The following is a 144179-nucleotide window of genomic DNA, read 5'->3' as shown; positions in this document are numbered from 1 at the left end:
GTACCGATCACGCACTGGAAAAGCAAAGTCTGCTCAAATAAAGTGAAATTTCTCTATAGTAGACTTATAATAGCATTACTATAGTCATGCTGGGCAACAATGGTAAAATTACCTGCTCTGATCACATGCTCTGGTAATAATAGCTTTGTAGGACTATTTTATTTTTATAATTATTCAAATTAAAAAATTAATAAAAAAATCTGTTAAATTGATTATGTTGATTGATTATTGAAAAAGAATAATATATTGATATATTGATGTTTAATATTTTAATATAGGGCTATTTTCTGTTCCTTTTTCCCCTGTGTTGTTTATTTAATTGGGTGATTCTAAGTTTAAATATTGATGATTACAATCTTGGGGGAAATGCAATTAATTGCAGCAAATTGTGCAATTAGTTATTTTTTTTAAATCGATTCCCAGCCCTAGTACTGATACATAGCTATGCAGCAAGCTTAACACTCCTCCAAAGACAGACACTACCAAAGACAGAGTTGACTTGAATTGCATTTAATGGAAGCGGTGTAAAACTGCAAAAAACAACAATTGAAATACATTAACTTTACAAGACACTTTGAGCATAAACATCTTCTAAAACATCCCTTCCAAACATAGATAGCATAGCATAGCATACACAATAGCATTGACAACATTCATAGTTAAATTTGTACACACATCTAACATCTTCAAATACAACACTACGTTATATGACAAAACACCAAAGAACTTTCATAACATTGATTTTAGAATACACTTACAGACAATGCCTTTTCAATAGTGAAACATGAATGGAGATGTAATTCATTTGTGTGCTCTCTCAAATGTCTGATAACAAAATGTCTGAACAGCACATGCTTAAATATAGACACATTGCCTCTAGAGGTCGCTGAATTGCAAACTGCAGCAGGGAACAGCATAATGTTGCTTGTGTAAAAAAAGATTAATCTAACTTATTTTTTTTTTTTTATAATTGAGACCAAAATGTGTTAGGTTGTGCCCCGCGCTCCCCTATACCTTAATTTATTAATTTTTTTTAGAAACCAATAGTTATGAGTACTCTGAAATTATTTCAGTTGAGGTCACTAAAAGAAGATATACATTGTAGTCAAGAAATTAAGTGATTAAAGTGATTAATTAAGTGATGATTGAGCATTAGTGAAGAAAACCTGCTGCTAACAAGCAGAATCATTAAAGGAACGAGAAATAACGCAAGAGAAACACAAACTACAACTGACTTCATCCACAGCTTTAGATGAAATCAACTGAAGAGAAAAGAAGACGTTAAATCTCTCAAGATCTCAGCAGAGGAGGATTAAACAACTCCACTAACAGCATTACCAGCTTCACTTATTACTAACCAGACTGTCTTTATTTCTGTCACACGTCTACAGAAGTTGTTATTGAGAATTAAAAGAGATTTAGATGTTGATTTATTGTTTCATTAAAGTTACCATGATGGAGAGTGTTTGCTTTAGTTGGGCTATTGACCCTTGAAATTATAATGTAGGTTTTTCTCTGGCTGCTGTAACTGTGTGTTTATAAAACACACTTGTTGTGTCATAAAAGCCAAAAGAAAATATAATCAGATGTTGATGATTGTGTTTTGATGATAAAACACACAATTTAGTAATTTGATTCACTGAACTTACTAGAGCCTAATCTCTGTTTAAACAGTAGTTTTGTATTATTAATTATAGTATAAATGTGATACTGTAAGATCTATTGTTGTGACAATCAGATTTTAAAAAACTATATTTTTATTATACTGACTCACACAGAGATCAAGAATCAGCATATTAATCTTAACGATGGTGACATTAAAAATTTCATGTCGCAGTGCATGCTGGGTACCAGCACGCAGCCGCGGCGCTACCCATTTTCTACTATGGTTTTGTATGTTTCTTCATTCGGATCTATTTGCAATCCTTTCCATTCTAAACAAACAACGCAGTTTACATGCTTCGTCCTTGTTCCATTATTCATTAAGATAATAATTAATAAATGCACGCATAATTATCAGTGAACTTGATAAATGTTGCAGATATGTTTTACTATGCATGCACAAACAAATGCCTTTCAACTTATGTGTGCAAAATTCAGAATAAAATGAATGTGCAGCAATTTGTACAATTAGAGAGTCTGTAGGCCTACTATATGTGTTGTAGCCATTAAAGTCCCTGTAAAGGCAATTCTAAAAAAAAAATCTAAACACATTATAAATGTTAGAAATTTGTGTATTGCTAAATCATATTACAAAGACTGTGAACTGGGAAGTACTGAATTGTTGAGTTAGACCGTTAAATAGTTTTTCACCATTGCTGTGTTCCCGATTTTCTGGGCGGGGCTAAAACGGGGGCTCGATGACGCACTGAAGCCCCTGAGCTCCTGGACACGCCCCTACTTGATGACGCACTGGAGCCCCTGACGCTGGCCCCTCCCCTAACTATAGCACATTCACATCAGTTTGCCGATCGCGAGTTACTGTCAGTACTATTAGTTACTACATCCTACAGTTTGCTAGCTAGCTATGCCCTCGTCACGGAAATGCGTATTACCTGGATGCGATCACGTACAAAACAAATCGGTGTCCTTATTTAAATTTCCGAAAAACGATCATATCAACAAGAGGTGGATTAATTTTGTGAAGAGCCACCTTGATGGAGAGTCGAGGATCACCGCCAAAACCCGCCTCTGTAGTGATCATTTTACACGGGATAGTTTTATAAACTTTCGTCGGAGACAACTGGGATTCACTGATAATCCACTGTTACTGGTGAATGGGGCCGAACTGACTATCTCCCGCCTCGGTGTTCATACTCCCGTCGCGCCGACAACTGGTGCCATCGTCGGCAGTGCGTGCCCACCAATGAGTGTAAGTTGCCTTGTGTGCTTATGTTATAATTATAGTAGGTAGTCCAGGCTCGAACATGTATGGCTTTGTAAAACAAATTAAGCTGCTAGGAGCATCCATTCCGGCTGTAGCGGTGACAGACAGTTGAGTGTGGCGACGGTAGCTTTCCCGCGAGTGGGCGTGGTTTCAGCGCAGCCTGCGGACACGCCCCCAGCGTTTGAGAGCAGAGACTACTGCTCATTTTTTCAAGATTTTGATAGCTTATTTTATGTACTTGCCGGCTTTTTTTATCATTCAAATTTGGCTGGGTGGCTAATAACACATTTTTCTGTGGTGTGACTAACTCAGAACACATACTTAATTTTGACTTTACAGGGACTTTAAATAAGCTCATTTAGTTTCATATTTGTTAAAATATCATAATGTTATTTTTTCATCTATATTGATTATGAAAAGTGAACCGCACGAGTAAGATAGGATGCGTAATATATCGAGAGGAGCGGGTCAAGACCAGTTAATTAAGTTTTGTTTTGTAGAAAGCCTTTTTTTAAGTGAATTTCGTTTTGTATAAATTGTATCTTATTTTTTTTTTTTAATTATCAACTAATTGCCTGGATTTAATAAATAAGAAGTAGGAAAAAAATAGTAGGAAAAAAATATATACTATGGAAGTCAATGGGACCAGAAACTGTCTGGTTACTGATATTCTTCTAAATATCAGAAACTCGGCTGAATGGATTCGAAAACGGTAAAACTCAACTGTTTAACTCTGGGGGAGTTGTAAAATGAGCCTATTTCCCAAAAAGTGGAGTATCCCTTTAATATACTAAAAATAATAGGCCTATAATTTTATTAAACAATAAATTAAATGAAATTGTAATTGTATTAAAAAAGCAACAACAAAAATACGCTAATGCTAAATACGCATTAAATTCAGGTAGGCTACGGAGTCGCTGTCCTCAGTGCCGCAGAAAAGCGCTGAAAAAGAGATGAAGGGGAACCCTTTTTTTTTTTTTGGCTTATTTTAACTGGCCCATCCAGTTTTCTGGAGGCCCACCTACAATCAAAATCCTGGCGCTGCTAGTGCCAGCACGGGTACTCACCCAGTCTCCCAGCATGCATTGTAACACTAATACTTTTATCACCATTGCTAAGATTTATATGTTGATTCTTGATGTCTGTGTGAGTCTAAGTGATGCCATAGATGATAACTTTTTGTGCAATGTTATTTTTAATCTTTCACTTTATGTTTGCCACAAAACTGCTGGCTCTTATGTTGTAAAATCACAGTTTTTCTATAATTAATACAACTAATAAAAAGCTATTAGTTTGACATTACTTTTCAGCTGTTATTTTGTCTATGGAGCAAATTACATGAACATTGTGTGTATGTGTGAAAAACAACGTGATTACAGAGGCATAAAACTAGTTAGCGCCAACTACGGGACGATTTCTTTCAAAAGTCTTACAGAACTCTAGAGCCATGAGTCGAATATGCTCACTGAGTTTCGTTGATCAGCCTCCTTGAACCTTGTGTGATAGCTACTCAAATTTCATTGGTGGTCATGTTTTTTGATACACGCCATCAGCCAAAAGCCGAGGACTAGTGCGCAAAAATAGTTTTTTCACAAAATCCAAAATTACAAATAATTGTCGGTGAGCAAATTCGTCCATCAAATTGTGTCCGTCTTGAGCCAATGATTCCAACGATATAAGACACTTGAGCCTAACGGTTTAGGAGTTATGAGTATGAGTATGTAGCAACCCTGTCAGGCCGATTGGGGCGTCTCTTGGTGACGTTGTGGGCTGACTGCATGAAAACAAATAACTACAGGAATTTAAATCTGTATGGGTAAATCTGAATTTAAATTTACATTTCAGTGTATACTTTGCTTAAATTATATATATTTTTTATTATCTTAAGATAATAAAAATCACCTGTGTGTTCACTATTTCATCTGTTCTGCATGTGTTAATTGCCAAATTTCAGTTTAGCTAGACCAGCTCTCAGATAACTCAGAACATCTTTATTGGCTTCTTCAGATTCAGCGGTTCTCCTCATTAACTCCAGCTCTCGGACCCAGTTTTCTTTCCCAGCCTCCCTCACTCTGGGGATGAAGAAGTCCAGATGCTGAAGAGTGAAGGCTGAGTCTGGCTTTAATGCAATCTGAGACAGATGCTTGATGGTCATGTAAGCTTCAGTTAGAAGAATTGACTTTTGGTCCTCAATCTCCAACAGATCTTTCTCAAGATGTTCCTTTACATCTGAAAACCTCTTAAAGGATGTATTCTCATATTCTTTTTTAAAATCGTTAAAGTCCAAAATCATGCTTGTATTTCTGATGACATATTTCTTCTTTTCTTTGACGTGTTTGCTGTGGTGACACTTCCCTGTGCACACGGTACAGTAGCCGTTATTCATGACTTCACATTTGCTGACATCAGAAACCCACCAGCAGTCAAACTCATGGCAGTTTTCCTCACAGACGGTGCAGGTCGTCGCCTTCCTGTGCTTCCATGAAGCGCTTTCAATGGGAACCTTCATTTTGACAGGCTTTTTTACTCTAATGGTAAAGTTTTTACACTCCTCAATCTTTTCCTTGTTTTCTCTCATTGCCTCCTGGATCAGAGTTTTCTCTAACTTTTTTGACTCTTTCTCTTGAATTCGCAGCTGTAAGTTGCACATGGACGCTTCTAATATAATGCGCTCTATCAGGACATCTGAAGTCAACTCCAAACTTCTTCTGTTCATTTCATCCAGTGACTGAAGGAAGTCCTTCATGCCGTCCATGCTGTCTTCCCAGGCGTCTCTTTCAGCACGAACATGACGTTCTTTAGTGTGACGGGCTTCAGCCTGCCTGTTGTTGAATAAGAAATAAACAGGTTGGCCGCTGTGGTCTCGTCTGCAGGGGATTCTTGCTTCATTAATGGCGCCGAGGACGTTTTTGGCTGGCAGACCATCAGAGTGTGTGATTAGAAACACAATGTTGTTCACAATGTCTTTTCCAAACAAAGACAGAACTGAACTGATGATGTAATGCTGTCTGTCCGAGAGACGATTCTTAGATGCTTGAATCACAAAACACACGGCGTCGACTTCACAGACTCCATCATTACTCTGAAACAGTGTGGATAAGTTGGAAGCAACGTCCAGATCTTTTTCCAGTCCTCTAGTGTCTCCGTATCCTGGAGTATCAATGATGGTGAGAGATATGGGACTCTCTTCAGGACAGACCTCATACATGGTGATTTCAGAGGTTTGTGATTGTGATTGGTTGCTTGCTGCTTCTTCTGTGATTTCATACCACATTTCATCCTCAAACTTCACTCCCAGTAAGTAGTTGAACATGGTGTTGATGAGAGTCGTCTTGCCAGCGCCGGTTTCTCCCACCAGCAGAACAATTTTGTTTTGTTTACTGGTGTCTTTTTTCCCACAAGTCCATTTTCTGACTTTCCCATGATCATCAAGCACTTTTCTCTCTGTATGTAGACGGTATCGTTTTGGAGGACCTTGATCAATCAGAGTTGATCTGCTTGATGGAAGCATTGGCAGCCTGTAAAATACAGATGGAGGCAAAGGATTCTCAGAATATTTGTGTAGCAAGAATTCTAGACTATAAGTACATTTTCAACATGAACATAATGTAAATAAACCATATTTTAATCATCATTCAATTGAAATTACAAATGAAGGCTATTCCAATCTGATCTCACAAGAATACATTACTATTTTATGAGGTGGAGATTATACATTTGTACGATGTGATTCTTACAAAAATATTATTTTTAGAAAAAGTAGTAAGCATAATGTTCCACCCCTAAACCCAATTGTCTGTAGGCTTAAGCAGATTGAATTGCCATGAGATTGTGTTGGCTATCATATTTTTTCTTGAGGTTAGCAGTCTTTGCACAGCATATTCCACTCAAGCCTTGCAATAAGAATTTCATGGTCTATGGTGTCAAATACTGCACTAAGGTCAAGTAACACCAGAACTTCAGAGTCCACAGTGAACAACACATCCTTAAGAACCTTTATAAGAGCAGATTCTGTACTATGATCCTCATTAAACCCATACTGATATTCACAGCAAAAACTCCAGTGTTAAATTAACTCTCCTGGTATATGTGAGACCACACTCAAGAGTGTTAAAGTGTTAAAATAAGACTGTTAATGGAACACTGAACAGTGTTAAAGCTAATTTGATAATTAAGTGATTAATTGAGTGATGATTGACCATTATTGAAGACAGCTGATGTTAACAAGCAGATTCACCAAAGGAGAAAATCACAATTTGTCACAAATTCATCATTGTGGTGGTTAGTGTTTGCTTTAGTTGGGCTTTTGTCCCTTGACTATTTTAATATTAGATTTTGTTTTGGCTGCTGTAACTGAGTTGTAACAGCCAGACAAGGAAATTTAAAGGATGATCAGGTGGTATTGGTTATGTTTTGACAATAATCATTTGACCTAAATCACTGAACTCAATTGACCCTTCGCAGAGAGCTTGATTGACAGGTGATCTGACCAATCATACTTCGCCATCCGCCATTTTGTCCGACAAAGCAGTCAGGAGAGATAGTAGATTAACACGGGAGGATTTGAACTTGAAAAACGGAGTGTACACTGACGCCTTTCTGCGGTTAAAACAACATTCCTTCTTATGTTCATTCATGTTTATTTGATGATATAAATTAACTAGAAGGAAGAGAGCATCAGTTAAAGCTGCTCGTGAACCGATCACCTCTAACTGATGCTCTACAGCGATCTGACAGACACATTACAGAGCCACAAAATGGTATTTATTGTTTCAATTTCTTTTAAAAAAATTACCAAATTTGAAAGGTGAGACTTTGTTTAATATGTTTAATATCAAAAGTAATCGAAAAGTAACCTGGTCTGTCCTGTCTGTCAGCGTGTTGTCAGTGTCCTCTCTGCTCCGCGATGTATTTTCCACTGCGTGAGAACATGGTGTGTGCGAGAGCGGCGTAGCTTGTCGGGTATAGAGCATCACAGTCCCGCCCACAGCCTGAGAGCGCTTTGGTTCCGGAAGTAAATTTCCCATTCATTTCTCCCATTGACGTTTTGGAAAATCCGTATTTAAAGAGTTTTAGAGCATGTCTGAGGATAACCAGCTACGGCTGAACTCATAGGCATACAACATATCGTTTCGAGTGAAAAAACGACGAGAAAATCCAAAAAAAGTCAAAGGTACAAGACTGTGTACATATTTTCATTTCCGAGCGAAGGAACTACTCATCCCATAAACCACCGCGCCTCACTGAAGTCGACTGAAGCCACAACCGCGAAAGAGCCTTTAGAGCGACTTTCAAATCTGACGACAGCCACGCGAACTTTTTCTTGTGCAGTTTATAGCAGTTCTTTCAGTAGTAATCGTGTAAATAATAGTGTTTTATAGGTATTGTGTATTGAATTTTATATTTATCATCGTGTATTTTATATTGTGTGCGTGTGTGAAAAGCGGTTAACGATAACGTTAGCAGCTAACAGTTCTGTGTTGACATGGTTACAATAAATTCATGAAATTATACCTTGAGAGTGCGGTTTTTCGTCTTTATTTTTGATAACTTTTTTTATTACTCGCACCCATAAATGATTTGGGAGTTGAGCGCACCTGTTCTCAATATTACAGGACACTCTGCTGACAGGACAGGTTGAAGATGTTTCTGTTCAAAGGTTCCAAAACATGTAGCATGCATTCTAGCCTACTTTACAATTATTTGTAATGTCTAGCATGTTGTGTTGTGTGTGGACGTGTTTATGAAACTGCCGGTAGCCGGGTCACCAACAGCCTGCGAGGTTTAGTAGTTTTGGCGGTCCGCGGCGTTCTGCTCATCAGTTTCAGTGGCCCACGGGCAGGTTGCAGACAAATGCCTCAACAATTTCCCACTTGTGGTCCATGCTCATTTTATTCATGAAGTTATAGTTCATCCTTAATTGTAATAACATTTAATGTATTTTCTTAATAACAACAAGTGAAAATTAAACAGTGATGGTCAGCAAACCAGAAAGTGCATCATATTCAGTTTATTAACTTGCCATGAATAAATTATTACACAAATGTTCAGTAAATGCATGAAGAGGTATGCCTAAGCTAAATATTGTTTTGACAGTGGCATCATAAAATGCTTGATATGACTCATACCATATGGAGGCTACAGTAGCCTAGCTAAAGTGAACGATAATGCTAACTAACGTTGCCATCTCCCTGCAAAACTCACCACAACTTTGTAGGTCTTGTCCCTCATGCTGGCCCTTACAAAACCCACAAGCTGACCCTTGGACACGCTACACTCAACTACATGACCAGATTTGAAGTGGTTTTCACCCCTTTTAACACTTTTGTTTTCCTCCTTGAAAAAAGCCATCATGGCAGCCAAGTAGATCATGATTGCACTGATAAATCTACCGTGCAAAAAACGCAACAAACACAGGTTTTTTTTTTAATGATCTTCAGTCTTCACGGACTTTCGCGGGGTTTAACCAGACAGTTACACGAGCTCCACCAATCAGATGCATCACTGTGGGATTGTGGGATTGTTCAGGATTGTGGGTAATGAAGTACTTCTCCAAGACATCGCGAATAAAAGGCATTTATCCCAAAACAAGGTTGGTGCCCCATGAACTTTGAGCATATACAATCGCTTAGTACAGCCGTAGCTGGTTTTAAGTCTACCATGTATGGTTACGTTTTTATGGCTTATATCCCAACTGTCAATGGAGAAATTGTATTGAATTTTTACTTCCGGAACCGGCTGTGGGCGGGACTGTGATGCTCTATAGTAGTGGTTCTCAACAGGGGTGGTACCGCCCCCCAGGGGGCGTTCAGAGAACAACGGGGGACGTTGGAAGCAAGATTTTTGAAAGGGGGGCGTGTTCAGGCGTTAATGGGGGGGCGTTCACGAGTTTAAATATGTAACGCAAATTTTTGTTCATTTACTTTTATTCATTTTAAGCATTTAGTAATTTAGCTGTAATAAACACTTTTAAGTGGGCTATTTAAAAAGTGTTAGGACTATGTTTTTGTTAAATTATGTTGTAAAACATATGCGCAGAGTGTGATATCCATCATATTGTGTGTGCACGCGCATCTATGGTGCGCGTGAAAGAATACCTCAGCAGCGCAAAAAAAAAAACAACATCCGTCCGCACCCGCTCTAGTCCTGACCGCAAGTCGACCGTCAGTGTTGTTGGTAGGCACTACGCAGGTTTTTTTGTATTCATTTCTATTGCATTACGATTGAAAGCAGTATCAATAATGTCAAAAATATGATGTGCAGTCAAGTTCGGGTATGTGCTGTGAGTGTTCTCACCGCGCGCGCTTGTGATTCGCGGTGTTTTGACGAGTTGTATTTTTTTGACGACTTGATATTATTTCTTATTCAAAAGTTTAGAATGCCTAACATTCTAAAATCTTCCAGTTAAATGCGACATGTAGCCTATCGTTACTTTTGCAACGACTCTATTATTTTTCCAGTCATAGACCAGCGCTCAAGCACTGACTAGAATCCAGCGCTGACAAGAATCAGCATTCACGCGCTCAGAAATGTGTTTCGCGCTGACAACAATCCGGTGGTGCCGAGAATCCAGTGCTGACTAAAATCACGCAGCGGAGGAATGGAAAGTTGACAAGCCATTAAAAAGTATTGACTTAAGAAACACTTATATTTTTTTCAAATATTTTCAATAAATCATGTTCCCATTCACTCTGGCGACGAATTTTAAAATCAGTTAAACTTTATTCTATTTATAAGGTAAAACTTTTACATTTTTAGGCATTAACTAATTCCAATCCCTAATGCCAAAATGTTTTCTTTGTTCACCAAGTAATTTAGGGGAGAGTGGGGTGATTTGTGCCAGGGGGGGAAGTAGTTCCACCCTTGTTTCTGGAAAACCATAGAAGAAATTGGTCATGTGACCACATCATTTTGAAAAGCAATCACTTTTACTCGTCCTCCAAAGAAGAGAGACACATGGCATGAGAGTTAAGCATATTTTAGTGCAAAAAACTGTTTTTTCCCTTTCAAAGTAAAATTTCTATGATTAAGGTTTTTTGATTGTAGTGTCTGAACAATTATAGACAAGTTTGAAAACATTTCACACATGTTTTAGTGCTTTAGTAGGCTACACAATGAGTCTATACAGTTAGCATGATGTTAGCTCTTAACTGCTGGATCATGCTAGTTTTTCAAACTTGTGGGTCCGGGGTGATTTGTGCCAAAGGGCCTGGGTTAAGTTGTGCCAGATCCAGACCACTAGACCTACATACTCACAGGGGATAATCTTGAGAAGTGAGGAGATGGTCATGCCTCATCATTGTTTGACTTAGGCCTGCCTGCTATTTGTTTAATTTAGTTAACACTGATTTCAGTTTTGAGTTTGCACTATGTTATTAAAGAGAAGTTTTATTCCGTTTTTAAGTGGCCTATGTCACAATAGGATGTTTAGAAATGAGCCTAGTCACTTTATTCTTATATGTTACATAATTGACAAACAGCACTGTCAACAGGCATCTATTGCCAAAGCCTTTTTGCCTGAAATGATTCACAAATATCATATATTGTGTTGCTATGGTGCTCTAAATGGTTGCTAGGGCGTAGCTTGATAGCTTCACAATGATCCTGAGAGACTTATTGGTCGTCTGAGTAAAATGAGCCCGCCCCCTTGTCTCTATGACACTGTGATCCAGAGTTATGTTCAATACAAAATCCCTATACAATTGACCATAGTAGGAAAAACGCATGCTATGGTATTCCAGGGTGACAATATCTAAATAAACCTTAAATGAGTAATTTTGTATTGAATTTATCTTGCTTTCATATAGCATTATGGTTCATAACATTAAAATGTTCTGTTTTACTTCAGAAATCACTGGCACAATTTACCCCCATTGTATTCCCCCAAAGGCACAACTTCCCCCGCACCAGGGGCAAGTTGTGCCATGAGACCACTTTTTTTCCAAGAGCTATATTTCTGAAACAATTTATTTCAGATCCAAAGTTATTGTTCTCAGGGATGCACCACATCCTGAAATATATGTACATCCTTAAGTTGAAGGCATTACTGCCATGGCCTCACTTTAAAGTCACTTTGAGTAAAAACTGGCACAACTCACCCCACTCTCCCCTACTGGTCAGGCATTATTGTTAACTCGCAAGACAGTAAGGAGAAAATGACAATTTGATGGATAATTTAAATATATTCTGCAATCACATTTTGGTAATGTATTCATTCCGTCGTCACATCCGAGCACGAAACGCTGCTTGGGTAGTTTCAAGATATAAAAATAATTAATAATATAATAATAATGTAATTGTTCATATGTGTTTAATCTTGTTAGAAGATTTTTTACCGATTATGAACACAAATTAATCACAACAAACCAAATTAATTGTAATTGTATTAATTATACCATTGATGAAAACAAGCTGGTATTTTAGGCCTACAATTCTAACATAATTTTTCATGAAAAATCATGATTGTATTTATTTATTTTTCGAAAGTAAGGTTAATGTAAGCAGCTTCTTGCAATACTCTCCTAAATGCGTAATAAAACCTAAGTGCAAACATTACCGCTTTAATGACCATCCTTTATTTTTCAGTGCATTTGTTTTACAACATATGGCTATTACTGTCATGTGATTAATATTATAACTATTATGTAGTAGTAGTGTAATGTAGACAGACACAAATAAAAGAGGTTTGAATTTTTCTTTGTTTAATTTGCACACTGAATATGGGTTGGCACTTTTAATTTTGAACTCTCAAAGTGCACCAGATTGATGAATTTAACATTAAAATGCACAACATTTTCTTAGGGGGGGCATGCCCCCGAACCCCCCTAGAAGGCCCGAGGTCCACCCACCACAGATTTACCAAAAATCCTGTGAGAAACACTGGTATTGCTATGCCAATGCAGTTTATAACTTGTTTTTTGGATTGATCACTGTGGAGTACAGTTCAATTGTATTAACAAAAGACAATTTTGCACTTATTTCATCTGTTAACTCTCACTCGTTCCAGGTCACTCATTATTTGGGGGGTGGGGGGCGTTGAGGGATTTGGATATTGGATAGGGGGCGCTGGCCCAAAAAAGGTTGAGAACCACTGCTCTATAGCGACAGTAACTAAGGGGGGCGGGTCTTTGCGAAGGGTCAATTAGAGTCTGATCTCGGAGTTAGATTTACATTATTGATTATAGCAGCACTGTGATTCTACAACAAAGGATCTAGCATTTTCAATATATTTCTAATGATTTCTTAAGTTGTTCTGATTTAAAAAAACAAAAAAACATTAGGCACACAGACATATGATAAACAGATTAACTCTGAACATTAGAAAATAAGCTAATAAAACACATAAAAACAGCAACAAAAAAAGAAGGAAATAGAAGAAGAAATAGAATGAATAAAGGAAATTACTAAGACAATTAAGATCATACTTTATTCATGCAGCAATGCATGATGGGAGCCATGGATGAATTTTGATTGGTGGCACCCAGAATGCACTGCAACATGCTTGTTAATGGTCACCACTGTTGAGATTCACAGGCTGATTCTTGATGTATGTGTGTCTAAATTAAAGATTTTTATTTTCAAATTTTAATCAGAACAACTTTTAAGAAATCCTTAGAATTATATTAAAAATATATTCTGGAACTTATGCTGTAGAATCACAATGCTGCTGTAATCAATAAGCTCAATCTAACTCAGAGATTAGGCTCTAAACGAGTTCAGTGGTTCAGGTCAAATAATGATTATGTCAAAACATAACCAACACACATCACATACCTTGTTAACGTGACCCCAAATTGAGACCTATCATCTGGCCAAGTTTCATGTCTCCTGGCCTTACGGTTTGGTCTGCACAATCAGTTTATAGCAGATAAATAATAATACAAATCCTTACAATTAAAATAGGGTTTCAGTTCTGGCCCTCTAGGACCAAAGTTGCCCATCCCTGCTGCAGAAATGATTAACTCACCTGGAAGTCATGATGATCACGGGACTGAATGTGTCCACTTCACAGAAGACCTGCACTCTTCAGCCTGCTTTCAGCAAAACAATGCATTAGTTTTTTTTTCAGAATGTTCATGATGTTTTTAATTGTAAAACACTTTATATATCGATATAATGTGTGTGTGTGTGTGTGAAATAAAAATTAAATATTAACAAAGACATGTGCTTTCCTGTCCCTTTTTTTTGGCCACAAGGGCAATTCAGAATCTGCTGATTGGTCAGTTTGAATGTCCCACTTTTGGGTTTCAGTCACATGCTCAAGGAATGGATAAAAGAAGAGTGTAATGGTTGCTCTGTCTTTCTTTTCCTCTGGGTCCCTTTCATGGGTCACTGTTTCTTTTCCTCCTTTTTTTCTGTTTTTTCTTTGGGGTATCTTTGCTCTTCCTCTGTACCTGAGCTCTGCCTTCCATCTCTTTTACTCTTTACTCTCTTACTCTCCTGCTCTCTCTCTCTCTCAGGTAACAATGTGTGTACAATTAACTATATGATTTATCATCATTTACATATATTTTGTAACCAGTTCAAGTGTAACCATAACCAAATCTCCCACATATTTTGCTGTTCTGACTGTGCTTATTTCTGTTGTTGGTATAAGTAGCAGTGGGTGGTAATAGATAAGAAATGTACAGTTTTACACAAATGTATTCATTTGGCAATCCTGCAGCCTGAACCACTGTTGGGAAACCACCATTACACCCAGATTCCTGGTAAAGGGTTGAATATGGGAACATAGAGTACCAAGAGCATCTGCACATTCATTAAAATGTCCCGCATGACCAAACACAACAATTTCAGTCTTATTATCATTTAGACATAGAAAATTCTGATTCAGCCAAATTTTAAGATCACTCAAGCAGTCTAACAAAGGATGTTAAAAAGTCACACTGAAGCAGTGTTGGAGTTAATGAAACAACGAAATTATTACTAAGTAATGAATGACCTTTAATGATTAACACCTGTTGTTAACAACTGAAAGAAAAAAAAAAAAAAAAAAAAAAACAGAAACAAAGAGATGAATAGAAGCACAAGAACTACACCTGACTTCAGCCACATCCTTAGATGAAATGAAGATACAAGACTTAAATACTTCATAAAATATCATTGGATGTAACAAATTAAATCCACAGTATCATATTTGAAACAGCTTTAAACACTTGTACTTATAAATGAGTTTGGATTTATTTTTTTATTTTTTTAAGTTGATAAATTAATACAGATTTAGCATGATTTTGTTTTTGTTGAAAATAATAATTGTTTGAACTCAACATTCTGGTTATTAGTGTTCCCTTTGGTTAGACAATTGGACTTTGGATTATATTACATTATGCATCTTCCAACAATTACAGCTGTGCTCATAATATATACATATTTGTTCGTACTATGGTAAAGGAAGATAATAAAGTTAATGCTATAATAGTCTAATTAAATGATTTCAACTCAATTATACAGTAGTCACTTATTGTGAAATTACTATACAAGTTAAAAGTTGAGTGCAGCTAACCAAGTGTAGCTTATAAAGGATATGTGTGTGACGTCACCATCAGCCGCAATGACTGCGGTTATGCCCACTTTGCAAAAAGACTGAGCAGCAGCATTTGTTTTCAGTGTGAATGCTGTGAAAAACGTACTCGGTTACTAATGTAACCTCGGTTCTCTCTAGAAGAGGGAACGAGTATTGCGTAAGTTGCTTACGCATCGGGAAAGTCTTCTTTCTTCGAGATCTGAAGCCAAAAATTATCCTTAATTTTGTATTCATTGTCAACGCAGTGCGGCAGCCGGCAGACCTAGGCAGGCTGTATAAGCCTGCTCATTGGCTGCTCGGCGGCAACTGCTTAAGCCTATCAGTGAGCGCTCTGATACGCGCCCTCCACACCCTTCTAACCGTCAGAATGGGTGTGGCCAGCGTGTATATAACCAGCGCTCACAGGCTAAATATCTGGTTTTCACAGTCTGAAGCGCAAAAGCTCGTGGCGCGACACGGCAGGTTACGCAAGCTCTTACGAGAGGTTCTCTCGTATTGCGCAAGTTGCTTACGCATCGGGAACCCTTTGTCAACGCCGTGTGCGCCGAGCATCCAGCCCATGAATCCCAGGGAGACCGGGGAAAACATACTGCTGGAATATGTGGCCGGTCGGAGAGACGGGCCAGCACAGCACAAAGCACTTCACTCAGTCTATAAAATAGAGCGGCGCGGCCGGTCTATAAGCATATAATAGTGCAAAACAGTAGGGCCGGCAGAGCGAGGCCACACAGTACATAAGCACTCATTAGGGTAAGAAAAGAGCGACATAGTCGGTCTTTCATGAAGAGAATAAACCCCCGCGCTACATAGTGGAATACGGGCGGCCAGCAGCGCGGGCCAGCACCGGTAAAACAGCGCGTAGAGGGGAATGAGAAACAGAGCGGCCCAGCCGGTCTGAGTATAAAAACACTTCACCCTAAGTATATACCAGAAGTATCGTTAGCATGTGAACGTAGTCTGCACATGAGAGACTGGGCAGAGCATACATGTCACTTATACTGACAATAATTTTGCCTGTAAGGCGGGAACTTCCAGGTTATAAAACCTCACGAATGTCGATGGGGAGGCCCAGCCCGCCGCCATACAAATATCGTGGATAGAAATTCCGCTGGACCAGGCCCACGAAGAGGCCATGCCTCTAGTAGAGTGGGCTCTGATACCCAGAGGGCACTGCAGGTGTTTGGAGGCATAAGCTGCTGCAATCGCGTCCACTATCCACCTGGACAGGCTCTGTTTCGAGGCGGCGAGACCCTTGGTGCGTCCGCCGAAGGAAACAAAGAGCTGCTCTGAACGCCTGAAAGCGGCGGAGCGCGTGATGTAAACTCTCAGCGCCCGGACAGGGCATAGGAGGTTATAACTGTCCCCATTGTCGGATGCTGGCAGAGCTGAAAGGGAAATGACTTGTGCCCTAAAAGGGGTTCCAATCGCTTTGGGGATGTAACCGTGTCTCGGTCTGAGAATGACTTTCGAGTCGTTCGGTCCGAACTCAAGACATGCAGGGCTAACAGATAGCGCGTGCAAATCCCCCACACGTTTAACTGAAGACAGAGCTATCAGAAAAACGGTTTTAAGCGACAGGTACTTTAAATCCACGAATTCGAGCGGTTCAAAGGGAAAAGCCTTCAGGGCCCCCAGGACCAAGGACAGATCCCAAAAAGGAACCGAAGGGGGCCGCGGGGGGTTCATCCGTCTAGCTCCTCTGAGGAAGCGGATAATGAGCTCATTCCTTCCTATTGCCCGGCCGCGCGTCGTCTCAGCGAACGCTGCAATTTGCCGCCACATATACTTTGAGCGTGGAAGGGGACCTACCCTTTTCCAACAGCTCTTGTAGGAAGGAGAACACCCGTGGGACCACGCATGCACGTGGATCCAAGCTTTAGTAGCGCACCATTTGGAAAACACCGACCATTTAGACGCGTAGAGCCGTCTCGTAGAGGGGGCTCTAGACTGTGTGATCGTGTTCACGACCCCTTCTGACAGGTCAACGGGTATCCGTTGATCACCCATGCATGCAGAGACGAACGCTCTGGATGGGGATGCCAGATCGATCCACCGGCTTGGGAGAGGAGATCCTTTCTCACCGGGATCGGCCATGGGGATGAGTGCGACAGCCTCACTAGCTCGGGGTACCAAGTTTGGTTCTCCCAGCGCGGGGCTATCAGAAGCACTGAGTGGTGCGTTTCTCTGATCCTCGAAATGACCTGTGGCAACAGGGAGATTGGAGGAAAAGCATACAGCGGGAGGCTGGGCCATGTCTGGGACAGCGCGTCCTCGCTTTTCGAGTAATATTTCGGGCAGTGAACGTTGTCTTTCGACGCAAAGAGGTCGATCTCCGCTCTGCCGAATAGGCGCCAGAGAAACTGGACTGTCTGGGGGTGCAGGGACCATTCTCCCGGGGGAATGTTGTCCCTGGACAGTCTGTCTGGACCGACATACAGGTGGCCCGGCACGTGCGCGGCTCTCAGCGAGCGCAGCGAGCGGTAAGCCCACACGAGAAGGCGTTCTGTCAGCTTGCACAGATTCCTGGATCTGACACCGCCCTGTCGGTTCACATAGGATACCACGGACATGTTGTCCGAGCGGACTAGCACGTGGTGATCCTGTATGAATGGGAGGAAGCGCTTGAGCGCGTTCTCGACCGCTATCATCTCCAAACAGTTTATGTGGAGGCATTTTTCCTGGACTGACCACAGGCCAAAAACCGGTTTGCCCTCGAAAAGAGCGCCCCAACCTGAGGTGGAAGCGTCCGTCAAGATAACTTTGCGGTGTGAGATAGCTCCCATTGTCACTCCCCGCTGGTACCAGTCGGCCCGCTAACCAGGGCTTCAGTGCTGAAACGCAGCTCTGAGTCACTCTGATTCGGATGCCGCCGGAAGCCCATGCTCTGTGAGGCACTCGGGCATTCAGCCAGCGTTGTAGCGGGCGCATTCGTAAGAGACCCAGCTGAAGCACTGCTGCAGCTTAGGCCATACAACCCAGCAACCTCTGAAATGTTTTGAGAGGTGCGGTGCTGCCCGGCCGGAAGGATGCGGCCAGGCGTCGAATGCAACGCGCGCGCTGTGTCGACAGGCGGGCCGTCATTGCTACAGTGTCCAGATCCAAACCCAGAAAAGAGGTTGATTGACTGGGCACTAGCGAGCTCTTGGTCCAGTTGACCGTAAGCCCCAGGCTTTCTAGGTGGCTGAGAAGCACTGTTCTGTGGCGGATGAGTTCGGTCTCTGACTGTGCTAAAATCAGCCAATCGTCCAGATAGTTTAGAATTCGCACTCCCTGCCCTCTCAGGGGAGCGAGAGCCGTGTCCATGCACTTCGTGAATGTACGGGGTGCTAAAGACAGGCCAAACGGCAGGACGGTGTATTGATATACCTGACCGTCGAAGGCGAATCTCAAGAATGGCCTGTGACGGGGTATTATCTGGATCTGAATGTACGCGTCTTTCAGATCGAGAGAGATGAACCAGTCCCTCGGGCGAATCTGCGCGAGGATCTGCCTGGTTGTGAGCATTTTGAACGGTCTTCTCATAAGAGCTTTGTTCAAATATCTCAGATCCAAAATCGGTCTGAGAGCTCCGTCCTTCTTGGAAACGAGGAAATAATGGCTGTAAAAAGCCTGACTCGCTCATAGAAGGGTGAACCGGTTCTATAGCCCCTTTGCACAGAAGTGTGCTATTTCTGCTCGAAGTAGATGTGCTACTTCTCCATTCACTCTCGTCTCGGTACGCGCCTGAAAGCGTGGAGGGCGGCGAGCGAACTGCAGAGTATAGCCCATTTTTACTGTGCTTAGCACCCATTCTGATGCGCCTGGAATAGCTTCCCACGCTTTTGCGTGTGCAGCCAGGGGCAGAATGGCCTCCGGGCTCCGATCGCCGCGCATCGTGGGCTCGAGAGCTCGAAACGGAGGGGCGCGCGCGTCGGGGCGAAAATGTTCGTTAGTATGTGTGAGTGCTCGAGGGCGGGCACAGGACTTACATTCAGGGGCGGGCGCGGCGCGCATGCTCTTGGTGCTTAGATACGGCGGATCGCACGCAGCGATAGCTGGCCGTTTTACACACAGTGTCCCGGTGGCTTTGGACGGGGAACATATAGTGTGAGGCGAAAATGTTCGTTAGTATGTGTGTGCTCGAGGGCGGGCACAGGACATTCAAAACATGACCGGTCGTGCGAGGCTGTGTGACAGAGCGGGCAGAGTAGGTGTGGGCACGGAGAAGTGGACACGTGACCTACTTTTAACACTAAAGCGGCTTTTGCCTGCTTTATGAGAGTGGGCTCTGTGAGAGACACGGGATGTATAGTGCTTGTGTACAGGGGTGAGCACAGAAACGTGGGCACATTCACTGCACTTGAAACACATACGGCGTCAGCCGTGCAACCAGACATTATGCTCTTTTGAAATTTCTCTGGGTTGCCGTGAGAACGGTGGTTGCGCGCAGGCGGGCGGGTAGATATACCGGCTCGTTGACTGCGAGGTAAACAGCTGCAGTAGCCGTGGCAACGGGGACTGACAGAGCGTGAAGCTTCGACGGTGGTCCAGCCGCAGCGCTGCGGGACTTAACCGTCTTTTCTTCTCTCGTGTTTAGATGCTCATAAATACTCGAGCACCATGAGTAGGTGTGGTGCGAGGCGGGTTCGCTTTCTGTAAGTAAGAAAAACTGGCCGCAAGCTTGAAGCAAGCAGCATAAATTTTTATCTGCCCCGAGAGCCGGGATCGAACACGGATCTCCCGCGTGAAAGCGTATGATTTAGCCACTGAGCCACAGGGGAAAACACATTAGCTTTCGGTTAGCGCGAGCATATAAAAAGCGACCTCATGTGTCGCGTCGGCGTTTGCTTGCAGGCGTGCGTGTATTTATAACAGACTCGTATACTGCGATAGTAACAATTCCAGTCGCCTGAACTTAAGAGGGGACTGAGAAATGTGTGAGAAATGGAGGTTATAGTCCGGCCACGGCGGGACGAAAACACTCTGTTCCCCTTTCACCGGTGAGTGACGCGCGAGGACGGAGTAGCTTTCTTGTAACGTAAAGAGAGCTCCAAGACCGACCGCTCCTGCCATCCCTTGTGAGCGGCGCAGTATGCGCGGCTCGAACAGAGGAAGAGGAAACTCGCTCCGAGACCGTCCGCTTCTGCCATCCCTTGAGAGCGGCGCAGTTGCACGGCTCGAACAGAGGGAGAGTACGGGTATCTATCACATTCGCCTCATCTCCTGACGCGGCGGCGGCGCGGGCGAGAGCCGGCGGTTGAGCGGCCGGGAGGGAGAGGGCGAGAGAGAGCTCGAGGGAGAGGTTCCGGCGAGCTCCTCAGTCACAACAGTCTCCGGTGGTCTCTGCGAGCGGCGCTTCTTATTGTGCGGCTCGGCATGGACAGGCGGAGCGACAGCTTGGTCGAAAGCTTAAAGTCGAGCCCGCAGGGTCGACATTGAAAGCTCTTCGCACTCGGGGCAGCCGCCCGTAGAGAGTGCGGTGGCGGCGTGCCCGCGGCCCAGGCAGAGAGCGCAGAAGAGGTGGCGGTCTCCATTGCTGAGCGGGGCGCGGCACGAGCCGCAGGAAAAACGAGGCGTTTTTACAAAAACGCCTCGTGCTCTTTAGAATACAGAGAAAGTGTGTCGCGGAGCGAACACACACAGTAACAGTAATAATGTAAAGGATATGTCGCCGGATAGCGTAGCAGGCACGGATGGCTGAAGGCGGCGAAGACGGCCGGCTTCTTCAGGCGCTGTCCTAAGCTTGCTGGTCGCTGGTTTCAACGGCGGCGGCTCTCAAGATCCAGCGATGCGAAGAGCTTCGCTGAAGACAAGAAAATCAGATATTTAGCCTGTGAGCGCTGGTTATATACACGCTGGCCACACCCATTCTGACGGTTAGAAGGGTGTGGAGGCCGCGTATCAGAGCGCTCACTGATAGGCTTAAGCAGTTGCCGCCGAGCAGCCAATGAGCACGCTTATACAGCCTGCCTAGGTCTGCCGGCTGCCGCACTGCGTTGACAATGAATACAAAATTAAGGATAATTTTTGGCTTCAGATCTCGAAGAAAGAAGACTTTCCCGATGCGTAAGCAACTTACGCAATACGAGAGAACCTCTCGTAAGAGAACTAGCCTGACAAGCCAGCCCTACATCAAGATGTTAACTCACCATAGACACGGCTCAATCCGAGGGCGGGATAAACGGCTGTCTTTCAAATTCCCTCTGCATGCAATAGGACAGCGCTTACACCAACCAGAGCGTTTTCCCACCAGCGGAGCTAACGTTAGTTGATAGATTCAACTTTTGAATCTGGCCGGCAAAACTACGAACACATCTTCCTTTTTTAAGAATGACTTAAGTGCCGTTCTTTGCTCTTTTCTCAAAGAAAAACTTAACTCCAAGTCCTCCAGAGTTGCGGCCAAAGCCGATTCGAAAGACTGTTCGCCAGCAGCAGCAGCCATTCTTTGTTTTCAAGTAGCAGGGAACCGTCGCAACTCTGTCGTCATTATGTTAAGCACGCCCCGCCTACTCTATACACGACGTGATTGGCCTGACCCAATTTAGGTTTTTACAGCTCCGAAAGTCAACAGAGAGTTGCAAGACTACCCTGGCTGCAAAATACATTTTGCTGTCGCTAGGGTGCGTCTAGATTTCTATGCGAGTTAAAGGTGCTCTAAGTGATGTCACGCGTTTTTTAGGCCAAAATATTTTTTGTCACATACAGCAAACATCTCCTCACCATCCGCTAGCTGCCTGTCCCCTGAACACTGTAAAAAAACGCGGTCTCTGTAGACACCACAGGCTCCACAAACAGCAACAAAAACAAACTGGGCTCACCCGCACCACGAAAACATAAACTGTTCAAGCCAATAACTGACAAGAATGATTTGGGGGGTTAGTGCGCGGATGAGGAGGAGGGAGGGTCTAGCTAGCCTCCGTTTTGTTTGACAATACTTCGAACGTCAACAAGAAGTGACATCACCCAACATCACTTAGAACACCTTTAAAAACACATCTAAAGCAGGAATGAGGTTTGAGAGTGGCTGTTCAACTAGATTTGACAAGAAATCTGAGGTATATTTTTACAGACTGCCGAAAGCTACAGAACAGAGAAGCAAATGGATCGCTGCAATTTATAGAAACAACTGGACTCCAGGCAGCAAAAGGTGGATTTGCAGTAATCATTTTGTCAACCCTTTTTTTCAACCCCCACAAAGGTTGCCTCCTCAAATGGTCTATTCCTCAGCCCTATCCCATCCTGCAACCACTTCCTCAGCAGTTCCCTGCCTCCAAACATATCAACTCTTAACTGCATCTGTTCTTCCAGTTCCTTCTAATGTTGTCACCACCCATCTCTACTCATTTACGCTCACAGATTCTAGCAGGTGCGGACATTGATCTCTCTTCTCTCCTCCCCTCTGTTTCAATAAGTGAACCCCATCGCATCCTTAACTGTGGTCATAACTATTGTAAGAACTGATTTTCCTGCTACGACAATAGCTGAGATAAAACTCACCCTGCAATAAAGCAGTAAAGCAATAAAACACACCCTGGACAGAAGATTGCAAAGAAAGAGCACAGGACATTGTCTTGTTTAAACTTTTCTCCTTCCTTATCTCTGCATCCCTCTCTCCCTCTGTGTCCAGGATATGTCAAACTAAAGGCGCATATGGACGGAGCAGTAGGCACGTCATCTGAAGACCTTTAGATTTCTGTCTATCACTGATTTAGCAAGTTGTACGGAAGTGGCTAAATAAACTACACTTTTTTTGTACGAGTGAGCAGTAGGCAACCGACTAAAGAGGTATTAGCAAACCCTGCATCCACTGACTAAAGTCAGATCCACGTAAACCCAGGGTGTGTGACTCTGTGCGGCATTGGGTCCATAATGAAAGAATAATTGAAAATATGGATACTCAGAATAATCAAAGATCTAAATTAAATCATAATGAATATTTATGATTTTATAATAAGAAACACAATCTAAATTTGATTATCATTTGAAATTGGAGTCAGATTAAGCGTAGACCTAAAGTAATATTGAAACTAAATTCCAATAAATTAAGTGAACTTCACTGGAGCGCTGAAAAGACATACACGCCCAGACCGTTGGACTCCGTCTTTTGGGCCAATGGGTGGTCTTTACACTATCAACCTTAAAAATCAAAATTCCAAATCTAATTGTATAATTACCATGGCTGAATTTTGCATCGCTTTTGGAAGATACACAGAAATTGTTTGTTTTGTCTTCCTCTAAAAGACGCAAAGAACTGAATAATTTTGTCTCTGTCTCAGTCTTTCGGCTGTACCCATTTTATCACCTATTACAGGCTATTTTCAGCCAAATGTGCAGCCTGAGTCGCCCAGTGGAATCAATGTCCTTATTGGGGAGCTCTTGACCTGGAGCTGTACAATAAGGTTTTTCTGGGCTCCTGAAGCATCTTGCGTTTTGTGTAATTCCGCCACACATGAGCCTTCTTTGTGTCCCCTTTTCAATCCCGCCACTCCAAACAATCCAGGCACTTCTCGATTTGTCAATTCTACATCTTACGTACCACAGTCTAGGGGCAGTTCCAAAAGCTGTAATTTCAGATTCACTTCAAGCAGAAAAGTGTGTAATAATTTTACATGTTATTGTATTGTAATAACAATTTGGCTGCACTAGACAACGCTGCAATTATCTACATGTATGTAATTTCTGTGCCGGAGCCCATCCTCGCTCTAGAGTAGACATTGGAAAAGTAGACATTACTTCAGCATCCAAAGTCATGCCCATATATCCAGATTCCTGTCATCTCTTTGGCATTCGCTGGAAGGGGAAATTCTACTTTGCAGTATGCTTAACTTTCTTACCATTACCCCAAGCCATTTTCCTCCAGCCATGCATCTATCTAACATTCAGGAAGTTTTCTCTGAATTAGGAGTTCCACTGTCCCCAGAGAAAAGATTGCCACATCCCTAGAGTTCCTTGGAATTAACCTGGACTCCAAGGAATTAACCTCAACTCTAAATTCCAAGCTTCCCTTCCCAAGGACATGTGATTTGCTATCCCTCCTAGGTCATTTAAACTATGCCATGCGTATGGTACCCCAAGGATGCCCTTTCATATCTCACCTGCTGTCTCTTGCATCTTCTGTTCCGGCACTAGACAATACCATATCTCTAATTCCTTCCTGCCTCGCAGATCTGAATCTATGGATCATGTTTAAAAAACAGTGGAGTAGAATGTCCTCTCTGAGCCCCTCTATAGCAGACAGCAAGCCAAATCTGTTTACCACTTACACTAAGATTATATGGGCACACAAACTTGTGAAATTATATTTTGAGTAATATGCGATGATTTATGTCTGTATAAGACAGTTGTAGTTTGTGTTTCTGCTCGTCTCTTTTTTATTATCTTGTTTCTCTTTCTTTATGTGATTCTGCTTGTTAGCAGCAGGTGTTCATCACTAATGCTCAGTCATCACTTAATCACTTATTTATCTAATTTACTTTACTTGATCATTAATTTAGCCTACTTGTTTCACTTGTCTTAATTTTCTTAATTTACTTCATATACTTAATTTTATTATCACAGTAAATTTGAACCATTGTCCATTGTTTTGCAATTGGTGGATAAAGGAAAATGTCACCTCTGAATATTGGAAATTTTTCCATTTTAAACCACGAAAGCGAGTCAATGGATATCACACAAGCAATGTGCAAACTTTACGCGAGAGTTCTGCGGGTGAAAAAGCCTCAATCCCAAGTAAATTATTCTCTATACAGAAAGTGAAAGAGAAATTATGCGCAGAAAACTCATCAGTTTTTACTAAGACAACGATAGATAAATCTACTTCAAAATATGCTGATAATGGTATATAACGTTCTCAATTTATATTCTCTAAAAGGAACACTCCACTGTTTTTTGAAATAGGGCTTATTCACCTTCTTTCCTACATTTAGATAGGTGGGCAAACGCATTTTTGTCTCAGCACTTGCATTGCTTTAGTTTGGCAGGGTCGGCGCTAGCTTAGCTTAGCATAATGAATGGAATCCTTTGTTGCCAGCTAGCATGTCCTGAGTAAAAGTGATTAAAAAAAAACGAATTACTTCTTGTGGCCTGCGTATTCACAACGAAAATAGCAATGCAGATTAACACTAGGCGATTTCCTAGGCAGATATTGACTTGGGACTATATTGGGGTGAAGCACAGGAGAAGCACTGCCACTTGGGCGCAGAGATATCACGCAACACCTGAAATCCCCCAGCTTCCGTCAACATATCGGCGTGACCTACACCAAGTATCTTTGCTTTTGGATTGTGTTAAGTTTGAGAAGCTACAGTTACAGCAAACATGGTAATTGCCTGCATAGAAAAAGGTTGTGAGAACAAGCAAAGGACATACATGAATGTAATGTTTCACAGAATTCCATCGAATGTGGAACTGAGAAATCAATGGCTAGCTGCTCTGGATATCTGTACTTCAACGCCTCTCTACAAAATTAAACAGTATCGTGTTTGCGAAGAGCATTTTGCACCGGAGGACTACTTTGAAAAAATGCAATATGGGCCCAGAAAGACGGTACTACGTCTGAAGGATACGGCCATCCCATCCATTTTCAAAGCACAGGCAGAACAAAGTGCACATGTAAGGTGTCTTTTATTACTCTTCCTTACGTTAATCTGTGTCTTTATTCGGTTGTAAGATGCTGAGAATAGACTATTGTTCAAATTGCCTCCTCTAGTATAACCTCATGTTGAGTTCAACCTGTTAAGCAGTTTAATCTGTTTAATCAGTTCGTGTTGAATAATCCCTATTTCAAAAAACAGTGGAGTGTTCCTTTAATATTTCTCTTGTAGCCCATATGTAGTTCAGAAAATGAGAAGTCAAGAATTTCGCATTAAAAAAGCTATTTTTGAATTAAAGCTGCTCTTAATATTCATTGATGACTGCTTATTGCAGTGTTTGGACATATTATAGACTGTTAATAATTTTAATTACCGGCGTATAATTCATTGTATAATCAACCTAAATGTTTTCAAATCATTCACAATGAGGAGTAAGCTAGTCTATCTACTCTTTTATTATCCTCGCAGCACTTTATCAATTATCAATTTAATAATAATAATAATAATAATAATAATAACAATAATAATTGAAAATAGGCCCACATAAATTGGAAATGCTTAATCCTCTTGATATCGATAGCTGATGCTTTTGCCGATATCATGGTCTATCAGTGCAAACGGCATGCATGTTTCACACGTATAGTGTGAGCAGTCAATTCACAGCTCGATGATCGGACTGTATAGTGTGATCACATAAACCGTGAGCTTTGGCTGTACATCGCATGTGATCTACTCATACAGTGTGAGTAACAGGAGAGTGATTTAAAAAGCAGTTGAATAATAAACAAATAAAAACATTCTATTCAGCAGTTTATATATATATATATATATATATATATATATATATATATATATATATATATATATATATATATATATATATAGGCTACTTAAAGTGCAGCTAAAAGTGCAAAAGTGGTTATTTTTTTGTCTAGTTGGATCACAATCAAATTAGAGATCTCTGAGGGAGTTACAGTAAGCACTTTTTGTGCATATAAGGAAAGGTGGGAATGATTCCCCACAAAGACGATGATCTTTTCAAGTATTTTATTCTACATAGATTTAAATATTAGTGTTTTTGTAATGGTATTAAAAACCTTTACAAACAAAATGAAAAAGGGAAGAAAAAAAAAGATAGTACAGCTATGCAAGCAAAGCAAAAAATATACCTAACAGCCCATCAGATCTCTTGAATAGTCGATGCTACAAACTAGCATTATGTTCATTCACAAAACTGCACATTTCTTATTTGATTTATTAAATGATCATCAGTGGCACAAATGAGTCCTGTACACCTTCAATAATATCTCCTTAAATAGAAAAATTGAGTGTCATATGTTGAATTGGAAAATTAGTTTAAATGACTAGAAGAAAAAAAATCTGCTAACAAATCAAGTTCACTGAATACGGAGGATTAAGAGTGAACAGTCTCCCTTACCTTCTCCTTTTAAGGGTGTCTCCAGAGATGTAAGCGAATAATGCAGAAAAGCAGAGATATTTTCAGTCTGATATCCAGTGAGCAATCAATGAGTCCACCAAGACTAAATTTGTATATTTTTAAAGAATTTTCAGAAGAGTGTTAGAAAATGGCATTAGAAGACGCAACAAAATCATGATCATTCTTGGTGATTGCACTCACAATAAGGAAATAGTTTAATATTTGACTAAAACAACCTTTAAACTCATAAGTAGGGTGTGGGTGAATTTCTGATAAGATTAATTCATGATTGTACTGTGCCAGTTTTATTTTGTTGCGTTTAAAAGAAAAATATAGTTGGATTTAGTTTTACTGATTGTTCCTGTTGGTACTTTTATGTTGTATGCCCTTGTGATGATGCACCTCCATTGATGAAAGATGGACAAAATATCTAACTGTCACACAATGCATCAGGCTAGCTCATCAAATCATTCAAGTTGAAAGACAAACATACAAAAACAAAAGCCATTAAAACCTGTATCTCCTTCAAAATGAAAGACATTAAATTGGCTGTAAAGACACATTTCGATTTTCAAAAATACAACAGATTTTATATGGTAAAAAGGTAAATATTCAAACATACAAAAAAGTTTGTATGCTAATTTGTATATGTGCACATTACTGACCAGTAGTGAACCCAGAGAATCCATTATGCATGAGGACAAAACACACAGTAAATTATTTTCAGAGTGCATTTTGTAATTATTATAATCTTAATGACTCAGCTAAGGTAAATTTAACTCATTCACGTAAATATTCATAAACTGAATAGTCTATTTATCAGGTTCAAAGGTCATTTTGAAAGAAAATTAATTCCTTTGCACCCCCTTTGAACCCTGTCACTTTCATATGGAGTCCAAAGTTAACAGTCACTGAGTGTCAAATGATAAAATGAATGCAACATAATACGTTTAAACAGCATTAAGAGAATGAAAGTCACAGATATAAGTGAAGTCAGCATTATAACCCTGACCCTATGAAATTACAATCTAATATTACACATAATGTCATAAAAATCATATCCACATTTAAACATAGTTATTACCATAATCTTTGAAAATGCTTTAATATCAAATACAGATGATGGGAATTGACCAGAGTGTAACAGGCACAGCATGCAGATTAAGTTTCGTTTGGTGTGAAAACATGGCGGAAATAAGTGAGAGGTTTTTACAACCTTTACAACCGAGTGCTGATCGAGGGAAATTTCAATGTCATTTTCTTTTCATCCTCCCTCTGTGTAATGCCTAATAAAGTAGGGTTTATAAGGACAGCACCATCTACTGTCAGAGAGCGGATTTACAGTTTCATTCAGCCTGTCTGCCATTTTTGTTCAGACCAATGTGAAAATCACATACATTGTAAACAGCAGATGTAAAATAAGATGAAGTGCATTCGACAAATCTCAACACTTTGGAAAATAAGGGAGCCTATGTAGAATTGATAATGGAGCAGATGAAATACCTGTAATGCATCATTTTGACTCCTTTTCATAAAAATGATTTAAAGGATGAAATGTGAGGATTATCTTTTTTATAAAACTTTTTATTTTTGAACATGTAGTGCGTTAGTAGATAACAAGTGTGTACACATTATTTTAGCATTAAATTGTCTTTTCGGGTATAATTTTGTCAGCATGACATTGTATGCCAGGGTATGCGTCACACTGGAGGACAAACACGGATACATTTCTCACGTGGAGCTTTATTAGGGAATCCACAGGAGGAAATAAACAACAGTAACGAAGGGTACGCAACTTAACGAAACTGCCACTTAACTCCAACTCAAAGTCTCAGTTTCTTCCAGGATACAATACAAATCAAATGAAGAAGAAGATTCAGATGGATGAATGAATGAATGAATACAGAGTCTTGGACGAGACCAGACAAAGAAGTGATTGAGAGAGCGGTATAAGTAGTTGCAGATGATGATAATCAAACCTCTGGTGATTGTGAGCGGAGGGGACGTGCAGAGAGATCTGGTGCACTCGTGTCAGTATGATTCTCAATTTTAAGTCAAACTTTTATTAGTTTGCACTTGGTGAATGTGTTTTTTTTTCTTTTCTTTTTTTTCTTCTGTACACATTCTGAAATGCTGAAGTTATGTGTTTCTTTCTGTTTATAATTATTCAAAGTCTTCTGGAACTATACGAGAGCTTTGTGTGAAGACCACACCTGAATATAAGTTTTTGTTCAGCCATCACCCCTGTCTGCCAAATGCTAGCCTCTTGGGCAAACTTTGGCCAATAAAAGCTGCAAAGTAGTCCAGACCTAATGCCATCAGTCTGAAGGTCTGACTACGCCAGACTAGCCAAACACTAACATCTCATCAGACCTGTGCATTTATACATTTTAAAAGCCCACTGAAACATGTAGCATTATTCAATGTGTTGATTGAACAGCTCCTCTCCTTTTTCAAAATAGCCAATAGTGTTTAGTTGGTATAACAGCTCGGTCAGATGTGTTGAGCTCGATAAAGCTGCAGTTTCCTCCTAATCCCTTACCGTTTCTCCTCCTAATCTCCTCCACATCGCTTTAAAATACAGCATTGTGTGCAGAATTCAAATGGGTCCGATACGTTTTCTGGTCTGTGGCGACTCGATCATATGATCCGCTCTGTGCTATCGTGTCTCTGGATCGGAGCTACGGTGGTTATTAACTTCACTAACGTGAAACCAGACTTCATTTGCCCCAATGGAAAGCATATTTACACTGTCTGAATTGCTCCCTTTCCCCTATATAGTGCACTATGTGCCATTCACCATGTAGAAAATAGTAAATGTGTGAACAAGTGACAGATTTCAGCTGCAGCTTCGGTTTACAATGTAGGGGGCGGAGCTTCAGATTCTAGAGAACATTTGATTGGACAGAAAATCCAATGAGAAGATGAAGTGCAGAGTGATGTCATCAAAATCAATGATCCATATTGGCGGAAGTGAGAGACTGTGAGTTTTGAATGCTTATATCTTCTAAATGCGAATTTTGTCATTGTTTTTGAACAAACTAGCTTATAGATAACCATAAGGCTAACATATTCATACTAAAAGCTAAAAAACTTCCATTTGGATTTCCAGTGTTGGGAGGGTCTGTGTACCTTCGGATAATTTTTCTCGTTTTTGACTTCTATATGGAAAAACGAAGAAACCGTTCATTTATCACATATTCAACCCGTCTCACTAATATAAATAAACAAATCTTTCATAGTTTTTTCATATTTTTCTTCTCATCACACTTTGTTCTAATTCGTCAAATGTAAAAATAATAAAACCAAAATGGATAAACAGTTTGGCGGGAATAAAACGCTCCTTTCCGTTGATTGGTCAACTAAAGATCAAGCTGCGCTGTCATCAGTTCTTACTAAGCTCTAATATTCTCTAAGTGAGAGGAAGCCTGACAATGCCCAGGTGACAACCACAGGGGAGGCCTTCCAAGGAAATAGCCTGCAACGCTTGGCTATTTGTCTATGCCAAACACCGCTAGGAAACTGTAACTCAGCATATCCTACTCTAATATCAAGAGAAGTTAGCTCAACCTAGGCCATTTGAGGAGGCCATAGGGCCTACAACTCATTTTATTTGCCTAATGCAGAAGGCCTCCTCTTCCCTAGTGCGCCCCCACGACAGTCTGAGTCTGTCTGGAGCACGCTCCACAACACCCAGCAGCTCTTCATATGCGGGGCAGGGCTACCGATAGGGTTCAGATTAGAGGTCTGCACAGGCTTTAAACTGAAGCCCGAACCTGGCCCGTACCTGAAATCATTTAACCCGACCCGACCTGACCCGACCATTACTCCATCTGAGACCTCCATGACCTGAATCTCCTCTCCGAGAGGGACCCGAGTCACTGGGCTCAGGTGCCTGTCCCTCTTCCCTTTAGAAGATGGACAAACGAGAGCGGAGCATCCTTACAGGGAAACGCTCACAGTGCTTGCAAACAGTTCCCTCGAGAACTGCGAGAGCTTGCTCTTCTCCCAGACAATAAACGCAAGTCATTTAAACAACAGTCCCCCTGTAGTCAATAATTGTATCCCTTAAAACTCATCTTTGATCACCAAAATGACATATTTAGCTTGAATGTAACTCAACACCCTTGCCTCATTTAGTATATGCGGTTCTATGAATATGCAAATGAGCCCCGCCTCCACTCACTCACTCAGCTCAGAGATCCACTGGTTGACGATCACACGTTGATCTGATTGGTTACAAGGTAGTTTGTGACGTCAGAAACACCAGCGATTTCAAAGCGTGTTTTTGAGACTGTCTTTGGTTCACTGCAGTTTTAAGGAGGAAATACTCAGCAATGGTGTCGACTTATGAATTTACACATGGTTTGTCTTAAAGCATATTAAAAACACCACATAGACATATAAACAACATTAAAAACCACAGGGGTCTTAACACTTCACAACAATGATTTTGTAAAACTCAAATAAAGTTGTATAGTTGCTTGGAACAGGATAATGCTAAAGTACACTTTGTTATAAAGTTTAAGAATTTACTTTTTTTAACTAAACAAAACATTTACCTACCAGAACAATGCAGAGTTCCTATGCACATACACCTAAATGACACTTGGAAATGGAAATTATTTCAAAACCACTTGAATTTTCCAAACTTCATCAATAATGTTCTCTTTTCAGTTTCAGAGATTTTGGGCGACAAATTCTATACCCAGCCACTGATGCAAGTTAAGACAGGTGAACTTACTCCCCTGCTGATTTTACACACACTTTCTGTCTTTGTCTTGGTCTGTGTAACGCAGTTCGTTGTTATGGGAAGAAGGAGGCAGGAACCGGCGAACATTTAAAGACTTTAATGACATAAACAACAAAACAAAAGTAAAAGACAGCAGCCCCTCACGGACGACTGCTGTCACATAACAAAATATAAAAAACCACAACATAAGTCCAGGCCTGTCCTCTCTCGCTCTTCACTGTTGTCCGCTCCTCCGTGAGAGATACGAGACCGGTGCGTTGCGCAGGTGTCACTCATCAGAGTAATCACACCACCGGCCTCGTGCCGCTCTCTCACGGCCCTCGGCCTCGTCCTGCTCGCCACAGTCTGGGTATTTAAATAAATGTTGCAAAAGGCTCAGGGTGGTTCTGTTGTCATATCAGCCTGTATTCATCTTTTACTCTAAATTTCTGAGCATTTTTAACTCTAGTAGATTACATTAAATTCCATTTTACCACAAAATCTATAAAATGATCTATGAAAATCTAACCATTACTAAGTACTACTAATGGTACCAATCCAGCTTAGGTGGAGAATTGGGGCATGCCAGCTGAGCTTTTAGATCTATATATATATATATATATATATATATATATAGTATTTAGGCCTAGACATAATTCTGAACATAAAGGCCTATTACTACTTAAGAAAGACTGTCTTTTATAAGCATATGTCATGGATCTGGTTTTTCTTCTTCACTCTGTGTTGTGGTTTGCTCTATTGTAACGCAAAGTTGAGATGTTGTTGCCCAGAGAGAAAAACAACATGTGGTGTTGGAGGAAAAGATGCATGAGAGACGAGAGATGGTGTACAGTATTTTCCCCAGGTTTAATAAAATGACTTAAATGTCACACTCGTCCGCATACATGGGGATTGTGTGAGGAAAAGTATACAAATAAACATTCAACTCTGGTCACAAATATAAAGGGAAATAAAAAAAAGAGTACAAAAGTCGGTAGAGCAGTTATCTCTTCTCCTCACCTGTCAAATCTATTACTGACTCTCTACGCACATGCGCAGTTCTCATTTTACCTCAAATGATCATAACACTATGTTACACTATGTTCATGCAAACATTCCCGAGATGTGATGAACACCGACTGTATGACGGGCTCAATCTCTGGCCAAACTCCTAAACCCCCAATGAATGCACAAACACAAATGCTGGTTTATGTCATTCTGTTTAATCTTAAATGAAATAAAACGTCCTCTTAGTGGCTGTGTTTCACTGCAGGCATAACTCAGCCACAGTGCAATGCAACTGTTGTGTTGTGTCATCTTCCATCTAACTAATCATTTCTACAGTCCCCACACAAACCACACGAGGGCACCTCTACAACATGGAATTAACAACTGCTGCTGAATTCAGAAGAATTCACAATAAAACTGATTAAAATCATAACTCTGTTACACATATAAGCTACAGTATTTCCAAATTCTTCATTGCCATTGATTCATCTCTTGTGTTCTCTGCATTTGTTCATTGCTCACCAAGGAACAGTTTAGCTAGACCAGCTCTCAGATAACTCAGAGCGTCTTTGTTGGCTTCTTCAGCTTCAGCGGTTCTCCTCATTTCCTCCAGCTCTCGGACCCAGTCTTCTTTCCCAGCCTCCCTCACTCTGTGGATGAAGAAGTCCAGATGCTGAAGAGTGAAGGCCGAGTCTGGCTTTAATGCGATCTGAGACAGATGCTTGATGTTCTTGTAAGCATCGGACAGAATAATTGACTTTTGGTCCTCAATCTCCTTCAGATCTTGATCAAGATGATCTATTACAACTGAAAACCTCTTGAACTGTCTTTGAGCTTTTTCATAATCCTTTATTATGGAGTCAAATTCCAACTGCATGCTTGAGGTGACAAACAGTGATTTGTTCACCATTGTGTTAATTCTGGCTGAGCCATTAGCCCCTTTCACACAGAGATTCCAGAAAATACAAGGATAAAGTGAGCCGGGATTTGACCCGGGTTCGTTTGATTTTGGTTCATTCACACTGCGAGTGATTTTCCGGAATGAGAGAGTGCGTTCACACACGACCCGTAAAAATCCCGTAAAGACACGTGACATCGATGTGACTTGTAATGTCTCAGCAGCGTCTTAAGTTTGCTTATGAGCTGCGATTTCTCTCTCGAGAAACCAAGCTTGTCCATTTTGTTCTCTGATTCGATCATAAACTTGCGCATTACGTACCATTTCACAGCTGGCGAACGATCGTGGCATTATTACGGCTTTTGTTCACACAGCACGCGTTCCGAGACTGAACACGGCAATGTTACTAGGTCCCCAACCCGGCATCGATCCCGGCATCAATCCCGGGTCGTGTTTGCGTTCACACAGAAGGCACTCTGGCAATTTGCCGGCAATTTCCCGGGTTCAAAGCGCTGTGTGAAAGGGGCTATTATATATTTTATGTCCATCAAATTCCTGTTATCGCTTTTGCTTTTTATATTGATTATCGGCCTGTCTCTTTGTAAAAACTCTTGTTAAATAAAGCAAAAATAAATACAAAAATATTTTAAAGACATTGCAACTGCTTTTTGTCATTGGGTTTGTATTTCAGCCAAGCTATTTCATGTCCAAGTCAGCAGACCTCCTTATCTTCAGGTTAGTGACAAATAATTAGTGAAAGGATGCAAAAAGCACACATTAAATGTACAAATTGATTGTCTGTGACGTCATAGGCGGAGCGCCCTGAAGTACAAGAGGGTGCCCGTGGTACACATCATCAGTTTTTTTTGTCTCAATGAGCCGTTTGTTTGTTAGCGCGTTGAAGGTTGGATTATGGAAATCCCAAGCAAGTGCCTCCATGCCCCAGGTTTTTACACCTGAGGAGACACACAATTTGTGTGTTCTTTGCTTAGGAAAGGAGCAAGCAAGCAAGCAAGTGAGGATAGTGTATGTATTAAGTCTTCTCATCCTGCCAGCCCTGCACACGGGGAACTGTTAACCCTCTGAGGTCTGAGCTGTTTTCTGGGCCCTGGAAGTGTTCTGACATGCTCTGACATTTCTGGTTATTTCTGTTACTTGTGACATTTTCATGGCTAAAGTCTAATTACACTGTATTCAGCACAAACTCTGCTACGATAATATATCAGCAGCATGTATGTAAAAGTTTGTAGTTTTGAGATAATGACATTTATGCAGGGTTTGTGAAAATACAAAAACAAATTCTCACTGAAATAAGGCCATGAAACCCATACTGATTATTTCTTCACAAGACTTTTGAAAATTATATCACGTAGCCTAGAATATTTGCTCTAAAACTATGTGAAAATCACCCTGACTGCTCATTCAGATAAGACAATATATTGATTTAAAAATGTTACGACGTGTTTTGTGTGAAAAAGCTTTATGCGGAGGTCATTAATATGTATTGTTTTCACACCTGAGAAAGACAAAGACCCTCCCCTAACGGCCCTATTAGGAGCTATCAGGCCCTGTCATTCTGAGCAACCTTGCACAATACTGTAAATGAGGAGATTTAAAAAAGAATGGCTTTTAAATTGTTTGGATTTGTTTGGATTTATTTACAACACAACATAGTCCAAAGATACACACAACAAATGCCAAAAAAGCACTTATTGAAAACAATGATCCAAAGACAGAGACCTTTGTGCCATTCCTAAAAACATTGTACATACCTTTCATTTCCAAGGTGTTTGATTTTCACTTTACCATGTTCATGTTCACTGAAGTCCTCAGTGGCATCTGGGCCCTGAAAAAAAAAAGTGAACATACTGATATCAAGAGAAAGGCCTGCACGATTTTGGGAATAAATTTTAGATTTTTCTGGTTAAAATTGCTTTTTAAAATTCACAGAATACACACACACACACACACACAAATGTTTCCAACAATATATAATATAATGAACACCAGGTTTGTTGTGCCTTGTAGGCATAAGCTATGCGCAGTGCTGGATAAAATAACAATAACCTGTAGCAGTATAAATCTTCCAAAAGATTTCAGTAACAACTAAGCTAGAGAAAAATATATTGATTATCATGTTACTTCAAATGTTTCCATTCGTTATGATGATATGAAATGAGATAATAGTAAAAACATGAAGCCGTTTGCTTTTCAAACACGATCGCGCTGCAAAATATGATACATTCAAACGCGATTGTGCTGCAAAATATGATACATTCAAACGCGATCGCGCTGCAAAATATGATACATTCAAACGCGATCGCGCTGCAAAATATGATGCATTCAAACGCGATCGCGCTCAAATATAAAACATTATGGTTACCATATACATATCTACGTTTGAGCAGATATCCACAAACACAGTAACAGTAAACACGGGTCTAAATATTATAATATTCACCATATATCTAGCAACAGTTCAACTGCAATGTGAAATTTATGCAACAATAGCAAACTAATATGTAAGAATTTCTTACCTTATATCTTTCTTGTCTTCAAATCGCGTTCTTCTTCTTCTGATGTAAATCCAATGTAAGCTCAGGCGCGTCTAAAAGCAGAGACTTGTAAAGTGTTTTGGTGTTTTGTTTTTGAGGTAGGCCTAATGAGCGCGATTGCGTTCCATGTGGAGATTTGCATGTGAATCTCTTTTGCGCGAGTGGGCGTGGTAAATAAAAAAAATAATTAGGAAGCGTTTGAGAAGCTGGACATCTTGTTGGTTTTATACAAATTACTTAAACAGAGAATATTTGTTTTCAGTTTGAATCCGATCATTTAAAAGTACACACTTAAATGTTTATAAAGGTATTTGGCTCATAAATGTGTGACAAGTATTCGCTGAGTTTTGTTTCAGTTTATAGACGTGCTCAAGAAAAAAAAGTTCACCGCGACGGAGAGGCAGAACGCACACCCTGTTTATTTTCTTTATTTTACAAAAGCACAATGTTTTGATTTGATTGTAAGTGGACACATACAAAAGTAGAAATATCACAGATTCTTTTATTATATTTCTTTTTTCTGTATGACCATAAATGACGGAGTAATTTAAGTTTATAGTGCTACAATGTGGAGAAAATCCAGCAAAACGCGCCTGCGCGTTTGTCGACCTAAGAGGGTTAAAAGTCATGGCCCTCACCACAGCCAGATTGGATCTATTTGGGGGGCGTGAAAGATGGGAAGTCGTTCATGGTAAGCTGTACAGCGCTTACTTTTAGGCTATGTTTGTCCCTCCCCCATGAATCTTCCATTCCTTCCCGACCTTCACACTAGAGAAGTGAAGTCGTGGAAGAAGCCATATTCAGCCTGAATTCATCCATTTTATCATTTGAACAATGCAAATGTGGAAGGATTAGCTCCCAAGGTGAGTCATCTTCGTTGAAGGCTCGTGTCCGGCCATTTAGGTCGCTTCAGACCACTTTGCGGTTGAATGGCAGGGCATATGCGGTAGCAGGTTAGGCCAGGGGGCTTTGCACACTATGATGTGTGTTACAGACCTACCAGGCCAATCTACATAAAAGCATGGATCAGTGCGGTTGAGGCCATTGCTGAACTGCGCTGCACCACCAACTTTGCTCGCTGGGCTACCAAACAAACAGTCGCCTATCGATAGTTCGATGGTGGCCACAGAAAGGCATCTGTGATTGAACTTCGTGGACATCGGGGAGAAAGAAAATAAATTGCTCCTCGATGTTCCAGTTTCACCCTCAGAACTTTTTGGCACATTTGTCGAGGCAGTGGTTAGAAAATACATTCCTTACTGATCCAGATCCCCACCTAAAGCCTCTGGGGGTTCTAGCCCACCACAGTCCGAGGAACGGAGGCAGGGCAAGAAGGAGAGTATGGCCACTCACGCTCCTCCTTCGCAGAGGAGTCGAGTACAGAGGAGATGTGATGTGAGGAAGAAAAGACATGATCTTAGGGAAATGATTAATAAAAAGTGTTTTGGTAAAGACCTGAATACTGGTGAGAAATAACATCTCTCCCCTTCCCTCTTTCTTCTTGACTTTAACTCTCATATTGTGTTAGTTTAGAGCTTTATATGTATATATCGTCTGTTCGCCATCCCCTCTCCAGCAAAAAGATCTGGGTGGCACTATTAATGTTAATGTAAGAGAATGTAAGAGAAACACAAGTCTTAGGGTGCTTTCACACTTGGTTCAATTGCCTGTTCCGAACCCGAGTTCGATTGCTCCCCCCTTCACATGAACCGTACCCCAGAGACCACCTTTTTAAGAGGACTCAAGTACGGTTCGCGGGTGCGCACCCGAGTTCGGAAAACAGCGTTCACATCATCCAAACGAACCGAACTCTGACATTATTCAAACCCGGGTGCTCATCAAAAGTGCTAGTGTGAAAGCGCCCTTAGATGAAATAAACTGAAGATAAAAGAAGACATTAGATCTCACAAGATCTCAGCAGAGGATGATTAAACAACTCCACAAACAGCATTACCAGCTTCATTTATAAAAAAACCTTTATTTCTGTCATGTGTAGGGATGGGAATTGAAAACCAGTTCCACTCGAGAACCGGTTCTAAGTTTTATGAACCATCGATATTGTATGTCCTCGACGCTAACGATTCCTCTTATCCTCTTAATTTTTTTTAGCGGCCGCCAAATCGATTTTTTGTCCCGCCTAAGTCTTATTTGATCGGTGAGTAATGTAGTAGATGAACTGCTTCTCTTGTGACAGGGCGCATGTTTAACTGAAAGAACGAGCAGAGAGAGAGAGAGAGAGGTAAAAGGTTGGTAAAAGGTCGGCACCCCAACACTGCACGTTTTCTTTGTCTCCCTAATCAAACACACCTGATTCAACTCATCAGCTCATTATCACATGGGTTAATGAGCTGATGAGTTGAATCAGGTGTGTTTGATTAGGGAGACAAAGAAAATGTGCAGTGTTGGGGTGCCGGCAGGACAGGTTTGGGAACCACTGGTCTAGACGGTGGCAGCCTCCTCAGATCTTTCTATCGACACCGTTACCTCGCCCCAGTAAAGCAGAAGGAACTGGAAAACTTCTCTGTATCACACCTCTTCCATGTACGTGGAGTCGTTTAAACAGCATAGCTCAGCGGCCCCGGGGTGGGAGAAAGTGTTCAGCTGTAATTTAGAGTGGAAGGCAGAACCACAAATCCACAGTCATATGAATTCACCAGAACACTGCAAAAACTCACTCGTGCTCACTTCCACAATCAGACTGCAAAACTGAACAGACTCACGGTGCACCCAAGGCTGCATACGAGTATATTTAACACTGGTATTCACTGGCATCAAAGAATCAGAAAAGACGTTGGGGTTAATTTCTAGCTTCCAGACACATGACTCAGCCACCACATTAGACACTGCAAATCTTTATCTTCTCTTTAGAATTCAAAGGTGGTACTTAACTGCCCAAGGTTGTCTCAGTAATAGTCGGAAGGAAGAGGAGTCGTAACTCAGCCAAACTCACAGCGTGTCCTCTATAATCCTCGTTACTCATCCAAAGAATATGTATAGCTCTCCGCCCGCTTGCACTGATAGAAGTCTCCACACTCTCTGCACTGCTGTCTGTATTCCTCTGAGTCCACGACGACGAACGAAACTGTGTAAACTGTCTGTACACTTACAAAGTTCTCCATGCTTCGTTTTGCATGTAAGGACCCTCATTATGCTACTGTGTTAGTGTGAGGCTATTTTGAGCCTTGTTAGTGGTATTAACTAGCGATTTACTTTTACTTACACTGTGCCCCATATACTAGTGTCATAAGCTAATCTGTTTTTAGAGATAAAACTCTTTACATTCGATTATCATGAAAACGCATCCCAGAGAATGATAAAAAATATCTCAGGGTCCTAACAACTCATTTTACATATATGTATATGTGTGTTTGTATCAAGTGTGCTTGTGTGTGGGTGTGTCTCTCTCTCTCTCTCTCTCTCTGTGTGTAGAATAAAGTTCAACATAAGCTACTATCAATGAAGTGGAGTCTACGTTTTTTAATCAGTTTTAATTTGATAAACATGACACAATATACCAACACAACTACATGAAAGAATGTTTACTGTTATACAAAACTAATTTGTGAGCTTTAGAGGAACTTAAGGTGTTCGAAATAAACACGAAACACACGTCATCGTTGTCATGCAAGGCAAGGCAAGTTTATTTATATAGCACATTTCATACACAATGGCAATTCAAAGTGCTTTACATAGAAGAAATTAAAATAATAAAAAGAAATAAGAATAATTAAAACGGTTTAGAAAAATAAAATACAGTACAGTACAAACAGTCGAACGAACATCGGCACAGTGCTCAATCAGTAAATGCATAGCTAAACAGAAGTGTTTTGAGTCTGGATTTGAATGTAACTACTGTAGGAGCACGTCTGATCTCCTCTGGAAGCTGGTTCCAGCTGCGGCTGGCATAATAGCTAAAAGCGGACTCGCCATGCTTAGAGTGAACCCTTGGTATTTCTAGCTGATATGATCCTAATGATCTGAGTGATCTGTTGGGTTTATATTCAGTGAGCATATCTGCAATTTTGGAGCTTAGGTGTTGCCGACTTTATACTTTATTATATACCAGTTTATATACCATTTATATAGCCAGTGTAAAGACCTGAGGACTGGTGTGATATGTTCATATTTTCTGGTTCTGCTCAGCGTTCTGTATGAGCTGCAACTGTCTTATGGTCTTTTTGGGAAGGCCAGTGAGGAGTCCATTACAGTAATCCACCCTGCTGGTGATGAAAGCATGCACAAGTTTCTCTAAGTCTTGTCTGGAAACAAAGCATCTAATTCTTGCAATATTTTTCAGATGATAGTATGCTGATTTAGTTATTGCTTTGACATGACTACTGAAACTAAGGTCTGACTCTAGTGTCACACCAAGATTCCTGACTTGATGTTTAGTTGTTTGACCCCTAGAGTGAAGGTATGCGTTCACCTTGAGAACTTCATCTTTGTTTCCAAACGCAATGACTTCAGTTTTGTCTTTGTTTAACTGAAGAAAGTTTTGACACATCCAACTGTTGACTTCGTCAATGCATTGGCACAGGGAATCAATGGGGCTGTAATCGTTAGGCGATAGGGCTAAGTAGAGCTGTGTGTCGTCTGCATAGCTGTGGAAAGCAATTTGGTTCTATGCGGTGAATCCGGCCAATCGTGGAACAGCTGTGTCGTCATCAGCCCACGTGCAGCCGCTCTTGAGAAGCTGTGCTGGATGAGTTCTCCGGCTACTCTCGGATCGCTCTCGCGGTACTTTGATGGCACACGTCACAGTCACGTGGCGTCGGCGCTGTATCAAGTCGGACAAAATTTCTAACCGGCATGCACTGCTTCAAGTCAGCCGGCGATCGGTCTGCACAGAGCTGCATGAAGTCGAACAAGCCTAATGGTTGCCTTTGAGCCTTGTTGACTTTGTGCTTTATGCCTTTGTGCTTTGCGTTCGTACCATTTGATGCCTCTAAAGAGAAAAGATTAAAGAGAAACTGAGTGTCACTGATTATGTTGTTGACACCCCAAATCGTAAGAAAAAGTCACGCGTCTGTCATATCAATATGCTGAAGGCTTATGTGACGCGCTCTAACTCTGAGACTAAGATCCATGTTGTCACTGTCGCTCCAGTAAATGTATCACCCTCTGAATATTCACCAGAGACTGATGGTTTGAAGATGAACAGTGCCGCGTTCTCAACCGCATGGTTGCCAAATTCAGAAACTCTGTTGAACTTTGCAACAAAATTGTCGCACTTGTCCATATCTGCCCAGACTGGCATCCTAAATTTGGTAAAGAGGTATCCGACTTTGTTCAGTGACTCGCCAACAACTACACACGTGCTAAAACACGACATTGATGTAGGTTTACATGCACCCGTTAAACAAAGTGCTTATCGAGTAAATCCACTTAAGAAAGAACTGATGAAGCAAGAAACTCAGTATTTACTTAAACACAACTTGGCAGCCCCTAGAAGTATTTCTACAATACCGGGTCATGCCTTTTGGCCTTCAAAATGCTGGAGCCACCTTTCAGCGGTTAATGTCTATTGTGTTATCCAACATTGTGAAATTTTTTAGATGATGTTGTGTGTTATGCTAGCACTTGGCGAAGAACATCTTAAAATCTTACAGGAAGTGTTCAAATGGCTTAGACATGCTAATCTTACCTTGAATCTAGCAAAATGCGAATTCGGTTGTGCTACAGTCACATATTTGGGTAAGGAGGTCGGTAGTGGTCAGATTTGCCCTTTGAACTCAAAGATTCAAGCTGTCCTTGATTTTCCGATCCCAAATAATCGAAAAGATCTCCGTCGATTTCTCGAAATTACAGGTTATCATCACTGTTTTTGTAAGAACTTCTCATCTGTAGCCAGTCCTCTTACAGAATTACTGCGTAAAGCAGTTTATTTTAAGTGGACTTCTGAGTGTCAATCCGCTTTTGAAGCGCAGAAAACTCTGCTCTGTAGTGCTCCTGTACTTGTTGCCCCCTATTTTGAAAAAACGTTCCTGATAGAAGTTGATGCTAGTGGTACTGGTGTCGGTGCGGTTTTATTGCAGACCGGTGAAGATGATTTGAATCATCCGATCATTTTTTTTTCGAAAAAGTTTCTCAAACATCAAATGAACTACAGTACTACAGAGAAAGAGGCACTTGCATTAATTCTTGCCTTGCAACACTTTGAAGTGTATATTGGATTGAGTGTACAACCTGTTACCATTTTCACTGATCATAATCCTCTTATGTTTCTCCAACAAATGTCTAATAACAATCATCGGTGTAAGAACATTAGCTCAAATGATATATAGGGAATTTTAATAATTAATCAGGGATTATATATATATATATATATATATATATATATATATATATATATATATACTGTATATATATATATATATATATATATATATATATATATATATATACTGTATATATATATATATATATATATATATATATATATATATATATATATATATCATATTACAGTTACATAAAAAAAAATATTGAAGCTGAAAAATAGATCAATTGTATATATCAATAACCCATCACAATGAATTATAATTTACTCATTAATATATCAACTGTCCATTCTTCAGATCAATTATCGGAATAACTTTTAATGGAAATTAATGTAATTATCGAACAGTTGTTTGTCCAGCAAACGGCCGTAAGATTAACCTATCAATTTCTCAATGAAGTTATCACTTCTTATAATTCAAGGAAAGTCGATTTCTGGCCCTGAAAATTGAGGGTTGGAATCCCTTTGATGCGGCCGAAGTAAGCAGAGAAGAAGCTATAATGTTCTCTAGAGAGGCTCGCAGAGTTGTAACAGTGTCAGAAAGCGATCTAATCCCAGCCATGTCGGAGCCATGACGGTAATTTAGATTGTCGAGAGTCCTGATTTACATTTCTGAGTTCAGAGTGTAAAAGCAGAAGGAATGTGCATTGTGTACAAAGAGAGAGAGAGACAAGAAATCATGATTATAGTCCATTCGTTACATCGGTTAATGCGATGGTCTCTGATTTGTCAAAGCTACAATATGAAAATATGTCATAAAAAAGGTATCGAAAATGTTATTGCTGACTCATTTTCCCGTGTCAACCAGTAAAACATTATGTTTTATTTTATGGGTGGGGGTGTTAGGACCCTGAGATATTTTGTGTGTTTGTATCAAGTGTCCTTGTGTGTGGGTGTGTCTCGCTCTCTCTCTCTCTCTCTCTTATTAACCTGTGGAAAACTGTGATTGGACCTGCTATGCACCTGACCTGGATATAAGGGCCGCCCCTGACACACAATGGTTGCCTTTGAGCCTCGTTGACTTTGTGCTTTGCGTTCGTACCATTTGATTGTGCTTCTCTTCACCTTGTTCGTTTTGCCACTATTTAATTGAGTAAGAGTGTCGTGCCAGAGAGATTATTAGTGTTTAGTGAAACTGTGAGTGAGTGTTTGTTGAGTGTAATCCTACTTCTGGGTTTCTCCTATATCTGATTGACTACGCCTTGGATTCTGATTCTAACTTGTTAACCTGATACTTTTTAAATAAGTGTGTAAATATTCTTGTATATTTACCACATTAAGGGATGTAGGGGGTTTGATGCCAATTTATTTGTATTTATTTTTCCACTTTGTTTATGGATAAGGGAGTTAGGCAAGTTAAACTGTATTTTCATTTTTCTTTCTTTTGTCTAAGGTCATTTAGGTTTCTAAAAGAAGATTGTTTTTTTTGTTATTTTGGCCTTCTCTGCCCCTGACGCTAACCCTTCATGGTAAATAAAATTCATTATTCGTCATCTCTCTGGTAGTGTGACTCTCATCCTTTTCCTGTTGTGGCTGACCCATAGTGGTCGTAACAGAGTGTAATGAGATACTATAATAATATTTGCTATATTTACCTCTATGCTGCGTGTAAGAGTGCATATCAAACAGGTTTAGGTTTATTTTGCTATAATGATTATGGATTTAGAGAAGATAACTTGTGTCAAGTGTAATGTGTCCAGTGTCATTTGGATATGCGTAGATGTTTGCACTACAAGACATATTGCTGTTTTTGATACTTGTTTAAGAAAACTGACACTAGTACACTGCAAAAAAATATATCATCAATAATTTAGGACCTCATATATTTTGACATTAACTCATCAAAATAATTTGAGCAGTTATTGTTTTCTGGAAACTTATGACTTAAACGTCACTACATTTAAAAGACTAATGTCTTTTCACTTCAGTACATTTCTATCAAGGTCCTAGGTGAAAGTTGTTTCTTTGAAGCAGTTATGAAAGTCAGTGGATGTTTTTTTTGTTTTTTTAAGCAGACAGCCTAGCCTGTTAGTACGCACTCTTGTCTTGATCTCTAAGAAGAGTTCATCTTCAAATGAAGCAGCAAGCATATAGTCATTGTCCGCCTGACTGAAAATCAATTTGCCCACATCGGTGCCTGTTGATCTGACAGGAGACTTGTTTTGTTCACCTGACAACCATACTTTCTGTCAAGCCTCTGCCAGACCATATCCAGGCCCACAGCTGGATTATTTACATGAACAGCTCGGATACGTTCGGATGCTGTAGTGACTCCCCACCAATCCACTTGATTATGAGATCTAACTCTTCACTAGGTTTGAGATTCAACCCCTCTACACTCTTAGAACAAATGTGTAGAAAAATGACACAAATTATGTGTAGCACTCTAGATTACACATGTTGTGTTAATATTAGATAAAAATGTGTTGTAAGAATTCAGATGTTTTACACGTAGTAATGTGTAGTTTTAAAATTAACACAACCTGTGTATTTGTTCACAACATCCAACACAACATGTGTAGAATGATCTTTACAGATTAGATTTACACACTCTTGTGTCAATTTTTTTATTTTTTATGTGTGTCAGCTATTGCCCATTTTTAAATTATACACAACCCTGGTAAAATGAACACCCGCCAAGTGCGCCAACCCTCCAAATGCGGGTAAAAAAAATATGTAAAAATCAACAGAGGCGGATAACGCTGTAGAATCACCAGCCAATTTGGCAAATTACTTAATACTCTTTGCGGGGTAAATTCAAGCCAAATCTGCGCAGACTGTTGCTATGTCCGAGCTACACCATGCATGTTCTCACACACGCAGTGAACAATACATCGCGGAGCAGAGAGCACGCTGACAGACAGGACAGACCAGCTTACTTTTAATATGAAACAAAGTCTCATTTGGTCATTTCAAACATTTAAACTTTCAGATTTTGTCATTTTTTAATGTAAACAATAAATACAGTTCTGTGGCTCTTTAATGTGTCGGGCAGATCGCTGTAGAGTATCAGTTTAAGCTGCTCGTTAACCGATCATCTCTTCCTTCTAGTTAATTTGTTCGTTGTATGTTCTAGTAGAATGTTGTTAACCGCGTAAAGACGTGTACCAGGGGCGGCTGGCCAAAGAAGAAGCACCCCCAGAAAGGAGGGTCTCTGGAGCAGTTTAGCCAATTGCTGATTTTAGATATAAATGTTTGACATAAACTATAGCCAATCAGCGAGCTCAAATCTAGTCAGCTATGGGCGCTTCGCTCAGCGCCCCAAGCTGCGCGCAAAATGGCGGAAGGCGGATTATGATTGGTCGGATCACCTGTCATTCAAACTCCTTGCCTGTGAGTGAAAAAGCCCAGCAACTTTTTTTTATCGGCTGCCATTTTAAAATTCACAAAACGACTGCGTATCTGCGATGAGAGACGGAGGAGACAAGTCGTTTGGTGATTGCTAATAAGATTCTTAAGGTAAGTTGTACTTGAAGTCATTTTTACTTTTATTTATGAGCGAAAACTTGATTTTCTGCTGCTGATAATGTGTACTAGGTTTAGTTTGGTTTCTAAGCGAACTTTTGAGGGCACAGTCAGATATTTGCAAAACTTCGCGGGCAAAAATGTTAATTGGCAATAACTGTCCATAGTCAATAGCGTAACACAAAGCACACATGATAAAAAATGTTAGAATAAGTGGTTTTCTGAATAAACTATTAAAATGCCTGGATTTTGCAGACAAAGTTAAACCAAGAAATATTAGGCTGTTAATTTTCTCCCTTATTTTCTCAATATTAGCTTTAGACGTCGCTAATGAAAAGTGAAATTGTGCCAGTAATGACAAAATAAAACGGTGTAATTGTGGTTTACGTGGTATTGGTTATGTTGTAAAATCGACGTTAACGGCTATGTGGAAATATTTTGGCGCCATTTTAGCTGCAGGCTGGTAACTTAGCCTAAATGTTAACGTTAACTCAAATTTAATGCAAAATAATTCTGAAAAATTATAATGGCGCGAAAATTCAAATGATTGCTTAATTGTGCTGGGGCTCACGGCCTCTCAACTGTCAGAACAGTTCCATGTAGCCTACACCTGGCCCAAAATGTAGCTCATGTGGCCTAGATATTGTGTTAGAAAGGTAAAAAATAGATCTTAGAAAAGGTAGTTCAGATTTGTAAGGATATCAGCTAATTCTATGTGTAAATTTTTTGTAAAAATCAATATATATATATTTTATGCTGTATTATGTCTAATATTTTTTTTATTACACAGCAAATGGACCCATCTGAAGATGACCCTGGGCCAGTGACTCCTGGGTCTTTAGGCACTGGACAACGGACCAAAGCTGTACTTGTTTGTATCTATAAAGACAATACAGAAACATGTAAAAAGATTTTTCACATCTGTGATGCTTCAGAACTTTTGGAAAACTGTTACTCAGAATTTCCCCATCCTGTTCAGTTAGAACGGTTTCTGAAATTTAACAAAGACTTCAATGACTACATTGATTGTGACATCACCACAAATGTGCAAGAATATGACAAATTTCAAGTTCAGGTTGCCACTGTGGTCACCCTACAAGTCATCCCCATTCAGCCTCCCCAGTTTGAAAACATTCAGGTAAGCACTGCAGTAAAACTCTCACTAAATAATTGATTTCTACTAAATCAAAAACTCTGAACAACTTTTGATCTGTTTATTTGATTAGACGGAAGACTCTCCACCGTTACAGTCCTTACTGACCAAGAAGGCATCTGATATAATGGCTGAATATCATCGCACAGGCATGCTATCTACAAGGGGAAGAAAAAAGATTATCGCTATCAGCGTCTGTGATCTTGTTGCAAAAAGTGGATTGTAAGTTTGTTTTAAGGACATATTCGAATCATTACTATGTAAAGTGACATGTAGCATAAAGGTGGGGGGATATTTATTAGGGTTGTAACGATATTCAAACCGAACCAAAAAAAAACGCGATACGTATCATGATACTCTCATGGCGTGAGGATGCCCCTCCCCCTGCTACCCCGGCCCAGCCCTGCCTAACCACCATTAACACCATATAATAGCAAGATCCGTGTTTTGTTACTTTCGATAATAAGCAAGGTGTAATCTTTCAAATTTGATCACAAAATTCAAACAGTAAATGCTGTTTTGTTGCTCTTTAGGGCTGTTTACACCTGACCACTTAATGCGTTTTCTTAGATGCATTTACACTTGTCCAGTTTCATCTAGAATGTGGCCCAGACCACCTCTTGATGTGGTTTGAGCGATCGGATTCAAGTCCGTCTCGAATGCGTTTCGGAGGGCATTTACACTTGGTCATTTCAGGATATGATAGCTATCACAGAAAACGCATGAAGTTGCCAGGTGTAAACAGCCCCTTTGATGTGGCGTGACAGATCACTGTAGCTCCTCAAAAAAAAGTGGCAGCGCGAAGTGTGAGTAAACACGATTCTCCTCCTCAGTTATAGAATAAACATGAATGGACACCTGAAGGTATGTTAAAAGATACAGTATACTTACTGAAAGACATAACTTGCGTAGTCAATCGATCAGTTTTTCAGCAGCGGAAAAACGTCAATAAACAGCTTAGTTTGTCACATACAGATGGTAACCAACCAGAATGCCTATTACCGCCACGCCAGCCACCGCTGCAAATCTACCACGGCAAGAATAAACCAGTCGCATTTCGCGACATTCGCGAAATGACTGCCAGGTGGCGCAAAGGGATATTGTGCAAAACAGCAGCAATTGCTGCATTTTTTCAACTGCCGTAAGTGGGGTTAATGTCAATTAACATTAAGGATGAAATACTACAACTATGGTAAACAGAATAGAACATTTTATAAGGCCAGAAAAATAGAATAACAAGTTAAAAATAGAGACGATTATAACCTGTAGGCTATTTCATATTGTAGGCCTAGACGTCGGTGAGCGACACGCCTATTCCCCGGTCAGCAGCACGATTAAAAACACACACAAAAACAAATTTGATACCAAAAATAACAAACAAAATTAAATTATGTGCAATGAAGCTGATTATTTGTACTATTCTATTGAAGAACGAGACGAATGAAGAGCGCTCCTCGCTCGTGTGAGTGAACACACATTGGAACGTTTGGGCATTTCTCAACCAGTAAAGTCATAGCCGAGTGGTAGAACGTACGTTACGATCATTTAGATGACACGGGTTCAAATCCCGAACCAACTTGGACTACTGACATTTTTATATTAGCCTATTAATGCATTTTATAGCCTATTATTGATGCAGAGAGATTTGTCTAGTTCTAAAACATTAAACGCTACACATTATTTAACTGCATGTTATTAAATTGTAACTTTTAATAGTAATTTTTTCTTGCATGTGTATCATGTTTTTGTCTCAAACAGTTACCCCTGTACAGCTGACAAGTTGAATTTAGCCAAATCTTTAATTGCAGTGTTCCCCTCTCTAAGTCTCAGCATTGCTGAAGAGAATGAAGGATATGTAAGTATTAACATTTAATCTAGCATAATTTAGCTCATATTAGTTCTGCTGAAATGTGTATTTTATTGGCCAAAGTGTGTTGTTCACAAACTTTCAATAAAATGTGTTTGTAGGAGCATCTGTATGACCCTGTGTCCCATAAAGGATTCATTGAAATGAAGCTTCGAAATATGAGGCGGCATCTTGAAGAGGGACAGCGACGCTACCAGAGAAGACGTAAAGCTCCCTGCAGTGTGGCAGCGGGAGCCTCAGTAACATCATCTATCGATGAAGACATAAATGAATGGTTGACACTCATCAAGAGAATGAAGCCATCATCTGAAAACATCGCCTCCATCAGAACCGCAATGGAAAAGACATACAATCATCGTAGGAACTGGATCAGTATGCAGTCACCAACAGTTGATGACATTTGCCAACAGTACCCCCGTTTCATTGACATGCCATCCCTGGTAGGACTTTTATTTGAATTGTATCAACTCTGTGGCATTGTTTTTAGATAAATGAAATATAGATGTATAGATTGGATATTTTTTAGGGTATGTGTGTGGGCTGAGCAAATTATAGTACGGTCGGTGGATGTAAAAAAAAATGGACACAGTTTTATTCCTTTTTATAGAGAGCCTAAGTCCCTCCCCTCCGCTTCCGGCTCATGGGACCTTATTTCAGAAAAAATATGTATGGTAGTCAATGGCGAGAGACAACTTATGTTTTTATTCCATCTGAACTGTGCCCTGAATTACACGTATGATGTTTGTCAATTTAAAAGATAATTATGAAAGTCAAGAAAGTCGCAGTTTGTCATAAAACAGAAGAGTAACTAGGCCACGATAACAAATTTTGCTGGACGATAAATTGTCCAAGAAATTATTGCGATAAACGATAATATTGTCGTTTTGAGACCATTTTCATCTAATATAATGATAATGGCATAATAATAATGCAGGTACTACACCTTTTCAAAGATCAATAAACTTTTATTTCTAAAGAATATTTAACACGGAAAACATTTTAAATATCCACAATAAATGAACAAAACAACCAAAAACAATATAATATATGGTCAACATGTTTAATAAACTGCTTCCCCTTTAAGAACGAATGCAGATCTAATAGGCTACTTATTACACACTACACTACACATGTGCGCCTTTTGGGTTTGTAGTCTTTGTAATTACGTATTTTCACAGTCTTACCATACCTCAACAGTTTTACATCAAACTGTGACTTTCTTGACTTTAAAATGTATCTTTTAAATTGACAAACTTCATGTGTAATTCAGGGCACAATTCAAGTCTCTCGCCATTGACTACCATACAATATTTTCCGAAATTAGGGCCCGTGGTGGTCCACTGGAAGGGGAGAGATTTTAATTACTTTTAACCATTATGTGGTTTTCTGGAAATAACTTGGATTCTGCTATTCTATTAGCTAGATGCAGAGTTTAAAAAGATGTCTGATGGAAAGGGTGAGATGCTAATCAGAAAATGGGAATCATCAGTTATTCCAAAACTGAAACGGATTGCAGCTTTGGAGAAAGAGAGTGTAAACTTTCTGTTGGATCAGCTTTCAGACTGTAATGATGGTAAGTACTAAATACATGTAAATGCATAAATATGAAGTATGTCATCTATCAGCTTTGACTAACTTTTACAGCCATTTCAACTTGAGCTGGCAGTTGTTTCCTAAAAGCATTGTTAAAATAGTCACCAACGGTCTCTATTAGGGGTGGGTGATCTGGTGGTTTTTCTATCGTGATCGATCTTAAAGGCGTCCACGATCTTCTTTTTGAGAAAATCGTAGAGATTGCGATCTTTTATGTCCTTGTAATAGCAGGACTTTTATTTTGACGTCGCTGAGAACGCCTGAGAAAGGCAGCATTTGAGCATACATTGCACACATTCTCCATGTTCATTAGTTCACAGTCTCTGTTTAACAGTCAAATAATTTAATACATTATTGGGTAGAACTGTTAAACAGTATGCAAAAAAGTATTAGTTTGCTTTTATATTATTAGTAACAGCAAGGCAAACACTATTAATACTTTCTCATTACCGTCAACATTCAAATGTGCATTTATATAATTTAAACAAATCTTGGAATATCTAATAAACATTTAATTTCAAAAACCTTGCAGATTAAATCGAATCCAGCTGTCAAATATTCTGAAGTGTGCATTTGTAGACTGCATTAACGTGTTACTGTCCGTGACGGTCATTCCGTGTTAATTAGTTCAATTAGCTCAAGTTGTTGTTTAGACAAAATAATCAATTCACCTTCAATCTAAGATTAATCACTTTTTCAGTGTTATTATAATGCATTAATTGGTTAGTTACAGACATAATTTTAACTAACTGACACTACAACCATCTTATTCTCTTTCTCATTAAATAGATCAGAAGTGCTACATCATGCTGCAGGTCCTGACACACTTACTTCCACCAACTCCAGGAAGAGGTGGAGAGTCAAGCCGGTGCAGTGTCAGATCTGCGATTTCATATTTGCTGGACTTTGTACCGGTAATTTTTATTTAGTTATTTATTATAATCTTGGATCACTGATAATAATTATATTATCTATTAACATACCGGTAATTATCTTTAACATGTGCATTGTCAAAAAAAGTAATATTTTTTTCCCTCTTGTCTTCATCTACCTCCATCTCTTTCACAATGCTACACAAAATCTCTCTACCTCTTCATCTATATTTCAATATAGTGTGGAACCAGGATCTCCAGTATATGTGACAGTGGTGACATCGCCACCAGGAGCCAGCAGCCACAACTAGTCTGCATTGGAAACCTGACCAGTGAGGCCCGCCAGTTTGTCATTGTTGCCAAAAACGACAAAGTTGTAATTCCACTGGAAGAGGAGAGTCTAACCTGTGCCTTGGATAAGCTGTTTAAGTTCTTCTGGGTCTACAACCTTTCATATCCTCCCCAGCTCACTTCAGTTTTTACCTTTCTGGAATATGTATATAACTTGCCAATTTCTAAGACTGTAAGAAGATCCAAAGTTTTGGAGCTTATTGGCAAGCTTCAGGCTTTGGACTAAATCAGCTTGTCATGTACTGTTGTCCAATATGTAAAAAGCCAGTTAGCTCTGAGATCAGGGGACTAATCTGGCATCTTCGCAACGTACATTCCCTATCTGATGGACAGGACTACACCATATTTTGCAGCCAAAATGGCTGTCAGCGTTCATATCATAACATCAACTCTTATTCTAAGCATCTTGCACGGGAGCATTCATCAGAGGATAGCTTACTATGCATGGCTACCCAGCTTTCAAAAAGTGATGGGTCAGACAACATTTTAGACAAAAATATAAGCAACAACACTCATTTGACAACTGACATGACATCAGCTGGTGAGGAAAATGCCAGTATGTGTTATTCAAAGTCTGATGATGCAGTGTCAGTTACCAGTCATGCAGCTACATTTGCTGCAAAGATGTACTCTTGCTCTAATATAACACTGAGTGATGTACAAAGAAGTGTAACTTGCACTAAAGAACTTTTGGATAGGACTATTGACAGCCTTCAAGCATCTACCAGTGCTTTGTTTAAAAGCTTGGCTGTTCCAGATGACAAAAAGAGGTTTTGTTCATTAATGAAAGAGTTTGAAGCTGCTAAAGAGTGCCTTGACAATATAGATAACCCATATAAAATGACAAAATTTTTTGAAACAGAGTATTCTCTTGTTAAGCCAACAGAGATCTTTTTAGGTCATAGAGCTGACACCATTAAAAAAAATGGTATTGCACAACAAACACTTGCAGCGGATACATTTCAGTATATTTCCATCCTTGAAACCCTAAAATTTATCTTTGATAATAAGAGATTTCAGACCCTCTATTTGCAGTCTCACAGAAGTACAGATGGTAAGATGTATGACTATTGTGATGGTGATCATTTTGCAAACCACAAACTGTACAAAACACACCCTAATGGTCTACAAATTCAAATTTACTTTGATGATCTGGAGACTGTAAATCCTCTTGGGTCGAAAACAAAAATCCATAAAATGGGGGCGGTGTATTTTTCATTGAGAAACTGAATATAACTCAAGCTTGGCCAACATTCATCTTTGTCTTCTTTTCAATTCTATTGATAGAGAGAAATATGGCTTCGTAAAAATCTTTGAGCCTCTTTTAGATGACATAAAAGTCCTAGAGATGCAAGGTATTGACATTCTGATAAGAGGAGAAACGCACACAGTATATGGAACAGTCTGCCTTTTCACTGCTGACAATCTGGCTTGTCATGCGCTGTGTGGATATGCAGAAAGTTTTTCTGCAAATAAGTTCTGCCATATTTGCCTTGTTGATAAACCAACTTCACAAACTACGTTTAATGAAGATGATATTGAAAAGAGGAACAGACACAATTACCTGCAGCATGTTGTGCTGAATGATGTTAGTATTTCAGGAATCAAAGGAGACTCGTGCTTGAATACCTTGGAATTCTTTCATGTAACCGAAAATGTAGGTGTTTATATAATGCATGATGTGCTCGAAGGTGTTGCACCTTTAGAAGTGAGACTTTTACTTCAGCACTACATTTATGAAGAAAAACTGTTGTGCCTGGAACAGTTAAATGAAAGAACTGCCAGCTATGATTATGGGTATTCAAACACAAAAAACAAACCAAGTGTCATCCTTAACTTGAAATCTGAGACAGCAATCAAACAAACAGCATCACAATGGTGTCTCATTCAAAACTTACCTTTTCTTTTGGGGGACATTGTCAATCCTGAGAGTCTGCACTGGCAGTTATTCATTTTGTTACGAGAAATTTGCAGCATTATATTTGCTCCTGTTGTAACCAGAGGTCTTGCGGTATTCTTGAAACAGCTCATCATAGATCATCATAAATTGTTCAAAGAACTTTATCCTGCTCGAAATCTCATCCCAAAACACCACTTTATGATACATTATCCTAGTATGTTAATTAAATTTGGACCTTTGTCAAAACTGTGGTGTATGAGATTTGAAGCAAAGCATAATCCTCTCAAACGGCAGGCACATGCTGTATAATATTATGCAAAACTCTATATTTCCAAAACTCTGGCTTACAAAAACCAGGTACAGCAAATGCATTGTTGGAAATTTGGGGACCCGTTAGTTCATACAATGTGTGTGCCAAATGCATATCCTGTTGTTGTTTGTTCTTTGGAATATGGTAACCAAATAAGAGAAGAACTGAGCTCCTTGTCAGATGTGTCAACAGACACAGTTCATGTGTCAAACTCTGTTAGTTTCTGTGGATACACGTACAGAACTGGGAGCATTCTGATGTCAGCCAGTTCTGAAGACGAACCAATATTTGGTGAAGTTGTCCACTTGTTCCCAGAGGTGGACCAAAACATGTTATTAGCTTTTTTAAGGACTGTTAAGGTCAAATATTTTGATGATCACTTTTACTCATTCGTTGTGGAAAAGATGGAGGAGTACAGGCTTGTACAAATTCCTACTGATCTGGCAGATTCCAGACCCCTTGATATTCAGACAAGTTTTTTAGATGATCAGATCTACATCAATCCCAGATACAAAGTATTGACATGATTTATTTTGTATCTGCCATTCTGCCTAATGAATTTGTGAAACTGTCCTGCTGAACATATTTTTTTACTTCTTGAAACAGTATCATTACATTCTGCCGTCCGAGTTCTATGAATGTAATTGATAATTTTCATGACAATAAATGTTTTGAACTCATTAATGGTTGTCATTGGTCATTGTTTTAAGTAACTGATATTAGGCCAAAAATACTATTTTTCTATAGGCTTTTAGGTGCGTTTTCCTGCACATTCTGTGTAACCATGGACAACACATACTGTGTTAAAATGACACATGTTTACACATCTTTGTGTTAACCTTTCCTGACACATTACTGTGTTAAAATAATTTACACAGTGAATGAGTTAAAATTAACACAAAACTAGTAGTCCTGGAGCTCACCCACGGATGTGTCAAAATTTAACACAGGTCGTGTCATTTTTAACACATTCTTTCTAAGAGTGTACTGCATTGTTAAAGCTGGATTTCCATGACAGATAACTGGCAGGCTGATCATCAAACACTTTAAGTCCCATAGTAATAAAATCTCTACGTGTTAAATAAGCAGCCAGTTCTGAAACATCTGTGGAATTAACTTTTGCTGTGCTTGGAGGCTGACTGACAAAGTCTGCATGGTGCTGTGAGTAATGGTTGGGGCTATACACACCTGCAGGTTGAGGATAATTCTCGTGTACAGGAGCAAAGTGATTTCGGACATATTCTCCTGTACGTTCGATGGACTGGTGGATTAATGAAGCATGACCTTCTCCCTTTTCAGATTCACCCCATTCTGATTTAACAAATGCCTCAAACACTTCAGCTTCTGCTGAGGCAGCCTCAGCCTCACACTCTTCCTTCAGAGCATTTAACGTAGCTTCAATGCGTGCTTTCTCAACTTGCATCTCGATCTCTCGTTTTGCGGAAGCTGCTCTTTTACGTGCTCCTGCTTTGGCATGGGCTTGTGCAGCCGCTATGCTGCTTGTAGACTTGCTTGATCTTCGTGAAGAGGATGATGAAGATGATGCAGCACATTCTGACCTAACCTCTAGGTCTTCTGGATCGACACTCATAGAATTGGCATTCGACATTTTTGTTGAGAGAACACGATGTATCTCCAGTTCACATTAAATCCTGAAGTATGGTGTCTTTTTACTTTACTGTCCTTACTATGTGTACTGATTAGGGCTGGGGGAATTAACGTGTTAATCTTTGCGATTAATTTGAGATGTTTAACGCGTAAAAAAAAAAAAAAAACAAAAAAAAAACGCAATTAATGCAGCACTTTTTTTTATTGCCTCGTTTTAATGATTTCCTGTTGCGGCTGCTATTGAAAAGGACGAAAATATGCCGTCCCGCCCTCCGTGTTTGGCGATCAGGCTTCATTCTCGCGCAGGTTTCATGAGCGGATCTTTTCCACTCCGTGTGCGCCGCGCTGTGTGTGTGTGTGTGTCGGCGCGCTGCTGTGCTCTCTGCTCAATGTTCCGCTCTGTCATTAACGGCCCAAACGCTCCAATCATGTACCGATCACGCACTGGAAAAGCAAAGTCCGCTCAAATAAGGTGAAATTTCTCTATAGTAGACTTATAATAGCATTACTATAGTCATGCTGGGCAACAATGGTAAAATTACCTGCTTCTGATCACATGCTCTGGTAATAATAGCTTTGTAGGACTATTTTATTTTTATAATTATTCAAATTAAAAAAATTATAAAAAAATCTGTTAAATTGATTATGTTGATTGATTATTGAAAAAGAATAATATATTGATATATTGATGTTTAATATTTTAATATAGGGCTATTTTCTGTTCCTTTTCCCCCTGTGTTGTTTATTTAATTGGGTGATTCTAAGTTTAAATATTGATGATTATAATCTTGGGGGAAATGCAATTAATTACAGCAAATTGTGCAATTAGTTATTTTTTTTTAATCGATTCTCAGCCCTAGTACTGATACGTAGCTATGCAGCAAGCTTAACACTCATCCAAAGACAGACACTACCCAAGACAGAGTTGACTTGAATTGCATTTAATGGAAGCGGTGTAAAACTGCAAAAAACAACAATAGAAATACATTAACTTTACAAGACACTTTGAGCATAAACATCTTCTAAAACATCCCTTCCAAACATAGATAGCATAGCATAGCATACACAATAGCATAGACAACATTCATAGTTAAATTTGTACACACATCTAACATCTTCAAATACAACACTACGTTATATGACAAAACACCAAAGAACTTTCATAACATTGATTTTAGAATACACTTACAGACAATGCCTTTTCAATAGTGAAACATGAATGGAGATGTAATTCATTTGTGTGCTCTCTCAAATGTCTGATAACAAAATGGCTGAACAGCACATGCTTAAATATAGACACATTGCCTCTAGGGGTCGCTGAATTGCAAACTGCAGCAGGGAACAGCATAATGTTGCTTGTGTAAAAAAAGATTAATATAACTTAATTTTTTTATTTTTTTATAATTGAGCCAAAACCAAAATGTGTTAGGTTGTGCCCCGCGCTCCCCTATACCTTAATTTATGACATTTTTTTAGAAACCAATAGTTATGAGTACTCTGAAATTATTTCAGTTGAGGTCACTAAAAGAAGATATACATTGTAGTCAATAAATTAAGTGATTAAAGTGATTAATTAAGTGATGATTGAGCATTAGTGAAGAAAACCTGCTGCTAACAAGCAGAATCATTAAAGGAAAGAGAAATAACGCAAGAGAAACACAAACTACAACTGACTTCATCCACAGCTTTAGATGAAATCAACTGAAGAGAAAAGAAGATGTTAAATCTCTCAAGATCTCAGCAGAGGAGGATTAAACAACTCCACTAACAGCATTACCAGCTTCACTTATTACTAACCAGACTGTCTTTATTTCTGTCACACGTCTACAGAAGTTATTGAGAATTAACAGAGATTTAGTTGTTGATTTATTGTTTCATTAAAGTTACCATGATGGAGAGTGTTTGCTTTAGTTGGGCTATTGACCCTTGAAATTATAATGTAAGTTTTTCTCTGGCTGCTGTAACTGTGTGTTTATAAAACACACTTGTTGTGTCAAAAGCCAAAAGAAAATATAATCAGATGTTGATGATTGTGTTTTGATGATAAAACACACAATTTAGTCATTTGATTCACTGAATTTACTAGAGCCTAATCTCTGTTTAAACAGTAGTTTTGTATTATTAATTATAGTATAAATGTGATACTGTAAGATCTATTGTTGTGACAATCAGATTTTAAAAACTATATTTTTATTATACTGACTCATACAGAGATCAAGAATCAGCATATTAATCTTAACGATGGTGACATTAAAAGTTTCATGTTGCAGTGCATGCTGGGTACCAGCACGCAGCCGCGGCGCTACCCATTTTCTACTATGGTTTTGTATGTTTCTTCATTCGGATCTATTTGCAATCCTTTCCATTCTAAACAAACAACGCAGTTTACATGCTTCGTCCTTGTTCCATTATTCATTAAGATAGTAATTATTAAATGCACGCATAATTATCAGTGAACTTGATAAATTTTGCAGATATGTTTTACTATGCATGCACAAACAAATGCCTTTCAACTTATGTGTGCAAAATTCTGAATAAAATGAATGTGCAGCAATTTGTACAAATAGAGAGTCTGTAGGCCTACTATATGTGTTGTAGCCATTAAATAAGCTCATTTAGTTTCATATTTGTTAAAATATTATAATGTTATTTTTTCATCTATATTGATTATGAAAAGTGAACCGCACGAGTAAGATAGGATGCGCAATATATCGAGAGGAGCGGGTCAATACATGATTTTGACCACTTAATTAAGTTTTGTTTTGTAGAAAACCTTTTTTAAGTGAATTTCGTTTTGTATAAATTGTATCTTATTTTTTTAAAAAATGTATCAACCAATTGCCTGGATTTAATAAATAAGAAGCAAGACAATATAATCATGGAGGCACCCGCGCGGTCACTTGCATTGCTCGTGAACAGGAGCACATCTCATCCAAACTTAACGAAACTCAGCATATGCCTCACAGACATGAAATATATCTTAAGAAAGCTTGAAATGTCTTTTTAACAATTTAAAATGAAAAGAAATAGGCTACTCTATGATTATGTAATCCATGATGTGCATTTCTCTCTATAGGCGCGTTCACTACGGAGATGGCGATCGTCAACTTCATCTTTACAGCTGTTGTTGCTGTTAAAGGGATACTCCACTTTTTTTGGAAATAGGCTCATTTTACAACTCCCCCAGAGTTAAAGAGTTGAGTTTTACCGTTTTCGAATCCATTCAGCCAAGTTTCTGATATTTAGAAGAATATCAGTAACCAGACAGTTTCTGGTCCAATTGACTTCCATAGTAGGAAATATACGGGTACTCACCCAGTCTCCCAGCATGCATTGTAACACTAATACTTTTATCACCATTGCTAAGATTTATATGTTGATTCTTGATGTCTGTGTGAGTCTAAGTGATGCCATAGATGATAACTTTTTGTGCAATGTTATTTTTAATCTTTCACTTTATCTGTTTGCCACAAAACTGCTGGCTCTTATGTTGTAAAATCACAGTTTTTCTATAATGAATACAACTAATAAAAAGCTATTAGTTTGACATTACTTTTCAGCTGTTATTTTGTCTATGGAGCAAATTACATGAATATTGTGTGTATGTGTGAAAAACAACGTGATTACAGAGGCATAAAACTAGTTAGCGCCAACTACGGGGCGATTTCTTTCAAAAGTCTTACAGAACTCTAGAGCCATGAGTCGAATATGCTCACTGAGTTTCGTTGATCAGCCTCCTTGAACCTTGTGTGATAGCTACTCAAATTTCATTGGTGGTCATGTTTTTTGAGATACGCCAATGTCCACATAGACTATTGTGGCACTTCGGACAAAGACAGTGCATGCCAATTTTCAAGTCATTTGGGCTAATGGTTAGGTGGTAATAGACATTTTTATATTTTTTGGCGCCACCAAGTGGCCAATCATCGCAATTTTTTTCATGTGACCTCAAATTGAGCTCATACACATGTGTCCTGTTTGTTGCCAATTATTGACAATCAGATTCCAGAGAATCTTGCTGCAGTGGTTTGGTTCTGATCGGGCCAAAAGCCGAGGACTAGTGCGCAAAAATAGTTATTTCACAAAATCCAAAATTACAAATAATTGTCGCCGAGCAAATTCGTCCATCAAATTGTGTCCGTCTTGAGCCAATGATTCCATCGATATAAGACACTTGAGCGTATGCCTAACGGTTTAGGAGTTATGAGTATGAGTATGTCAGGGTATCTGGGACATTCTACCAGAAACGTACATTTGCTGTCCTGGCACTACTATTGTTTTATAAAACTGGTGTAATCCACATATTTCCCAAAACTGTCATACAGTGAATTAATTTAGAGGGTTTTACAACAGAATATGTTATGTATTTGATTAAATTGTTTTTTATTTTTGTTTAAAAAACAGTTTTTAAAATTAAGAACCCCTAAAATGTACTGTCCCAGGTCAAATCTCAATTCTATACATCATATAAATAATAATTATACATTTGAAATTCATAGAAAAAACAATACCATAGCACATTTAAGATGTTATAATTTGTATTATTCGATTAAAATCTTCAGTAAAATGAATTAATAATAAATAAATTGATTTTTTAGAAGTGTCCCCGGGTTTCTGTCATGCCCTGTCACACTTGCATAAAAGATTCCAAGAAAAGTGTGTGATATGTCTTTAAGGTCCCAAATCACAGGAAGTGACCTCATTTGCCTCTCATCACACACTGACACCAACCAGAGGTAATTTCTGTCCTTGAATTTTGTAATTTTAAGCATTTCTGCATGTTTTTACCTGAGGTCGAGCTACTACGTCAGTTCCTGTCACGCAATAATGTCCCAGAAAATGTATGTCAATAGGTTTAGATTTGGAACAAATTAAATATTTTGTGTAAATACTCTCTGAAATGTTGTCAGTTTTTATGCTAGCATGCTAAATAGCTGAGTTATAGCTGTTAAAATGTCTGACTGTCAGGCCCTGTCACGTCAGGCTCTGTCACATTTCACTGTGACAGGGCCTGACATTCTGTGACGGGGCCTGATACATTGCTTGTTTGTAGTGAATACCACAGGTAATCTTCTTGTTTCATTGCAGATGAATATGTTGACTTCTGCTAACATTTGTTTATTTATTTATTTTGAATAAACGCCTAATTTCAATTCAGATTCAATTTAATTTTGCTGCAAACACTCATAAATGATAGATACAAATCTCTCTTTTGTCTGCGACAAAGATGAGCTGCATTTTAAGTTGTGTTTTGTTTATAAAAAAAAAGAACAAATGTTTATAACTGTATATTTGCATAATAATGAGTAATCAATGAAATTCAAACAGATTCCAATGGCACCAGTTAGTGCAGTTGAGAGGCAAAGACAGTGGCGGGCCGTCGAAATGCTGATCCATGAAATACATCAATTTGTTATGTGTTTTTTAAAAGCTTACATAACTGAATCAGTTTAGTATTACCTGTAAGGATTTAATAGTTAATGATTTAAAGAATATATCTTGAACTCGTTTAAAAATGTGCTTTATGTGTTGCTACTTGTTCATCATTATTCAATTTTTAAATAAAAAAGATTCAACTGTTAAACAATGGTTTTGTACAACAATATTAATTAATACAATAACACCAAAGACAAGTGTGCTGTGTGTATTGTTTCTTCTATTATACAGCTCTTAAGTTAGTGATTCAATAAGGAATCTGGGTAAAGATATATGATAACATATATAGGATATATTAATGAATTTTACTTGTAGCCTACACAGGTTTAAAGTGGCTCATGCATAATAGGCCTATTAGAGAATTAAAATACTGTTTACTCTTTAAAATCGAGACTATCTTTTCCCATTGTTAATTGTGTTTGATTAATTTTATTAATAAAGACTTATCCACTATTTAAATACAGATTTTTAGTATATTACTACAAATTATAAACATTTAGTTTTTTTAGTTTTTCAGAGAAAATCTGGTCATTTTAATGTAATTCGTAATGCTTGATGGAAAAAAATGTCAGTCCTGTCACAACATTGTCAACCCTGTCACACCACGGTCAGTCCTGTCACAAAGTATATTTTAGTCCAAAAATGGCTATTTTGATTATAACAATTATTGAAATGGGTATATAGTTATAGTAAAGACTGGATTATATATTTACAATAATGCGTTGGTACCAAACTTTACCCCAAAAGCCCCTTATTCAACAACATTATGTGAACCTGATGGTCCTTCTTTATCTAAGAGCCCACAAAACAAGCAAAATCAGCCTGATAGCAGTGTTTTTTTTAATGAATTATATGTTTCCTTCAATAAGGGACAGATCCTCATTAAAATGATGATATTTGTGCAGAAGAGAGCATATTCTTTAACACACTTACATTATCAGCCATGTCTGTGACGGAGCCTGACATTTTAAAGAGTAACTGCATATTAAAATGCTTATTATTCAAAAATTATTATGTGCCGAGGTGGGATTTCAATAATTTACAATTATTCACTATCTCCTTTGTTAAAGTCAGTGTTAAAGTTGAAGGTTATTAATACTTTTTTTTTTTTTTTTTTGGGATAGAAAATGTACGCTTCTGGTAGAATGTCCCATCTGCACAATTTTTAAAGTCAAATTTAAGGCTTTTTAAGACCTTTTTAAGACCTGAAGAAATCAAAATTAATACCGTACATTAGGGGTGCGCAATATTGACAAAAATATGTCTAGATATTTTCAAAGTTTTGTTGATAATAATTAGATGATATTTTACTGATTGTGTTTTTGTACTGGTACCCTGGCTGGTTTAGGCCTGTTGTTGACAGCAGACCCACGAAGATGTTCATATTTTTTATATTCTATGCAGTGGTCAGTTCACAGCAGTGACCGAAATTAACATTTTTATTAAGGGGCAATATTTGCCACCTTAAATTGATTTCCAGGGGCATTTTCACCTATATATGGACATTGTTTCTAAACGTATTTAGATGTATGCATCACCTTTTATGTCAACATTCAAATTAAATTATATTAGAATAACACAGTACCAATGTCAAAATAAATCATTAAATTAAAATCCATCCTTGCAGTGCAGAGGTGACACAGAAGCGGCATCAAAAATGGCATTAGCCTACTATATTTACATTTCATTTACAATTGCATAAATAAAGCTATTCAATATTTAAATATGAAATGATTTATAATTTTAACGTTTTAATTAAAGGGTACTTTAAATATGAAACTAAAACCACCAGTAGGAGGCGGCAAGTCACTGTCTTAAGCGAGTTGTTGGAGTCATTTCAACCGATTTGTTCAAACGGCTGATTCATTCAGAAAACAAGTGATTGTTCATTGAATCGCTAAAATGATTCGTTCAAAACGCGGATTTAAGTAAAAAAAAAAAAAAAAAAAAAAAAAAAAAAATCGCTGTCTGTTGGACCACGGCTTCATTATGAAATTCTCGACGGCGATATAAAGTGAAAATGGACAATATTGTGTCCAAAAAGTAACTCACAATGTTAACTTTGTTAATTTAACTGTTGTATAAAATAAATAGCACATTTGCAATTGTGCAAAGGAAAACGGCACTCTTGCTCATGTGATATTCTAATATAACATAATATGATATAAATATAAGACAAAAACTCATTTGGGGACATCTATAAACTGACACATCACGCAGTGAAAGCAAGCATGAGAGACAAACGCGATGTCAGCTCGCACTCGCAGTGCCTCGTACATAGTTAAAACAATGATTAGCCTACAATATCATCATAGTTCGTAGACAATATCGCACACTCCTAAGCACATAAAGAGTGAACGTACAATTGAACTGACATTTACTCGTTTTCTTCTCTCCTCTCGCATGCAGGAGACAGACGCAGGCTAATATACTGCCGTAAGTGACGCGAATTGTCACGTGAACAAGCAAATCCACAAAGATAGAATTAAAAAAATAATACGTAGGGCTACGCTAATTAGTTTTAATTTCGAAAGCATTTAGATACGTCTAAGTCAAAGTGTCATTTAAAATTTAAGACCTTTCATAAGTAAAAATAAGACATTTTTTAAAAAATGTGTATTTTTAAGACTTTTTATGGCCTTAAATTTAAAAAATCTAATTTAAGACCTTTTAAGACTTTTTAAGGATCCGCGGGGACCCTGCTATGTAGCAACCCCTGTCAGGCCGATTGGGGCGGGCCTTGGTGACGTTGTGGGCTGACTGCATGAAAACAAATAACTACAGGAATTTAAATCTGTATGGGTAAATCTGAATTTAAATTTACATTTCAGTGTATACTTTGCTTAAATTATATTTTTTTATTATCTTAAGATAATAAAAATCACCTGTGTGTTCACTATTTCATCTGTTCTGCATGTGTTAATTGCCAAATTTCAGTTTAGCGAGACCAGCTCTCAGATAACTCAGAGCGTCTTTATTGGCTTCTTCAGCTTCAGCGGTTCTCCTCATTTCTTCCAGCTCTCGGACCCAGTCTCTCACTCTGGGGATGAAGAAGTCCAGATGCTGAAGAGTGAAGGCCGAGTCTGGCTTTAATGCGATCTGAGACAGATGCTTGATGGTCATGTAAGCTTCAGACAGAAGAATTGAGTTTTGGTCCTCAAGCTCCTGCAGATCTTTCTCAAGATGTTCCATTACATCTGAAAACCTATTAAAGACTGTATTCTCATATTCTTTTTTAAAATTGTCAAAGTCCAAAATCATGCTTGCATTTCTGATGACGTATTTCTTGTTTTCTTTGACGTGTTTGCTGTGGTGACACTTCCCTGTGCACACGGTACAGTAGCCGTTTTTCATGACTTCACATTTACTGGGATCAGAAACCCACCAGCAGTCAAACTCATGGCAGTTTTCCTCACAGACGGTGCAGGTCGTCGCCTTCCTGTGCTTCCATGAAGCGCTTTCAATGGGAACCTTCATTTTGACAGGCTTTTTTACTTTAATGCGGAAGTTTTTACACTGTTCAATCTTTTCCTTATTTTGTCTCATTGCCTGCTGGATCTGAAGTTTTTCAGACTTCTTTGACTCTTTCTCTTGAATTCGCAGCTGTAAGTTGCACATGGACGCTTCTAATATAATGCGTTCTATCAGGACATCTGAAGTCAACTCCAAACTTCTTCTGTGCTTTTCATCCAGTGACTGAAGGAAGTCCTTCATGCCGTCCATGCTGTCTTCCCAGGCGTCTCTTTGAGCTCGAACATGACGTTCTCTAGTGTGACGGGCATCAGCCTGCCGGTTGTTGAATAAGAAATGAACAGGTTGGCCGCTGTGGTCTCGTCTGCAGGGGATTCTAGCTTCATTAATGGTGCCGAGGACGTTTTTGGCTGGCAGACCATCAGAGTGTGTGATTAGAAACACAATGTTGTTCACAATGTCTTTTCCAAACAAAGACAGAATTGAACTGATAATGTAATGCTGTCTGTCCGAGAGGCGATTCTTAGATGCTTGAGTCACAAAACACACGGCGTCGACTTCACGGACTCCATGATTATTCTGAAACAACATGGATAAATTCTCAGCAACTTCCAAATCTTTTTCCAGTCCTCTAGTGTCTCCATATCCTGGAGTATCAATGATGGTGAGAGACATGGGACTCTCTTCAGGACAGACCTCATAAATGGTGATTTCAGAGGTTTGTGATTGTGATTGGTTGCTTGCTCCTTCTTCTGTGATTTCATACCATATTTCATCCTCAAACTTCACTCCCAGTAAGTAGTTGAACATGGTGTTGATGAGAGTCGTCTTCCCAGCGCCGGTTTCTCCCACCAGCAGAACAATTTTGTTTTTTTTACTGGTGTCTTTGTTCCCATAAGTCCATTTTCTGACTTTTCCATGATCATCAAGCACTTTTCTCTCTGTATGCAGACGGTATCGTTTTGGAGGACCTTGATCAATCAGAGTTGATCTGCTTGATGGAAGCATTGGCAGTCTGTAAAATACAGATGGAGGCAAAGGATTCTCAGAATATTTGTGTAGCAAGAATTCCAGACTATAAGTACATTTTCAACATGAACATAATGTAAATAAACACTATTTTAATCATAATTCAATTGAAATTACAATGAAGGCTATTCCAATCTGATCTCACAAGAATACATTACTATTTTATGAGGTGGAGATTATACATTTGTACGATGTGATTCTTACGAAAAGTATTATTTTTAGAAAAAGTAGTAAGCATAACGTTCCACCCCTAAACCCAATTGTCTGTAGGCTTAAGCAGATTGAATTGCCATGAGATTGTGTTGGCTATCATATTTTTTCTTGAGGTTAGCAGTCTTTGCACAGCATATTCCACTCAAGCCTTGCAATAAGAATTTCATTGTCTATGGTGTCAAATACTGCACTAAGGTCAAGTAACACCAGAACTTCAGAGTCCACAGTGAACAACACATCCTTAAGAACCTTTATAAGAGCAGATTCTGTACTATGATCCTCATTAAACCCATACTGATATTCACAGCAAAAACTCCAGTGTTAAATTAACTCTCCTGGTATATGTGAGACCACACTCAAGAGTGTTAAAGTGTTAAAATAAGACTGTTAATGGAACACTGAACAGTGTTAAAGCTAATTTGATAATTAAGTGATTAATTGAGTGATGATTGACCATTATTGAAGACAGCTGATGTTAACAAGCAGATTCACCAAAGGAGAAAATCACAATTTGTCACAAATTCATCATTGTGGTGGTTAGTGTTTGCTTTAGTTGGGCTTTTGTCCCTTGACTATTTTAATATTAGATTTTGTTTTGGCTGCTGTAACTGAGTTGTAACAGCCAGACAAGGAAATACAAAGGATGATCAGGTGGTATTGGTTATGTTTTGACAATAATCATTTGACCTAAATCACTGAACTCAATTGACCCTTTGCAGAGAGCTTGATTGACAGGTGATCTGACCAATCATACTTCGCCATCAGCCATTTTGTCCGACAAAGTAGTCAGGAGAGATAGGCTAGTAGATTAACACGATTTGAACTTGAAAAACGGAGTGTACTGACGCCTTTCCGCGGTTAAAACAACATTCCTTCTTATGTTCATTCATGTTTATTTGATGATATAAATGAACTAGAAGGAAGACGAGATGATCATTCACGAGCAGCTTTAACTGATGCCATACAGCGATCTGACAGACACATTACAGAGCCACAAAACGGTATTTATTGTTTAAATTTCTTTTTTAAAAATGACCAAATTTGAAAGGTGAGACTTTGTTTAATGTTTAATATCAAAAGTAATCGAAAAGTAACCTGGTCTGTCCTGTCTGTCAACCTGTTGTCAGTGTCCTCTCTGCTCCGCGATGTATTTTCCACTGCGTGAGAACATGGTGTGTGCGTGAGAGCGGCGTAGCTTGTCGGGTATAGCGACAGTAACTAAGGGTGGTGGGTCTTTGCGAAGGGTCAATTAGAGTCTGATCTCGGAGTTACATTTACATTATTGATTATAGCAGCACTGTGATTCTACAACAAAGGATCTAGCATATTTCTAATGATTTCTTAAGTTGTTCTGATTTAAAAAAAAAAAATAAAAATTAGGCACACAGACATATGATAAACAGATTAACTCTGAACATTAGAAAATAAGCTAATAAAACACATAAAAACAGCAACAAAAAAGAAAGAAATAGAAGAAGAAATATAATGAATAAAGGAAATTACTAAGACAATTAAGATCATACTTTATTCATGCAGCAATGCATGATGGGAGCCATGGATGAATTTTGATTGGTGGCACCCAGAATGCACTGCAACATGCTTGTTGATGGTCACCACTTTTGAGATTCACAGCTGATTCTTCATGTACGTGTGTCTAAATGAAATATTTTTATTTTCAACTTTTTAATCAGAACAGGGTTTCCGCGGGGCATTAAAAGTCATTAAATGGATTTTGCGATAATTTAGGCCTTAAATGGCATTAAAAAGCATTAAATTGTAATACTACAGGCATTAAATTTTTTATCGTTTTTAAGAAAATTTTATATTGTCAATTTATTTGAATACAGCCTTCATAATCATTTTTATTTGCTGTCGCAATTTCAAAATATGTACGTTAGTGTGATAAACACGCGGAACCAGTTTGGTGATTGCCTGCGGCCGGAGAGTTGCGGAGGTGACGCCATAGATATCATATATAAACGCTAGATGTCTTATGGCGCAGTCACTTCCGGCATCACCGTTCGGCCATCTTGTCACAGGCTTAATGTAAGATGAGTGATCAACACGCACACAAATCCTCTTATCTCGCTGAAATCTTGACGGATTTACAAACGGTTTGGTTTCTTACAAACGTTATTAACGTGGCTATAATTCTGAATGCTTGAACATGTATGTTATAATTATTCATATGTATGCAGTGTATGTATGCAGTGTCATAACTACATCTCTGACGTTTATAACAAACCAAACCGTTTGAAAATCGGTAGAAAATTGAGCAAGTTATGGTTATTTAAAAGTACATGCACCATTAAACGAGTGAGCGAGCTGCCTGTGGCATGATGGCCGCCACGTGCAGACGTCGACCTCCATTGGCCAGCAGCGCACAGGAGACATCTAGCGTTTATATATGATATCTATGGGTGACGCGAGTAATTTTGAACATCAGACCAGAAAACTGGGAAAGTGCAAGGAAGACAAACAATTTAGAGCATGGTTGCAGCCCGTTGGTGGTCAAAATAAAGAAGGATTTTGCAGCGTTTGTAAAAAGGTATTTAAGTTGGGTAGCTACAATGGGAATAATGCGTAAAATCTCATATGCAGTCTGACAGCCACAAATCGACGGCAAAAGGCAGACAGCAATTAACTATGTGTAGTAACTTTAACGCATGAGCTTATTTTTTGTCCAGTTTAACGCGTTCAAATATTTAACGCAAAACGCAGCATTCGTTAATTTTTGTCATCCTTTGGGTAGCGTTACATTATATGATCCCGCTCTTATTCATGTAAATGCTTTTAAACGTGCTGCCTGTGAATGCCACACACACACAGAGAGAAAGATGCGCCAGTATCATGCATACAGACTGCTTGCCAGAAAACGTTCCTCTTTCATGCTTGAACGTAGCCTGGCTAACGTCAGACCTCTTTCTCTTTGAGACATGGTCTGGGAACCACATGTGCATTTTCTCGTATTTGAGGCGTGGTTTACGAATGCCCAGAGCCATTTATTGGGCGCTACAAATGTCTATCAAATGCGCCTGTACTGTGCTCATAGCCAATCGTTTCAATTATACCAGATGACGTATGTAGAGCGACAGATATTCAACGAAGAAGACGACGATGGGTCAGAGATTTATGTGTACACCGGAGTCCTGCACGGGTCCGATTTTGTAAATCCGCACCCGCCCGTACCCGCAGTGCTTAAAACCGCACCCGACCCGTTTTCCCACAGCAGCACTAATTAAAATCTGCACCCGACCCGCTTAAAATAGAGCCGACACCCGACCCGCACCCGAAATAAAATCAGTTTAGACTATCACATTATAGACACACTTACAAAAATGTTTATTGCCAGGTCATACAGAAGTTATTACACGACAATTAACACAAGGACAACTTCAGCCGAAGCTGTCAAAAGGCCGATACATGAAGAACATGGCTAACGTTACCACAAAACTGAGTAGCCTTAACATTTTACCAATCGAACAGACGCGGCTACAACACTATCAGTGACGTGCGGTCTGGGTAGGCAAACTAGGCACTGCCTACCCTGCCAAAATTCCAAAATAAAATTGTTTATTAAATAATAAAATTGTATTTGTATTTTTACTGTTTATTCTTGTGATTTATATATGCAATATGTGTGTTATTCCAATTATTTAGACGTTATGATGACAAATGTAGCAGTTACGCATAATCAAATAAAAACCAAATCGTAGAATAAGCAGTGCTTTTACTGTCCATTCATTGCAGACGACAAGCGAAAAACCCATGTTGCGCATGCGCACTTCGATCCTGTATTCTTTAACATGTACGTCAAAAAGCACAACTCTGCTGTGCCTTTGGACGTAAATATGGTATGCCCGTAACATCTCCGTAACATATCAGACATGGACCAATTAAAATCGAGATATTACTGGACATTTGCGCAGCTAACGTCATTAACGTTACACCACAGGCTACACATGTAGGCTACATGCCTAATCCCGCGCCAAATTCAAAGTCAAAATGACAGCACCGGAGTTAAAAGGCCGTCATCATAGAGTTAAATGTTTTAAATTGAGAGCCAGAGACTTTGCAAACTGAAGGCCCGTAAAGACGAGTTTTACAAAGCTGTGATCGACGTCTTCACGAGGAAAGGGCGGCGGATGAATTTTATGTAGGCTACAAATAATCTACCGATTGGTGAGTCAAAAACTATTTTGGGCTTAATATTGAATTGATAAATGTGGTTGAATTAATGCAAGCCATTTGCCTTCATATTCAATTGAGCAGTGTGTGATTTTACTTTTACTTTTGGCCGCTGTGCAACAATAAGGATTAAGAATGGTTGCATTTTAATGCTGGAGCGGACATAAACTACTGTTACCGGTGGTGTGTGCCTGTGCCGCGCTTGTGTGTGCGACGTGCGTGCGTGCATGCGTGCGTGCGAGAGAGAGAGAGAGAGAGAGAGAGAGAGAGAGAGAGAGAGAGAGAGAGAGAGAGAGAGAGAGAGAATACACGCGATATACATCCTGATTTGTACATTTCTTGATATGCCGCGCTTGTGCGTAATGTTTACTGTTATTATGTATTATTAGCCTTTAAACTATAAATCAGGTGATCTGGCTTTCATAACTCAGTGCCTAGCCTCTTTAAGACATCACCGCACGTCACTGAACACTATAGCCTATGCCCCGCAATTTCGTCTAGCCTACATCTGACCATTTTGGGTTCAAACACGCCCTGCACACCACACATATGGCGCTTTTCCATTACCAGTACCAGCTCAACTCGACTCGGCTCGCTTTTCGCTCCGTTTTCCATTGCAGATAGTACCTCCACAATAGTACCTGGTCGTCATAGCGACGCCGCAGGAAACTGCCGTGACTTAATCTTTTACGCGAGACACACCCGCTACCCACACACACAGGACAATGGAGGAAATCGAGTGTATGCTGTTTTTGGATGTTTTTGTTTTTGCTGTTTTTTATTCAGGATACTCCGTCTGGCGCGTGCAATGATGACGCAGTGAATAGTGACGATTCTCGCTGACCAATCAGCAGTCTGCCGTGTTTTCATGTCACATTTTAGTATCGTCTCAGCTCGACTCAGCCCGCTTAGAACCTCACCGGAGGTGGTACGAAAAAAAGTACCTGGAAGCAGGTACAGGTACAACTTTTACACAGTGGAAAACCAAACAGAGCCGAGTCGAGTCGAGGCGAGCTGAGGCGAGCTGGTACTGTGTAGTGGAAAAGCGCCAATACTTAGCAGTGTTAAATCTGAAAAATACCGTTCGATAGAACTGCTTTGTTAGGCTACCAGTTTCTGAGTGCTTCCTCAGGGATGAAGTTCCACATTTGCGACTATCCAACACGAAAATGTTTGCAGCAAAGCCTTACACAATATTTTCTTCAGATAACTCCAAATTTCTCCCACACATTGGACTTGATTTTTGATGACGTATTGTCGACAACTTTACAGTCCACCAGCTATTCTTTTCTTCAACTCCTCAGCATCCATCTCGACAACTGCAGATGGCGCGCATGGTTATGATGAACTTTTAAAAGTGAAAGTAGCCTAGGTAACGTTATAGATCCTGGGAGGGTGTGGCGCGTCGGCACAAATAAACTGATGTGGATTTTAAATTATTTTATCAACTTGAAATACAGGCATATTTTTGTAGATGTGTTCCTAAAAATATGCATATATTTTTACGTCTGTCATGTTGGATCCATAGATATAAACAAACTGCTTCGATGTGTCGCATAGATGTCGTCATCGTCTTGCTGCTCCCTCCCCGTTCTGTGATTGGTTCCCTAGCTGAGGCGAACATCTTGTCCATGGTGTCCAGGCTGCCTAGCAGCGTGAATAAAATCGCGCTGCGCTCAAGGCAGCATGGGGAAACCCAGGCTAGCTTGAACAATAACACACAATTATGCCAAAACGTCTGCTTTGTGAGTATCCTCATAACATAAGAGCAGTCTTAAATTAGTGAAATAAAGTCTTAAATGAACGCAAAGAGTTGTGAGAGAATGAGGCGCGTGTGAGATGTGTCGTGCAGCAGCAGCGGCTGGTTTTAAAGGGACAGCAGCCAATAAAGCTTTCTGTCAGTAAAGTTAATCACAGAACAAAGGTACCAGAGAAAATTACTCACTGCTATTGACTAAAGAGCTCTTGTAGCTTTAATAAGGATTAATCTATATATTTAAGATATAATTTATGCTGTGCAGACTGTTTGATAACTTTATTACATTTTTATATAGGCTACTACCAGACAGGAAGGGTAAAGGTATTACATTATTATGGGTTTATGTGAGGATTGTTTGTTGAGTTCACTTAAATTAAAAGTTGTCATATTTTTTTTAAAGCCTAATGTTAAAAAAATTGTTAGCTTTCAATTACAACTGTAATGTTGGATGGTTATAATTAATGTTTAAAATTAGGGGGGAGAAATAAGTTTTATCCAGATATTAATAGCTGTATTAGTATCAGTGAGACTGGCCTTTATGTTGTCTCTACATTATCTACAATGTAGATTAACTGTGAAATTATTACATTATAAAATATATAAACCTAAACAAATTTAAGTGTTTTTAAATGCAGAAAAAGTGTGTGATTAATCAAGTTATTTTTTTTAATCAATTGACAGCACTAATATATATATATATATATATATATATATATATATATATATATATATATATATATATATAATGTAATTACATACATACATATAAGATCTGTGGTTAGTCATGGGTCGTGTATGGCATTAAAAATGAAAATAATGGCATTAAAAAGGCATTGAAAAGCATTAAATTTCAATTGAAGATCCCTGCAGAACAACTTTTAAGAAATCCTTAGAATTATATTGAAAATATATTCTGGAATTTATGCTGTAGAATCACAATGCTGATGTAATCAATAAGGTCAATCTAACTCAGAGATTAGGCTCTAAACGAGTTCAGTGATTCAGGTCAAATAATGATTATGTCAAAACATAACCAACACACATCACATACCTTGTTACTGTAACGTGACCCCAAATTGAGACCTATCATCTGGCCAAGTTTCATGTCTCCTGGCCTTACGGTTTGGTCTGCACAATCAGTTTATAGCAGATGAATAATAATAAAAATCCTTACAATTACAATAGGGTTTCAGTGCTGGCCCTCTAGGACCAAAGTTGCCCATCCCTGCTGTAGAAATGATTAACTCACCTGGAACTCATGATGATCACGGGACTGAATGTGTCCACTTCACAGAAGACCTGCACTCTTCAGCCTGCTTTCAGCAAAACAATGCATTAGTTTTATTTCAGAATGTTCATGAAGTTTTTAATTGTAAAACACTATATATATCTATATAATGTGTGTGCGTGTGTGTGTGTGTGTGTGTGTGTGTGTGTGTGTGTGTGTGTGTGTGTGTGTGAAATAAAAATTAAATATTAACAAAGACATTGTAACGGTCACCAGCTGGAGTGCCCTTGAGAGCCACCAGAGGGCACTCCACATAAGACTATCACTCACAAACTACATTTCCCATAACTCACTGCCCGGACTCATTATCACTGATCACATTCACCTGTACCTCATTCACTGATTGCATTCACCTGTGTCTCATCCTGTTAGTCTGTCTATTTATACCATGTTCATTCATTCACTCACCGCGAAGTCTTGTTTGTGTCACACTGCATTTCTGAGCATTCTCCTAGTTTTCGTGTTTCTTGGTTCTTGATATCTTGCCCTGTTCCCTGGATTACTCTCTTGCTTCTGGTCCCTGCCTGCCTGCCTGTTTGTTTGTTTTGTTTGTTTCTTTGTTTTGACTACCTGCCTGTGTATGACCCTAGCCTGTACTTTGGATTACGCCTCTGGATTGCCCCAGCCAATAAAGCTGCATTTGGATCTCCTACTTCGTGTCTCTGAGCAGTTTCGTGACAGAAGACTTCGCCATTTCGATAAACTGGATTCCACTACGACTCCACGCCTGTGTCTTCGGACAAGATGGCCGACTCCACGCCTGTGTCTTCGGACAAGATGGCCGACTCCACGCCTGTGTCTTCGGACAAGATGGCCGACTCCACGCCTGTGTCTTCGGACAAGATGGCCGACTCCACGCCTGTGTCTTCGGACAAGATGGCCGACTCCACGCCTGTGTCTTCGGACAAGATGGCCGACTCCACGCCTGTGTCTTCGGACAAGATGGCCGACTCCACGCCTGTGTCTTCGGACAAGATGGCCGACTCCACGCCTGTGTCTTCGGACAAGATGGCCACCGCATCCCCTGAGCCCGTTCCTGTTCCTGTTCTTGAGCCCGTTCATGTTCCTGAACCGTTGGATCCGCCTGAAGGGTCGTCTCCGCCCCGGCCGCCTGAAGGGTCGTCTCCGCCCCGGCCGCCTGCTCAGCCTGCTCCGCCCCGGCCGCCTGCACTGCCTGCTCCGCCACGGCCGCCTGCACAGCCTGCTCCGCCCTGGCCGCCTGCACAGCCTGCTCCGCCCTGGCCGCCTGCACAGCCTGCTCCGCCCTGGCCGCCTGCACAGCCTGCTCCGCCCTGGTCGCCTGCACAGCCTGCTCCGCCCTGGTCGCCTGCACAGCCTGCTCCGCCCTGGTCGCCTGCACAGCCTGCTCCGCCCTGGTCGCCTGCACAGCCTGCTCCGCCCTGGTCGCCTGCACAGCCTGATCCGCCCTGGTCGCCTGCACAGCCTGATCCGCCCTGGTCGCCTGCACAGCCTGATCCGCCCTGGTCGCCTGCACAGCCTGATCCGCCCTGGCCTTCCATCCTGCCGCAGTCTCCAGGTCCTCTGCCGCTCCACGGGCCTGGCCCTCCATCCCGCCCCCGGGTCCGCCTCCGCTCCACCTCCCTCCTGGACAATGTTAGGAGCGTCTGGAATCCGCTCCTTAGAGGGGGGGCTATGTAACGGTCACCAGCTGGAGTGCCCTTGAGAGCCACCAGAGGGCACTCCACATAAGACTATCACTCACAAACTACATTTCCCATAACTCACTGCCCGGACTCATTATCACTGATCACATTCACCTGTACCTCATTCACTGATTGCATTCACCTGTGTCTCATCCTGTTAGTCTGTCTATTTATACCATGTTCATTCATTCACTCACCGCGAAGTCTTGTTTGTGTCACACTGCATTTCTGAGCATTCTCCTAGTTTTCGTGTTTCTTGGTTCTTGATATCTTGCCCTGTTCCCTGGATTACTCTCTTGCCTCTGGTCCCTGCCTGCCTGCCTGTTTGTTTGTTTTGTTTGTTTCTTTGTTTTGACTACCTGCCTGTGTATGACCCTAGCCTGTACTTTGGATTACGCCTCTGGATTGCCCCAGCCAATAAAGCTGCATTTGGATCTCCTACTTCGTGTCTCTGAGCAGTTTCGTGACAGACATGTGCTGTCCTGTCCCTTCTTTTTGGCCACAAGGGTAATTTAGAATCTGCTGATTGGTCAGTTTGAATGTCTCACTTTTGGGTTTCAGTCACATGCAAGGAATGGATAAAAGAAGAGTGTAACGGTTGCTCTGTCTTTCTTTTCCTCTGGGTCCCTTTCTTGGGTCACTGTTTCTTTTCCTCCTTTTTTTCTGTTTTTTTCTTGGGGGTATCTTTGCTCTTCCTCTGTACCTGAGCTCTGCCTTCCATCTCTTTTACTCTTTACTCTCTTACTCTCCTGCTCTCTCTCTCTCTCAGGTAACAATGTGTGTACAATTAACTATATGATTTATCATCGCTTACATATATTTTGTAACCAGTTCAAGTGTAACCATAACCAAATCTCCCACATATTTTGCTGTTCTGACTGTGCTTATTTCTGTTGTTGGTATAAGTAGCAGTGGCTGGTAATAGATAATAAATGTACAGTTTTACACAAATGTATTCATTTGGCAATCCTGCAGCTTGAACCACTGTTGGGAAACCACCATTACACCATGTTCATATGTGTCCACACTACAGTTCAGTTCAGGTCAATTTTATTTATATAGCACGTTTAAAAACAATCATAATTGACCAAAGTGCTTTACAAGATCCAACAAAAGAAAAACAACAACAACAGATTATATGGACAATAACACACAAAAGTACCAACAAATTAACCAGCAGGTCAAGATATCAAAGCTCAACTTGAATTGAAAGCCAAAGCAAAGTAATGTGTCTTAAGCAAGGACTTGAATGTTTCAATAGTCTGAGCTTTTCTTACATAAATAGGTAGACTATTCCAAATGTTTGGAGCAGCCACTGCAAATGCTCGGTCACCTTTGTTTTTTAGCCTAGATCTGGGCACATCGAGGAGTATCTGATCGGAAGACCTCAATACTTTGACCGGTGTGTGGACATGTAGAAGCTCCGTCAAATATGAAGGCGAAAACCCATTTAAGATTTTAAAAACAATTAACGCAATCTTAAATTTAATTCTAAAACTAACAGGAAGCCAGTGAAGTGAGGCCAATACCGGTGTAATGTGGTCACGTTTTTTGGTCCCAGTTAAAAGTCGAGCTGCTGCGTTCTGCACTAACTGTAGCCGTCGAAGTGATGACTGCTCCAATCCGGCATACAAAGAGTTACAGTAGTCTAATCGTGATGTAATAAAAGCATGCATGACTCTTTCAAAGTCTTTGCGTAGCATGTATTGCTTGACCTTAGCCAGAAGTCTCAAGTGGAAGAAGCTAGTTTTAACAACTGAACTAATTTGTTTGTCGAATTTAAAAGCACTGTCAAAAATTACACCCAGATTCCTGGTAAAGGGTCGAATATGGGGACCTAGATTACCAAGAGCATCTGCACATTCACTAAAATGTCCCGCACGACCAAACACTACAATTTCAGTCTTATTATCATTTAGACATAGAAAATTCAGATTCAGCCAAATTTTAAGATCACTCAAGCAGTCTAACAAAGGATGTTAAAAAGTCACACTGAAGCAGTGTTGGAGTTAATGAAACAACGAAATTATTACTAAGTAATGAATGACCTTTAATGATTAACACCTGTTGTTAACAACTGAAAGAAAGAGAAAAAAAAAAAACAGAAACAAAGAGACGAATAGAAGCACATGAACTACACCTGACTTCAGCCACATCCTTAGATGAAATCAATTGAAGATAAAAGATTTAAATACTTCATAAAATATCATTGGATGTAACAAATTAAATCCACAGTATCATATTTGAAACAGCTCTAAACACTTGTACTTATAAATGAGTTTGGATTTATTTATTTATTTTTTAAGTTGATAAATTAGTACAGATTTAGCATGATTTTGTTTTTGTTGAAAATAATTATTGTTTGAACTCAACATTCTGGTGATTAGTGTTCCCTTTGGTTAGACAACTGGACTTTGGATTATATTACATTATGTATCTTCCAACAATAACAGCTGTGCTCATAATATATACATATTTGTTTGTACTATGGTAAAGGAAGATAATAAAGTAGAGTTAATGCTATAATAGTCTAATTCAATGATTTCAACTCAATTATACAGTAGCAGAGCATGTGAGCGGAGTGGAGCGGTGAGAATCTCCGCTCATCGCTCACGGAACTGTTCACCCCTCCGCTCCCCCGCTCAAAGCTACATCAGGCCGCTCCGCTCATTATCGCTCAGCGCATAACGAGGTTTGCTTCGCGCTCCACTCAAATCGCCCCCGCTCGCTCCAAAAAAGGAAAAAAATCTACATGTATATCACTTTTAGCTTAGACCACAGCCTTACCTCCTAAAGAACTAATGAGTAACAACAACATTTTTCAAATAGAAATGTTTTATTTCAAATTACAGGCCTATGTAAGAAGGAATATAGCCTACACAAAAAGTCCTGTAAAATTAAACAAATAAATGGGCCTAATAATCTAAATAAAAATTATATAAACAAAAATATGATACATTTTTTAAAAGTAAATTAACTATAAGGCCAGAATTTTGATAAGTGAACTTCTGCGCAACGCGCACGATTAAAATTTAAATTGGCTTCCATACACACAAACTGCTGTAAAATTAAACGAATAAATGGGCCTAATAATATAAATATGATTACGGACGACACAAATTCGGCTAAATAAAACGAACCATTAGGTCTACTTGAATGAAAAAACGAATTTGTTTGAATATTACGCTATATTTAATTTACACTTTGTTACAAGTTACCGTATTCAATTTGCTAACCTTTTGTTTTCTTCCCAGCGTTTTCTTCCCCCATGTGTCTTTTGAGATTCCAAAATGAATCTTTGCTGACTGAAACGATGTCTCCACATTCGTTTTCTTGTACCACATTATCATTGTTAGTTAGTTAGTTATATTAATAGTACACCTGACATGTATGACTTCTCATTTTCCTTTTTGAAGTAGCCTACTTATTGAACTCCATTATTGAGCCGAGTTTTGACTGAAAATAGTCTACTGCTGATGACTGTGCAAGACAGATGGATCCTGGTTTAGGTTTGACTGAGCATGCTTCAGACTCGTGGTGTGAGCGGAGCGAAATTGGAGCGGGAAATAAGGCGACGCTCCGTCCTTTTAAAAATGCCGCTCTGCGCTCTGTCCAAGATCCGCCCGCTCCCGCTCCACTCCGCTCACATGCTCTGTACAGTAGTCACTTATTGCGAAATTACTATACAAGTTAAAAGTTGAGTGCAGCTAACCAAGTGTAGCTTATAAAGGATATGCGCGTGACGTCACCATCAGCCGTGGTGACTGCGGTTATGCCCACTTTGCAAAAAGACTGAGCAGCAGCATTTGTTTTCAGTGTGAATGCTGTGAAAAACTAGCCTGACAAGCCAGCCCTACATCAAGATGTTAGGTCTAGCAACTCACCATAGACACGGCTCAATCCGAGGGCGGGATAAACGGCTGTCTTTCAAATTCCCTCTGCACGCAATAGGACAGCGCTACAGCCAACCAGAGCGTTTTCCCAACAGCGGAGCTAACGTTAGTTGATAGAATCAACTTTTGAATCTGGCCGGCAAAACTACGAACACATCTTCCTTTTTTAAGAATGACTTAAGTGCCGTTCTTTGCTCTTTTCTCAAAGAAAAACTTAACTTCAAGTCCTCTAGAGTCGTGGACAAAGCCGATTCGAAAGACTGTTCATCAGCAGCAGCAGCCATTCTTTGTTTTCAAGTTGCAGGGAACCATCGCAACTCTGTCGTCATTATGTTAAGCCCGCCCCGCCTACTCTATACACGACGTGATTGGCCTGACCCAATTTAGGTTTTTACAGCTCCGAAAGTCAACGGAGAGTTGCTAGAATACCCTGGCTGCAAAATACATTCTGCTGCCGCTAGGGTGCGTCTAGATTTCTAGGCTAGTTAAAAACACATCTAAAGCGGGAATGAGGCTTGAGATTGGCTGTTCAACTAGATTTGACAAGAAATCTGAGGTATATTTTTACAGACTGCCGAAAGCTACAGAACAGAGAAGCAAATGGATCGCTGCAATTTATAGAAACAACTGGACTCCAGGCAGCAAAAGGTGGATTTGCAGTAATCATTTTGTCAACCCTTTTTTTCAACCCCCACAAAGGTTGCCTCCTCAAATGATCTATTCCTCGGCCCTATCCCATCCTGCAACCACTTCCTCAGCAGTTCCCTGCCTCCAAACATATCAACTCTTAACTGCATCTGTTCTTCCAGTTCTTTCTAATGTAGTCACCACCCATCTCTACTCATTTACGCTCACAGATTCTAGCAGGTGCGGACATTGATCTCTCTTCTCTCCTCTGTTTCAATAAGTGAACCCCATCGCATCCTTAACTGTGGTCATAACTATTGTAAGAACTGATTTTCCTGCTACAATAAAAGCTGAGATAAAACTCACCCTGCAATAAAGCAGTAAAGCAATAAAACACACCCTGGACAGAAGATTGCAAAGAAAGAGCACAGGACATTGTCTTGTCTAAACTTTTCTCCTTCCTTATCTCTGCATCCCTCTCTCCCTCTGTGTCCAGGATATGTCAAACTAAAGGCGCATATGGACGGAGCAGTAGGCACGTCATCTGAAGACCTTTAGATTTCTGTCTATCACTGATTTAGCAAGTTGTACGGAAGTGGCTAAATAAACTACACTTTTTTTGTACGAGTGAGCAGTAGGCAACCGACTTAAGAGGTATTAGCAAACCCTGCATCCACTGACTAAAGTCAGATCCACGTAAACCCAGGGTGTGTGACTCTGTGCGGCATTGGGTCCATAATGAAAGAATAATTGAAAATATGGATACTCAGAATAATCAAAGATCTAAATTAAATCATAATGAATATTTATGATTATTTTATAATAAGAAACACAATCTAAATTTGATTATCATTTGAAATTGGAGTCAGATTAAGCGTAGACCTAAAGTAATATTGAAACTAAATTCCAATAAATTAAGTGAACTTCACTGGAGCGCTGAAAAGACATACACGCCCAGACCGTTGGACTCCGTCTTTTGGGCCAATGGGTGGTCTTTACACTATCAACCTTAAAAATCAAAATTCCAAATCTAATTGTATAATTACCATGGCTGAATTTTGCATCGCTTTTGGAAGATACACAGAAATTGTTTGTTTTGTCTTCCTCTAAAAGACGCAAAGAACTGAATAATTTTGTCTCTGTCTCAGTCTTTCGGCTGTACCCATTTTATCACCTATTACAGGCTATTTTCAGCCAAATGCACAGCCCGAGTCGCCCAGTGGAATCAATGTCCTTATTGGGGAGCTCTTGACCTGGAGCTGTACAATAAGGTTTTTCTGGGCTCCTGAAGCATCTTGCGTTTTGTGTAATTCCGCCACACATGAGCCTTCTTTGTGTCCCCTTTTCAATCCCGCCACTCCAAACAATCCAGGCACTTCTAGATTTGTCGATTCTACATCTTACGTACCACAGTCTAGGGGCAGTTCCAAAAGCTGTAATTTCAGATTCACTTCAAGCAGAAAAGTGTGTAATAATTTTACATGTTATTGTATTGTAATAACAATTTGGCTGCACTAGACAACGCTGCAAATATCTACATGCATGTAATTTCTGTGGCGGAGCCCATCCTCGCTCTGTATGTCCTGTCTAACGCTCCTCAGCAAACTCCAATAAAGAATTGAGAAAGAATCTGTCTTCTCCTATTATTGTCTCCTCTTTAGCACACAAATTGGCAAATCACTCAGACCACAACACAATATCTACTCACAGGTATCAAGGAAGGATTTAATCCAGATCTGGAAAGCTTACCTACTACTAGCCTTATTTGCAAAAACCTACAGTCTGCAACAGCTGAACCCAAAGCAGTCGACACCTTGATATCTAAAGAGCTAGAGTCCGGAGTCATGATCGGACCCTTTGACTCCCCACCTTTCAAATTATTCCTTAAAAGACCCATCAGTGTAGCCACAAGAATATTTTCTTGGAAAAAAAACAAATGATCTCTCTGCTCTCCCCAAAGCACTCATCCAAGCATTAATAGCCTCATCCCGCTAGAATAATTATCCTTGTGCTACCATAACATAGACCAAACCATTCATCTAATTAAAGATGCCAGTTTCGGAGCCTGGTTAGGAAAAGTAGACATTACTTCAGCATCCAAAGTCATGCCCATACATCCAGATTCCTGTCACCTCTTTGGCATTCGCTGGAAGGGGAAATTCTACTTTGCAGTATGCTTAACTTTCTTACCATTACCCCAAGCCATTTTCCTCCAGCCATGCATCTATCTAACGTTCAGGAAGTTTTCTCTGAATTAGGAGTTCCACTGTCCCCAGAGAAAAGATTGCCACATCCCTAGAGTTCCTTGGAATTAACCTGGACTCCAAGGAATTAACCTCAACTCTAAATTCCAAGCTTCCCTTCCCAAGGACATGTGATTTGCTATCCCTCCTAGGTCATTTAAACTACGCCATGCGTATGGTACCCCAAGGATGCCCTTTCATATCTCACCTGCTGTCTCTTGCATCTTCTGTTCCGGCACTAGACAATACCATATCTCTAATTCCTTCCTGCCTCGCAGATCTGAATCTATGGATCATGTTTAAAAAACAGTGGAGTAGAATGTCCTCTCTGAGCCCCTCTATAGCAGACAGCAAGCCAAATCTGTTTACCACTTACACTAAGATTATATGGGCACACAAACTTGTGAAATTATATTTTGAGTAATATGCGATGATTTATGTCTGTATAAGACAGTTGTAGTTTGTGTTTCTGCTCGTCTCTTTTTTATTATCTTGTTTCTCTTTCTTTATGTGATTCTGCTTGTTAGCAGCAGGTGTTCATCACTAATGCTCATTCATCACTTAATCACTTATTTATCTAATTTACTTTACTTGATCATTAATTTAGCCTACTTGTTTCACTTGTCTTAATTTTCTTAATTTACTTCATATACTTAATTTTATTATCACAGTAAATGTGAACCATTGTCCATTGTTTTGCAATTGGTGGATAAAGGAAAATGTCACCTCTCAATATTGGAAATTTTTCCATTTTAAACCACGAAAGCGAGTCAATGGATATCACACAAGCAATGTGCAAACTTTACGCGAGAGTTCTGCGGGTGAAAAAGCCTCAAGCCCAAGTCAATTATTCTCTATACAGAAAGTGAAAGAGAAATTATGTGCAGAAAACTCGTCAGTTTTTATTAAGACAACGATAGATAAATCTACTTCAAAATATGCTGATAATGGTATATAACGTTCTCAATTTATATTCTCTAAAAGGAACACTCCACTGTTTTTTGAAATAGGGCTTATTCACCTTCTTTCCTACATTTAGATAGGTGGGCAAACGCATTTTTGTCTCAGCGCTTGCATTGCTTTAGTTTGGCAGGGTCGGCGCTAGCTTAGCTTAGCATAATGAATGGAATCCTTTGTTGCCAGCTAGCATGTCCTGAGTAAAAGTGATTAAAAAAAAACTAATTACTTCTTGTGGCCTGCGTATTCACAACGAAAATAGCAATGCAGATTAACACTAGGCGATTTCCTAGGCAGATATTGACTTGGGACTATATTGGGGTGAAGCACAGGAGAAGCACTGCCACTTGGGCGCAGAGATATCACGCAACACCTGAAATCCCCCAGCTTCCGTCAACATATCGGCGTGACCTACACCAAGTATCTTTGCTTTTGGATTGTGTTAAGTTTGAGAAGCTACAGTTACAGCAAACATGGTAATTGCCTGCATAGAAAAAGGTTGTGAGAACAAGCAAAGGACATACATGAATGTAATGTTTCACAGAATTCCATCGAATGTGGAACTGAGAAATCAATGGCTAGCTGCTCTGGATATCTGTACTTCAACGCCTCTCTACAAAATTAAACAGTATCGTGTTTGCGAAGAGCATTTTGCACCGGAGGACTACTTTGAAAAAATGCAATATGGGCCCAGAAAGACGGTACTACGTCTGAAGGATACGGCCATCCCATCCATTTTCAAAGCACAGGCAGAACAAAGTGCACATGTAAGGTGTCTTTTATTACTCTTCCTTACGTTAATCTGTGTCTTTATTCGGTTGTAAGATAGATGCTGAGAATAGACTATTGTTCAAATTGCCTCCTCTAGTATAACCTCATGTTGAGTTCAACCTGTTAAGCAGTTTAATCTGTTTAATCAGTTCGTGTTGAATAATCCCTATTTCAAAAAACAGTGGAGTGTTCCTTTAATATTTCTCTTGTAGCCCATATGTAGTTCAGAAAATGAGAAGTCAAGAATTTCGCATTAAAAAAGCTATTTTTGAATTAAAGCTGCTCTTAATATTCATTGATGACTGATTATTGCAGTGTTTGGACATATTATAGACTGTTAAGAATTTTAATTACCGGCGTATAATTCATTGTATAATCGACCTAAATGTTTTCAAATCATTCACAATGTGGAGTAAGCTAGTCTATCTACTCTTTTATTATCCTCGCAGCACTTTATCAATTATCAATTTAATAATAATAATAATAATAATAATAATAACAATAATAATTGAAAATAGGCCCACATAAATTGGAAATGCTTAATCCTCTTGATATCGATAGCTGATGCTTTTGCCGATATCATGGTCTATCAGTGCAAACGGCATGCATGTTTCACACGTATAGTGTGAGCAGTCAATTCACAGCTCGATGATCGGACTGTATAGTGTGATCACATAAACCGTGAGCTTTGGCTGTACATCGCATGTGATCTACTCATACAGTGTGAGTAACAGGAGAGTGATTTAAAAAGCAGTTGAATAATAAACATAAATAAAAAATAAAAATAAAAACATTCTATTCAGCAGTTTATATATATATATATAGGCTACTTAAAGTGCAGCTAAAAGTGCAAAAGTGGTTATTTTTTTGTCTAGTTGGATCACAATCAAATTAGAGATCTCTGAGGGAGTTACAGTAAGCACTTTTTGTGCATATAAGGAAAGGTGGGAATGATTCCCCACAAAGACGATGATCTTTTCAAGTATTTTATTCTACATAGATTTAAATATTAGTGTTTTTGTAATGGTATTAAAAACCTTTACAAACAAAATGAAAAAGGGAAGAAAAAAAAAGATAGTACAGCTACGCAAGCAAAGCAAAAAATATACCTAACAGCCCATCAGATCTCTTGAATAGTCGATGCTACAAACTAGCATTATGTTCATTCACAAAACTGCACATTTCTTATTTGATTTATTAAATGATCATCAGTGGCACAAATGAGTCCTGTACACCTTCAATAATATCTCCTTAAATAGAAAAATTGAGTGTCATATGTTGAATTGGAAAATTAGTTTAAATGACTAGAAGAAAAACAATCTGCTAACAAATCAAGTTCACTGAATACGGAGGATTAAGAGTGAACAGTCTCCCTTACCTTCTCCTTTTAAGGGTGTCTCCAGAGATGTAAGCGAATAATGCAGAAAAGCAGAGATATTTTCAGTCTGATATCCAGCGAGCAATCAATGAGTCCACCAAGACTACATTTGTATATTTTTAAAGAATTTTCAGAAGAGTGTTAGAAAATGGCATTAGAAGACGCAACAAAATCATGATCATTCTTGGTGATTGCACTCACAATAAGGAAATAGTTTAATATTTGACTAAAACAACCTTTAAACTCATAAGTAGGGTGTGGGTGAATTTCTGAGAAGTGTCTTACAGATAAGATTAATTCATGATTGTACTGTGCCAGTTTTATTTTGTTGCGTTTAAAAGAAAAATATAGTTGGATTTAGTTTTACTGATTGTTCCTGTTGGTACTTTTATGTTGTATGCCCTTGTGATGATGCACCTCCATTGATGAAAGATGGACAAAATATCTAACTGTCACACAATGCATCAGGCTAGCTCATCAAGTCATTCAAGTCGAAAGACAAACATACAAAAACAAAAGCCATTAAAACCTGTATTTCCTTCAAAATGAAAGACATTAAATTGGCTGTAAAGACACATTTCGATTTTCAAAAATACAACAGATTTTATATGGTAAAAAGGTAAATATTCAAACATACAAAAAAGTTTGTATGCTAATTTGTATATGTGCACATTACTGACCAGTAGTGAACCCAGAGAATCCATTATGCATGAGGACAAAACACACAGTAAATTATTTTCAGAGTGCATTTTGTAATTATTATAATCTTAATGACTCAGCTAAGGTAAATTTAACTCATTCACGTAAATATTCATGAACTGAATAGTCTATTTATCAGGTTCAAAGGTCATTTTGAAAGAAAATGAATTCCTTCGCACCACCTTTGAACCCTGTCACTTTCATATGGAGTCCAAAGTTAACACTCACTGAGTGTCAAATGATAAAATGAATGCAACATAATACATTTAAACAGCATTATGAGAATGATAGTCACAGATATAAGTGAAGTCAGCATTATAACCCTGACCCTATGAAATTACAATCTGATATCACACATAATGTCATAAAAATCATATCCACATTTAAACATAGTTATTACCATAATCTTTGAAAATGCTTTAATATCAAATACAGATGATGGGAATTGACCAGAGTGTAACAGGCACAGCATGCAGATTAAGTTTCGTTTGGTGTGAAAACATGGCGGAAAGAAGTGAGAGGTTTTACAACCTTTACAACCGAGTGCTGATCGAGGGAAATTTCAATGTCATTTTCTTTTCATCCTCCCTCTGTGTAATGCCTAATAAAGTAGGGTTTATAAGGACAGCACAATCTACTGTCAGAGAGCGGATTTACAGTTTCATTCAGCCTGTCTGACATTTTTGTTCAGACCAATGTGAAAATCACATACATTGTAAACAGCAGATGGAAAATAAGCTAAAGTGCATTCGACAAATCTCAACACTTTGGAAAATAAGGTAGCCTATGTAGAATTGATTATGGAGCAGATAAAATACCTGTAATGCATCATTTTGACTTTTCATAAAAATGATTTAAAGGATGAAATGTGAGGATTATCTTTTTTATAAAACTTTTTATTTTTGAACATGTAGTACGTTAGTAGATAACAAGTGTGTACACATTATTTTAGCATTAAATTGTCTTTTCGGGTATAATTTTGTCAGCATGACATTGTATGCCAGGGTATGCGTCACACTGGAGGACAAACACGGATACATTTCTCACATGGAGCTTTATTAGGGAATCCACAAACAACAGTAACGAAGGGTACGCAACTTAACGAAACTGCCACTTAACTCCAACTCAAAGTCTCAGTTTCTTCCAGGATACAATACAAATCAAATGAAGAAGAAGATTCAGATGAATGAATGAATGAATGAATGAATGAATGAATGAATACAGAGTCTTGGACGAGACCAGACGAAGAAGTGATTGAGAGAGTAGTTGCAGATGATGATAATCAAACCTCTGGTGATTGTGAGCGGAGGGGACGTGCAGAGAGATCTGGTGCACTCGTGTCAGTATGATTCTCAATTTTAAGTCAAACTTTTATTAGTTTGCACTTGGTGAATGTGTTTTTTTTTTTTCTTTCTTTTTGTTTTTCTGTACACATTCTGAAATGCTGAAGTTATGTGTTTCTTTCTGTTTAGAATTATTCAAAGTCTTCTGGAACTATACATAGCTTTGTGTGGATATAAATATACACCTGAATATAAGTTTTTGTTCAGCCATCACCCCTGTCTGCCAAATGCTAGCCTCTTGGGCAGACTTTGGCCAATAAAAGCTGCAAAGTAGTCCAGACCTAATGCCATCAGTCTGAAGGTCTGACTACGCCAAACTAGCCAAACACTGATATCTCATCAGACCTGTGCATTTATACATTTTAAGGCCCACTGAAACACGTTGCATTATTCAATGTGTTGATTGAACAGCTCCTCTCCTTTTTCAAAATAGCCAATAGTGTTTAGTTGGTATAACAGCTCGGTCAGATGTGTTGAGCTCGATAAAGCTGCAGTTTCCTCCTAATCCCTTACCGTTTCTCCTCCTAATCTCCTCCACATCGCTTTAAAATACAGCATTGTGTGCAGAATTCAAATGGGTCCGATACGTTTTCTGGTCTGTGGCGACTCGATCATATGATCCGCTCTGTGCTATCGTGTCTCTGGATCAGAGCTACGGCGGTTATTAACTTCACTAACGTGCAACCAGACTTCATTCACCCCAATGGAAAGCATATTTACACTGTCTGAATTGCTCCCTTTCCCCTGTATAGTGCACTATGTGCCATTCACCATGTAGAAAATAGTAAATGTGTGAACAAGTGACAGATTTCAGCTGCAGCTTCGGTTTACAATGTAGGGGGCGGAGCTTCAGATTCTAGAGAACATTTGATTGGACAGAAAATCCAATGAGAAGATGAAGTGCAGAGTGATGTCATCAAAATTAATGATCCATATTGGCGGAAGTGAGAGACTGTGAGTTTTGAATGCTTATATCTTCTAAATGCGAATTTTGTCATTGTTTTTGAACAAACTAGCTTATAGATAACCATAAGGCTGTTGAGGAAATGACGTAACTACATGTACACGTGCACGCTGAGCTATGCTCCCACAACTTATGTTGCATTAACTATTTAAATTAAGCTATGCTTTAACTGAACTTCATTCACAACGGAAGAAACTTTACCATCCTGCTGGATTATGCCTCCAAAAGTTGGGAAGAGCAGAGTTGATCAAGGAGTTACAAGTTCTGACGACGGGGGAGAAGTGCTGACATTGGCGTCCATAGCCACCCTGTTAGAGGAGAACCGAAAAGCCCTTACAGCTGATTTCAACGCTTGCATGGTGAAACTTGAAAAAAAGCTTGATCGTATTCAAACTACGGTGACGGATCACGCTGTGAAGATCGGAGATCTCGAATTGAATGCTAACCTGCAGGACGAACGTCTGCTAGCTCTGGAAACTACATGTACCAAGCTAACTGAGAGCAATGCTAAACTTGTTGCTAAAGTTATTGATCTTGAATCTCGTAGTCGGCGCAAGAATATCAGAGTGCTTGGTCTTCCGGAATCGATCGAGGGGTACAATCCCACTACTTTCTTTTCAAAGATGCTTGCTGAGATCTTTGGCGATAAGATTCTTGACTCTCCGCCGGAATGCGACAGAGCTCACCGGACCTTCATTGGGAAACCACAGCCGGGTCAGCGGCCGAGACCGGTGATCATCCGCCTTCAGAGTTTCCAGGTAAAGGATAAAATAATTCGCGAAGCACGGTCAATGAGAGGGAAGCTGAAGTACCGGGATAACCTGATCTCCATATATGAGGATTACGCTCCGGAGGTTTTGGAACAACGACAACAATACCGAGAGGTAATGACTGAGCTATATAAACTAGAACTTAAACCAGCCCTGCTGTTCCCTGCCAGGCTCACCATTAAACTGAAAGAGGGAGGCAGGAAAGGATTTGCATCAGTCGCGGAAGCCAAAGATTATATAGCATCTTTTCGTTAAACCATGCTATTCACTTCACTAATCATTGTGCACGATTGCATTTGTCTGCCCCGGGGAGTGTGTGTGTATACCCTAGTTCGTAAAACAGTAGTATGCTTATCAGACTGTTAAGTAAAGTATTGATGATCATGGACTTGATTTTGATTAATGACGCTCTAAGACTTTACTATTGAGACATTGTTTTTCAGAGGTGACTCACTCTTCCCCTATCATGTGTTCTGGTATTTTATTGTATGCATCTCATAAAGGGGAGAGTTATTTTGTTTTCTTTTGAAGTACAGCGCCTGACGTTATCCTTCAGATTTGGCTTTAATTTATTTTCCTTATAAGCTCTCAATGTAATGCTGTGGGTAGAGAGCTAATTAAATAGGGAGCTAGTTTAGTTTATTATAGCAGTAGATTAACGTTATCTGTGTAAACATGTCTGTGTATGTATGTATGGGTTTTGTGTGTATATGTTATTTTTATTTTTATATGATCCCAGCAAACTTCTTGCCTAATCAACTTATCAAACTAATCAAATCAAATACGATACTATTATTTTATGGCCTTTGATGAATTGAATTATGATGGAGAGGATGTAAAACATTGTACTGATATAGATAATAATTTAAATTGCAGATATTACACTCCTGAACAATTAAAAAGCTTAAATAATACAAACAGTTGTTCATTTCTGCACCTTAACATTAGAAGCTTGGGTAAACACCATGAAGAATTAGTTACTTTACTTTCTAACTCTGACTGTAGCTTTGATGTTATTGGTTGCAGTGAAACCTGGCTTAATGATAGGACCTTTACTGATATTCTCAACCTAGATGGATATAAGCTCATTACCAAGAATAGGCTTGGCCGTACTGGTGGTGGTGTTTGTTTATATGTTCACTCTAGATATCATATTAATGTTTGTGATGATGTTGTCTTAGATGACAATCATTCTGATTCACTTTTTATTGAGATAAACCTCCCTAATGCAAAAAAAATTATAGTAGGAGTGATTTATCGCCCTCCTGACTCTGACCTTGATGTTTTCGAGGGTAAACTGGAGGACATTTTATTTTCCATAAACAAGAAAAACAAAGATTGTGTCATACTTGGGGACTTCAATATTGATGTCTCCAAAGATGACGTTGTAAAAAGAAACTTTGTTAATACTTTGCACTCATTTTCTTTTTTTTGTACTATAAATCAATTTACCAGAGTAACGCGTTCTACTAGGACAGTTATTGACAATATCATCACAAACATTCGAAATACTAGACTAGAATCTGGAGTTGTGTTATCTGACATTACTGACCATTTTCCGATTGTATTGTTTCTAGATCTTGCAAATAAGAACGAATTACCACGGAAAAAAACAAAAATTAAAGTAATAAATGAGAGAACCCTGAAACTACTGAGTGAAAACTTACAGGCTAAAACATGGAAAGCAGTCTATGACAGCAACAATGCTGATATTGCGTATGATAACTTAATAAAGGAGATTACAAGCTCTATTGGTTGTACTATTCCTGAAAAGAACGCCAGACACCGCGCAACTGGTCTCAACCCTTGGCTTACAAAGGGTATCTTAAAATCTATTACCCATAAAAATAAGCTTTATAAACGGTTCTTAAAATGTCCAAGTGCTACGAACAAGGACACATATACTACTTACAGGAATAAACTTACTAACATAATAAGGAAAAGGAAAAGTAACCACTATACATACCTCCTAAAAGCGGCACATGGTGACTCTAAGAAGTCTTGGAAAGTACTAAATGAAGTTCTTAACAAGAGCAAAAACAACGCTGTGTTTCCAGATTCTGTGGGCATACACTTAAATTTGGGTAATAAATATACGCATGACATTGATTTAGCAAATAATTTTAATAACTATTTTAACTCTATTGGGGAAAAACTTTCTAACAAAATAGTTCAACCTCTGGGTATCACTTTTGACCACTACTTGCGGGGCTCCTATGTAAATTCTTTTTTTATGAAACCAACTAATTGCGATGAAGTCTATAAAATAATTACAAATTTACGTAGCACGTACACTGCTGGTGAGGATGAAATTTGTAGTAAAGTTCTGAAAGCTATAGCATATAATATCATGGAGCCATTGACTTATTGTATTAATCTCTCTCTGTTCTCTGGAATTGTACCAAAAAGGACAAAAATTGCCAGAATTATACCAGTGTTTAAATCTGGAGATAAAAATGATATGTGCAATTATCGTCCGATATCAATCTTGCCCACAATCTCAAAAGTTTTAGAGAGAGTAGTGTACAATAGGCTATATGGCTACCTTGATAAATTTAATATTATTTCTTCTTCTCAATATGGTTTTAGAAAAAAAAGAAGCACATGTATGGCGGTACTCGATTTGATTGAAAAGATCAATGATGCCATCGATAAAGGTGATACCGCTACTGGTATTTTTTTAGATTTATCTAAGGCGTTTGATACTATTGATTTGTCATGACGTGCTGGGAAAAAGGAAGCAAATGCAGGCGATCTCAAGAAAGTACGTTTATTAACACTCAGAACAGAAGAAGACTCAGGCAGATCGTGAGGGTCAGACGGCTGTAGCAGGGTGACGCAGGGACTTAGATGGTCGTGATGAATCCGGCGGTGAAACGGCGTGAAGGTGAAGACAGGAACCAGACACGAAGAACAAACAGCACAGGACTCCAGGAAGACACCAACTCAAACGGGAAACACGGCACAAACATCGACCAACGATCTGACAATGAGAGAAGGATTCAGTGAGTCCTTTAAAGGAACAGGAGATGAGTGACAGCTGGCGCTGAGCTGATTGCGGATGATGTGATTAACTGATAATTAATACGGTGACACCCACACACACACGCACATGGCACACAGACAACAATAACAAATGCACGAGACAAGCAGGAAGCAGCGCACTCATGAACCGTGACAGTACCCCCCCTCCTAGGGACGCCTCCTGGCGTCCCCAGACTCCCTTACCTGTCGATGGAAATCATCAATAAGGGAGTGATCTAGTATGTCTCTCGCAGGAACCCAACTCCTCGCCTCCGGACCGTAACCTTCCCAGTCCACCAAGTACTGGAATCCTCGTCCCCTCCGCCTGGTGTCCAGAATACGGTTAACCGAATACGTCGGTTCCCCATCTACAAGACGCGGCGGTGGGGGAACCGGTACAGGCGGATTAATTGCTGATCGAAACACAGGCTTAATTTTGGAGACATGGAACACGGGGTGTATCCTCCTGTACGCTGGAGGAAGGTTGAGGCGGACTGCCACCGGACTAATAATCTTGGTGACAGTGAACGGGCCAATAAACTTGGGTGCTAACTTATTCGAGACGGAACGGAGAGGAATGTTCTTAGTAGAAAGCCACACTTTTTGACCGACGATGTAAACGGGAGGCTTAGACCGGTGGCGATCGGCGTTAGCCTTAGTGCGCGCCCCCACCTGGAGTAGAGTCTCACGGGCTCTAGTCCAGGTGCGGTGGCACCTCTGGACAAAGGCGTGTGCGGAGGGAACCGCGACTTCAGATTCCAGACTGGGAAAAACAGGTGGCTGGTATCCTACACTACCTTCAAACGGAGAAAGGCCCGTGGACGACACTGGTAACGTATTGTGGGCGTACTCCACCATAGACAGTTGTTGACACCAGGAAGTCGGATTCTTGGAAACCAAACACCGTAACATTCTCTCTAAATCCTGGTTGGCTCTCTCGGTCTGGCCATTGCTCTGAGGGTGAAACCCAGAGGACAGGCTAACAGTCGCGCCCAGTAATTTACAGAACTCTTGCCAGAATTTGGACACAAACTGGGGACCCCTGTCAGAGACCACGTCAATCGGAAGGCCATGTAAACGAAAGACGTGGTCAATGACGGCAACCGCTGTCTCCTTGGCTGACGGCAATTTGGGCAAGGGAATGAAATGAGCCGCCTTCGAGAACCGGTCCACCACGGTCAAAACAACCGTGTTGCCCTGGGAGGGCGGGAGGGCGGTAATAAAATCTAGAGCGATGTGGGACCAGGGTCTCGAAGGGACTGGCAGCGGTTGGAGTAACCCATCTGGCGCGCGATTGGAAGTCTTACCAGTGGCACATACCGAGCAAGCCAAAACAAAATCGTGAATGTCGCGGGCCATCCGTGGCCACCAGAATCGCTGCTTAACCAAAAACCTCGTGCGATTGATTCCAGGGTGACAGGCTATGTTGGAACAATGACCCCACTGAATAACTTCAGACCGTAGTTCCTCCGGCACAAATAAACGGTTCGGTGGACACCCGACCGGGGGCGTTACCCCTTCTAAGGTCTTCTTGACCTTCGATTCGACCTCCCATACGAGTGTGGAGACAAATAGACTCTCCGGTAAAATGCACTCGGGAGTAACCAGGCGTTCGGAACGATCAAAAAGTCGCGATAAAGAATCGGGTTTAATATTCTTGGAACCCGGGCGGTACGAGAGAGAAAAATCAAAACGACCGAAAAAAAGTGCCCACCGAGCCTGCCTGGAGTTTAACCTTTTAGCAGTACGAATGTATTCCAGATTCTTATGATCGGTCCAAACAATAAAAGGTACCCCCGACCCTTCCAACCAGTGGCGCCACTCCTCCAACGCTAGCTTGACGGCCAACAACTCTCTGTTACCAATGTCATAATTACGTTCGGCAGGAGACAGACGGTGTGAAAAATACGCGCAAGGATGCATCCTCTCGTCCGTGGGGGAACGCTGGGACAACACTGCTCCTACCCCCACCTCTGACGCGTCGACCTCCACCACGAACTGACGTGAGGAATCAGGGGCGATGAGAATAGGGGCCGAAACAAAGCGGTCCTTGAGTTTGGCAAACGCGGAGCCAGCCGCGTCTGTCCACCTGAACGTAGTTCGGGGGGAGGTCAAGGCAGTCAGAGGTGCGGCTAGTTGGCTGAAATTACGGACGAAACGTCTGTAGAAGTTGGCGAATCCCAGAAACCTCTGCAGGGCCTTGCGGGAATCTGGAATTGGCCACTCTACCACAGCCTTAACCTTGTCAGGGTCCATGCGAATCCCCTCGGACGAGATAACGTACCCCAAAAATTGAACCGACTGTGCGTGGAATTCGCATTTCTCCGCCTTGACAAAAAGCCCATTCTCTAGCAACCGCTGAAGCACTCGTCGGACGTGCTGCACGTGTTCCTGGAGAGATGAAGAAAAAATCAATATGTCATCCAGGTAAACATATATGAACTGATCTACCATATCTCGCAGCACGTCGTTGACGAGTGCCTGGAAGACCGCTGGACTGTTGGAAAGCCCGAAGGGCATAACCAAATATTCAAAGTGTCCCCTGGGGGTATTAAAGGCGGTCTTCCATTCATCACCCTCCCTGATGCGGACCAAATGATAAGCATTGCGTAAATCCAGTTTCGTGAAGAGAGTCGCTCCCTGCAACCTCTCGAAGGCTGAAGACATCAACGGCAAAGGATAAGTATTCTTTACCGTGATGTTGTTCAGTCCCCGGTAATCAATGCAAGGTCGCAGGGATCCGTCCTTCTTCCCCACGAAAAAGAACCCCGCCCCTGCAGGAGAAGAGGAAGGGCGAATGAATTTGGTTGCCAGAGAATCAGAAATATATTTCTCCATGGCCTCCCTTTCTGGAGCAGAAAGTGAATACAACTTGCCCTTAGGCGGAGATTTACCTGGCAGTAGATCTATAGCACAGTCGTAGGGACGGTGAGGAGGAAGAGAAGCAGCTCGAGACTTACTAAACACCTCCTTCAGGTCGTGGTACTCCTCGGGCACGGTTGACAAGTCCGCTGCTTTCTCCTGTAAGACAGACATGGGAACAGACGAACAGGCAGACAAAAGACAAGACTTATGACATTCAGTGCTCCATTCATTGATAGTTCTGTGTTGCCAGTCTATTTTGGGATTGTGTTGAGTGAGCCAGGGGTGTCCAAGTACTATGGGAGCCAGGGGGGAGTCCATGATGTAGAAGGTGATGGTTTCAGTGTGGTTTCCGGAGGTGGTGAGTGTGAGAGGAGCAGTGGACAGGGTAATGACAGGGAGGTCTTGGCCGTTGAGTGCGTGGACAGAGATGCGTTGGGTGAGTGGTAGTAGAGGAATGTGATGTTTGATGGCGAAGTGATGATCCAGAAAATTACCTTCCGCCCCAGAGTCCAAGAGTGCGTGGCAGTGGTGTTGGTGATGCGACCATCTAAGTCTAACCGGGAGGAGAGTAGATGTCGCTGATGGTGTTCCTGAGGTCTTAGCAGCGGAGATCCCACCCGACAGTAGCCTCATAGTTACTGCCGGGCTGGGCCTTTTAACGGACATGAGTTCAGAAAATGTCCAGATCCTCCACAGTACAAACAAAGGCCCAGGGATCTCCGCCTCTCCTTCTCCTCCCGGGAAAGCCGAGCTCTCCCCACCTGCATGGGTTCGGTGTCGTTGATGGGGCTGACCGCGTCGGTGCCACTGGACCTCGGGAGGTTGAAGAAGTGGACTGGAGCTTCGATTGGCGCGCGTCGACTCATCCGGCCAAGCCTGGAGTCCACCCGCAGCGCCAGCTCTATTAACCCGTGGAGGGTCGTCGGGAGGTCCAGGGCGTAGATCTCCTGATGAACGCGGTCAGCCAGCCCATGCAGGAACATGTCCCACTGCGCCGTGTCGTTCCATTGGCACTCGGCGGCCAGGGTGCGGAACTCAATGGCGTAGTCCGATACAGAGCGATTACCCTGTCTGAGTTCCGCCAGCCTCCTAGCAGCCTCCCTCCCGGCCGCCGCGCGGTCGAAGACTTCCCTCATGGCTTCCGCGAGTGCCTGGAACGACACGCAACAGGGATCTCTATTCGCCCACACCGCCGTACCCCAAAGGGCCGCCCTCCCAGTCAGGAGAGTGAGAACGAATGCCACCTTAGAAGTTTCCGTGGCAAACGTGCGTGGCTGTAGGGCGAAATGCATCTCACAACGGGTAATGAAAGCACGACAATAATCAGGTTCTCCAGCATACCTCTCCGGAACTGGCATCCGAGGTTCAGACTGGGAGAGCGGATCAGCTGGAACGGGGGGCACGAACGGCGTGGGTGGCGCAGTGGGCATGCGCAGATGTTGAATTTGCTGGGTTAGCTCGGACACCTGCGTCACCAGTGCCTGTATGGCACGTCCGTTGTTGTTAAGCCCCTCCTCTTGAGCGTCCATTCGTTGCATGCTAGTGCCGATGAAAGCCTCCATAGACATCTGGGTCTCGCCTGCTGCTCCCATCGATTGGTCAGATCGTTCTGTCATGACGTGCTGGGAAAAAGGAAGCAAATGCAGGCGATCTCAAGAAAGTACGTTTATTAACACTCAGAACAGAAGAAGACTCAGGCAGATCGTGAGGGTCAGACGGCTGTAGCAGGGTGACGCAGGGACTTAGATGGTCGTGATGAATCCGGCGGTGAAACGGCGTGAAGGTGAAGACAGGAACCAGACACGAAGAACAAACAGCACAGGACTCCAGGAAGACACCAACTCAAACGGGAAACACGGCACAAACATCGACCAACGATCTGACAATGAGAGAAGGATTCAGTGAGTCCTTTAAAGGAACAGGAGATGAGTGACAGCTGGCGCTGAGCTGATTGCGGATGATGTGATTAACTGATAATTAATACGGTGACACCCACACACACACGCACATGGCACACAGACAACAATAACAAATGCACGAGACAAGCAGGAAGCAGCGCACTCATGAACCGTGACATGATTTTAATATCCTCTTGAATAAATTAAACCATTATGGAGTTCGAGGAATAGGCCTTAGCTGGTTTACAAGTTACCTACTTGATAGAAAGCACTATGTAAGTATCAATGACCAAATTTCAATAAGTAAACCCATTAAATGTGGAGTCCCTCAGGGATCCATTTTGGGCCCTCTTCTTTTTTTAATATATATAAATGATTTTGAAAATTCAACAATGGCTTTACACAGGGTCTTATTTGCTGACGATACAAACCTATTTATGGCTCATAAGAGTCCAGATGTGATGGAAGAAACAATAAATAGAGAGCTAAGAAATGTTGCTATCTGGTTTCGGTGTAATAAATTATCTCTTAACATAAACAAGACAAACTACATTGTGTTTCATTCCAAAAAGAATCAATTGGCTAATAAGCATGTTTGTCTTAAAATTAATGAACAAATTATTGAAAGAGTAAACACCACTAAATTTCTTGGAGTCTTTATTGATGAATGTCTACAATTTAAATATCATATTGATCAGTTAGTAAACAAATTATCAAAATACGTTGGACTATTTTTCAAAGTAAGACATTTTCTCCCACAGTCAGCACTTGTCATCTTATATAAAACCTTGTTTGAGTCACATTTAAATTATTGTAACGTTATATGGTGTAACACTTTTACTAGTTACTTGATAAAAATACAGTCTTTACAGAAAAAAATTATTAGGGTATTAACGTGGTCTGAGCAAAATACCCCTTCGCGTCCTTTGTTTTATCGCCTTGGTTTATTAAGACTTACAGAATATAATGCTTTTCATAATGCCTGTACGATATTTCAGGTTGTCCATAAGCTAAATTACCGATTGTGTGAACTTGTCCCAATCAGTCGACCCCAGCATACACATCATACAAGGGAAAAACATTTAATTACTGGAAAAATAAGACGATTGAAATGTACGAGCCTGAGTGTAGTCTGTAGAGGTCCGCAGATTTGGAACGAGCTTGAGGAAAATCTTAAACTTTTGCATTCTATCTCCGCTTTTAAGAAACATCTTAAGGTAAAAATGCTATTAACATACACCATTTGAATACTTCAGTATTATACTTGTGCTGGGATTGTCTGTTTGTTGTGTCTTGTTGTATTTATTATATTATTTATTTGTGTCTATGGATTTAGTCTATTTATTTTATCTATTTTTTTTTTGTATGTTATTTATTTGTTGTATGTTGGTATTGGGCCCCCTATTAAAAGCTTTTAATAGCTTGTTTGGGGTTCCCCCTTTTCACACAATAATCATCCTATAACTATAACTACTGCAATTTTGTATTTGTCTTTAATATGACGTGTGTGAAATAAAAAATGAAATGAAATGAAGGCTAACATATTCATACTAAAAGCTAAAAAACTTCCATTTGGATTTCCAGTGTTGGGAGGGTCCGTGTACCTTCGGATAATTTTTCTCTTGACTTCTATATGGAAAAACGAAGAAACCGTTCATTTATCACATATTCAACCCGTCTCACTAATATAAATAAACAAATCTTTCATAGTTTTTTCATATTTTTCTTCTCATCACACTTTGTTCTAATTCGTCAAATGTAAAAATAATAAAACCAAAATGGATAAACAGTTTGGCGGGAATAAAACGCTCCTTTCCGTTGATTGGTCAACTAAAGATCAAGCTGCGCTGTCATCAGTTCTTACTAAGCTCTAATATTCTCTAAGTGAGAGGAAGCCTGACAATGCCCAGGTGACAACCACAGGGGAGGCCTTCCGAGGAAATAGCCTGCAACACTATTTGTCTATGCCAAACACCGCTAGGAAACTGTAACTCAGCATATCCTACTCTAATATCAAGAGAAGTTAGCTCAACCTAGGCCATTTGAGGAGGCCATAGGGCCTACAACTCATTTTATTTGCCTAATGCAGAAGGCCTCCTCTTCCCTAGTGCGCCCCCACGACAGTCTGAGTCTGTCTGGAGCACGCTCCACAACACCCAGCAGCTCTTCATATGCGGGGCAGGGCTACCGATAGGGTTCAGATTAGAGGTCTGCACAGGCTTTAAACTGAAGCCCGAACCTGGCCCGTACCTGAAATCATTTAACCCGACCCGACCTGACCCGACCATTACTCCATCTGAGACCTCCATGACCTGAATCTCCTCTCCGAGAGGGACCCGAGTCACTGGGCTCAGGTGCCTGTCCCCTCTTCCCTTTAGAAGATGGACAAACGAGAGCGGAGCATCCTTACAGGGAAACGCTCACAGTGCTTGCAAACAGTTCCCTCGAGAACTGCGAGAGCTTGCTCTTCTCCCAGACAATAAACGCAAGTCATTTAAACAACAGTCCCCCTGTAGTCAATAATTGTATCCCTTAAAACTCATCTTTGATCACCAAAATGACATATTTAAACGTAAATAAAATAGCTTGAATGTAACTCAACACCCTTGCCTCATTTAGTATATGCGGTTCTATGAATATGCAAATGAGCCCCGCCTCCACTCACTCACTCAGCTCAGAGATCCACTGGTTGACGATCACACGTTGATCTGATTGGTTACAAGGTAGTTTGTGACGTCAGAAACACCAGCGATTTCAAAGCGTGTTTTTGAGACTGTCTTTGGTTCACTGCAGTTTTAAGGAGGAAATACTCAGCAATGGTGTCGACTTATGAATTTACACATGGTTTGTCTTAAAGCATATTAAAAACACCACATAGACATATAAACAACATTAAAAACCACAGGGGTCTTAACACTTCACAACAATGATTTTGTAAAACTCAAATAAAGTTGTATAGTTGCTTGGAACAGGATAATGCTAAAGTACACTTTGTTATAAAGTTTAAGAATTTACTTTTTTTAACTAAACAAAACATTTACCTACCAGAACAATGCAGAGTTCCTATGCACATACACCTAAATGACACTTGGAAATGGAAATTATTTCAAAACCACTTGAATTTTCCAAACTTCATCAATAATGTTCTCTTTTCAGTTTCAGAGATTTTGGGCGACAAATTCTATACCCAGCCACTGATGCAAGTTAAGACAGGTGAACTCACTCCCCTGCTGATTTTACACACACTTTCTGTCTTTGTCTTGGTCTGTGTAACGCAGTTCGTTGTTATGGGAAGAAGGAGGCAGGAACCGGCGAACATTTAAAGACTTTAATGACATAAACAACAAAACAAAAGTAAAAGACAGCAGCCCCTCACGGACGACTGCTGTCACATAACAAAATATAAAAAACCACAACATAAGTCCAGGCCTGTCCTCTCTCGCTCTTCACTGTCGTCCGCTCCTCCGTGAGAGATACGAGACCGGTGCGTTGCGCAGGTGTCGCTCATCAGAGTAATCACACCACCGGCCTCGTGCCGCTCTCTCACGGCCCTCGGCCTCGTCCTGCTCGCCACAGTCTGGGTATTTAAATAAATGTTGCAAAAGGCTCAGGGTGGTTCTGTTGTCATATCAGCCTGTATTCATCTTTTACTCTAAATTTCTGAGCATTTTTAACTCTAGTAGATTACATTAAATTCCATTTTACCACAAAATCTATAAAATGATCTATGAAAATCTAACCATTACTAAGTACTACTAATGGTACTAATCCAGCTTAGGTGGAGAATTGGGGCATGCCAGCTGAGCTTTTAGATCTATATATATATATATATATATATATATATATATATATATATAGTATTTAGGCCTAGACATAATTCTGAACATAAAGGCCTATTACTACTTAAGAAAGACTGTCTTTTATAAGCATATGTCATGGATCTGGTTTTCTTCTTCACTCTGTGTTGTGGTTTGCTCTATTGTAACGCAAAGTTGAGATGTTGTTGCCCAGAGAGAAAAACAACATGTGGTGTTGGAGGAAAAGATGCATGAGAGACGAGAGATGGTGTACAGTATTTTCCCCAGGTTTAATAAAATGACTTAAACGTCACACTCGTCCGCATACATGGGGATTGTGTGAGGAAAAGTATACAAATAAACATTCAACTCTGGTCACAAATATAAAGGGAAATAAAAAAAAGAGTACAAAAGTCGGTAGAGCAGTTATCTCTTCTCCTCACCTGTCAAATCTATTACTGACTCTCTACGCACATGCGCAGTTCTCATTTTACCTCAAATGATCATAACACTATGTTCTACTATGTTCATGCAAACATTCCCGAGATGTGATGAACACCGACTGTATGACGGGCTCAATCTCTGGCCAAACTCCTAAACCCCCAATGAATGCACAAACACAAATGCTGGTTTATGTCATTCTGTTTAATCTTAAATGAAATAAAACGTCCTCTTAGTGGCTGTGTTTCACTGCAGGCATAACTCAGCCACAGTGCAATGCAACTGTTGTGTTGTGTCATCTTCCATCTAACTAATCATTTCTACAGTCCCCACACAAACCACACGAGGGCACCTCTACAACATGGAATTAACAACTGCTGCTGAATTCAGAAGAATTCACAATAAAACTGATTAAAATCATAACTCTGTTACACATATAAGCTACAGTATTTCCAAATTCTTCATTGTCATTGATTCATCTCTTGTGTTCTCTGCATTTGTTCATTGCTCACCAAGGAACAGTTTAGCTAGACCAGCTCTCAGATAACTCAGAGCGTCTTTGTTGGCTTCTTCAGCTTCAGCGGTTCTCCTCATTTCCTCCAGCTCTCGGACCCAGTCTTCTTTCCCAGCCTCCCTCACTCTGTGGATGAAGAAGTCCAGATGCTGAAGAGTGAAGGCCGAGTCTGGCTTTAATGCGATCTGAGACAGATGCTTGATGTTCTTGTAAGCATCGGACAGAATAATTGACTTTTGGTCCTCAATCTCCTTCAGATCTTGATCAAGATGATCTATTACAACTGAAAACCTCTTGAACTGTCTTTGAGCTTTTTCATAATCCTTTATTATGGAGTCAAATTCCAACTGCATGCTTGAGGTGACAAACAGTGATTTGTTCACCATTGTGTTAATTCTGGCTGAGCCATTAGCCCCTTTCACACAGAGATTCCAGAAAATACAAGGATAAAGTGAGCCGGGATTTGACCCGGGTTCGTTTGATTTTGGTTCATTCACACTGCGAGTGATTTTCCGGAATGAGAGAGTGCGTTCACACACGACCCGTAAAAATCCCGTAAAGACACGTGACATCGATGTGACTTGTAATGTCTCAGCAGCGTCTTAAGTTTGCTTATGAGCTGCGATTTCTCTCTCGAGAAACCAAGCTTGTCCATTTTGTTCTCTGATTCGATCATAAACTTGCGCATTACGTACCATTTCACAGCTGGCGAACGATCGTGGCATTATTACGGCTTTTGTTCACACAGCACGCGTTCCGAGACTGAACACGGCAATGTTACTAGGTCCCCAACCCGGCATCGATCCCGGCATCAATCCCGGGTCGTGTTTGCGTTCACACAGAAGGCACTCTGGCAATTTGCCGGCAATTTCCCGGGTTCAAAGCGCTGTGTGAAAGGGGCTATTATATATTTTATGTCCATCAAATTCCTGTTATCGCTTTTGCTTTTTATATTGATTATCGGCCTGTCTCTTTGTAAAAACTCTTGTTAAATAAAGCAAAAATAAATACAAAAATATTTTAAAGACATTGCAACTGCTTTTTGTCATTGGGTTTGTATTTCAGCCAAGCTATTTCATGTCCAAGTCAGCAGACCTCCTTATCTTCAGGTTAGTGACAAATAATTAGTGAAAGGATGCAAAAAGCACACATTAAATGTACAAATTGATTGTCTGTGACGTCATAGGCGGAGCGCCCTGAAGTACAAGAGGGTGCCCGTGGTACACATCATCAGTTTTTTTTGTCTCAATGAGCCGTTTGTTTGTTAGCGCGTTGAAGGTTGGATTATGGAAATCCCAAGCAAGTGCCTCCATGCCCCAGGTTTTTACACCTGAGGAGACACACAATTTGTGTGTTCTTTGCTTAGGAAAGGAGCAAGCAAGCAAGCAAGTGAGGATAGTGTATGTATTAAGTCTTCTCATCCTGCCAGCCCTGCACACGGGGAACTGTTAACCCTCTGAGGTCTGAGCTGTTTTCTGGGCCCTGGAGGTGTTCTGACATGCTCTGACATTTCTGGTTATTTCTGTTACTTGTGACATTTTCATGGCTAAAGTCTAATTACACTGTATTCAGCACAAACTCTGCTACGATAATATATCAGCAGCATGTATGTAAAAGTTTGTAGTTTTGAGATAATGACATTTATGCAGGGTTTGTGAAAATACAAAAACAAATTCTCACTGAAATAAGGCCATGAAACCCATACTGATTATTTCTTCACAAGACTTTTGAAAATTATATCACGTAGCCTAGAATATTTGCTCTAAAACTATGTGAAAATCACCCTGACTGCTCATTCAGATAAGACAATATATTGATTTAAAAATGTTACGACGTGTTTTGTGTGAAAAAGCTTTATGCGGAGGTCATTAATATGTATTGTTTTCACACCTGAGAAAGACAAAGACCCTCCCCTAACGGCCCTATTAGGAGCTATCAGGCCCTGTCATTCTGAGCAACCTTGCACAATACTGTAAATGAGGAGATTTAAAAAAGAATGGCTTTTAAATTGTTTGGATTTGTTTGGATTTATTTACAACACAACATAGTCCAAAGATACACACAACAAATGCCAAAAAAGCACTTATTGAAAACAATGATCCAAAGACAGAGACCTTTGTGCCATTCCTAAAAACATTGTACATACCTTTCATTTCCAAGGTGTTTGATTTTCACTTTACCATGTTCATGTTCACTTAAGTCCTCAGTGGCATCTGGGCCCTGAAAAAAAAAAGTGAACATACTGATATCAAGAGAAAGGCCTGCACGATTTTGGGAATAAATTTTAGATTTTTCTGGTTAAAATTGCTTTTTAAAATTCACAGAATACACACACACACACACACACACACACACACACACACACACACACACAAATGTTTCCAACAATATATAATATAATGAACACCAGGTTTGTTGTGCCTTGTAGGCATAAGCTATGCGCAGTGCTGGATAAAATAACAATAACCTGTAGCAGTATAAATCTTCCAAAAGATTTCAGTAACAACTAAGCTAGAGAAAAATATATTGATTATCATGTTACTTCAAATGTTTCCATTCGTTATGATGATATGAAATGAGATAATAGTAAAAACATGAAGCCGTTTGCTTTTCAAACACGATCGCGCTGCAAAATATGATACATTCAAACGCGATTGCGCTGCAAAATATGATACATTCAAACGCGATCGCGCTGCAAAATATGATGCATTCAAACGCGATCGCGCTGCAAAATATGATGCATTCAAACGCGATCGCGCTCAAATATAAAACATTATGGTTACCATATACATATCTACGTTTGAGCAGATATCCACAAACACAGTAACAGTAAACACGGGTCTAAATATTATAATATTCACCATATATCTAGCAACAGTTCAACTGCAATGTGAAATTTATGCAACAATAGCAAACTAATATGTAAGAATTTCTTACCTTATATCTTTCTTGTCTTCAAATCGCGTTCTTCTTCTTCTGATGTAAATCCAATGTAAGCTCAGGCGCGTCTAAAAGCAGAGACTTGTAAAGTGTTTTGGTGTTTTGTTTTTGAGGTAGGCCTAATGAGCGCGATTGCGTTCCATGTGGAGATTTGCATGTGAATCTCTTTTGCGCGAGTGGGCGTGGTAAATAAAAAAAATAATTAGGAAGCGTTTGAGAAGCTGGACATCTTGTTGGTTTTATACAAATTACTTAAACAGAGAATATTTGTTTTCAGTTTGAATCCGATCATTTAAAAGTACACACTTAAATGTTTATAAAGGTATTTGGCTCATAAATGTGTGACAAGTATTCGCTGAGTTTTGTTTCAGTTTATAGACGTGCTCAAGAAAAAAAAGTTCACCGCGACGGAGAGGCAGAACGCACACCCTGTTTATTTTCTTTATTTTACAAAAGCACAATGTTTTGATTTGATTGTAAGTGGACACATACAAAAGTAGAAATATCACAGATTCTTTTATTATATTTCTTTTTTCTGTATGACCATAAATGACGGAGTAATTTAAGTTTATAGTGCTACAATGTGGAGAAAATCCAGCAAAACGCGCCTGCGCGTTTGTCGACCTAAGAGGGTTAAAAGTCATGGCCCTCACCACAGCCAGATTGGATCTATTTGGGGGGCGTGAAAGATGGGAAGTCGTTCATGGTAAGCTGTACAGCGCTTACTTTTAGGCTATGTTTGTCCCTCCCCCATGAATCTTCCATTCCTTCCCGACCTTCACACTAGAGAAGTGAAGTCGTGGAAGAAGCCATATTCAGCCTGAATTCATCCATTTTATCATTTGAACAATGCAAATGTGGAAGGATTAGCTCCCAAGGTGAGTCATCTTCGTTGAAGGCTCGTGTCCGGCCATTTAGGTCGCTTCAGACCACTTTGCGGTTGAATGGCAGGGCATATGCGGTAGCAGGTTAGGCCAGGGGGCTTTGCACACTATGATGTGTGTTACAGACCTACCAGGCCAATCTACATAAAAGCATGGATCAGTGCGGTTGAGGCCATTGCTGAACTGCGCTGCACCACCAACTTTGCTCGCTGGGCTACCAAACAAACAGTCGCCTATCGATAGTTCGATGGTGGCCACAGAAAGGCATCTGTGATTGAACTTCGTGGACATCGGGGAGAAAGAAAATAAATTGCTCCTCGATGTTCCAGTTTCACCCTCAGAACTTTTTGGCACATTTGTCGAGGCAGTGGTTAGAAAATACATTCCTTACTGATCCAGATCCCCACCTAAAGCCTCTGGGGGTTCTAGCCCACCACAGTCCGAGGAACGGAGGCAGGGCAAGAAGGAGAGTATGGCCACTCACGCTCCTCCTTCGCAGAGGAGTCGAGTACAGAGGAGATGTGATGTGAGGAAGAAAAGACATGATCTTAGGGAAATGATTAATAAAAAGTGTTTTGGTAAAGACCTGAATACTGGTGAGAAATAACATCTCTCCCCTTCCCTCTTTCTTCTTGACTTTAACTCTCATATTGTGTTAGTTTAGAGCTTTATATGTATATATCGTCTGTTCGCCATCCCCTCTCCAGCAAAAAGATCTGGGTGGCACTATTAATGTTAATGTAAGAGAATGTAAGAGAAACACAAGTCTTAGGGTGCTTTCACACTTGGTTCAATTGCCTGTTCCGAACCCGAGTTCGATTGCTCCCCCCTTCACATGAACCGTACCCCAGAGACCACCTTTTTAAGAGGACTCAAGTACGGTTCGCGGGTGCGCACCCGAGTTCGGAAAACAGCGTTCACATCATCCAAACGAACCGAACTCTGACATTATTCAAACCCGGGTGCTCATCAAAAGTGCTAGTGTGAAAGCGCCCTTAGATGAAATAAACTGAAGATAAAAGAAGACATTAGATCTCACAAGATCTCAGCAGAGGATGATTAAACAACTCCACAAACAGCATTACCAGCTTCATTTATAAAAAAACCTTTATTTCTGTCATGTGTAGGGATGGGAATTGAAAACCAGTTCCACTCGAGAACCGGTTCTAAGTTTTATGAACCATCGATATTGTATGTCCTCGACGCTAACGATTCCTCTTATCCTCTTAATTTTTTTTAGCGGCCGCCAAATCGATTTTTTGTCCCGCCTAAGTCTTATTTGATCGGTGAGTAATGTAGTAGATGAACTGCTTCTCTTGTGACAGGGCGCATGTTTAACTGAAAGAACGAGCAGAGAGAGAGAGAGAGAGGTAAAAGGTTGGTAAAAGGTCGGCACCCCAACACTGCACGTTTTCTTTGTCTCCCTAATCAAACACACCTGATTCAACTCATCAGCTCATTATCACATGGGTTAATGAGCTGATGAGTTGAATCAGGTGTGTTTGATTAGGGAGACAAAGAAAATGTGCAGTGTTGGGGTGCCGGCAGGACAGGTTTGGGAACCACTGGTCTAGACGGTGGCAGCCTCCTCAGATCTTTCTATCGACACCGTTACCTCGCCCCAGTAAAGCAGAAGGAACTGGAAAACTTCTCTGTATCACACCTCTTCCATGTACGTGGAGTCGTTTAAACAGCATAGCTCAGCGGCCCCGGGGTGGGAGAAAGTGTTCAGCTGTAATTTAGAGTGGAAGGCAGAACCACAAATCCACAGTCATATGAATTCACCAGAACACTGCAAAAACTCACTCGTGCTCACTTCCACAATCAGACTGCAAAACTGAACAGACTCACGGTGCACCCAAGGCTGCATACGAGTATATTTAACACTGGTATTCACTGGCATCAAAGAATCAGAAAAGACGTTGGGGTTAATTTCCAGCTTCCAGACACATGACTCAGCCACCACATTAGACACTGCAAATCTTTATCTTCTCTTTAGAATTCAAAGGTGGTACTTAACTGCCCAAGGTTGTCTCAGTAATAGTCGGAAGGAAGAGGAGTCGTAACTCAGCCAAACTCACAGCGTGTCCTCTATAATCCTCGTTACTCATCCAAAGAATATGTATAGCTCTCCGCCCGCTTGCACTAATAGAAGTCTCCACACTCTCTGCACTGCTGTCTGTATTCCTCTGAGTCCACGACGACGAACGAAACTGTGTAAACTGTCTGTACACTTACAAAGTTCTCCATGCTTCGTTTTGCATGTAAGGACCCTCATTATGCTACTGTGTTAGTGTGAGGCTATTTTGAGCCTTGTTAGTGGTATTAACTAGCGATTTACTTTTACTTACACTGTGCCCCATATACTAGTGTCATAAGCTAATCTGTTTTTAGAGATAAAACTCTTTACATTCGATTATCATGAAAACGCATCCCAGAGAATGATAAAAAATATCTCAGGGTCCTAACAACTCATTTTACATATATGTATATGTGTGTTTGTATCAAGTGTGCTTGTGTGTGGGTGTGTCTCTCTCTCTCTCTCTCTCTCTGTGTGTAGAATAAAGTTCAACATAAGCTACTATCAATGAAGTGGAGTCTACGTTTTTTAATCAGTTTTAATTTGATAAACATGACACAATATACCAACACAACTACATGAAAGAATGTTTACTGTTATACAAAACTAATTTGTGAGCTTTAGAGGAACTTAAGGTGTTCGAAATAAACACGAAACACACGTCATCGTTGTCATGCAAGGCAAGGCAAGTTTATTTATATAGCACATTTCATACACAATGGCAATTCAAAGTGCTTTACATAGAAGAAATTAAAATAATAAAAAGAAATAAGAATAATTAAAACGGTTTAGAAAAATAAAATACAGTACAGTACAAACAGTCGAACGAACATCGGCACAGTGCTCAATCAGTAAATGCATAGCTAAACAGAAGTGTTTTGAGTCTGGATTTGAATGTAACTACTGTAGGAGCACATCTGATCTCCTCTGGAAGCTGGTTCCAGCTGCGGCTGGCATAATAGCTAAAAGCGGACTCGCCATGCTTAGAGTGAACCCTTGGTATTTCTAGCTGATATGATCCTAATGATCTGAGTGATCTGTTGGGTTTATATTCAGTGAGCATATCTGCAATTTTGGAGCTTAGGTGTTGCCGACTTTATACTTTATTATATACCAGTTTATATACCATTTATATAGCCAGTGTAAAGACCTGAGGACTGGTGTGATATGTTCATATTTTCTGGTTCTGCTCAGCGTTCTGTATGAGCTGCAACTGTCTTATGGTCTTTTTGGGAAGGCCAGTGAGGAGTCCATTACAATAATCCACCCTGCTGGTGATGAAAGCATGCACAAGTTTCTCTAAGTCTTGTCTGGAAACAAAGCATCTAATTCTTGCAATATTTTTCAGATGATAGTATGCTGATTTAGTTATTGCTTTGACATGACTACTGAAACTAAGGTCTGACTCTAGTGTCACACCAAGATTCCTGACTTGATGTTTAGTTGTTTGACCCCTAGAGTGAAGGTATGCGTTCACCTTGAGAACTTCATCTTTGTTTCCAAACGCAATGACTTCAGTTTTGTCTTTGTTTAACTGAAGAAAGTTTTGACACATCCAACTGTTGACTTCGTCAATGCATTGGCACAGGGAATCAATGGGGCTGTAATCGTTAGGCGATAGGGCTAAGTAGAGCTGTGTGTCGTCTGCATAGCTGTGGAAAGCAATTTGGTTCTATGCGGTGAATCCGGCCAATCGTGGAACAGCTGTGTCGTCATCAGCCCACGTGCAGCCGCTCTTGAGAAGCTGTGCTGGATGAGTTCTCCGGCTACTCTCGGATCGCTCTCGCGGTGCTGTGATGGCACACGTCACAGTCACGTGGCGTCGGCGCTGTATCAAGTCGGACAAAATTTCTAACCGGCATGCACTGCTTCAAGTCAGCCGCCGATCGGTCTGCACAGAGCTGCATGAAGTCGAACAAGCCTAATGGTTGCCTTTGAGCCTTGTTGACTTTGTGCTTTATGCCTTTGTGCTTTGCGTTCGTACCATTTGATGCCTCTAAAGAGAAAAGATTAAAGAGAAACTGAGTGTCACTGATTATGTTGTTGACACCCCAAATCGTAAGAAAAAGTCACGCGTCTGTCATATCAATATGCTGAAGGCTTATGTGACGCGCTCTAACTCTGAGACTAAGATCCATGTTGTCACTGTCGCTCCAGTAAATGTATCACCCTCTGAATATTCACCAGAAACTGATGGTTTGAAGATGAACAGTGCCGCGTTCTCAACCGCATGGTTGCCCAATTCAGAAACTCTGTTGAACTTTGCAACAAAATTGTCGCACTTGTCCATATCTGCCCAGACTGGCATCCTAAATTTGGTAAAGAGGTATCCGACTTTGTTCAGTGACTCGCCAACAACTACACACGTGCTAAAACACGACATTGATGTAGGTTTACATGCACCCGTTAAACAAAGTGCTTATCGAGTAAATCCACTTAAGAAAGAACTGATGAAGCAAGAAACTCAGTATTTACTTAAACACAACTTGGCAGCCCCTAGAAGTATTTCTACAATACCGGGTCATGCCTTTTGGCCTTCAAAATGCTGGAGCCACCTTTCAGCGGTTAATGTCTATTGTGTTATCCAACATTGTGAAATTTTTTAGATGATGTTGTGTGTTATGCTAGCACTTGGCGAAGAACATCTTAAAATCTTACAGGAAGTGTTCAAATGGCTTAGAGATGCTAATCTTACCTTGAATCTAGCAAAATGCGAATTCGGTTGTGCTACAGTCACATATTTGGGTAAGGAGGTCGGTAGTGGTCAGATTTGCCCTTTGAACTCAAAGATTCAAGCTGTCCTTGATTTTCCGATCCCAAATAATCGAAAAGATCTCCGTCGATTTCTCGAAATTACAGGTTATCATCACTGTTTTTGTAAGAACTTCTCATCTGTAGCCAGTCCTCTTACAGAATTACTGCGTAAAGCAGTTTATTTTAAGTGGACTTCTGAGTGTCAATCCGCTTTTGAAGCGCAGAAAACTCTGCTCTGTAGTGCTCCTGTACTTGTTGCCCCCTATTTTGAAAAACCGTTCCTGATAGAAGTTGATGCTAGTGGTACTGGTGTCGGTGCGGTTTTATTGCAGACCGGTGAAGATGATTTGAATCATCCGATCATTTTTTTTTCGAAAAAGTTTCTCAAACATCAAATGAACTACAGTACTACAGAGAAAGAGGCACTTGCATTAATTCTTGCCTTGCAACACTTTGAAGTGTATATTGGATTGAGTGTACAACCTGTTACCATTTTCACTGATCATAATCCTCTTATGTTTCTCCAACAAATGTCTAATAACAATCATCGGTGTAAGAACATTAGCTCAAATGATATATAGGGAATTTTAATAATTAATCAGGGATTATATATATATATATATATATATATATATATATATATATACTGTATATATATATATATATATCATATTACAGTTACATAAAAAAAAATATTGAAGCTGAAAAATAGATCAATTGTATATATCAATAACCCATCACAATGAATTATAATTTACTCATTAATATATCAACTGTCCATTCTTCAGATCAATTATCGGAATAACTTTTAATGGAAATTAATGTAATTATCGAACAGTTGTTTGTCCAGCAAACGGCCGTAAGATTAACCTATCAATTTCTCAATGAAGTTATCACTTCTTATAATTCAAGGAAAGTCGATTTCTGGCCCTGAAAATTGAGGGTTGGAATCCCTTTGATGCGGCCGAAGTAAGCAGAGAAGAAGGTATAATGTTCTCTAGAGAGGCTCGCAGAGTTGTAACAGTGTCAGAAAGCAATCTAATCCCAGCCATGTCGGAGCCATGACGGTAATTTAGATTGTCGAGAGTCCTGATTTACATTTCTGAGTTCAGAGTGTAAAAGCAGAAGGAATGTGCATTGTGTACAAAGAGAGAGAGAGACAAGAAATCATGATTATAGTCCATTCGTTACATTGGTTAATGCGATGGTCTCTGATTTGTCAAAGCTACAATATGAAAATATGTCATAAAAAAGGTATCGAAAATGTTATTGCTGACTCATTTTCCCGTGTCAACCAGTAAAACATTATGTTTTATTTTATGGGTGGGGGTGTTAGGACCCTGAGATATTTTGTGTGTTTGTATCAAGTGTCCTTGTGTGTGGGTGTGTCTCGCTCTCTCTCTCTCTCTCTTATTAACCTGTGGAAGACTGTGATTGGACCTGCTATGCACCTGACCTGGATATAAGGGCCGCCCCTGACACACAATGGTTGCCTTTGAGCCTCGTTGACTTTGTGCTTTGCGTTCGTACCATTTGATTGTGCTTCTCTTCACCTTGTTCGTTTTGCCACTATTTAATTGAGTAAGAGTGTCGTGCCAGAGAGATTATTAGTGTTTAGTGAAACTGTGAGTGAGTGTTTGTTGAGTGTAATCCTACTTCTGGGTTTCTCCTATATCTGATTGACTACGCCTTGGATTCTGATTCTAACTTGTTAACCTGATACTTTTTAAATAAGTGTGTAAATATTCTTGTATATTTACCACATTAAGGGATGTAGGGGGTTTGATGCCAATTTATTTGTATTTATTTTTCCACTTTGTTTATGGATAAGGGAGTTAGGTAAGTTAAACTGTATTTTCATTTTTCTTTCTTTTGTCTAAGGTCATTTAGGTTTCTAAAAGAAGATTGTTTTTTTTTCCGTTATTTTGGCCTTCTCTGCCCCTGACGCTAACCCTTCATGGTAAATAAAATTCATTATTCGTCATCTCTCTGGTAGTGTGACTCTCATCCTTTTCCTGTTGTGGCTGACCCATAGTGGTCGTAACAGAGTGTAATGAGATACTATAATAATATTTGCTATATTTACCTCTATGCTGCGTGTAAGAGTGCATATCAAACAGGTTTAGGTTTATTTTGCTATAATGATTATGGATTTAGAGAAGATAACTTGTGTCAAGTGTAATGTGTCCAGTGTCATTTGGATATGCGTAGATGTTTGCACTACAAGACATATTGCTGTTTTTGATACTTGTTTAAGAAAACTGACACTAGTACACTGCAAAAAAATATATCATCAATAATTTAGGACCTCATATATTTTGACATTAACTCATCAAAATAATTTGAGCAGTTATTGTTTTCTGGAAACTTATTACTTAAACGTCACTACATTTAAAAGACTAATGTCTTTTCACTTCAGTACATTTCTATCAAGGTCCTAGGTGAAAGTTGTTTCTTTGAAGCAGTTATGAAAGTCAGTGGATGTTTTTTTTGTTTTTTTAAGCAGACAGCCTAGCCTGTTAGTACGCACTCTTGTCTTGATCTCTAAGAAGAGTTCATCTTCAAATGAAGCAGCAAGCATATAGTCATTGTCCGCCTGACTGAAAATCAATTTGCCCACATCGGTGCCTGTTGATCTGACAGGAGACTTGTTTTGTTCACCTGACAACCATACTTTCTGTCAAGCCTCTGCCAGACCATATCCAGGCCCACAGCTGGATTATTTACATGAACAGCTCGGATACGTTCGGATGCTGTAGTGACTCCCCACCAATCCACTTGATTATGAGATCTAACTCTTCACTAGGTTTGAGATTCAACCCCTCTACACTCTTAGAACAAATGTGTAGAAAAATGACACAAATTATGTGTAGCACTCTAGATTACACATGTTGTGTTAATATTAGATAAAAATGTGTTGTAAGAATTCAGATGTTTTACACGTAGTAATGTGTAGTTTTAAAATTAACACAACCTGTGTATTTGTTCACAACATCCAACACAACATGTGTAGAATGATCTTTACAGATTAGATTTACACACTCTTGTGTCAATTTTTTTATTTTTTATGTGTGTCAGCTATTGCCCATTTTTAAATTATACACAACCCTGGTAAAATGAACACCCGCCAAGTGCGCCAACCCTCCAAATGCGGGTAAAAAAAATATGTAAAAATCAACAGAGGCGGATAACGCTGTAGAATCACCAGCCAATTTGGCGAATTACTTAATACTCTTTGCGGGGTAAATTCAAGCCAAATCTGCGCAGACTGTTGCTATGTCCGAGCTACACCATGCATGTTCTCACACACGCAGTGAACAATACATCGCGGAGCAGAGAGCACGCTGACAGACAGGACAGACCAGCTTACTTTTAATATGAAACAAAGTCTCATTTGGTCATTTCAAACATTTAAACTTTCAGATTTTGTCATTTTTTAATGTAAACAATAAATACAGTTCTGAGGCTCTTTAATGTGTCGGGCAGATCGCTGTAGAGTATCAGTTTAAGCTGCTCGTTAACCGATCATCTCTTCCTTCTAGTTAATTTGTTCGTTGTATGTTCTAGTAGAATGTTGTTAACCGCGTAAAGACGTGTACCAGGGGCGGCTGGCCAAAGAAGAAGCACCCCCAGAAAGGAGGGTCTCTGGAGCAGTTTAGCCAATTGCTGATTTTAGATATAAATGTTTGACATAAACTATAGCCAATCAGCGAGCTCAAATCTAGTCAGCTATGGGCGCTTCGCTCAGCGCCCCAAGCTGCGCGCAAAATGGCGGAAGGCGGATTATGATTGGTCGGATCACCTGTCATTCAAACTCCTTGCCTGTGAGTGAAAAAGCCCAGCAACTTTTTTTTATCGGCTGCCATTTTAAAATTCACAAAACGACTGCGTATCTGCGATGAGAGACGGAGGAGACAAGTCGTTTGGTGATTGCTAATAAGATTCTTAAGGTAAGTTGTACTTGAAGTCATTTTTACTTTTATTTATGAGCGAAAACTTGATTTTCTGCTGCTGATAATGTGTACTAGGTTTAGTTTGGTTTCTAAGCGAACTTTTGAGGGCACAGTCAGATATTTGCAAAACTTCGCGGGCAAAAATGTTAATTGGCAATAACTGTCCATAGTCAATAGCGTAACACAAAGCACACATGATAAAAAATGTTAGAATAAGTGGTTTTCTGAATAAACTATTAAAATGCCTGGATTTTGCAGACAAAGTTAAACCAAGAAATATTAGGCTGTTAATTTTCTCCCTTATTTTCTCAATATTAGCTTTAGACGTCGCTAATGAAAAGTGAAATTGTGCCAGTAATGACAAAATAAAACGGTGTAATTGTGGTTTACGTGGTATTGGTTATGTTGTAAAATCGACGTTAACGGCTATGTGGAAATATTTTGGCGCCATTTTAGCTGCAGGCTGGTAACTTAGCCTAAATGTTAACGTTAACTCAAATTTAATGCAAAATAATTCTGAAAAATTATAATGGCGCGAAAATTCAAATGATTGCTTAATTGTGCTGGGGCTCACGGCCTCTCAACTGTCAGAACAGTTCCATGTAGCCTACACCTGGCCCAAAATGTAGCTCATGTGGCCTAGATATTGTGTTAGAAAGGTAAAAAATAGATCTTAGAAAAGGTAGTTCAGATTTGTAAGGATATCAGCTAATTCTATGTGTAAATTTTTTGTAAAAATCAATATATATATATTTTATGCTGTATTATGTCTAATATTTTTTTTATTACACAGCAAATGGACCCATCTGAAGATGACCCTGGGCCAGTGACTCCTGGGTCTTTAGGCACTGGACAACGGACCAAAGCTGTACTTGTTTGTATCTATAAAGACAATACAGAAACATGTAAAAAGATTTTTCACATCTGTGATGCTTCAGAACTTTTGGAAAACTGTTACTCAGAATTTCCCCATCCTGTTCAGTTAGAACGGTTTCTGAAATTTAACAAAGACTTCAATGACTACATTGATTGTGACATCACCACAAATGTGCAAGAATATGACAAATTTCAAGTTCAGGTTGCCACTGTGGTCACCCTACAAGTCATCCCCATTCAGCCTCCCCAGTTTGAAAACATTCAGGTAAGCACTGCAGTAAAACTCTCACTAAATAATTGATTTCTACTAAATCAAAAACTCTGAACAACTTTTGATCTGTTTATTTGATTAGACGGAAGACTCTCCACCGTTACAGTCCTTACTGACCAAGAAGGCATCTGATATAATGGCTGAATATCATCGCACAGGCATGCTATCTACAAGGGGAAGAAAAAAGATTATCGCTATCAGCGTCTGTGATCTTGTTGCAAAAAGTGGATTGTAAGTTTGTTTTAAGGACATATTCGAATCATTACTATGTAAAGTGACATGTAGCATAAAGGTGGGGGGATATTTATTAGGGTTGTAACGATATTCAAACCGAACCAAAAAAAAACGCGATACGTATCATGATACTCTCATGGCGTGAGGATGCCCCTCCCCCTGCTACCCCGGCCCAGCCCTGCCTAACCACCATTAACACCATATAATAGCAAGATCCGTGTTTTGTTACTTTCGATAATAAGCAAGGTGTAATCTTTCAAATTTGATCACAAAATTCAAACAGTAAATGCTGTTTTGTTGCTCTTTAGGGCTGTTTACACCTGACCACTTAATGCGTTTTCTTAGATGCATTTACACTTGTCCAGTTTCATCTAGAATGTGGCCCAGACCACCTCTTGATGTGGTTTGAGCGATCGGATTCAAGTCCGTCTCGAATGCGTTTCGGAGGGCATTTACACTTGGTCATTTCAGGATATGATAGCTATCACAGAAAACGCATGAAGTTGCCAGGTGTAAACAGCCCCTTTGATGTGGCGTGACAGATCACTGTAGCTCCTCAAAAAAAAGTGGCAGCGCGAAGTGTGAGTAAACACGATTCTCCTCCTCAGTTATAGAATAAACATGAATGGACACCTGAAGGTATGTTAAAAGATACAGTATACTTACTGAAAGACATAACTTGCGTAGTCAATCGATCAGTTTTTCAGCAGCGGAAAAACGTCAATAAACAGCTTAGTTTGTCACATACAGATGGTAACCAACCAGAATGCCTATTACCGCCACGCCAGCCACCGCTGCAAATCTACCACGGCAAGAATAAACCAGTCGCATTTCGCGACATTCGCGAAATGACTGCCAGGTGGCGCAAAGGGATATTGTGCAAAACAGCAGCAATTGCTGCATTTTTTCAACTGCCGTAAGTGGGGTTAATGTCAATTAACATTAAGGATGAAATACTACAACTATGGTAAACAGAATAGAACATTTTATAAGGCCAGAAAAATAGAATAACAAGTTAAAAATAGAGACGATTATAACCTGTAGGCTATTTCATATTGTAGGCCTAGACGTCGGTGAGCGACACGCCTATTCCCCGGTCAGCAGCACGATTAAAAACACACACAAAAACAAATTTGATACCAAAAATAACAAACAAAATTAAATTATGTGCAATGAAGCTGATTATTTGTACTATTCTATTGAAGAACGAGACGAATGAAGAGCGCTCCTCGCTCGTGTGAGTGAACACACATTGGAACGTTTGGGCATTTCTCAACCAGTAAAGTCATAGCCGAGTGGTAGAACGTACGTTACGATCATTTAGATGACACGGGTTCAAATCCCGAACCAACTTGGACTACTGACATTTTTATATTAGCCTATTAATGCATTTTATAGCCTATTATTGATGCAGAGAGATTTGTCTAGTTCTAAAACATTAAACGCTACACATTATTTAACTGCATGTTATTAAATTGTAACTTTTAATAGTAATTTTTTCTTGCATGTGTATCATGTTTTTGTCTCAAACAGTTACCCCTGTACAGCTGACAAGTTGAATTTAGCCAAATCTTTAATTGCAGTGTTCCCCTCTCTAAGTCTCAGCATTGCTGAAGAGAATGAAGGATATGTAAGTATTAACATTTAATCTAGCATAATTTAGCTCATATTAGTTCTGCTGAAATGTGTATTTTATTGGCCAAAGTGTGTTGTTCACAAACTTTCAATAAAATGTGTTTGTAGGAGCATCTGTATGACCCTGTGTCCCATAAAGGATTCATTGAAATGAAGCTTCGAAATATGAGGCGGCATCTTGAAGAGGGACAGCGACGCTACCAGAGAAGACGTAAAGCTCCCTGCAGTGTGGCAGCGGGAGCCTCAGTAACATCATCTATCGATGAAGACATAAATGAATGGTTGACACTCATCAAGAGAATGAAGCCATCATCTGAAAACATCGCCTCCATCAGAACCGCAATGGAAAAGACATACAATCATCGTAGGAACTGGATCAGTATGCAGTCACCAACAGTTGATGACATTTGCCAACAGTACCCCCGTTTCATTGACATGCCATCCCTGGTAGGACTTTTATTTGAATTGTATCAACTCTGTGGCATTGTTTTTAGATAAATGAAATATAGATGTATAGATTGGATATTTTTTAGGGTATGTGTGTGGGCTGAGCAAATTATAGTACGGTCGGTGGATGTAAAAAAAAATGGACACAGTTTTATTCCTTTTTATAGAGAGCCTAAGTCCCTCCCCTCCGCTTCCGGCTCATGGGACCTTATTTCAGAAAAAATATGTATGGTAGTCAATGGCGAGAGACAACTTATGTTTTTATTCCATCTGAACTGTGCCCTGAATTACACGTATGATGTTTGTCAATTTAAAAGATAATTATGAAAGTCAAGAAAGTCGCAGTTTGTCATAAAACAGAAGAGTAACTAGGCCACGATAACAAATTTTGCTGGACGATAAATTGTCCAAGAAATTATTGCGATAAACGATAATATTGTCGTTTTGAGACCATTTTCATCTAATATAATGATAATGGCATAATAATAATGCAGGTACTACACCTTTTCAAAGATCAATAAACTTTTATTTCTAAAGAATATTTAACACGGAAAACATTTTAAATATCCACAATAAATGAACAAAACAACCAAAAACAATATAATATATGGTCAACATGTTTAATAAACTGCTTCCCCTTTAAGAACGAATGCAGATCTAATAGGCTACTTATTACACACTACACTACACATGTGCGCCTTTTGGGTTTGTAGTCTTTGTAATTACGTATTTTCACAGTCTTACCATACCTCAACAGTTTTACATCAAACTGACTTTCTTGACTTTAAAATGTATCTTTTAAATTGACAAACTTCATGTGTAATTCAGGGCACAATTCAAGTCTCTCGCCATTGACTACCATACAATATTTTCCGAAATTAGGGCCCGTGGTGGTCCACTGGAAGGGGAGAGATTTTAATTACTTTTAACCATTATGTGGTTTTCTGGAAATAACTTGGATTCTGCTATTCTATTAGCTAGATGCAGAGTTTAAAAAGATGTCTGATGGAAAGGGTGAGATGCTAATCAGAAAATGGGAATCATCAGTTATTCCAAAACTGAAACGGATTGCAGCTTTGGAGAAAGAGAGTGTAAACTTTCTGTTGGATCAGCTTTCAGACTGTAATGATGGTAAGTACTAAATACATGTAAATGCATAAATATGAAGTATGTCATCTATCAGCTTTGACTAACTTTTACAGCCATTTCAACTTGAGCTGGCAGTTGTTTCCTAAAAGCATTGTTAAAATAGTCACCAACGGTCTCTATTAGGGGTGGGTGATCTGGTGGTTTTTCTATCGTGATCGATCTTAAAGGCGTCCACGATCTTCTTTTTGAGAAAATCGTAGAGATTGCGATCTTTTATGTCCTTGTAATAGCAGGACTTTTATTTTGACGTCGCTGAGAACGCCTGAGAAAGGCAGCATTTGAGCATACATTGCACACATTCTCCATGTTCATTAGTTCACAGTCTCTGTTTAACAGTCAAATAATTTAATACATTATTGGGTAGAACTGTTAAACAGTATGCAAAAAAGTATTAGTTTGCTTTTATATTATTAGTAACAGCAAGGCAAACACTATTAATACTTTCTCATTACCGTCAACATTCAAATGTGCATTTATATAATTTAAACAAATCTTGGAATATCTAATAAACATTTAATTTCAAAAACCTTGCAGATTAAATCGAATCCAGCTGTCAAATATTCTGAAGTGTGCATTTGTAGACTGCATTAACGTGTTACTGTCCGTGACGGTCATTCCGTGTTAATTAGTTCAATTAGCTCAAGTTGTTGTTTAGACAAAATAATCAATTCACCTTCAATCTAAGATTAATCACTTTTTCAGTGTTATTATAATGCATTAATTGGTTAGTTACAGACATAATTTTAACTAACTGACACTACAACCATCTTATTCTCTTTCTCATTAAATAGATCAGAAGTGCTACATCATGCTGCAGGTCCTGACACACTTACTTCCACCAACTCCAGGAAGAGGTGGAGAGTCAAGCCGGTGCAGTGTCAGATCTGCGATTTCATATTTGCTGGACTTTGTACCGGTAATTTTTATTTAGTTATTTATTATAATCTTGGATCACTGATAATAATTATATTATCTATTAACATACCGGTAATTATCTTTAACATGTGCATTGTCAAAAAAAGTAATATTTTTTTCCCTCTTGTCTTCATCTACCTCCATCTCTTTCACAATGCTACACAAAATCTCTCTACCTCTTCATCTATATTTCAATATAGTGTGGAACCAGGATCTCCAGTATATGTGACAGTGGTGACATCGCCACCAGGAGCCAGCAGCCACAACTAGTCTGCATTGGAAACCTGACCAGTGAGGCCCGCCAGTTTGTCATTGTTGCCAAAAACGACAAAGTTGTAATTCCACTGGAAGAGGAGAGTCTAACCTGTGCCTTGGATAAGCTGTTTAAGTTCTTCTGGGTCTACAACCTTTCATATCCTCCCCAGCTCACTTCAGTTTTTACCTTTCTGGAATATGTATATAACTTGCCAATTTCTAAGACTGTAAGAAGATCCAAAGTTTTGGAGCTTATTGGCAAGCTTCAGGCTTTGGACTAAATCAGCTTGTCATGTACTGTTGTCCAATATGTAAAAAGCCAGTTAGCTCTGAGATCAGGGGACTAATCTGGCATCTTCGCAACGTACATTCCCTATCTGATGGACAGGACTACACCATATTTTGCAGCCAAAATGGCTGTCAGCGTTCATATCATAACATCAACTCTTATTCTAAGCATCTTGCACGGGAGCATTCATCAGAGGATAGCTTACTATGCATGGCTACCCAGCTTTCAAAAAGTGATGGGTCAGACAACATTTTAGACAAAAATATAAGCAACAACACTCATTTGACAACTGACATGACATCAGCTGGTGAGGAAAATGCCAGTATGTGTTATTCAAAGTCTGATGATGCAGTGTCAGTTACCAGTCATGCAGCTACATTTGCTGCAAAGATGTACTCTTGCTCTAATATAACACTGAGTGATGTACAAAGAAGTGTAACTTGCACTAAAGAACTTTTGGATAGGACTATTGACAGCCTTCAAGCATCTACCAGTGCTTTGTTTAAAAGCTTGGCTGTTCCAGATGACAAAAAGAGGTTTTGTTCATTAATGAAAGAGTTTGAAGCTGCTAAAGAGTGCCTTGACAATATAGATAACCCATATAAAATGACAAAATTTTTTGAAACAGAGTATTCTCTTGTTAAGCCAACAGAGATCTTTTTAGGTCATAGAGCTGACACCATTAAAAAAAATGGTATTGCACAACAAACACTTGCAGCGGATACATTTCAGTATATTTCCATCCTTGAAACCCTAAAATTTATCTTTGATAATAAGAGATTTCAGACCCTCTATTTGCAGTCTCACAGAAGTACAGATGGTAAGATGTATGACTATTGTGATGGTGATCATTTTGCAAACCACAAACTGTACAAAACACACCCTAATGGTCTACAAATTCAAATTTACTTTGATGATCTGGAGACTGTAAATCCTCTTGGGTCGAAAACAAAAATCCATAAAATGGGGGCGGTGTATTTTTCATTGAGAAACTGAATATAACTCAAGCTTGGCCAACATTCATCTTTGTCTTCTTTTCAATTCTATTGATAGAGAGAAATATGGCTTCGTAAAAATCTTTGAGCCTCTTTTAGATGACATAAAAGTCCTAGAGATGCAAGGTATTGACATTCTGATAAGAGGAGAAACGCACACAGTATATGGAACAGTCTGCCTTTTCACTGCTGACAATCTGGCTTGTCATGCGCTGTGTGGATATGCAGAAAGTTTTTCTGCAAATAAGTTCTGCCATATTTGCCTTGTTGATAAACCAACTTCACAAACTACGTTTAATGAAGATGATATTGAAAAGAGGAACAGACACAATTACCTGCAGCATGTTGTGCTGAATGATGTTAGTATTTCAGGAATCAAAGGAGACTCGTGCTTGAATACCTTGGAATTCTTTCATGTAACCGAAAATGTAGGTGTTTATATAATGCATGATGTGCTCGAAGGTGTTGCACCTTTAGAAGTGAGACTTTTACTTCAGCACTACATTTATGAAGAAAAACTGTTGTGCCTGGAACAGTTAAATGAAAGAACTGCCAGCTATGATTATGGGTATTCAAACACAAAAAACAAACCAAGTGTCATCCTTAACTTGAAATCTGAGACAGCAATCAAACAAACAGCATCACAATGGTGTCTCATTCAAAACTTACCTTTTCTTTTGGGGGACATTGTCAATCCTGAGAGTCTGCACTGGCAGTTATTCATTTTGTTACGAGAAATTTGCAGCATTATATTTGCTCCTGTTGTAACCAGAGGTCTTGCGGTATTCTTGAAACAGCTCATCATAGATCATCATAAATTGTTCAAAGAACTTTATCCTGCTCGAAATCTCATCCCAAAACACCACTTTATGATACATTATCCTAGTATGTTAATTAAATTTGGACCTTTGTCAAAACTGTGGTGTATGAGATTTGAAGCAAAGCATAATCCTCTCAAACGGCAGGCACATGCTGTATAATATTATGCAAAACTCTATATTTCCAAAACTCTGGCTTACAAAAACCAGGTACAGCAAATGCATTGTTGGAAATTTGGGGACCCGTTAGTTCATACAATGTGTGTGCCAAATGCATATCCTGTTGTTGTTTGTTCTTTGGAATATGGTAACCAAATAAGAGAAGAACTGAGCTCCTTGTCAGATGTGTCAACAGACACAGTTCATGTGTCAAACTCTGTTAGTTTCTGTGGATACACGTACAGAACTGGGAGCATTCTGATGTCAGCCAGTTCTGAAGACGAACCAATATTTGGTGAAGTTGTCCACTTGTTCCCAGAGGTGGACCAAAACATGTTATTAGCTTTTTTAAGGACTGTTAAGGTCAAATATTTTGATGATCACTTTTACTCATTCGTTGTGGAAAAGATGGAGGAGTACAGGCTTGTACAAATTCCTACTGATCTGGCAGATTCCAGACCCCTTGATATTCAGACAAGTTTTTTAGATGATCAGATCTACATCAATCCCAGATACAAAGTATTGACATGATTTATTTTGTATCTGCCATTCTGCCTAATGAATTTGTGAAACTGTCCTGCTGAACATATTTTTTTACTTCTTGAAACAGTATCATTACATTCTGCCGTCCGAGTTCTATGAATGTAATTGATAATTTTCATGACAATAAATGTTTTGAACTCATTAATGGTTGTCATTGGTCATTGTTTTAAGTAACTGATATTAGGCCAAAAATACTATTTTTCTATAGGCTTTTAGGTGCGTTTTCCTGCACATTCTGTGTAACCATGGACAACACATACTGTGTTAAAATGACACATGTTTACACATCTTTGTGTTAACCTTTCCTGACACATTACTGTGTTAAAATAATTTACACAGTGAATGAGTTAAAATTAACACAAAACTAGTAGTCCTGGAGCTCACCCACGGATGTGTCAAAATTTAACACAGGTCGTGTCATTTTTAACACATTCTTTCTAAGAGTGTACTGCATTGTTAAAGCTGGATTTCCATGACAGATAACTGGCAGGCTGATCATCAAACACTTTAAGTCCCATAGTAATAAAATCTCTACGTGTTAAATAAGCAGCCAGTTCTGAAACATCTGTGGAATTAACTTTTGCTGTGCTTGGAGGCTGACTGACAAAGTCTGCATGGTGCTGTGAGTAATGGTTGGGGCTATACACACCTGCAGGTTGAGGATAATTCTCGTGTACAGGAGCAAAGTGATTTCGGACATATTCTCCTGTACGTTCGATGGACTGGTGGATTAATGAAGCATGACCTTCTCCCTTTTCAGATTCACCCCATTCTGATTTAACAAATGCCTCAAACACTTCAGCTTCTGCTGAGGCAGCCTCAGCCTCACACTCTTCCTTCAGAGCATTTAACGTAGCTTCAATGCGTGCTTTCTCAACTTGCATCTCGATCTCTCGTTTTGCGGAAGCTGCTCTTTTACGTGCTCCTGCTTTGGCATGGGCTTGTGCAGCCGCTATGCTGCTTGTAGACTTGCTTGATCTTCGTGAAGAGGATGATGAAGATGATGCAGCACATTCTGACCTAACCTCTAGGTCTTCTGGATCGACACTCATAGAATTGGCATTCGACATTTTTGTTGAGAGAACACGATGTATCTCCAGTTCACATTAAATCCTGAAGTATGGTGTCTTTTTACTTTACTGTCCTTACTATGTGTACTGATTAGGGCTGGGGGAATTAACGTGTTAATCTTTGCGATTAATTTGAGATGTTTAACGCGTAAAAAAAAAAAACAAACAAAAAAAAAACGCAATTAATGCAGCACTTTTTTTTATTGCCTCGTTTTAATGATTTCCTGTTGCGGCTGCTATTGAAAAGGACGAAAATATGCCGTCCCGCCCTCCGTGTTTGGCGATCAGGCTTCATTCTCGCGCAGGTTTCATGAGCGGATCTTTTCCACTCCGTGTGCGCCGCGCTGTGTGTGTGTGTGTGTCGGCGCGCTGCTGTGCTCTCTGCTCAATGTTCCGCTCTGTCATTAACGGCCCAAACGCTCCAATCATGTACCGATCACGCACTGGAAAAGCAAAGTCCGCTCAAATAAGGTGAAATTTCTCTATAGTAGACTTATAATAGCATTACTATAGTCATGCTGGGCAACAATGGTAAAATTACCTGCTTCTGATCACATGCTCTGGTAATAATAGCTTTGTAGGACTATTTTATTTTTATAATTATTCAAATTAAAAAAATTATAAAAAAATCTGTTAAATTGATTATGTTGATTGATTATTGAAAAAGAATAATATATTGATATATTGATGTTTAATATTTTAATATAGGGCTATTTTCTGTTCCTTTTCCCCCTGTGTTGTTTATTTAATTGGGTGATTCTAAGTTTAAATATTGATGATTATAATCTTGGGGGAAATGCAATTAATTACAGCAAATTGTGCAATTAGTTATTTTTTTTTAATCGATTCTCAGCCCTAGTACTGATACGTAGCTATGCAGCAAGCTTAACACTCATCCAAAGACAGACACTACCCAAGACAGAGTTGACTTGAATTGCATTTAATGGAAGCGGTGTAAAACTGCAAAAAACAACAATAGAAATACATTAACTTTACAAGACACTTTGAGCATAAACATCTTCTAAAACATCCCTTCCAAACATAGATAGCATAGCATAGCATACACAATAGCATAGACAACATTCATAGTTAAATTTGTACACACATCTAACATCTTCAAATACAACACTACGTTATATGACAAAACACCAAAGAACTTTCATAACATTGATTTTAGAATACACTTACAGACAATGCCTTTTCAATAGTGAAACATGAATGGAGATGTAATTCATTTGTGTGCTCTCTCAAATGTCTGATAACAAAATGGCTGAACAGCACATGCTTAAATATAGACACATTGCCTCTAGGGGTCGCTGAATTGCAAACTGCAGCAGGGAACAGCATAATGTTGCTTGTGTAAAAAAAGATTAATATAACTTAATTTTTTTATTTTTTTATAATTGAGCCAAAACCAAAATGTGTTAGGTTGTGCCCCGCGCTCCCCTATACCTTAATTTATGACATTTTTTTAGAAACCAATAGTTATGAGTACTCTGAAATTATTTCAGTTGAGGTCACTAAAAGAAGATATACATTGTAGTCAATAAATTAAGTGATTAAAGTGATTAATTAAGTGATGATTGAGCATTAGTGAAGAAAACCTGCTGCTAACAAGCAGAATCATTAAAGGAAAGAGAAATAACGCAAGAGAAACACAAACTACAACTGACTTCATCCACAGCTTTAGATGAAATCAACTGAAGAGAAAAGAAGATGTTAAATCTCTCAAGATCTCAGCAGAGGAGGATTAAACAACTCCACTAACAGCATTACCAGCTTCACTTATTACTAACCAGACTGTCTTTATTTCTGTCACACGTCTACAGAAGTTATTGAGAATTAACAGAGATTTAGTTGTTGATTTATTGTTTCATTAAAGTTACCATGATGGAGAGTGTTTGCTTTAGTTGGGCTATTGACCCTTGAAATTATAATGTAAGTTTTTCTCTGGCTGCTGTAACTGTGTGTTTATAAAACACACTTGTTGTGTCAAAAGCCAAAAGAAAATATAATCAGATGTTGATGATTGTGTTTTGATGATAAAACACACAATTTAGTCATTTGATTCACTGAATTTACTAGAGCCTAATCTCTGTTTAAACAGTAGTTTTGTATTATTAATTATAGTATAAATGTGATACTGTAAGATCTATTGTTGTGACAATCAGATTTTAAAAACTATATTTTTATTATACTGACTCATACAGAGATCAAGAATCAGCATATTAATCTTAACGATGGTGACATTAAAAGTTTCATGTCGCAGTGCATGCTGGGTACCAGCACGCAGCCGCGGCGCTACCCATTTTCTACTATGGTTTTGTATGTTTCTTCATTCGGATCTATTTGCAATCCTTTCCATTCTAAACAAACAACGCAGTTTACATGCTTCGTCCTTGTTCCATTATTCATTAAGATAGTAATTATTAAATGCACGCATAATTATCAGTGAACTTGATAAATTTTGCAGATATGTTTTACTATGCATGCACAAACAAATGCCTTTCAACTTATGTGTGCAAAATTCTGAATAAAATGAATGTGCAGCAATTTGTACAAATAGAGAGTCTGTAGGCCTACTATATGTGTTGTAGCCATTAAATAAGCTCATTTAGTTTCATATTTGTTAAAATATTATAATGTTATTTTTTCATCTATATTGATTATGAAAAGTGAACCGCACGAGTAAGATAGGATGCGCAATATATCGAGAGGAGCGGGTCAATACATGATTTTGACCACTTAATTAAGTTTTGTTTTGTAGAAAACCTTTTTTAAGTGAATTTCGTTTTGTATAAATTGTATCTTATTTTTTTAAAAAATGTATCAACCAATTGCCTGGATTTAATAAATAAGAAGCAAGACAATATAATCATGGAGGCACCCGCGCGGTCACTTGCATTGCTCGTGAACAGGAGCACATCTCATCCAAACTTAACGAAACTCAGCATATGCCTCACAGACATGAAATATATCTTAAGAAAGCTTGAAATGTCTTTTTAACAATTTAAAATGAAAAGAAATAGGCTACTCTATGATTATGTAATCCATGATGTGCATTTCTCTCTATAGGCGCGTTCACTACGGAGATGGCGATCGTCAACTTCATCTTTACAGCTGTTGTTGCTGTTAAAGGGATACTCCACTTTTTTTGGAAATAGGCTCATTTTACAACTCCCCCAGAGTTAAAGAGTTGAGTTTTACCGTTTTCGAATCCATTCAGCCAAGTTTCTGATATTTAGAAGAATATCAGTAACCAGACAGTTTCTGGTCCAATTGACTTCCATAGTAGGAAATATACGGGTACTCACCCAGTCTCCCAGCATGCATTGTAACACTAATACTTTTATCACCATTGCTAAGATTTATATGTTGATTCTTGATGTCTGTGTGAGTCTAAGTGATGCCATAGATGATAACTTTTTGTGCAATGTTATTTTTAATCTTTCACTTTATCTGTTTGCCACAAAACTGCTGGCTCTTATGTTGTAAAATCACAGTTTTTCTATAATGAATACAACTAATAAAAAGCTATTAGTTTGACATTACTTTTCAGCTGTTATTTTGTCTATGGAGCAAATTACATGAATATTGTGTGTATGTGTGAAAAACAACGTGATTACAGAGGCATAAAACTAGTTAGCGCCAACTACGGGGCGATTTCTTTCAAAAGTCTTACAGAACTCTAGAGCCATGAGTCGAATATGCTCACTGAGTTTCGTTGATCAGCCTCCTTGAACCTTGTGTGATAGCTACTCAAATTTCATTGGTGGTCATGTTTTTTGAGATACGCCAATGTCCACATAGACTATTGTGGCACTTCGGACAAAGACAGTGCATGCCAATTTTCAAGTCATTTGGGCTAATGGTTAGGTGGTAATAGACATTTTTATATTTTTTGGCGCCACCAAGTGGCCAATCATCGCAATTTTTTTCATGTGACCTCAAATTGAGCTCATACACATGTGTCCTGTTTGTTGCCAATTATTGACAATCAGATTCCAGAGAATCTTGCTGCAGTGGTTTGGTTCTGATCGGGCCAAAAGCCGAGGACTAGTGCGCAAAAATAGTTATTTCACAAAATCCAAAATTACAAATAATTGTCGCCGAGCAAATTCGTCCATCAAATTGTGTCCGTCTTGAGCCAATGATTCCATCGATATAAGACACTTGAGCGTATGCCTAACGGTTTAGGAGTTATGAGTATGAGTATGTCAGGGTATCTGCACAATTTTTAAAGTCAAATTTAAGGTTTTTTAAGACCTTTTTAAGACCTGAAGAAATCAAAATTAATACCGTACATTAGGGGTGCGCAATATTGACAAAAATATGTCTAGATATTTTCAAAGTTTTGTTGATAATAATTAGATGATATTTTACTGATTGTGTTTTTGTACTGGTACCCTGGCTGGTTTAGGCCTGTTGTTGACAGCAGACCCACGAAGATGTTCATATTTTTTATATTCTATGCAGTGGTCAGTTCACAGCAGTGACCGAAATTAACATTTTTATTAAGGGGCAATATTTGCCACCTTAAATTGATTTCCAGGGGCATTTTCACCTATATATGGACATTGTTTCTAAACGTATTTAGATGTATGCATCACCTTTTATGTCAACATTCAAATTAAATTATATTAGAATAACACAGTACCAATGTCAAAATAAATCATTAAATTAAAATCCATCCTTGCAGTGCAGAGGTGACACAGAAGCGGCATCAAAAATGGCATTAGCCTACTATATTTACATTTCATTTACAATTGCATAAATAAAGCTATTCAATATTTAAATATGAAATGATTTATAATTTTAACGTTTTAATTAAAGGGTACTTTAAATATGAAACTAAAACCACCAGTAGGAGGCGGCAAGTCACTGTCTTAAGCGAGTTGTTGGAGTCATTTCAACCGATTTGTTCAAACGGCTGATTCATTCAGAAAACAAGTGATTGTTCATTGAATCGCTAAAATGATTCGTTCAAAACGCGGATTTAAGTAAAAAAAAAAAAAAAAAAAAAAAAAAAAAAAAAAAAAAAAAAAAAAATCGCTGTCTGTTGGACCACGGCTTCATTATGAAATTCTCGACGGCGATATAAAGTGAAAATGGACAATATTGTGTCCAAAAAGTAACTCACAATGTTAACTTTGTTAATTTAACTGTTGTATAAAATAAATAGCACATTTGCAATTGTGCAAAGGAAAACGGCACTCTTGCTCATGTGATATTCTAATATAACATAATATGATATAAATATAAGACAAAAACTCATTTGGGGACATCTATAAACTGACACATCACGCAGTGAAAGCAAGCATGAGAGACAAACGCGATGTCAGCTCGCACTCGCAGTGCCTCCTACATAGTTAAAACAATGATTAGCCTACAATATCATCATAGTTCGTAGACAATATCGCACACTCCTAAGCACATAAAGAGTGAACGTACAATTGAACTGACATTTACTCGTTTTCTTCTCTCCTCTCGCATGCAGGAGACAGACGCAGGCTAATATACTGCCGTAAGTGACGCGAATTGTCACGTGAACAAGCAAATCCACAAAGATAGAATTAAAAAAATAATACGTAGGGCTACGCTAATTAGTTTTAATTTCGAAAGCATTTAGATACGTCTAAGTCAAAGTGTCATTTAAAATTTAAGACCTTTCATAAGTAAAAATAAGACATTTTTAAAAAAATGTGTATTTTTAAGACTTTTTATGGCCTTAAATTTAAGAAATCTAATTTAAGACCTTTTAAGACTTTTTAAGGATCCGCGGGGACCCTGCTATGTAGCAACCCCTGTCAGGCCGATTGGGGCGGGCCTTGGTGACGTTGTGGGCTGACTGCATGAAAACAAATAACTACAGGAATTTAAATCTGTATGGGTAAATCTGAATTTAAATTTACATTTCAGTGTATACTTTGCTTAAATTATATTTTTTTATTATCTTAAGATAATAAAAATCACCTGTGTGTTCACCATTTCATCTGTTCTGCATGTGTTAATTGCCAAATTTCAGTTTAGCAAGACCAGCTCTCAGATAACTCAGAGCGTCTTTATTGGCTTCTTCAGCTTCAGCGGTTCTCCTCATTTCTTCCAGCTCTCGGACCCAGTCTCTCACTCTGGGGATGAAGAAGTCCAGATGCTGAAGAGTGAAGGCCGAGTCTGGCTTTAATGCGATCTGAGACAGATGCTTGATGGTCATGTAAGCTTCACTTAGAAGAATTGACTTTTGGTCCTCAATCTCCAGCAGATCTTTCTCAAGATGTTCCATTACAACTGAAAACCTATTAAAGACTGTATTCTCATATTCTTTTTTAAAATTGTCAAAGTCCAAAATCATGCTTGCATTTCTGATGACGTATTTCTTGTTTTCTTTGACATGTTTGCTGTGGTGACACTTCCCTGTGCACACGGTACAGTAACCGTTTTTCATGACTTCACATTTACTGACATCAGAAACCCACCAGCAGTCAAACTCATGGCAGTTTTCCTCACAGACGGTGCAGGTCGTCGCCTTCCTGCTCTTCCAGCTCTTCCATGAAACGCTTTCAATGGGAACCTTCATTTTGACAGGCTTTTTTACTTTAATGCGGAAGTTTTTACACTGTTCAATCTTTTCCTTGTTTTGTCTCATTGCCTCCTGGATCTGAAGTTTTTCAGACTTCTTTGACTCTTTCTCTTGAATTCGCAGCTGTAAGTTGCACATGGATGCTTCTAATCGAATGCGTTCTACCAGGACATTTGAAGTCAACTCTAAACTTCTTCTGTGCTTTTCATCCAATGACTGAATGAAGTCCTTCATGCCGTCCATGCTGTCTTCCCAGGCGTCTCTTTGAGCACGAACTCGACGTTCTCTAGTGTGACGGATGTCAGACTGCCGGTTGTTGAATAAGAAATAAACAGGTTGGTTATTGTGGTCTCGTCTGCAGGGGATTCTAGCTTCATTAATGGCGCTGAGGACGTTGTTGGCTGGCAGACCATCAGAGTGTGTGATTAGAAACACAATGTTGTTCACAATGTCTTTTCCAAACAAAGACAGAACTGAACTGATGATGTAATGCTGTCTGTCCGAGAGGCGATTCTTAGACGCTTGAGTCACAAAACACACGGCGTCAATATGACGAACCCCATCATTACTCTGAAACAGCATGGATAAATTCTCAGCAACTTCCAGATCTTTTTCCAGTCCTCTAGTGTCTCCGTAGCCTGGAGTATCAATGATGGTGAGAGATATGGGACTCTCTTCAGGACAGACCTCATACATGGTGATTTCAGAGGTTTGTGATTCTGATTGGTTGCTTGCTCCTTCTTCTGTGATTTCATACCATATTTCATCCTCAAACTTCACTCCCAGTAAGTAGTTGACCATGGTGTTGATGAGAGACGTCTTCCCAGCGCCGGTTTCTCCCACCAGCAGAACAATTTTGTTTTTTTTACTGGTGTCTTTGTTCCCATAAGTCCATTTTCTGACTTTTCCATGATCATCAAGCACTTTTCTCTCTGTATGTAGACGGTATCGTTTTGGAGGACCTTGATCAATCAGAGTTGATCTGCTTGATGGAAGCATTGGCAGTCTGTAAAATACAGATGGAGGCAAAGGATTCTCAGAATATTTGTGTAGCAAGAATTCCAGACTCTAAGTACATTTTCAACATGAACATAATGTAGCCTAAATAAACACTATTTTAATCATAATTCAATTGAAATTACAATGAAGGCTATTCCAATCTGATCTCACAAGAATACATTACTATTTTATGAGGTGGAGATTATACATTTGTACGATGTGATTCTTACGAAAAGTATTATTTTTAGAAAAAGTAGTAAGCATAATGTTCCACCCCTAAACCCAATTGTCTGTAGGCTTAAGCAGATCAAATTGCCATGAGATTGTGTTGGCTATCATATTTTTTCTTGAGGTTAGCAGTCTTTGCACAGCATATTCCACTCAAGCCTTGCAATAAGAATTTCATTGTCTATGGTGTCAAATACTGCACTAAGGTCAAGTAACACCAGAACTTCAGAGTCCACAGTGAACAACACATCCTTAAGAACCTTTATAAGAGCAGATTCTGTACTATGATTCTAATTAAACCCAGAATGATATTCACAGCAAAAACTCCAGTGTTAAATTAACTCTCCTGGTATATGTGAGACCACACTCAAGAGTGTTAAAGTGTTAAAATAAGACTGTTAATGGAACACTGAACAGTGTTAAAGCTAATTTGATAATTAAGTGATTGAGTGATGATTGACCATTATTAAAGACAGCTGATGTTAACAAGCAGATTCACCAAAGGAGAAAATCACAATTTGTCACAAATTCATCATTGTGGTGGTTAGTGTTTGCTTTAGTTGGGCTTTTGTCCCTTGACTATTTTAATATTAGATTTTGTTTTGGCTGCTGTAACTGAGTTGTAACAGCCAGACAAGGAAATATAAAGGATGATCAGGTGGTATTGGTTATGTTTTGACAATAATCATTTGACCTAAATCACTGAACTCAATTGACCCTTCGCAGAGAGCTTGATTCAGGCGCGTAGCCAGTAATGGGCCAGGGCGGCACTTGGCCCGCCCACATTACTCACTGGCCCGCCCAGGCAAGTTTGATCAAAATACATTTTTAGTTTATTTTTATTATTCAAATGTATTTAAGAAAATATATTAATATAAACCTGATTTATTGTTGACTGGTGTGTGTATTTAATTTGTTTTCCGAATAAAATGGAACTGTTGAAGCAAGTTGTAGAAAGCCTCTCTCCGGAACCTAATTGGTTGCTATGGCTGCTAGGGGTTCCGACAGGACTCTCTGGGCGGCGGGCTCCGGCGGCCTTTAGCCAGCTAACTTTGCTAGCTGCTTTTTAGCCAAAAAGTTATTTGAAAAATAACTCTGTGACTCTTTGGACTATCATGAGATCATTTCTGTTTTCAACACTAAACCCAGGCACTTGCGTCTTGTTTTGTAGAATGAAAACAACAAAGGTAGGCCTGTTGTTTAACTAATTTCCTTAATTTTTGCCCGTGAAGTGATTTAAGGCGAGACACAGCAGGCAAAAAACATCGGGGGATTTTCACTGGTCAATTTTGAGATTTTGGGCTATTTGTCTTCAATGCCTTCTTTCAGACACATTTTGGTCTTTATTTTACTACATTTTGTCTATTTGCATCTGTAGATTTCTCCTAAATTCAACAAAAGTTGGTGTTCTACATCAATATGCTGCTCCGCAATCGCTGTCTGCACCTGTCATCACACAAACACCGCTGAAAAGTTCTCTCTCTCTCTCTCTCTCTCTCTCTCTCTCTCTCCTGTACAATGCTGCTCACCCAAGTTGCTATTTTTTTGGCACAAAAGCTTAATTTCCACCAGGCTGATTGCACTGTATATGGTTGATTTAACAGAAATTAGGGAGTGTGTTGTTATTTATTTCAAACCGTGCTCTGCTGAGAGTTTTCATTATTTGAATTTCTTTTACTTTTAGCCTACTTTATATTCGGGTGAACTGTCTTTGCACTGCTGACTAGCCTGAATAAAATAGACAGGTTATTGTCTATGCTGGTTTGTCCAGCCTTTATTGAGCTCTGTTGGTTGAACATGATGATTAGACAGTTTTGTTATTGCCTTTGCCCAGTATTGCAAAATAAAGGTGTAACTGTTTTTGCAGTTTGTCTATTCTTTTTTCTACTCTCTAAGGTTGAATTATTATTTAAGTCATTTTTTTTCTAGGAAAAACTATAGGCCCACTCACTTTTTCACTGGCCCACCCAAAATACAATTTCTGCCTGCGCCACTGGCTTGATTGACAGGTGATCTGACCAATCATACTTCGCCATCCGCCATTTTGTCCGACAAAGTAGTCAGGAGAGATAGGCTAGTAGATTAACACGATTTGAACTTCAAAAACGGAGTGTACTGACGCCTTTCCGCGGTTAAAACAACATTCCTTCTTATGTTCATTCATGTTTATTTGATGATATAAATGAACTAGAAGGAAGAGATGATCATTCACGAGCAGCTTTAACTGATGCTCTACAGCGATCTGTCAGACACATTACAGAGCCACAAAACGGTATTTATTGTTTAAATTTCTTTTTAAAAAATGACCAAATTTGAAAGGTGAGACTTTGTTTAATATGTTTAATATCAAAAGTAATCGAAAAGTAACCTGGTCTGTCCTGTCTGTCAGCGTGTTGTCAGTGTCCTCTCTGCTCCGCGATGTATTTTCCACTGCGTGAGAACATGGTGTGTGCGTGAGAGCGGCGTAGCTTGTCGGGCATAGCGACAGTAACTAACGGGGGAGGGTCTTTGCGAAGGGTCAATTAGAGTCTGATCTCGGAGTTACATTTACATTATTAATTATAGCAGCACTGTGATTCTACAACAAAGGATCTAGCATTTTCAATATATTTCTAATGATTTCTTAAGTTGTTCTGATTTAAAAAATAAAAATAAAAATTAGGCACACAGACATATGATAAACAGATTAACTCTGAACATTAGAAAATAAGCTAATAAAACACATAAAAACAGCAACAAAAAAGAAAGAAATAGAAGAAGAAATAGAATGAATAAAGGAAATTACTGAGACAATTAAGATCATACTTTATTCATGCAGCAATGCATGATGGGAGCCATGGATGAATTTTGATTGGTGGCACCCAGAATGCACTGCAACATGCTTGTTGATGGTCACCACTTTTGAGATTCACAGCTGATTCTTCATGTACGTGTGTCTAAATGAAAGATTTTTATTTTCAACTTTTTAATCAGAACAGGGTTTCCGCGGGGCATTAAAAAGCATTAAAAGTCATTAAATGGATTTTGCGATAATTTAGGCCTTAAATGGCATTAAAAAGCATTAAATTGTAATACTACAGGCTAGTGTTGCACGGTGTACCGATACTTCAAAAGTATCGCGATACTCGGAAATTAAAAACGTCACGATACCTGAATTTATCAGTATCGATACTTAAAAAAAAAAAAAAAAACGCCTCCCTATGGACGTCTGTGTTTTTTTCCTGACGCACGCAGCAAAGAACCTGCCGCTGTCAGTGTCATGTGACAAAACACTACAGGGAGATGGCTGCATGTGCGAGCACAAGTGGTCCACGACTCGTAGAAAAAGATGACGCGAGGAGTGACATATGGAAGTACGTTGCCTACCTTGCTCTGTTGCACGGTGCACCGATACTTCAATAGTAAATCGGAAATTAAAAACGTCACGATTCCTTAATTTAATAGTATCGATACTTCTAAGAATGACCGCGTTCCAGATTTGTAAGGCCGGCGACACACTGGCTGCGTGTCGTGTCCGTTTTTATTTCGGCTCCCATGTTAACTGCCTGCGTGACACACGCGTCTGGGCGCAGCTCGAGACGCGCGGAAAACGCGTGCATGCTAGAAATAGAACCGACGCCTATTTTTCACGCGACACGCAAGCATGTTGGAAGCGTTTCCAGGCTAAATAGAATAGGAAAAGATGTTTCTATGTCATTTTGACACGAATACATATTAATAAATGACATTTTGATGTTTGAAAGTTTTGACATAAATACAATATAAATGTAATTTAAAAAAATATTATCGATTTTCAAATATTGCACCTCTCAATACAGAACGAATTATTCTGTAGCCTATTTTGCCGTCAACACTGCCAACGTTGTCTTTGCTGCTATATATTTATGTTTAACATGAAGTATAGGCCTTCCACTCTCTCCCCACATGTCAAATATATCACCAATGAGGCTTATCATATGTTACCAATATTTTATACAATAAACATTGTTTAATATAATCGCTGTTCATATTTTTATTCAAAGTTCAGAATCAAGATAAAGCTCTTATGTTTCTTATGATAAATGAGATAATGCTGCTAAATTTATAAAAAAATTTACCTTGAATGTCATTGCTCTAATATATTTTTTATATTTTGATATTTCATATTTTGTTCAAATGTTTCATATATCTGCTGTTCATATGTTCATTTATTAGTGTGTTATATGATTAGAATGTTGTCCCGGTTTTAAAATAAAGCACAGCAATGATATTTGAGTGTTTCTCCCTTTTCAGGAAAAGTATCGAAAAAGTATCGAAATCGCAATACTTGACTTGGTATCGGTATCGAAACAATAATTTTGGTATCGTGACAACACTACTACAGGCATTACATTTTTTATCGTTTTTAAGAAAATTTTATATTATCAATTTATTTGAATACAGCCTTCATAATCATTTTTATTTGCTGTCGCAATTTCAAAATATGTACGTTAGTGTGATAAACACGCGGAACCAGTTTGGTGATTGCCTGCGGCCGGAGAGTTGCGGAGGTGACGCCATAGATATCATATATAAACGCTAGATGTCTTATGGCGCAGTCACTTCCGGCATCACCGTTCGGCCATCTTGTCACAGGCTTAATGTAAGATGAGTGATCAGCATGCACACAAATCCTCATATCTCGCTGAAATCTTGACGGTTTGGTTTCTTACAAACGTTATTAACGTGGCTATAATTCCGAATGCTTGAACATGTATGTTATAATTATTCATATGTATGCAGTGTATGTATGCAGTGTCATAACTACATCTCTGACGTTTATAACAAACCAAACCGTTTGAAAATTGGTAGAAAATTGAGCAAGTTATGGTTATTTAAAAGTACATGCACCATTAAACGAGCGAGCGAGTCCACTGTGGCAAGATGGCCGCCATGTGCTGACGTCGACCTCCATTGGCCAGCAGCGCGCACGAGACATCTAGCCTTTATATATGATATCTATGGGTGACGCGAGTAATTTTGAACATCAGACCAGAAAACTGGGAAAGTGCAAGGAAGACAAACAATTTAGAGCATGGTTGCAGCCCGTTGGTGGTCAAAATAAAGAAGGATTTTGCAGCGTTTGTAAAAAGGTATTTAAGTTGGGTAGCTACAATGGGAATAATGCGTAAAATCTCATATGCGGTCTTGACAGCCACAAATCGACGGCAAAAGGCAGACAGCAATTAACTATGTGTAGTAACTTTAACGCATGAGCTTATTTTTTGTCCAGTTTAACGCGTTAAAATATTTAACGCAAAACGCAGCATTCGTTAATTTTTGTCATCCTTTGGGTAACGTTACATTATATGATCCCGCTCTTATTCATAGAACTTAACTTTGTTAATTTAACTGTTGTATAAAATAAATAGCACAGTTGCAATTGTGCAAAGGAAAACGGCACTCTTGCTCATGTGATATTCTAATATAACATAATATGATATAAATATAAGACAAAAACTCATTTGGGGACATCTATAAACTGACACATCACGCAGTGAAAGCAAGCATGAGAGACAAACGCGATGTCAGCTCGCACTCGCAGTGCCTCGTACATAGTTAAAACAATGATTAGCCTACAATATCATCATAGTTCGTAGACAATATCGCACACTCCTAAGCACATAAAGAGTGAACGTACAATTGAACTGACATTTACTCGTTTTCTTCTCTCCTCTCGCATGCAGGAGACAGACGCAGGCTAATATACTGCCATAAGTGACGCGAATTGTCACGTGAACAAGCAAATCCACAAAGATAGAATTAAAAAAATAATACGTAGGGCTACGCTAATTAGTTTTAATTTCGAAAGCATTTAGATACGTCTAAGTCAAAGTGTCATTTAAAATTTAAGACCTTTCATAAGTAAAAATAAGACATTTTTAAAAAAATGTGTATTTTTAAGACTTTTTATGGCCTTAAATTTAAAAAATCTAATTTAAGACCTTTTAAGACTTTTTAAGGATCCGCGGGGACCCTGCTATGTAGCAACCCCTGTCAGGCCGATTGGGGCGGGCCTTGGTGACGTTGTGGGCTGACTGCATGAAAACAAATAACTACAGGAATTTAAATCTGTATGGGTAAACCTGAATTTAAATTTACATTTCAGTGTATACTTTGCTTAAATTATATTTTTTTATTATCTTAAGATAATAAAAATCACCTGTGTGTTCACCATTTCATCTGTTCTGCATGTGTTAATTGCCAAATTTCAGTTTAGCAAGACCAGCTCTCAGATAACTCAGAGCGTCTTTATTGGCTTCTTCAGCTTCAGCGGTTCTCCTCATTTCTTCCAGCTCTCGGACCCAGTCTCTCACTCTGGGGATGAAGAAGTCCAGATGCTGAAGAGTGAAGGCCGAGTCTGGCTTTAATGCGATCTGAGACAGATGCTTGATGGTCATGTAAGCTTCACTTAGAAGAATTGACTTTTGGTCCTCAATCTCCAGCAGATCTTTCTCAAGATGTTCCATTACAACTGAAAACCTATTAAAGACTGTATTCTCATATTCTTTTTTAAAATTGTCAAAGTCCAAAATCATGCTTGCATTTCTGATGACGTATTTCTTGTTTTCTTTGACATGTTTGCTGTGGTGACACTTCCCTGTGCACACGGTACAGTAACCGTTATTCATGACTTCACATTTACTGACATCAGAAACCCACCAGCAGTCAAACTCATGGCAGTTTTCCTCACAGACGGTGCAGGTCGTCGCCTTCCTGCTCTTCCATGAAGCGCTTTCAATGGGAACCTTCATTTTGACAGGCTTTTTTACTTTAATGCGGAAGTTTTTACACTGTTCAATCTTTTCCTTGTTTTGTCTCATTACCTCCTGGATCTGAAGTTTTTCAGACTTCTTTGACTCTTTCTCTTGAATTCGCAGCTGTAAGTTGCACATGGATGCTTCTAATCGAATGCGTTCTACCAGGACATTTGAAGTCAACTCTAAACTTCTTCTGTGCTTTTCATCCAATGACTGAATGAAGTCCTTCATGCCGTCCATGCTGTCTTCCCAGGCGTCTCTTTGAGCACGAACTCGACGTTCTCCAGTGTGACGGATGTCAGACTGCCGGTTGTTGAATAAGAAATAAACAGGTTGGTTATTGTGGTCTCGTCTGCAGGGGATTCTAGCTTCATTAATGGCGCTGAGGACGTTGTTGGCTGGCAGACCATCAGAGTGTGTGATTAGAAACACAATGTTGTTCACAATGTCTTTTCCAAACAAAGACAGAATTGAACTGATGATGTAATGCTGTCTGTCCGAGAGGCGATTCTTAGACGCTTGAGTCACAAAACACACGGCGTCAATATGACGAACCCCATCATTACTCTGAAACAGCATGGATAAATTCTCAGCAACTTCCAGATCTTTTTCCAGTCCTCTAGTGTCTCCATATCCTGGAGTATCAATGATGGTGAGAGATATGGGACTCTCTTCAGGACAGACCTCATACATGGTGATTTCAGAGGTTTGTGATTCTGATTGGTTGCTTGCTCCTTCTTCTGTGATTTCATACCATATTTCATCCTCAAACTTCACTCCCAGTAAGTAGTTGACCATGGTGTTGATGAGAGACGTCTTCCCAGCGCCGGTTTCTCCCACCAGCAGAACAATTTTGTTTTTTTTACTGGTGTCTTTGTTCCCATAAGTCCATTTTCTGACTTTTCCATGATCATCAAGCACTTTTCTCTCTGTATGTAGACGGTATTGTTTTGGAGGACCTTGATGAATCAGAGTTGATCTGCTTGATGGAAGCATTGACAGTCTGTAAAATACAGATGGAGGCAAAGGATTCTCAGAATATTTGTGTAGCAAGAATTCCAGACTCTAAGTACATTTTCAACATGAACATAATGTAGCCTAAATAAACACTATTTTAATCATAATTCAATTGAAATTACAATGAAGGCTATTCCAATCTGATCTCACAAGAATACATTACTATTTTATGAGGTGGAGATTATACATTTGTACGATGTGATTCTTACGAAAAGTATTATTTTTAGAAAAAGTAGTAAGCATAATGTTCCACCCCTAAACCCAATTGTCTGTAGGCTTAAGCAGATCAAATTGCCATGAGATTGTGTTGGCTATCATATTTTTTCTTGAGGTTAGCAGTCTTTGCACAGCATATTCCACTCAAGCCTTGCAATAAGAATTTCATTGTCTATGGTGTCAAATACTGCACTAAGGTCAAGTAACACCAGAACTTCAGAGTCCACAGTGAACAACACATCCTTAAGAACCTTTATAAGAGCAGATTCTGTACTATGATTCTAATTAAACCCAGAATGATATTCACAGCAAAAACTCCAGTGTTAAATTAACTCTCCTGGTATATGTGAGACCACACTCAAGAGTGTTAAAGTGTTAAAATAAGACTGTTAATGGAACACTGAACAGTGTTAAAGCTAATTTGATAATTAAGTGATTGAGTGATGATTGACCATTATTAAAGACAGCTGATGTTAACAAGCAGATTCACCAAAGGAGAAAATCACAATTTGTCACAAATTCATCATTGTGGTGGTTAGTGTTTGCTTTAGTTGGGCTTTTGTCCCTTGACTATTTTAATATTAGATTTTGTTTTGGCTGCTGTAACTGAGTTGTAACAGCCAGACAAGGAAATATAAAGGATGATCAGGTGGTATTGGTTATGTTTTGACAATAATCATTTGACCTAAATCACTGAACTCAATTGACCCTTCGCAGAGAGCTTGATTCAGGCAGCGTAGCCAGTAATGGGCCAGGGCGGCACTTGGCCCGCCCACATTACTCACTGGCCCGCCCAGGCAAGTTTGATCAAAATACATTTTTAGTTTATTTTTATTATTCAAATGTATTTAAGAAAATATATTAATATAAACCTGATTTATTGTTGACTGGTGTGTGTATTTAATTTGTTTTCCGAATAAAATGGAACTGTTGAAGCAAGTTGTAGAAAGCCTCTCTCCGGAACCTAATTGGTTGCTATGGCTGCTAGGGGTTCCGACAGGACTCTCTGGGCGGCGGGCTCCGGCGGCCTTTAGCCAGCTAACTTTGCTAGCTGCTTTTTAGCCAAAAAGTTATTTGAAAAATAACTCTGTGACTCTTTGGACTATCATGAGATCATTTCTGTTTTCAACACTAAACCCAGGCACTTGCGTCTTGTTTTGTAGAATGAAAACAACAAAGGTAGGCCTGTTGTTTAACTAATTTCCTTAATTTTTGCCCGTGAAGTGATTTAAGGCGAGACACAGCAGGCAAAAAACATCGGGGGATTTTCACTGGTCAATTTTGAGATTTTGGGCTATTTGTCTTCAATGCCTTCTTTCAGACACATTTTGGTCTTTATTTTACTACATTTTGTCTATTTGCGTCTGTAGATTTCTCCTAAATTCAACAAAAGTTGGTGTTCTACATCAATATGCTGCTCCGCAATCGCTGTCTGCACCTGTCATCACACAAACACCGTTGAAAAGTTCTCTCTCTCTCTCTCTCTCTCTCTCTCTCTCTCCTGTACAATGCTGCTCACCCAAGTTGCTATTTTTTTGGCACAAAAGCTTAATTTCCACCAGGCTGATTGCACTGTATATGGTTGATTTAACAGAAATTAGGGAGTGTGTTGTTATTTATTTCAAACCGTGCTCTGCTGAGAGTTTTCATTATTTGAATTTCTTTTACTTTTAGCCTACTTTATATTCGGGTGAACTGTCTTTGCACTGCTGACTAGCCTGAATAAAATAGACAGGTTATTGTCTATGCTGGTTTGTCCAGCCTTTATTGAGCTCTGTTGGTTGAACATGATGATTAGACAGTTTTGTTATTGCCTTTGCCCAGTATTGCAAAATAAAGGTGTAACTGTTTTTGCAGTTTGTCTATTCTTTTTTCTACTCTCTAAGGTTGAATTATTATTTAAGTCATTTTTTTTCTAGGAAAAACTATAGGCCCACTCACTTTTTCACTGGCCCACCCAAAATACAATTTCTGCCTGCGCCACTGGCTTGATTGACAGGTGATCTGACCAATCATACTTCGCCATCCGCCATTTTGTCCGACAAAGTAGTCAGGAGAGATAGGCTAGTAGATTAACACGATTTGAACTTCAAAAACGGAGTGTACTGACGCCTTTCCGCGGTTAAAACAACATTCCTTCTTATGTTCATTCATGTTTATTTGATGATATAAATGAACTAGAAGGAAGAGATGATCATTCACGAGCAGCTTTAACTGATGCTCTACAGCGATCTGTCAGACACATTACAGAGCCACAAAACGGTATTTATTGTTTAAATTTCTTTTTAAAAAATGACCAAATTTGAAAGGTGAGACTTTGTTTAATATGTTTAATATCAAAAGTAATCGAAAAGTAACCTGGTCTGTCCTGTCTGTCAGCGTGTTGTCAGTGTCCTCTCTGCTCCGCGATGTATTTTCCACTGCGTGAGAACATGGTGTGTGCGTGAGAGCGGCGTAGCTTGTCGGGCATAGCGACAGTAACTAACGGGGGAGGGTCTTTGCGAAGGGTCAATTAGAGTCTGATCTCGGAGTTACATTTACATTATTAATTATAGCAGCACTGTGATTCTACAACAAAGGATCTAGCATTTTCAATATATTTCTAATGATTTCTTAAGTTGTTCTGATTTAAAAAATAAAAATAAAAATTAGGCACACAGACATATGATAAACAGATTAACTCTGAACATTAGAAAATAAGCTAATAAAACACATAAAAACAGCAACAAAAAAGAAAGAAATAGAAGAAGAAATAGAATGAATAAAGGAAATTACTGAGACAATTAAGATCATACTTTATTCATGCAGCAATGCATGATGGGAGCCATGGATGAATTTTGATTGGTGGCACCCAGAATGCACTGCAACATGCTTGTTGATGGTCACCACTTTTGAGATTCACAGCTGATTCTTCATGTACGTGTGTCTAAATGAAAGATTTTTATTTTCAACTTTTTAATCAGAACAGGGTTTCCGCGGGGCATTAAAAAGCATTAAAAGTCATTAAATGGATTTTGCGATAATTTAGGCCTTAAATGGCATTAAAAAGCATTAAATTGTAATACTACAGGCTAGTGTTGCACGGTGTACCGATACTTCAAAAGTATCGCGATACTCGGAAATTAAAAACGTCACGATACCTGAATTTATCAGTATCGATACTTAAAAAAAAAAAAAAAAACGCCTCCCTATGGACGTCTGTGTTTTTTTCCTGACGCACGCAGCAAAGAACCTGCCGCTGTCAGTGTCATGTGACAAAACACTACAGGGAGATGGCTGCATGTGCGAGCACAAGTGGTCCACGACTCGTAGAAAAAGATGACGCGAGGAGTGACATATGGAAGTACGTTGCCTACCTTGCTCTGTTGCACGGTGCACCGATACTTCAATAGTAAATCGGAAATTAAAAACGTCACGATTCCTTAATTTAATAGTATCGATACTTCTAAGAATGACCGCGTTCCAGATTTGTAAGGCCGGCGACACACTGGCTGCGTGTCGTGTCCGTTTTTATTTCGGCTCCCATGTTAACTGCCTGCGTGACACACGCGTCTGGGCGCAGCTCGAGACGCGCGGAAAACGCGTGCATGCTAGAAATAGAACCGACGCCTATTTTTCACGCGACACGCAAGCATGTTGGAAGCGTTTCCAGGCTAAATAGAATAGGAAAAGATGTTTCTATGTCATTTTGACACGAATACATATTAATAAATGACATTTTGATGTTTGAAAGTTTTGACATAAATACAATATAAATGTAATTTAAAAAAATATTATCGATTTTCAAATATTGCACCTCTCAATACAGAACGAATTATTCTGTAGCCTATTTTGCCGTCAACACTGCCAACGTTGTCTTTGCTGCTATATATTTATGTTTAACATGAAGTATAGGCCTTCCACTCTCTCCCCACATGTCAAATATATCACCAATGAGGCTTATCATATGTTACCAATATTTTATACAATAAACATTGTTTAATATAATCGCTGTTCATATTTTTATTCAAAGTTCAGAATCAAGATAAAGCTCTTATGTTTCTTATGATAAATGAGATAATGCTGCTAAATTTATAAAAAAATTTACCTTGAATGTCATTGCTCTAATATATTTTTTATATTTTGATATTTCATATTTTGTTCAAATGTTTCATATATCTGCTGTTCATATGTTCATTTATTAGTGTGTTATATGATTAGAATGTTGTCCCGGTTTTAAAATAAAGCACAGCAATGATATTTGAGTGTTTCTCCCTTTTCAGGAAAAGTATCGAAAAAGTATCGAAATCGCAATACTTGACTTGGTATCGGTATCGAAACAATAATTTTGGTATCGTGACAACACTACTACAGGCATTACATTTTTTATCGTTTTTAAGAAAATTTTATATTATCAATTTATTTGAATACAGCCTTCATAATCATTTTTATTTGCTGTCGCAATTTCAAAATATGTACGTTAGTGTGATAAACACGCGGAACCAGTTTGGTGATTGCCTGCGGCCGGAGAGTTGCGGAGGTGACGCCATAGATATCATATATAAACGCTAGATGTCTTATGGCGCAGTCACTTCCGGCATCACCGTTCGGCCATCTTGTCACAGGCTTAATGTAAGATGAGTGATCAGCATGCACACAAATCCTCATATCTCGCTGAAATCTTGACGGTTTGGTTTCTTACAAACGTTATTAACGTGGCTATAATTCCGAATGCTTGAACATGTATGTTATAATTATTCATATGTATGCAGTGTATGTATGCAGTGTCATAACTACATCTCTGACGTTTATAACAAACCAAACCGTTTGAAAATTGGTAGAAAATTGAGCAAGTTATGGTTATTTAAAAGTAC

The 144179-nt window shown here is 39.4% G+C and overlaps 4 protein-coding genes across 4 annotated transcripts; all 4 read right to left on the bottom strand.

Moving 5' to 3' along the window:
* Positions 1-4823: 4823 nt before the first annotated feature.
* On the bottom strand, positions 4824-6398 carry LOC311079858 (uncharacterized protein; the record flags this gene model as incomplete). The annotated part of the gene is made up of 1 exon (XM_084109585.1): positions 4824-6398. One exon carries the CDS (start codon positions 6396-6398, stop codon positions 4824-4826), a length of 1575 nt encoding a protein of 524 aa, XP_083965711.1.
* Positions 6399-31028: 24630 nt separating this feature from the next.
* On the bottom strand, positions 31029-65926 carry LOC311079857 (uncharacterized protein; the record flags this gene model as incomplete). Its single annotated transcript, XM_084109584.1, has 3 exons — positions 31029-31327; positions 33682-33982; positions 64643-65926. The coding sequence occupies 3 exons, from the start codon at positions 65924-65926 to the stop codon at positions 31029-31031; spliced, it is 1884 nt and encodes a 627-aa protein (XP_083965710.1).
* A 30409-nt stretch (positions 65927-96335) lies between these two features.
* On the bottom strand, positions 96336-139089 carry LOC311079855 (uncharacterized protein; the record flags this gene model as incomplete). The annotated part of the gene is made up of 3 exons (XM_084109582.1): positions 96336-96472; positions 101242-101368; positions 137650-139089. 3 exons carry the CDS (start codon positions 139087-139089, stop codon positions 96336-96338), a joined length of 1704 nt encoding a protein of 567 aa, XP_083965708.1.
* Positions 129518-131086, bottom strand: LOC311078886 (uncharacterized protein; the record flags this gene model as incomplete). Its single annotated transcript, XM_084107938.1, has 1 exon — positions 129518-131086. One exon carries the CDS (start codon positions 131084-131086, stop codon positions 129518-129520), a length of 1569 nt encoding a protein of 522 aa, XP_083964064.1.
* Positions 139090-144179: the final 5090 nt, after the last annotated feature.

This window comes from Abramis brama, assembly GCF_963993115.1.
Source record: "Abramis brama genome assembly, chromosome: 3".
Lineage (NCBI taxonomy): Eukaryota > Metazoa > Chordata > Actinopteri > Cypriniformes > Leuciscidae > Abramis > Abramis brama.
Note: the sequence above shows the minus strand (reverse complement) of the source record. Positions and strands in the feature narration are given on the sequence as shown.